This window comes from Rhamphochromis longiceps, linkage group LG2 (assembly GCF_057381845.1).
Source record: "Rhamphochromis longiceps isolate RC_006_pf linkage group LG2, R_longiceps_female_GT1.1, whole genome shotgun sequence".
In the NCBI taxonomy this organism is placed as follows: Eukaryota; Metazoa; Chordata; class Actinopteri; order Cichliformes; family Cichlidae; genus Rhamphochromis; species Rhamphochromis longiceps.
This window is the reverse complement of record NC_140558.1, coordinates 9,564,910-9,709,088: the sequence shown is the minus strand read 5'-3', so window position 1 is coordinate 9,709,088 and position 144,179 is coordinate 9,564,910. Positions and strand designations below refer to the sequence as shown.

The 144,179-nt window shown below is 40.4% G+C and overlaps 1 protein-coding gene across 2 annotated transcripts; it reads left to right on the top strand.

The window, feature by feature from the left end:
- Positions 1-39,975: 39,975 nt before the first annotated feature.
- Positions 39,976-106,272, top strand: cplx1 (complexin 1). 2 transcript variants are annotated; one of them, XM_085417065.1, is made up of 4 exons: positions 39,976-40,297; positions 41,069-41,187; positions 96,567-96,742; positions 102,546-106,272. In XM_085417065.1, exons 2-4 carry the CDS (start codon positions 41,157-41,159, stop codon positions 102,738-102,740), a joined length of 402 nt encoding a protein of 133 aa, XP_085273191.1. In that variant the 5' UTR covers positions 39,976-40,297; positions 41,069-41,156; the 3' UTR covers positions 102,741-106,272. The 2 variants fall into 2 exon arrangements, with proteins under 2 accessions (XP_085273191.1, XP_085273200.1); XM_085417074.1 differs by lacking the exon at positions 39,976-40,297 and adding an exon at positions 40,689-40,838.
- The last annotated feature ends 37,907 nt before the right edge of the window (positions 106,273-144,179 follow it).

Sequence of the window (144,179 nt, the reverse complement as noted above, 5' to 3'; positions counted from 1 at the left end):
AAATCCCAAAAGATTGATTCTGAAAATGCAACGTCCAAATTAACAGAATCAACTTTTTGGTGCCAAAGGCGACCATCACTAAAGTAGCAAAACCTAAACTGGGAAAAACCTAAAAATAAACAAAAGACCTGAGAACCCGAGATGTGGAACATGGGAAATGCAGTGGGTGATACACAGATGACCAGCAGCAAACAGAGGAGGACAAAGGGCTTAAATACACAGAGGGATAACGAGGGAATGACACACATTCCCTCATAATCACACACAACGAGACCAGGAGGAAGCAAAACTGCCAACACTAACCTAGACTGTCAAAGTAAAACAGGAAAGAAGAGACATTCACAAAGACACAGACACTGAGACCTGCAGACATGACATGAAATGTGGAACACAGGAAACTATAATAACAGAAACCTAAAGAATCCTAACATACTGAGAACAATAAGAAGAACCAAACCTATGAATAACACTAATAATCAACAAACACACCAAACCCAAAACACTGGGTCACGGACCCAGTACCGTGACATTATTGATCACTCAGACAGTCGTTTTCAATAATGATGACATCACAGTGGTTTAAAATGACAATGCACAAATCTGTGATACATAAATTTTTTCACACCTGAATTTGTTCATACTTTATGTACTGCTGCTATTACTAAAACTAGGTAATATGACTACTACTGCTCATTATACCATTATTGCAATTTTTAATATTATTTCCTTTAGTTGAGTATTTAAAGTATACAAAGACAAATGCTGAGTTAAAAGAAATAACAAAGAACTGCATGAACATTTGTAAGCTTTAATCTTCTGTTTTAAATATTTTCACATCACATCACGTCATCACTAACTGTCTAATTTCCTGGTTTTCTATTAGATGTGGGAGAATCTTGATGTTTTTTATCGCAGTGAGTGAACTGAACTTGGGCTTAAGACCGAGATGAGCACAGAAGCTCTCTGTGCTTCCTTTAAAGTTTGTAGTCTATTTAAAATGATTTTCCAAACCTCTGTTAATTCAGTCTCCCGTGGAAACAGTTTGGAAAGGTTCCACTTTTTTGAATCCCTCCTCTTACCCTGTTGTTCGAGTTTCTTTCTTTCTCACAACATTGCCTCGAGGTAAAAAGCGTTTCCATATTTTATAGATTTGGAATGATTCTGACTCACTAACATATGGTCCGGTGCTCCCGTTTCATAAACCCAATGGTAAGTTTGCATTTCTATCCACATAATGAACCTTAGTGAGGTGAGCACTTTATCGACATTAATTCTATCCAAGAGAAACACTATAAGATGTGGTAAAACAGGAGACTGACTAATCTGCAGAAATCATGAGATGCAATCATATTGCCAGGGTTCAGAATTGCAAATGAATGTTTTCATTATCTCAATGAATCCAAACACCATTTTCAGCTAATTGGAGAGCAAAGGCTGAACATTCAAAGTTTTATATGGTGCTCCTAATAAAGCGCCTACCAAGTTTATAACATTTAATGAAGTTAAACACCATCCAAATATCATTACATTAGCATGAAATTAAAACTGACCACTATTAACTTCTCTTATTTCATCACTTGGCTGCTGGCTTGTACTAATTTCCCATCTCTGCCTGTATTACTGCGGCTGACCTGAGTGGATCTAATCTCTTTGACGGCTGCATTCTGCGACTTCAGTGTCGATTTTTTGGGGAGGAGAAAGAAGCTTGGGGGCCAAAGGAGATAAGGGGAATACATTCTGATTCATTTCTTCTGATGGAAGCATAATTGAGTCCATTCGAGGCTTTTAGGGGCTCAGATATAACCACAAAGCCTGCAGATGTCTATGTAATATTACATTAGCCCGAAAGAGGCACCACTGCTGCTCTTTTCTCAGACAGGGAAAGTGAATTAGCATTTGCATAATAACAATATTCACTTTCTTGACTTGCTCTGACAACTAAATGTTTCAGGTTTACCACATTAGCAAAAGCACTTTTGTTGTGCAAATTTTGAGTTGTGTTCCCAAGTGTGTTTCCAGTGGTAGGGAAAAAAATACTGTGGAAAACATTTTAATCCAACGAAAGCTGGATATTTGTCTTTGGTTTATTTTGCAGGAACATAATCAGGGATATAAATATGCAAACATAAATATTATATTTAAAATCTACCCACTCCAAAAATGTTTAAATCTTTGTGTAATCATCCACACAGTCACATAGTACCTGCAGATACCCTGCATAAAGAAAATAAATGCTCTTACCTAGATGATTTAAAACCTAACGATTGTCATTTACCAATCAAAAAACAGAATAAATAACTTTCCAGAGAGGTTTAGTTAAAAGGAAAAGAGTATAACAGGAGCATGTTAACACAAACTTAGAAGGGTGAACTCTAAAGCAGAGAATTTCAGGTCAAAGCCAGCTGGCAGATTTCTACCCGGTCACTGGCTGTCTGCCCAAAACATGTAAACCTTTTCTATGGGGATATGCTGAGGTCTAGGAACAAGCTAAGGTCAAAAAAATAGACAGCCAGGTTGTTAAGCATGCGGAGGGGAAAAAAAAAGGCTGGGTCACTTGAGACAAGGCAACAAACACAAACTGACATGAGACTGGAGTAACCAGGTGGTAAACCTGCAGAGCTGGATAATGAGGGACTGGTCTGCATGGAAGAGAAGGGTCTACTGACTGGAAAAAAGTGTGAGGATGTTGAAGGACAAGGGGTGTGTGGGTGGGTGTTAAGATGGCTGTTTAACAAGCCTGTACTGCTCTGATAACACAGAAGTAACTTATATTCAAATTATATTCTGTTAAAGTCCAGGTATGATGCATGCATAGTCCATAGGTGCTACGCAGATTTGCATTTCATATTATATATCGTCTGCTGTCACCTGAGGTCAGTGTCAAAAATATGTCAAGCGTTTGATAATGTGGGCTACTCTTATTCTTTTGGCATGTATCCTCCACACAAGAGAAGACAAGAAACACATAAAAAGAGCTTTTCAGTGCATGCACATCTTGAAAAACAGTGTTTCCCATATAAGCAAAGGGGATTTTGCAGTAGAAGCTGAATGTGTGTGCACCCAGTCTTTTTGTTTACACTTCTGAAATTTCTTTTCACTGAAGAAAAATCTGCTTTTGATGTGGAAATGAAAGAAGTGGTGAAATCCGAATTGGTAGCACAGCTGAATTTCCATCTTGTTAGGATGCCTATCTCATTTATAACTCTACCGCTCTCAGAGAGATCGCTGAGTAGTGTCTGCACAACCATAATTTAACATTTTCAGTCTGAGAAATATTACGTTTATTCTCTCTATAGAAAATAACCAATTCATCACTCAGAGGTTTACAAGATGATACCCACCCAAATGGTAACTCAGAATAACAAGTTTGCAAATCAGTGTCGAGGATCCAACAGGCTAAAAGATGGCAGGAACAGAAGGATGCATGTTATCATGTGTGCAAGTGTATATATACCTACAAACATTGCACAAAATATACCGGCATCAAAACTTTGTAAAGTAAAGCTGCATCTCAGTCTGGATGTTGAATGTCGCTCCCACAGGATGTGCAAGGTTTTAAGCAGGCATACAAAGCTTTTTATTACATTTTCTGAGGTTATATCAGGTATGTGGTTGTTATGTGTTGGGAAAGCAGGGAAAATGATTCCTGACAAACCAGGTAGTCAAGAAGATATTTAGATGGGTTAATAACAAATGCAAAAACAGCCTTACAGGCTTGATAAAGTGGAAATTTATTATTATAAAGAAAAACTTGGGAACTTACTGAAACCTGAACAACTTAATTTACTGAAATAAACACAGTGTTGAACAAAATAGCTCAGACAGATAAAATAGAGAAGTAAACTAAGGAATGGACTTAAAGAAAAAAATATAAAAAGTGAGCGAGGTCATTCCATAAATCAAAACTTAAAAATAATAAAATAATACAAAGGTGAATGCTTGTATTCTGGTATGGATTGGTAAATGTTTTTGTTTTTTTAATATCTGAGCTTTCTTTAGTGAATCGGATACAGATGTTTGAGAAAGTGTTTAGCTGGTAGAAAGTAAGTAAGCAACACAGAGGTTAGTCAGGATTCATTAATTATTCATAGCCATTCGCCACAGCCACCGATGACTCCGATGACCTCTGATGGAGGAAGCCAAACTGAATGTTGGATTCAAACAGCAACAGCAATGATGAATTCCCCGAGGAAGTAACATGGATGCATTCCAGCATCCAGTGGCTCAATATTCAGGCTACAAAAACTCGTTCAGTCCATCTCTACCATTGCCCAACACCTCACATTCCGCATGATGATTGCTGGAACAGCACAAAGCTCTGAAAACAAGTTGTTACCTCCTCAGATCCTCTGGGATTACAGGCTTCTGCCCAGGCAGCAGAGCTGACAGTGTAATGAGCTGGTGAAGAGTGTAATGCAAAGAAAAACCACTAACAAACTTATTAAACTTGACTTTAAGAGATGAGACTTTAGAAACAAAAAGTAACCATTACAACTTCACTCATCTTCCAATCAGAATGAGCAACAAAAATAAACTTGATCATCAGGTTATTATTAAACCACAAGTTAAACTCAACACTGAATCAGGAAAGAAAGATACATGAAAAAAAAAGGGCTGCACTGTGACAGTCAGAAGGAAGTGTAAAAAACATGACCTCCTTATCTCTTCCTTCTAAATCATAAAATTAAAGATATGCACTTTTGTTTAGCTGCATCTGTTTCTTGAACCGTTTTAAGCCTAAACCCTGGAATAATATCCAGAAAATGTTTGGTTTTTTTGGGAATTTTTTGTTTGTTTAATTTACCCTTTAAATACAGTTTCTGACAAATTTAAAAAATAAGTGTAAATTTGCATATGAGTTTAAATTTGTATCATACCATATTTGCTACACGTGACATTTTTTTGGAATGTAACGCTTAAAATATATTGTGCAATTTATTTATTATTTAGTACAATTAGAATTAATTAATTAAGGAGTTCTGTAGTGCAGAGGAATCAAATCCAATCCTTAGGAGGACCAAGTTGGTTTTCATTCGATTCATTGACAATGAATGGACTTACCAGCATTTTTTTTTACCTTGTTTATGACTTTAAGGTATCAAAAAACATAACATGAGCAGGATCACGGGATCACTTCTTTTTTTTTTAAACAATGCAATTTGGATATATTTGGTTAGATGAGAAGGTGAAGTTAAAAAGCAACTGCGTGAAAGCTAAGCTCATTATAATTCAGCAGGTTAACTAATTAATCCCCTGTATCAAATGACACATCCAATGCACAGTGTCTTAAAAAGCTTCAGTATTTGCAGCCTTTTTATGTGGCTTTGTGTGCTTTCGGGTTTGTTGTTTTATTTCATCTGGTCTCCTGCTTTTCATTTCACTGCTAATGGCATACATTAGTCGGTCTGACAAAGCAAGCTTTTCAGTTCTTTCATACTGTAAAGAACATTAAAATGCACCACAGAATGCCCTGTCACCACTCAGCACAGGTACGATTACCTTTTATCTGCTAAAAAATAATATATGAAAAACACTTCAACCAATACACTGTAAATAACTTGAAAATGAAAGAGCCTGGACAGCTCCTAACACCGATTCTGTATTAATCATGGTGAAGCAAAAGCAGATTTTCGTATCTGTCCTTGAAAGTGGTGTGACAATTAATCACTTTTCCTCAACCCGCATCTCTCTCACTTATTTCAGTGTACGCTCTGGTAATGACAGCGACCTTCGCAATGAGCCGGGAGTCACAGTGAGTGAGCTTTGCCCTCATTAGCAGCCTGTACTCGCTGTCAGTTGGCTGACTCACTGGGAAAAAACGAGCAGAGGAAGGAGGTGGCTCGGGTGAGAGTGTCCCTGTACACTTTCGCTGTCCCCAACCTTGTCCTTACTTCTGAAGCCTGAGCAGGGACAAGAATGTCACCAAAACAAGGTGCCAGACTGGCCCTCAACATCGTCATGTGTTGTGGTGCTGTTGGTGCTATTCTCTGCTCATTAGGAGATATAACAAGATTTCACCCTTCTGCCCAAATCACCTAAAGCCTGCGTGATGATGGCCTCTGTGACCTTTAGACTCCTAATAAATTTAATGAGGAAGAATATTTGCCTCCGCCCATTGCAGTGCGTGCGTCAGACACTATTTGTATTGTCTCAGAATAGAGAAACATTGAAAAATACTGTGTAGTTGGGATCTTAAAGTACCAATGATTCAGACTACAAGCTCATGAAAGACAACTGCAAATCATGCAAAACAGTGAGCTGGGACACAGTTAAAGTTTTTTACTGCTTGCTAAATGTAGGTTCACAGTCAGCTGGAGTGTACCTAACATCATAGTACAGAAGGGTGCAGGCTAACACACAGGAAAAGACCATCACACACTCGCACGTCTATACTTCAAGCCAGTTCAAATCAGCAGCCAAACTAACAATTTGGACTGTGGTAGAAAACTCGAGTAAAGGCCAACCAAGGTATCTTTCCATGTTTTTATTACCGTCTAGCTTCCATGATTGTATTCTTTGTGTTTTATTTTCATTTTTTATTTTCCTAGTTTGCATGTCTTCCTTGTGAACTGTTTTCTAACCTTTTGCCTGCTCCTCACCTGATAAGTGTGCTTACTCCACCTGACAATTTAAGATTAGGATTTTGAATTTTACTCTGGCTCCAGGCATCTTCTTAGGTCATCTTTTTAGCATTTTCGAACAGAGACATCAATACAGCTGTTTAACTAACTCTTGTTCCATTTCATTGTCTTCACCGGGTAGTCTTTGGCTTTATCTAATGTTTGGAATGTTTGAAAGTTGATAACAACCATCGTGACTCTTTTTATCTCTGACTTGGGCTTTAGGTTTCGTCAAACCAGCTAAACAAAGAAAGCCTGGTTATGTTGAACCTCCTCCATATTATACTCCTCAGAAAGCTGCCACCTAAAAATGATAATTTGCTCATTTAGCTTTTGGATTTTTTCATTGTAATTAATTATTTGGTTATAGAAAAATGAATAAATTATAATTAATCTGTGAAGTGGAAGTGGTAACCGGTGTTAAGGGCTTAAAGAACATTTTTCTTTCATATAGATGGATTTGCTTTCACTCATGTCTGAGTTAAGCTGTTTAATTTAATCACATTTTAATTTATTTGACAGTCAAATAACTGATAGTGAATATCAAATGTAACATTACATTTTGTCAAGTATACAAAACCACCTTAAAAAATACCCCAATAATGAAGGATGTGAAATTTGTCTTGGTGAAAGCCATTTCTAAGAAAGTATTTCTAAGGAAATGCTCTTTGCTGATCCTTGTCCAGTATTTTTCATATCCCCGCTTACTTTCAGCCTTGACATAAAATGATGTGCCCATTTACTGTCTGCACATTGTGTTTCTGTAACAGTCTTCCATTTTGTCCACCTGGATGTTTTGCTCGGTGAGGTGGATCTGACAAGTGCAACAAAGAAGAATTGAAAGTCAAAGTGTACGAAATTATCACCATCCGCAAGGTGATGCTGTGAGCACTGCACTCTTCATCAGATGTCTGCACTTTAAAATGTCAAGCTTACAGGTGTTAATGCATTTGAACACCTTTGGAACATGATGCAGTGTTCACTTCTAGTCAGTAATAATTGCATATTTCATATTTTGGGCCCGAAAAAATGATGTTGTGCATTTTGGCCTCAGATTCTTCTGACTTCAGTTTGATCGAATTAAGATTCTCATCTAACTGTTTTGGACATTTTCCCTTTAATCAAGTGGTAAATTGGACTGTGTCCTAAAACAGCAGCTTAAGGCTGTGGTTTAAATAGAACAAACAACATTTTCAACAGCATTTGATGATCTTTGAGAACTTTTCCCTCCTTCGTGATGTATTGAAATAATAAATACAGCACTTATAACTTTCTCTTGCACACCTGTGCCTCACACAAGTTCCCTGAAAACCCACACAGACCTTCATTAAATATTGATCATTTCTATTAATACCAAATGAGAGCATAGCGGGGAAAGGCAAACCTGCCATGTGTTCCACATTGATCACTTTTATTTTTGCTTGGGGGGAAAAAGTCATCATGGTGTAACTCTGTGGTAAACAGTCTTGGCTACTCTCTGTGTTGATCTTAAGCTTTTATCACAAGGCTTTTACTCCTTTATACCACACACTGGTAACTAAAATTATATATTCAAAATTAAATAATAAATAAGTTATACATTTTTACATTTTAAGTCCTCTGAAAATATGTTAAATGCTTAAAATTCTGCCATGTTATTTTCTCATTTACCCTTTTTCTTGTGCACCAGGTCTAGTTCTGTTGTCTTCTGGGAATCAGCCAGAATGAGTCAGCTCTGGTCAAACATTTTATTTTTACCACCATTGGCCCCCTATCCCACTGAGACTGACTGCAGTGCAGCAACAGCCTCTTTGCTTTCACACTGGCATGCAAGGGGAGTCGTGGAAGGTTTCCTATAATCAAGAAGTTTAAAAAAAGAAAGAAAGAGAAACTGTAGCCTCCTCGGAGCTCTGATCCAGGGTCTGGATTACATTTGAGCACTTTTATTCAGCTGCTAAAATCTACAGTCTGCTATTAGGACTCAGTTGGTAACTCATTTTCTTCTTCAGCTTCTCAAACATGTACAAACCAACACAGGATCTGTGGAAGATAATGTGGATTCATGATTGCACAGTATTGCATCTGAAACTGTGATGCCATCCTTTCGTTATATCCAGTCTGTGCTGTAAGTATTGTTTATTAGTTTGAGATCGTCTGGGAGTAAAAAAGTTAAAGATGTATGTATAGATGTATAGAGTGTGCTCATGCACATACGTTTAAATTTGGAAATCTTCCCTACAAGGTCATCTTCTTGTGCACCTCTGGACTGCTTTCATCACAGGTGCCTGTGATTCCTGTTATTCCAGCACATTAATTATTCTAACTCGTGCAATAGTAAGCACTAACAGTGCTGTCAGTTGCCTAGCAATTGGTTCAACAGATATAGTAAGACAGAAAAAAGTCAAATAGTAAGTTAAGTTAAGGTAAGTTAAATGTTAGAAGGTAAATTTTAAACTCAAGCTGCTGTGAAGTGAAAGGATCCATCAAGAGCTACATTTTTATTTTCATCTGTGATGAAACATTTGTATAGTAATGGTACCATAACTCTTCCACAGACAAATCACAGTGAATGGATGATGGAAATAAAACACTGAAGTAAGGTAGGTCGTAACAAGATATTATGTTCCCTTTAGCACACACGCAAAAACAGCTGTGGCAACCAGGGATACACAGTTCTTATTATATTATTTTCTAGTGTAGAGTTTGCTTATGCTACAGTCAGCAGGGAAAACAGTGGTTTGAAGAAGACTACGTGCAATGAACTTACAATGTAAGTCCTTTGAAATGATTGCTTCAACGATGTGTACCAGTTCTGTGACCGCTCATAGTGAGATGCTATCTTCAAAGTGACTTTGACACATTACAACAGCAAGAAGAGAGAGTCAGTCTCAGTATGTGATTGAATCGGCTCAAGTTGGTAATTACCTGCATACTCTTTGTATTTATACAATGAACACTAACGCTAGCGATTGATTGACATAAATCTTTGAAATCACAAATCTGTTGCCATTTACACACATAGAACTAAGTCTGACCAGAACCTCAAAGAAATTAAGAAATTCCTCTACAAATAGTTTCGTGATTGCTGCTGGATGGCAATTGAAATTGAAAATTATATAGGTGCTCAGCAATCTTGCCTTTAATAATGAACATAACCAATACACTAGTCAACGACCTGCTGACTAAAGTCCCCTATTGCAAAGAGAGTTGTTCTCATTGGTGCAGACTGACTGCAGTGTTTTGACAATTTGTTTGCAATTATAAATTAGACAGCGATTATTTGCCAGCCTTCAACAATCAGTCTGAGAGTGACTGCAGTCAGTCTCAGTCAGACTGAGATTATTTGGTGGTTGATGGCCTCCTACCAGCCAACCTGTGCAACTGCCTTAGAATCAAAAGTGGTCATAAGTATGTTGCCGTCTCATTTTTACTCTGGTGACTGAATCATTAGCGTGCCCGTATAGTAACAAACTGCAGTACACAAAGCTTCAGAAAGCAGAACAGTTCCCATTACGGAGCACTCTCACCACAATTATCAAGACATCTTTTTAAAAACTTGATGTCCACACTGAAGACACAGTAAAGGTGCTCTAGCAGCCAGCGATAGCAACCCTGAATACAACACTTCATGTTGATTCCTCCCTTTATTGTATTATACTTATGGAGGAAGCTACATATAACGGTTATTGCCATGAATAAGTTTCTTCTTCAAAAAATCTTAGAATGAAACAAATGTTTGCAGAACCTTTAATAAAACTTGGTAAAGCAAACATTTCATTTCAAGCTAGTCTGAGAAATCAGACTCTTTATTTTCTTCTCTTCTGTCTGAGTGTCACTGTCACTGTAGTTCGTGCCCAGCAGAAGACGAGGTATCTGATCTATCATGATGCAGCAGCAGTGTCTTTGTGAACTTAGTCTGAACCTGTAGCTGGAAATCTTCAGCTTCATCTCAAATATGAAAAGGAGCTGGAAAGAAAGTTGAAAAATGTTCTTTTGTCTGCAATAGCAGAGACATAATCAAGTTAAAATCTGAAAAGCAAGCAGATTTCAGAGGTCAGAGACAGGCCAAAGTAAACTGTGGGTCATTAAAGTTATATAACTGCTTTAGTAAAGATTTATATTACAATCAACCAGTAATAATGAGTGCAAATGCCAAAGCTGAAGTGCCAGTTTATTGGCCTTTTCATGCAATGGCAATGGAAAATTCTCCTTCCTTCTGGTAGGCAGACAAAAGATTTTAACCCAAAAACATTTGCAAAAATGTAAAAAATAACATGAAGAATCTTGATCTCTTTGGATATGAGACACTTAAATACTGATGCTCACGTCAGCTTAATCTAGACTTTGATCAAAGCTTATTTTAGGGAATAAATAATAACAGATTTTGATCATAAGCCATCACACATTATTTTTAATGAAACACTTCCTTCTAAATCTTCAACTGCAGTTACAACAAATGTAATGCTACACAAATCATGCCACATCCCTTTTAGTTTTAGTATGGCTTGATGCCCTCTTTGGTAAATGTAAGATGTATGAAACAGGTTAAATGCTGTTAAAATATGTTTTTAATGTACATTTATTGATTTTCAACCTTTCATTTCTAGAAAAAATCCCAGTGATTGCAGTATAGTGATTAAACGAGTTCCCGGTGTCTTTATAGTTATCAGCCATTCAGGTCTTCAAAAAACTTACAGAAGTTCAGTTGCTTTCTTTCCAAGCTCCTTGGAGTTCAAGATGAAAGCTAGAAGAGATGTTTATCTTCTTCTTTAGCTCCTCTTTAGAGGTCACCACAGTGGGTTTACCTGCTCCCACCTCACCCTATTCCTAACATCTTCTTCTGTCACACCAACCCTCTGCATGTCCTTCTTCACTACATGCATGAATCTTCTCTGAGGTCTTCCTCTTTTCCTCCTGCCTGATAGTTACATCTTCAATATCCCTTGTCCAGTATATCCACTATGCCTCCTCTGCACATGTCCAAACCAAACCATTGCGGCTCTCCTTCTGTCACAAATCACCGCTGACCTTTGTCTCTACCCTGCCTGCACTCTTTTCTTCACCTCTTTTTGTGCACTGTCCATTGCTTTGGATGGTTAACCTCAGGTATTTAAACTCATCTCAAACTTCACCTTCTCTACTTCTTGCATGTTCACCTTCCCGCCTGTTTTTCTCTCATTCACACACATTATTCTGTCTTGCTTCTACTGACCTTAATTCCTCTTCTCTTCAATGGATTTCTGCACCTTTCCAGGCTCTCGTCCATCTGCTTTTCCACTCTTGACTGATTCATTAACTTTCCTCCATCTTTCCTCTTCTCTCTATCTCATTTTCTGCATTCAAAGTCAACTGGGAAAAATAAAATAAAATAAAAATCAAGAGGAAATATAATTAGTTTTAGTGTTGGTTAGTCTGGTAAATAATTTTATCAAAACATGCCTTGTGAACCTTTGACACATGAATTAATTGAAACATTGGATGTCTACAAGACAACTGCTGAGTCAACTGCTTTTTAAACGCTCTGTTTTTTTGTTGTAATACCTGTACTGATTTTTTCTAAATCTTGCCTCTGATATATGCCGCCCATACAATAATAATTACTAAAGACCAAAACTAACAAAAAATAAATGAAAAAAACATTTTCAAAAAACTAAAAACTGAAATGAACAGTTTAGTTTTAGTAACTGAATTAAAACTAAAAAGTCAAAATTAAATTAAATTAAAAACCAATTAGAAATACAAAAGTGCAATAGCTCCGATCCTTAAGTTTCTTTCACTATTTCACTATTTAGCTAACTGTTAGCTAGTCCTTCTTTTTTGTTCAGCCTGTCAACTCACTATAAGCCTTTTCCTTTGCTTCCTCTCTCCTTCTGTATGCTGTTAGTCACCCAGTATTCCTGTACACATTCATCATTTTTCATCACCATCTTGAATACTTTCCTGTACTTCCTCATTCTACCACTAAGACTCCTTGTCTTCTTACCTCTGTCGAGCGGTTGTCATTTCTGAATGACTGGATCCTACCACCCAGAGCCTGTTTCAGCCTCCTTGCTGAACTCTGTGTGACATTCTTCTTTCTTTCACTTCAACAATTTAATCTTTGGCTTGGTCATTAATTTCTGTTCTTGATTTCCAAAGTCATCCTACAGAATATCATCTGATGCTTGCTAGCTACTATCTCCCCTGACACCACCTTGCAGTGTTCTGTCTCCTTTAGATTGGACCTTCTGCTTAAGATGTAGTCCACCTGTGTGCACTTTCCTCCACTTTTCTGTGTCACTCTTTGCTCCACCCTCTTCTTGAAGTACACCACAGCCATTTCAATGCTCTTTGCAGAGCCCACTGCGACCCATCCTTTTCCATTTCTTTGCCTACACAACACCTCATCGTCATCTCTGGAATGGACCGGTACTTATATAGTGCCTTTCATAATTAGTTAATTTAAGCTCTCAAAGCACTTTCTACTAAGTTACACACATTCAGACAGTGCTTTTATGTATGCTTAAGTGCTTTTTTAGCTAACACACACACAGACACACACACACACAAACCCATGCATAGATGCTTCAGGGACAACACTGGAGTTCAGTATCTGGCCCAAAGATATTCTGACACATGGACTGGAGGAGCCAGGGATCGACCAGCCTTCTGATTGGTAGACAACCTGCTCTAACACCTGAGCCACATCCTCTCCATAGAGCCACTGAAGTCTGCTCCAATCACTACTCTCTCCCCTCTGGGAACGCTCTCCATTATTTCAGCCAGCTCACTGCAGAGCTGGTCTTTCTCTTCTGACATCCAACCTGTGGGGTATGCAGACTGACAACATTCAACATCACATTTCATGATCCTGTCTGTCACTCTGTACACATCCACAACACTGTTCACATCCTCTTCCTTCAAGATTACCCCAACACACCTCCACAGTCTTGCCTTTGTTCTCTCCCCATTTATTTGGGGAGGGTTGGACCGGCATTAGGACACGCTGGCTTGTATTCATAGTGCTGGTTTTCTCCATTCTTTTGCTCCTGTTGAATTTCCCGAGGGGAAAAAAAGTAAGAAAGTAACATTTAACCACAAATCATGTTGGAGAAATTAACTTTGATTTGGTATTTTGTTCATTACTGCATTTCAAACCTTGCTTGCATGCTTAGTCTATATACTCTAATAGTCTATAATACTTTGGTATGGTATTTAAATAAAACCCATGGCCTTTTTAATTTTATATATAGCTTTGCCTTCTAGTATACATGTGTGAAAATGAGAAATTAACTTAATGCTTCTTTGCTCTATAAAGTCTAACAGTTCCAAAGGAGCAGACTTTGGGCCCAGGCCCCTTTTGGCAAACTAACAGAATGAGATTTATTTTCTATTTTAATCAGCTTGTGCCATTTTCTGTCATAATACAAACAAAGCTCATATATATATATATATATATATATATATATATATATAGGGGTCCTTGGGGATGAACAGGCACATGGGTCAATACATGAGCGGGACACAGAAAGGGATTGGCAAGAATACCAGAGGCGCAAAACACCAGCTACTGGTAGACAGAACAGTCAGCCGAGACTGCAAGACCAGACTGACCAACCTGTGCACTGCCTGGATTGATTACAAGAAGGCCTATGACTCAATGCCCCACAGCTGGATACTGGAATACCTAGAATTGTACAAGATCAATGGGACCCTAAGAGCCTTCATCAGGAACTCAATGGGGATGTGGCGTACAACACTAGAGGCCAACTCCAAGCCCATAGCACAAGTCACCATCAAGTGCGGGATCTACCAAGGAGATGCTCTGTCCCCACTGCTGTTCCGCATAGGCCTGAACCCCCTCAGTGAGATCATTAACAAGACTGGCTACGGATACCGACTACGGAACGAAGCAGTTGTCAGCCACCTCCTGTACATGGATGACATCAAGCTGTATGCCAAGAGTGAACGAGACATCGATTCACTGATCCACACTACCAGGCTATACAGCAATGACATTGGAATGTCATTCGGACTGGAGAAGTGTAGTCGGATGGTAACAAAGAGAGGGAAGGTAGTCAGAACTGAGGGGATTGAACTACCAGAAGGCAACATTGCAGACATAGAGGACAGTTACAAGTACCTGGGGATCCCGCAGGCGTATGGGAACCATGAAGAGGCCGCTAGAAAAGCTGCAACCACCAAGTACCTGCAGAGGGTCAGGCAAGTCCTGAGGAGTCAGCTGAATGGTAAGAACAAGATCCGGGCCATCAACACGTACGCCCTGCCCGTGATCAGGTACCCTGCTGGGATAATAGGCTGGCCAAAGGAGGAGATAGAAGCCACTGACATAAAGACAAGAAAGCTCCTTACCATGCATGGAGGGTTTCACCCCAAGTCCAGCACCCTGAGGCTGTACGCTAAGCGGAAGGAAGGGGGCCGGGGACTGGTGAGTGTCAGCACCACAGTCCAGGATGAGACAACGAACATCCAAGAATACATTGGGAAGATGGCCCCAACTGACCGAGTGCTCAGTGAATACCTCAGGCAGCAGAAACCCAAGAAAGAGGAGGGAGACGAGGAACCATCATGGAAGGACAGGCCCCTGCACGGTATGTACCACCGGCAGATAGAGGAGGTGGCTGATATCCAGAAATCCTACCAGTGGCTGGACAAAGCTGGACTGAAAGACAGCACAGAGGCACTAATCATGGCAGCACAAGAACAAGCTCTGAGCACAAGATCCATAGAGGCTGGGGTCTATCACACCAGGCAAGACCCCAGGTGCAGGCTGTGTAAACATGCCCCAGAGACAATCCAGCACATAACAGCAGGGTGCAAGATGCTAGCAGGCAAGGCATACATGGAACGCCATAACCAAGTGGCCGGCATAGTGTACAGGAACATCTGTGCCGAGTATAACCTGGAAGTCCCGAGGTCAAAATGGGAGATGCCCCCAAGGGTGGTGGAGAATGACCGAGCTAAGATCCTGTGGGACTTCCAGATACAGACGGACAAAATGGTGGTGGCTAACCAACCGGACATAGTGGTGGTAGACAAACAGAAGAAGACGGCCGTAGTGATCGATGTAGCGGTTCCGAATGACAGCAATATCAGGAAGAAGGAACACGAGAAGCTGGAGAAATACCAAGGGCTCAGAGAAGAGCTCGAGAGGATATGGAGGGTGAAGGTAACGGTGGTCCCCGTGGTAATCGGAGCACTAGGTGCGGTGACTCCCAAGATAGGCGAGTGGCTCCAGCAGATCCCGGGAATAACATCGGAGATCTCTGTCCAGAAGAGCGCAGTCCTGGGAACAGCTAAGATACTCCGCAGGACCCTCAAGCTCCCAGGCCTCTGGTAGAGGACCCGAGCTTGAAGGATAAACCGCCCGCAGGGGCGTGCTGGGTGTTTTTTTTTTATATGTATATGTAAGATTATTTGCCCTGAAGACCTCTGAGCCCTTACCTGGGACCAGTCTACCTCGAGAGAAAGATTGCAGACTGAAAATACAAAAGAGGCAATGCACATCTCGTTAGGCCTGGTAATGACTCTGGATCCACTTCAGAATGTGCAGGGCATGGTTAAGCTGAATAATATTTGCACTTTCTGGCTAAACCTTCTTCCATCATGACTCAGACCTGCATGGTGGGGTGCATTATTAACACTGAGAATTGATACTAAAGAGACTCAGTTTACCCCTCCTCTTCAGCCTTTAAGCAAACAGGGTGTGGAAACTCCCTGCAGAAATGAATCTTTTGCGGCCTACGATGACTAGTCATTGTTCTAACAAAAGAACCTATTCACAGACTCCCACAAGAGAATTAGATTTTAACCAAACTGTTGCACTTCAAGACAAAAAGCCAATTATGCATGCTTCATACACTTTGAAAAAACATTCCCCTTTTGCCACACTTCAAGGTAAAATAAATGGCTATCACATTGCTCTCATATCTGTGGATGTTTGAAGGTAAAAGGATATAGAGGGAAATGAGGAAGAAGAGGGGAGTAAGTGTATTTTTCCCAGTGGTCCAGAGAAAGATCAATATAATCATGCAACTATGATTGTGTTACCACACTTTTCTTCTTGCAGACCTGGTATCAAAATCATTTGTGAAATATGCTCAACAGAAATGAAAAAAATACTTGTTTACTTCTAATAAAGAAGTTGGAGAAGAAGAACCAGAGAGTAGTTTGAAAAACCAGAGCTGTAGAAAACATATTTCTCTCTAAAAGCTGAGGAACATGATCACAGTGGTGTGCACAGAGTTTTGGTGGGGGTGGACTACCCATGATGCTTCTCCCACTGGGTCTCCAAGTGCCCTTTTCTAACCTCTGAAACCACACAAACAGACCAGTGGAGTTTCCATCACTCCAAAGGCATGCTGTGCAGCCAAAATTGTTTAAAATCAGAAGAAGCCCAAAACTTTTCAAAAGAAAGTAGAAAATAGTTTTTCACTGGAACTTGGAAAAAATAGTATATTGAGTCTAGACATTTAATAGTCTCATGTTAAATATACTGTTACAGCTGTGGAAGAAGATTATTTCTCTTTCTTTAACAAAGGAGGAAAAAATGCTAACTAACTATTCTGTCAAGTTTTAACTGAAGTCCATTGAAAAAAAATTGAACTGACCCCTAATGTGACCACATGACTAATCGACATAAACCAAACTTCACATTCCTTTTTAAAAGTTTCATAGGTCCATTGTGTGTCCATTAAATCATACAATGGCTCAAGAGCAGGACCAAAAAAATCCCCCAAATACAGGTTTTCAGTCTTTATTCTGAACAGGGAAGTGGCAGCAGTGGGAGCATGGATCGGAACACAGTTGTTATTTTCCAGGTCTGAGGAGTTTCACTGGAAGAGAGAGGAGACAGAGGTTAATCCACATGGTCCAGATTTTTCCACAAAGGTATTTATGAGATAAATTGAGAGAAGGGAATGAGCGCACTGGTTTGTTCTTGGGGGGATGGCTGTCGCTGGAGGGTGAGCAGTCAGGTGAGAGGAGAGTATCCACAGGTGGCCTTGAGAAAACAGTCAGTTTACAGGAAAGAGTAGGTAATGGAGATGAGGCCTGGGTTCTTCAGCAAATGAGGGCTACCCATTTAGGAGGCAGACAATCTGGCGGAGACTGGATGCAAAAGATGGCCCTTACATACTGTGGCGGATGAGGATGATGATGAACAGATAGTCTGGCTGTCGAGTGGGAAACTTCAGAACTCCACTCCAAAGGGAGTTCAGGCTTAGAGGACAGAAATTCAAAACAAACCAGTGCTGACTGTGACACTTGTAGCTCTTTGCGTGGAACAGGAAGGTGTTCCCAAGGCAGCCAAGAGATATAATCTCTCAAGCATATTCTGAGTATCACCCAGCGTCTCTTCTTAGTTAGGACATGTCCAGAACACCTCACTTAGGAGGGGAGGCTGATTCCCAAACCACCTCAACTTGCTCTCTTCAGTGTGGAGGAGTAACACACACCTGGTAGCCAGCCCTCTGCCCATCCAGGCTCAGGCTGTAGATGTAGTGCTGTGGAGAACCTGGCTGACTGACCCCCAGTTGCCAAATCTGGTTACAGACACTGAGAATACACTGAGAACTAAATGAATAATCAGGTGCAACCAAAATCTGAAAGGTCAGCAAACATATAAATATAGGGAGTGCAGAATTATTAGGCAAGTTGTATTTTTGAGGAATAATTTTATTATTGAACAACAACCATGTTCTCAATGAACCCAAAAAACTCATTAATATCAAAGCTGAATGTTTTTGGAAGTAGTTTTTAGTTTTAGCTATTTTAGGGGGATATCTGTGTGTGCAGGTGACTATTACTGTGCATAATTATTAGGCAACTTAACAAAAAACAAATATATACCCATTTCAATTATTTATTTTTACCAGTGAAACCAATATAACATCTCCCCATTCACAAATATACATTTCTGACATTCAAAAACAAAACAAAAACAAATCAGCGACCAATATAGCCACCTTTCTTTGCAAGGACACTCAAAAGCCTGCCATCCATGGATTCTGTCAGTGTTTTGATCTGTTCACCATCAACATTGCGTGCAGCAGCAACCACAGCCTCCCAGACACTGTTCAGAGAGGTGTACTGTTTTCCCTCCTTGTAAATCTCACATTTGATGATGGACCACAGGTTCTCAATGGGGTTCAGATCAGGTGAACAAGGTGGCCATGTCATTAGTTTTTCTTCTTTTATACCCTTTCTTGCCAGCCACGCTGTGGAGTACTTGGACGCGTGTGATGGAGCATTGTCCTGCATGAAAATCATGTTTTTCTTGAAGGATGCAGACTTCTTCCTGTACCACTGCTTGAAGAAGGTGTCTTCCAGAAACTGGCAGTAGGACTGGGAGTTGAGCTTGACTCCATCCTCAACCCGAAAAGGCCCCACAAGCTCATCTTTGATGATACCAGCCCAAACCAGTACTCCACCTCCACCTTGCTGGCGTCTGAGTCGGACTGGAGCTCTCTGCCCTTTACCATCCAGCCACGGGCCCATCCATCTGGCCCATCAAGACTCACTCTCATTTCATCAGTCCATAAAACCTTAGAAAAATCAGTCTTGAGATATTTCTTGGCCCAGTCTTGACGTTTCAGCTTGTGTGTCTTGTTCAGTGGTGGTCGTCTTTCAGCCTTTCTTACTTTGGCCATGTCTCTGAGTATTGCACACCTTGTGCTTTTGGGCACTCCAGTGATGTTGCAGCTCTGAAATATGGCCAAACTGGTGGCAAGTGGCATCTTGGCAGCTGCACGCTTGACTTTTCTCAGTTCATGGGCAGTTATTTTGCGCCTTGGTTTTTCCACATGCTTCTTGCGACCCTGTTGACTATTTTGAATGAAACGCTTGATTGTTCGATGATCACGCTTCAGAAGCTTTGCAATTTTGAGACTGCTGCATCCCTCTGCAAGATATCTCACTATTTTTGACTTTTCTGAGCCTGTCAAGTCCTTCTTTTGACCCATTTTGCCAAAGGAAAGGACGTTGCCTAATAATTATGTACACCTGATATAGGGTGTTGATGTCATTAGACCACACCCCTTCTCATTACAGAGATGCACATCACCTAATATGCTTAATTGGTAGTAGGCTTTCAAGCCTATACAGCTTGGAATAAGACAACATGCATGAAGAGGATGATGTGGACAAAATACTCATTTGCCTAATAATTCTGCACTCCCTGTAGGTAAGTAGCTAGTGAGGAAAAGAAGTAAAAAGAAGAGAGAGAGAGAGAGAGAGAGAGAGAGAGAGAGAGAGAGAGAGAGAGAGAGAGAGAGAGAGAGAGAGAGAGAGAGAGAGAGAGAGAGAGAGAGAGAGAGAGAGAGGTAGGAAAGAATAGATGACAGGGGAAAGGACAGCACTTAGAAACACAGGGGATAAACAAAAGGAAAACTATGGGAACAGCCTGTACCAAGACAGTATTAGAGTGCTTAATTAACTTCATTGCTACATCCTCTTACCAAAACGATGCTTAATTAGAGTTTGGGAAGTACTGCTAAATCTCTGAAACAGTTATTTATTATGGCCATAAGTGATTTATAAGTGGGAAAATAGTCAATCTTCCATAGTCACTGCTCAAAATGGAGCAAATTGTACTAGCAGAACCCTGAAAGCCTGGACTCGTACATAAGTGCATTCTGAGGCTGTACCCTCTGATTTTAGCTGTCAGTTTTCCTCTCTTTAGAAATACATCACATCTGCTGTCCTTTCACATGTGAATTATAGACACCATCCAGTCGCTGAACCAATTTAGGAGCATAACCACAATTCATTTCAGCAGCTCATTTTCTTTCACAGAACATTGTTACCCGTGATCCATTTCCTAATCATCAAGAGCTGAAATGCTGGGACCAAACAGGAAAAAAGATAATGATAGGAAAAAATGAGTAAATACATAAGTAGGCACACATCTGTCTGCAAATGATTGTCTGATACTTTAATATCCCCCGTAAAATCTGAATCAGTCTAAAAATATAATATAGATATATAATAAAAAATATATATATATGCAAGCGTAAAGAATTTGATTGATGTAAAAATAATAAAGTAGACATGAGGAGAGATGGATGTGGGTGAAAAAAGAATGTAGCAGATGATGTTGAGTAATAGGAAATTTCAGTATCACTCTGCTCCTTTGCTCAAGATGATGACCTCCTCTAACAAGGTTCAGAGGAAGATAAATTTGTTAATAAAGTATAAAAATATGCCAATTTGCACCCAAAGACTAAAGCAAAACCCTGGAAAACACTGCAGGAATATATTCCAAGATATATAATAGTCTGGGGGTTGCTGCGGTTCTGACTGAAGCATGAGTGACACACAATCCAGCCCTCTGGGTGTTTTCAATTATGTCCTTATCAGTGCATGTGGCATCTCCATAGGAATAAATGCTGAGGATTTCCTGCTTGACACCAGAGCTGAGAGGAGAGAGAGAGAGAGATTTACTGATTAATCATCTGCACTCTGTGGTAGCTGTTAAAATATTCAGCTTTTCACTTTTTGTCAGAAAGTGAGTCTGGTACATGGACTTTGAAATCTAATGAAATTTCAAACATAGCTTCTTTTACCAAAACAGAGTTTGGCGTTTGAAGCATATCAAATTGTATACTTGTATGCTACTTTATTACATGTCTTCAACTGCTTCTTAATTCAAAAGTGTAATTAGCCAATCCCATGTTAGCGGTTCAATGCATGTAGGCATTTAGACCTAGTGAAGACAGCCTTCTCAAGCTCAAGCAGAGCAGCAGAATGGTGATGGATGGTTGTTGGTGATGGGCTGGTCTTACAAGTTCAGAACCAGCTGGGATTTTCCAACACAACCAACTCTAGGCTTTACAAAGAATATTCAGAGAAAGAGAAAATATCCAGTAAGGAGCAGTTGAAAATGCTCTGTTTATGCTGGACATCAAAGGAGAATGGCCCAGCTGCTCTGAGTTAATTGGAAATCAAAGGTAACTCAAATAATCACTTGTTACAACAAAGGTAACAATTGCCAAAGAATTCAATTCAATTCAATTTTACTGACATGGCAAAACAACACATCAAAACAACAGTTGCCTCAAGTCACTTTATATTGTAAGGCAAAGACCCTACAATAGCTAATTATGATTATGCCTTCCAACACTGAACCTTGAAGCAGCACACCAGGTGCCACTACTGTCAACTAACAACAGGCTACAATCTGCAAAATTGGACAACAGAAGACTGGAAAAATGTTTTCCGGTCTGACAAGCCTTTGGGCATAAACAGCATGAAAGCATGTATCCATCCTGGCTTGTATCAATGATTCAGGCTGCTGTTGGTGGTGTAATGGTGGTAGCTATTTATTTTGATACACTTTCAGTTCTTTAACACCAACCAACCATCATTTCCATGCCACAGCCTACCTGAGCATCGTTGCTAACCATGCCCATTCCTTTATAACCACAGTGTACCCATCGTCTGGGGGTGGATTGCCCTGTTTGTTGAACATGACAGTCAGTTTACTGCACTCAGATGGCCTCCACAGTAATGAGATCCCAAACCCTTTGGGATTTGGAGAGCTGAGGCAACTGTGTGACTCTACCATGTCAATATGGACCAAAATCCACGAGGAATGTTTCCAGCAACTTGCTGAATCCATGTTACAAAAACCAAAGACAATTATGAAGGCAAAAAAAATAATAATAACGTAAATATGAGTGTATAATTTAGTTAAAAACTGAAAACACTTGTTGGTGGATAGCATACGTACCTATATGAATGTGGTACATTTTTTTTACAGCTTTTACAGACACTCAACTACAAAAGAAAGAAGAAGAAAAATTACATGTGACTGCAGAAACTCTTCCTTCTTCAGAGAGCTTCCTTCATCAACGGGCTGAAGCAGAAAAATCAGGAATTTAACAGCCCATGACAAAATGCCAAGAAATCTTGATTGAAACCACTGGAAAGACAACCCTTTTATGTGCAATTGCCGCTCTGCACGATTATCCAAAATCTATGTTTCTTCTTGCACAACAACATTTTGACTAATGTTCTGTATGATATATGGATGCAATACATGCTCAGTATTGCAGGCATCTGCTATAAAGCTTTTCAGTTAACTGGATCTAATAAAACCTCAGGAAGTCATACCTCAGTCCAGGGGCTCAAGGAGGATTTGGACAGTGGAGGAACCCAAAGATCTCATGTAGCAGTGCAATGGGGACCAGAAATTACCCTCAAAACACACATTAAGGAGTTCCTTTGATATTGAGACATATAGTTCACACAGCAAGTCGAACATTTGCATTTGCATTTGCAACATTTGAAGATAAGCACTTTATTTTGATTGACATCCGCAAGCATGAATGTGTTACAGGAATGAAAATGTGTTGAATATAGGAAGCAGGATCATTACGTAACTTTAGTTTCTGATTCTTTTAAGCGAACATTTGAGTGCTTTAACCTGTATGAGACCTCGGAAAGCACCACACAAAATATGAATCACTATGCATGAAACTGGAAGTCATATTTATTTATATTTGCAATTTTCAGTTTTTAAGATCTCATGATGGAGTTTCCACTCTGTTGCCACAATTGTTCTCAAAACAATCCCACAAAAAAGTCATTTGATCCCAGTGAAATGACTGGGTGTGTATCAACTCAATGCAAAAGAGCTGTGAGTGTATTTGTCTCTGTGTCTGTGTACCTCCCTCTGGCTGTAGTGAGCTGTCAGAGGAAAGGTGATGGAGTACAAACTTCTACAGCGTAGATTCTAACTCAGATTTCAGTTGCTGTGCTTGCTGCAGTTGACTTATACACTCCCGTGTCAGGCTGGTTTACTGCTGCAGTCCTCTTGTGCATGAGCAACAAAAACGTACTCGGTGGTAAAGAAAACCAAATAATGCTGTCAGAGCAACAATAGTTTTGAAGTTTTCCATCCCCGTCTCTTTCATTTACATTCGATCAGGATATCAAAGGACCACTCGGTCGCCTAGACTGTAAATCCATTTTTTGACACTTTTTGATTTACAAGGTTTAAACCTTCATCTGCTTTTTCCTCCCCAGTCAATATCAGACTTTCATGCTACTCAAGTAAAGAGCAGAATTAATAACATCGTCCTGGATTAGTCCACTAGAATAAGGCCTTTGGGTGGTATTCAGAGGCACAGCTCAAGCATTTATTTTAGTATGAGTAAAGTGCAAAACTCCACAGTAGTACTTAATTGTGAGCAATTTAATCATGCAAGTGCAGCCACTGTGAATGCATATTAATAAAACATTAATTTCTCCAGGTCTATCAACAATAAAAAGAAACAACACCAAAGGGGAAAGACAGAGCAGGGAGTCTGTAAACTGAATATTGGCTTCGCTGACAGATTCCAACTTGCAGATATATGTAATTGAAAAGTTTTGACTTTTTGATATTTAGAAGTAGAGAAATTGAAAGAAAATTTAAAAACGGAAAATTATTCAAACTATTTGACTGAAATCTCTTCCCACACTTGCATTGTGGGGAAGCCTTGAGGGAAATTAGTGTTCTTTATTAATTTCAGGGCTAATGGATCTTTGATGCACTGCCCTGATGATCTCATCTTCATAGTTCATCCATCCATCCATCCATCCATCCATCCATGTCAAACCAGAAAAGACTATAAAATAACCACCTTAATGTAACTACAGTCCTACAGTCCCTGTAGAAGATATAATTTCTGCATAACCACTCTACTGTGAGTAAGACTGGATGCCATTGTGGGATTATGTACAATAACAAATAGACTGTTCTCACTGTGAATTTTTTTTATTGTATTTATACAAATACTTTTATTTTTAATGTCACAAGTTGTAAAACACTAACAGTAAATACTGGCTGGATTTCTGCCATGATAACTGGAAAAACAACTAATTTTAAATCATTGCTGAAAATTAAGAAATCATAACTTTGTGTAACACCCACTCAAAAGTAAGCTGGTAATTCATAAACTAGCTAATTATACTGTACAACACTGATTTGTTAATTCTGACAGAGTGATAATGTGATCCCTTACTCATCACTCCAACTGATACCTGAAACAACTCACAAATAATCAAGTGTGTGCAATTTACCATAAAACACACTGATCAGCTGTATTTGGGAATTTTTTTAAAATGTGATTGTTCGAGCATGCGCAGTCACACTGTGCAGCTCGTGCTACAATAATATATAACTGCTTCATCACTCCTTTAAAGATGTAAAGATTCTTCCTTTAGTGTCAGTTATGATCTCAGCGTCAAAGGTTCCTCTAACCTTAGCAAAGTAAACATTTTAAGCCAAATCTGACGTTTCGCTAATGAGCTATCAGGCGCCATCTTATCTTATAGTACAGAATGACCCTATTAGAGCTCTTTGCTCTCAGAGTGCAGGCTTACTCGTTGCTCCTATTGTATTTAAAAGTAGAATGGGAGGGAGAGCCTTCAGCTTTCAGGCCCCTCTTCTGTGGAACCAGCTTCCAGTTTGGATTCAGGAGACAGACACTATCTCTACTTTTATTAAAACTTCTTTTTGATAAAGCATATAGTTAGGGTTGGATCAGGTGAGCCTGAATCCTCCCTTAGCTTTGTTGCAAATGGTCTAGGCTGCTGGGGGATTCCCATAATGTACTGAGTATTTCTGAGGGTTTATACACCTCTTTGAGTTTGATCATAGTTATTATTCATCTCTGTCTCTCTTCCACAGCATGTTTGTTGTCCTTCTTTCTCCTCTCAACCCCAACCGATGGCTGAGCCCTTCTTCTGAGGGTTCTTCCTGCTAAAAGGGAGGATTTTTTGCCACTGTCACCAAAAGCTTGCTCAGAGGGAGTCGTCTGATTGTTTGGGTTTTCTTTGTATTATTGTAGGATTTTTACCTTACAGCATAAAATGTCTTGAGGCACCTGTTGTTGTGATTTAGTGCCATGTAAATAAAATCAAACAGAATCAAATTGAACTGAACTAACCTAATTAAATAACTTATAAAGCAGGTTTATTTTTCAACAGTAATTTGAAAACCTTTTATGAAGGAACAGATAAATGATGTTGTTTTCCAATAAACTGTATTATTTACAGAGTATTTTGTTGTTTGATATGATATGATATAGACATAGAAAGTTTGTGCAATATATATTTTTGGTGCCAATCACTGTATTTGATGAGGCTTCTCTGTTCTGGGGAGACTTGAAAGGTCACGCCCAGTGGAGTCTGTTGGATAATGGTGACCAGTGTTTCATTTGCCTCTCAGCAGAGATATACTTATGTTGAAAGTAGCTGTAGAAGGGAGTAAATGAAACTCTGTGTGAGATTAGCACTTGGAACATGTTCATCTCTCTTGTCCTTGATATGAAGCACCTTCCATTATAAAAATGATAAAAGTTTATATTACTCACCGGCATCTCCCGAACAAGGCAAACCTGGTTTCATCATAATTTCCATAACAAGCCATGATGAATAGAACGACATGTCGACCTAAGATGATTTACACATTATAAAGCCGTTTTCAAATCAAACATGGTCTACTGTATGTTATCTTTATGAAGGATAATACTATATATGCAAGATTACATAAAACAACTAATAATCCTCATTTCAAAGCAGATTGCCTGATTTCTCTGCTTGTGAGTACATTTAATGAGGACAAACAAGAAGCAAGCCGACATTACAAGTAACAAGCGTTTGCCCTCATACTCCAGTCTACAGGTCACACAACTCGTCCTCTGGGGAAATTTGTGAGCTGAGCACATATCAGCAGCCACACAGGGGAAATAATACAATGCGTCAGTGGTGTCTTGCTGGCTTCCCATGTTGATCTGCAGGCCACCTTCTTGCTTAAATGCATAAAGTTTGGCAGGTCAGTGGGTATCCTCTGATTTCAGCCACACTTTCTGTGTGTGTGCATGTACGTGTGAGTGTGTCACTAGTAGATATACAGTGAGAGGGGAAAAGAAAGGAGGATCTAGTGTCTAAGAGTGGGCCTGAGCTGCATTAACAAGACGTCAGGGGAGTACAGCATGTGTGCAAGAGAGGAGAGTGTACATGTGAGTGTGTGTTGTGCCTTTTTGTACTCCTTGTGCACCGAGGAAAAGTGAACTTATCATGTTGTTGCTCCTTTGACAGAGTTCCCAAGGTTATTACATCAGGTTAGGTTTAAAGCACAGAGTAGAACTCGGGTCTGGAATAACAGCTAGATTTGGACTATCCGTCACTTTAATCTAATCAAACGCTCTGCAGATTTGGAAGGTATCAATGGTAAAACTCTTCTTCTCCATGGATGAAGACAGAATATTTAGTATATACTGCACAATACCTCTGACATTGAAGGGATGTCCACACAGGAAGTTGCTCATAACTGGTGATGGCTGGCTGCTAGTGGACATTCAAGGCTCTGGTTGTCTAGGTAACCTTTTAATGCATTTTCCACCCTGTCACATGTCAGTCAAAGCAATCCCTTGTTTCAGTTTCTCACTTTGAAGTTGAGAAAGGTTTAATCTCAGGACCTGCTCTTTTTAAGATAAGATAACATAAGATAACTCTTTATTGTCATTGCACGTCATACATAGTACAATAGTACAATGAAATTGGAAAACTGTCCTACGTCGGCACTACATATAACACAACACGACCCGATACGACACATCACAACGCAACGCAAACAACACAACACAGTATAATAACTTAGTAATAAAAAAGAAGAATAAGTGTATTTGTATTGCACACTGTTATTATTGCACATTAATTGTTATTGCACCTTGTTATAAATATAAATATTATTATTGTTACTGCTTTTACCCCAAAAAGTCCAGGTAGGTAGCCAGTCAGGTCAGCTATTTACATTGATCAGGGCTATTGCCCTGTTGTAAAAGCTGTCCTTGAGTCTATTTGTTCGGGACCTCAGCAGCCTGAACCTCCTGCCAGATGGCAGCAGCTTAAACACCCGGTGTCCTGGGTGAGTACAGTCCCGTAGGATGCTGCGTGCCCTCTTGAGACAGCGAGTGCTGTACAGGTCCTTCAGGGAGGGAAGAGGATGTCCAATGATTTTTTGGGCCATATTGATGACCCTCTGGAGTGCCTTTCTGTGTACTGTGGTGCAGCTGGAGAACCACACACCGATGCAATATGTCAGCACACTTTCAATGGAGCAGCAGTAGAAGACGGTCAGCAGCTCCTTCTTCAGGTCCATTTTTCTGAGGATTCTCAGAAAGTGGAGACGCTGTTGGGCCTTCTTTAAAACTCCAGAGGTGTTAGAGCTCCATTGGAGGTCTGTGTCTGTGTGCACACCCAGAAACTTGAAACTGGAGACCCTTTCCACGCACTCCCCGTTGATGCTGACAGGCTGCAGCTCAGACTTCCTCCTTCTGAAGTCAACTACCAGTTCTTTTGTCTTGGTGGTATTGAGGTCCAGGTTGTTATCTACACACCAATCTGACAGCCTCTGAACTTCAGCTCTGTACGCCGTCTCATCTCCCCCTGAGATAAGCCCCACCACGGTGGTATCATCTGCAAACTTGATGACTGTGTTGTCTGGGTGGGTACTAACACAGTCATGTGTGTACAGAGTGTATAGTACACAGCCTTGTGGAGAGCCGGTGTTAAGGCTGAGGGCTGGGGAAAGATGAGGCCCCACTCTAACTCTCTGTACACGGTCTGAGAGGAAGTCTCTGATCCAGTGGCAGGTGGTAGAAGGAAGTCCGATTTCCAGCAGTTTAACTATTAGTCTGTCCGGGAGTATCGTATTGAAAGCAGAGCTAAAGTCAACAAAGAGCAGCCTGGCGTAACGGCCCTGCACTTCCAGGTGAGAGATGGCGGTGTGGAGCGTTGTAGCAATGGCATCTTCAGGTGATCTGTTAGCTCTGTATGCGAACTGGAGCGGGTCGAGTGTGGGTGGCAGGCAGGACATGATATGACGTTGGACCAGTTTCTCGAAGCACTTCATTATAACTAGAGATGGCACGATACCACTTTTTTATGTCCGATACCGATACCGATATCATAAATTTGGATATCTGCCGATACCGATATGAATCCGATATAGTGTTTTTTAATCAACAAAACTGCTTTTTAAATATCTTGCTGCATTTTGTATAAGTTCATACTCAAGTTTAAAACAACAACTACACTAAAGCTATTCTGTTATACCTGTATGCAAAAAAAATTATTTCATAGTTCAGCAATACTGATCAATCTAATAAACTTAAACCTACACCATCCTCCCTATTCTGGTATTTTAAAGAGTACTTAGCGTAAATATTAAGCAACCTAACTAATAGGGTTCCAACTCCCAGCAACAACAAAAATAAATAAATAAAAAATAGGGAACCACCCCTCACGCTCCACCTCATGATGCTTAATCGACGTAATCAACCTTAATTTGATGCAGTGTGAAAAAAAATGCACAAAAATCAATTATTTTTCAAGAAATATTAAATAGATTCAACATCTTTCTTCAACAAAATTGCAGACTGCACAGATGGTACCTTCCCAAAGGAAAAAGTACTATAGCTTACTAGGGTATATATATATTAGACTTAATAGTTACTATATACAGTAATTGACTTCTATTCATTTTACATCAAATTAAAACTTTGGGTGTCAGATAATTATTTATTAAAAGCTAGACATTTTAAATGAGAATAAGAAAGAAAAGTATGTCTTTGTGCCCCCTTTTCCCTGTTAATGCCCTATCGGCCCCCCTGGCTAAACTTTGCTAGATCCGCCCCTGCACAGTTACCAGCGTCAGCTACGTAGAAAAAGATCCTGGAGTAGAAAGTAATATTAAATACATTCTAACAACAGCTGATCAAGCTTAAACGTGCTGCTGTTGTTCAGCCGCTGGTTTCCTCTTTCTGGTGCGAAGTGGGCCAAAAGCAAACTAGAGACACGGACTCGCGACAGAAAAGCCGATCAGCTGATCGTTAAGCAGTTTCATGATTGAAGTAGCAGCAGGAGAGGCAGTCGTTTGTTAAGCTTCAGGCAGGAATGCTTTACAAACATTCAGAGATGGACTTACACACTTGCTTTACTTCTCTCGGGATAACTTTGTCGGAGATGAAATGCCGGGTTGCTAGCGAAGCTCCAAATGCTATCCAGACCACCGACAGGTCCCGCATGCCACAGCCGCTCTATCACGTGATGCATACTGCTCCGACGTGCTAACGTTCTGAGGTGAGTTACGGCGTGTTGCAAGTTTTGTGAGGTGCTTTCGTGATATTTAATGGATCGGATTACATTTTTTATGTTTTTCTCCGATATCCAATCCAGTAATTTAGGTCAGTATCGGACCGATACCAATACGTAATATCGGATCGGTCCATCTCTAATTATAACAGGTGTTAGAGCAACTGGTCGGTAGTCGTTGAGGCTGCTAATGTTAGTACGCTTTGGCAGTGGGACAATTGTGGCTGACTTTAGGCACGGCGGGATGCAGGACTGGGACAGTGAAGTGTTGAAGATCTTAGTCAAGACCCCAGCCAGCTGGTCTGCACACTCTTTTAGGACCCTTGCGGTTACCCCATCTGGTCCGGCGGCCTTCCTGGGGTTCACTGCCCTCAGTGTGCACCTCACCTCATATTCCTGCACTATGAGGCTTGGGCTGCTGCTGCTGTCCGATGTTTTTGCTGCTGCTGCCTCTGGTCCCTTCACCTCAAAGCGTGCGAAGAAGTGGTTCAGCTCCTCCGCAAGCACCGCGTTACCCTCAGTCAATGTGGTATTTTGTGTCATCATGTCCTTGAGTTTCTACAGTTTCTAACTGTTCTGTGTGGACAGATGTGAACAGTCTATTTAACTCTGCAATTTTTAAAGGTACTCATTACTTATCTTCGTTTTCCTCCCGTCCATCATCTTTTTTTTTTTTTGGCTGATCCTTTTAAGGATTGCCACACTGCATCATCCGCCTCCAGCACACCCTATCCCTAACATCCCCCTCTATCACACAAACCCTCTGCATGTCCTCCTTCACTACATCCATGAATCTTCTCACTGAGCTGTACCCGGCAGCTCATATTCCACATCTTTTGTCAAATATATCCACTATCCCTCCTTTGTCCAAATCCCCTCAGCCTTGCCTCTCTTTGTCTCCAAACTGCTCAGCCTGAGCTGTCCCTCTGAGGTACTTGTTTCTTATTCTGTCCATTCTGGTCACTCCCAATGAAAATCTTAAAATCCTCAGCTCGCCCTCCTGTCTTTTTGGCAGCACCAGTGGCTCCAAATATAAGAACACTGGTATCATCAAATGAAAAGGGTTTTAGTCAGGGTGTAAAACTTCCAAATACTTGGACTTTGAAAAATAATAAACCAAAAGGTACATACACCCTAATAATCTGATTAATTACTTCAAGTAAAAAAAAAAAAGTTAAAATACATATGCTGCAAAAAACAGCATTCTAGCAGTGACCATTTCAACGATTTATTAAAGTAGCTGTTTTCTAAAACACACATTATGCTTTTTCAGTTATCTTACTGTAAACAGGATAATAATTATTTGCAAAATGGACATAATGTCATAATGGCCTGTAAATGGTAAATGGCCTGTATTTATATTAGGGCTGCCACGATTTGTCGACTAGTCACGATTACGTCGACTATCAAAATCGTCGACGACTGATTTAATAGTCGACGCGTCGTTTGAAGCTTTGTAAGATCGCAAAAGACGCAGGAATAATAGCAGGATTTAAGAGTGTAATAACGGACTGAAACAGAAGATGGCAGCACAGCATGTACAAGGATGCCAGCTGCCGTTAAACCCCGAAGAAGAAGAAGCAGCTGTGTCCCAGAATTCATAGCGCGGCCCAGCTTAGTTTCCAACAATGGCGGTAGCTAGTTAGTTTTAATATTACTCTTATTATTCTTTCTGGGTCACAAAATAAACGTTTAACATATTTTCAGGCGAGAATGTAGCTGTGTAAACCTCAAATATCTGCTCAGTTTATCAGGACACCACATATTTTCAAAAGCGCTCCGACGTTTTCGGAGACGTCTGTTACCCACTAGCTCGATAGCTAGCCGGGGGCTAGGTCACTAGCGCCGTGAGAACACCGGACTCCCGGCAAATTGTTTTCAAACCCACCGCCGTCTTTCGCGACTCAGGTTAAATATATATGAGTCACTTAGATAAATTAAAAATGTTATTGTTTGGCTTTTTTTTAGTATTTTATTTGTTCCTGAGTAAATTGGTTTGGCTGAGATTAAAGTTATAGTTTTTACACAGCTGAATAAACGTCAAGCAGACAGCTGATTATCAGAAGTGTGAGATGCTGGAGAATATACTCCGGTGTCCTGTTATAGTTTAGATAGCAAGGAGTTTATTAAACTTTACCGAAACAATCTGCAAATTTCATTAAAATTGAATAAACTATCATCTTGTCTTTATTTTTAGTTAGCACCTTAAAAGCTTAAAGCTGTAAGCTAATGATAGTTATATAAGAGCAGATGCTGCTGGTGCAATAAGCTGTAGTTTTACGTCCAGTGGATGATGATCTGATTAGTCGACTAATCGCATAAATAATCGGTGACTAGTCGACTATCAAAATAATCGTTTGTGGCAGCCCTAATTTATATAGCGCTTTACTAGTCCCTAAGGACCCCAAAGCGCTTTACATGTCCAGTCATCCACCCATTCACACACACATTCACACACTGGTGATGGCAAGCTACATTGTAGCCACAGGCACCCTGGGGCGCACTGACAGAAGCGAGGCTGCCGGACACTGGCGCCACCACGCCCTCTGACCACCACCAGTAGGCAACAGGTGAAGTGTCTTGCCCAAGTACACAACGACCGAGACTGTCCAAGCCGGGGCTCAAACCGGCAACCTTCCAATTACAAGGCGAACTCCCAACTCTTGAGCCACGATAATAAATAATGTTTTAATAAAAAGGACTTAAAAATTGTGACTCAACCCCAAAACAGCATTCACTGGGGTCATAAATCCAATCAGCTATGAGGGCATTGTTTTTGTGCACTTATATATAATCTGACTTCTTTTTGCAACGAGAGGAGTCGCCCCCTGCTGATCTATAGAAAGAATGCAGGATTTTGGCCCGACGGCTACATCCATTTATCCATCTGTTATAGCCAACCAAAACACATTATCTACTCTCACTGGATACATTACTACTAGGTTAGAGCCCCAGAAGTGAAAACAAATGTCGGAATACCTTTAAAAATGTAAAAATATTAAATATTAAGTTTCACATTAAAAATATAAAACTTCACATGCCTTTTGATTTGACCTTAATTTTTATTTAATAGATTGCTCAAGGATTCGGGGTCGTGTTTAGTGCCCAGATACAACAAGTGCTATGAATATTTACAGCTCTATAATTGATCAGTACAGTTGATCGAGTGGCTGAATAATGATCAAACAAATCCCCATCAGCTCTCTGTTAACAAATCCCGTCACGTGAATTATGACTGCACTGGATGGAAGGCACAGATGGAGGTTTATAGGTGGACTCATGCTTTGACTCGAAGGCATCCTAGAGGGCAGCCTGTGTCAAGTGCAGAACTCGAATTTGATAGTTACTGTATATTTTTGGTGTCTGGGTGTATTTATTTTATTTGTATCTCTTATTCACTTTATTTGTGCAACATATTTACTCTTCCAAAGATCTGTATGCCATTTTATGCCTTACAAATTCATTTTTACATCTCTTTCACTATAAATATCAATCCAAGCTTTAGTATTGCTGTGCTATGGTGGAAAGACATGTTCCCTAAAAACATATACAGAGAAACTGGATAAAAAAGAAAAAAAAAACAGTAAATAGAAAATAGAGAGTCTGCATGAAAATAGCACTCATTGCAAAATGAAAAGGAGAGTTCACTTTGAAGTTTAAGGACTTCCAGAAATCCTGTAAGGTGACGTTAGCAATACATGCAGAATCTAGCCTTGCTATTCTCCCAGTGGCTCTTTGATGGCGTATGTCAAGAAGGAGCCAAAGGGATTAGGAAAGGTTCAGCAGTGGTGAATTATGCTCTTCCTGCAAGGAATCATTTTTTAGAAACTCTACACCTCACATTTAAGTTTAAGTTCACCTCCTGACCAAATGAGTTCAAAACTACAAAAATGTATTCATAATTTCTCTGTATATACAACACCTGTTATAAAACTAAAAGACAAGGTTTACATACTCTCTCCTTTATGCTGAAGCCTCTCCAAGGACAGCCAAATGCATCCTATGTGATGCTTTAACCCAAGGAAAAGCTTTGGACACAATATTCCTTCCAGTTTGCTGTTATATCTTTTCACTGGCAGTGACTTCTGTGAAAATCAAGCTTCATGTATATGCAGTTAAACACATAACCTAGAAAATTGGTAGAATTTTCACCCATCTGAGTACAGTATTCGTGAAAACTGAGAAAGCCTAATTACCTGAGTTTGGCAGACTGCTCAACCTTTTGTTACTGAGAATCCTCAAATAGGTGAGCAAGTAAGATAAAACGAAAACGGGGATTAAAATTCTCTACATGAAGCCTAATTCCAGGAAACATGTCAAGTCCCTGCAATACAGCTGAATGGTGAAGGGCCTCATATTGGCATGATTTTACATACAAATCATGCAAACCAAAGAGCAAGTTTGAATGCTGAATGGGATGCTAAATGAGGAACATCTGAAAGCATGTAAGACGTGGAAGTTTTAGTGTCAGAGCTTTGCATAAATTTGCAGAGCACATCATCTATCAAGATAAAATTTAATACTGTATTATGTTGGGAGATACGCCTAGCAGGTTAAACCTCCCTGAAAGCAAGATCCTGATAAGAAAAAATGTTATGAACTGGGAACAAAAAGGGCTCAAGTGGCATTATGGACTGAAGCAGGCTCAATATAAATCATATAACGTCTGCCAGGCTTCAAGCTCGCTCGGTAGACAGAGGTAGGGTTACATCTAACGTGTACTGAACACAATGTTAAAATTTCATATACAAATGTTCTAAATGTATAAAATGATACATGTGACTTCTTATTACAAGTTGGGGAAACAGGTGGATACAGATGGGCGACGAATTAAAGCGAATTGCACACATGCCGAAGACCTTCATTGAGAGAATCTGTTGGGTTTTTGTATTGATATGGGGGTATGTTGCCAGCACAGTTTTGGTACAGTCACTGCCATTACATTTCTCTAAGAGAGAAATCGTGGTCACAAATAAAATACAAGAACATAATCAGGACATAATAAAGAATAATGTGCATCTCAGGATGTCTTAAAATTATTTAAACAAAACCTCAGATGAACTACAAAATACATCATATGCGCCATGTAATTATGTTTTTGTAAAAAAATACGACAAAATGCAGAAACATTGTTTGAAAAAATCAAATACATCCTTACTGCTTCAAAACGAAAAGCATAAATAGTAGCCAGGTGCTGTTAATCAAATACACTTGATTAACTGATCATCAGTGAGTGTGAGCACCGCTATGAAAGCAGACGTTTTGCAGTTTTCTTATCTGGAGCATTCAGGTGTGTGTTAACATGATGACAGGGAGGAAAGACATCTGCAACGGGCTTAAAGAAACAATTGCTGCCGCTTGTCAGTATGAGAAGTGTTGTAAGGCCATTTCCAAATAATCTGCAGTTCATTCTTCAGCATGAAGGATCACTGACAAGTAGGGATGGGTATTGATAAGATTTTAACGATTCCGATTCCATTTTCGATTCTGTTTAACGATTCGATTCCTTATCGATTCTCTTATCGATTCTTTTTTTTTAAAAAGGAGAACACTAAAGTCGATTAGCTTAGAACTGTGTTTTATATCTTCTCTTTGAACAAGATAGAAATTTAGGAGTAACATGGCCTTACAAACCCAACAGTGAGATCTTAAGAGATCCAGCCTACGGCTCTTCAATGGGGTGTCACAGGGTCCCCAGGAAAAAAAAAAATGTATATGTAAAATAATAAAATAAATATTCTCCTGTAGCAATAACAAAGTTTAACATAAATTATTCTGTAGCAATTACACAAGAATATCCAGTAATGTCCCTGCCTACAATTAAACACATTCACTTACCAAAGTGAAATCGGGGGCATCTGCTGTGGCAAATGGGTGCAAGCCTTTGACCACAAACTTAGACACTGCTGGGTGACATTCGTCTATCCTGGCCTGAAAGGAGACGCTACCGGTAGACTGCAGCGACAACTGCCAGCATCTGAGCCAGCCAGACTCTGTCTCTCTCATCATGGTTATCTAAATGCAACGCACAGTAATAGCAGGTTTTGTAATAAGGTAAATCGCGCTAACATAATATGCAATGCTAATTGATTAGTTACCTGCAGTATTAACGGGAGAGGACGTGGAAACGCTACCGCTGCTGCTGGGTTGAGCTTCGCTAGTCCGGAGCGGATCAAAAACACGACATTCGTTGAAAGCAATCGCGTGTTTTTTGAGCAAATGCTTTTGCATATTCGTAGTGTTTCCTCCCTTTGATGAAATCTCTACTTTGCAAGTATTGCACGTTGCCCTGTTGTCATCCTTTCTCATAAAGTGTAACCAAACTTTTGAGCGTTTGTGCCGCTCAGGCGCCGTGTTTCCTACTGGGTAAAAGACGCTACTCAACGTGATGACGTCATTCGGGGCGACTGGAATCGATAAGGGAATCGTTTTTAAAAGTGGCAAACGATTCCAAGGAATTGAAACAGTGGGAACCGGTTCTCAACAAGAACCGGTTTTCGATACCCATCCCTACTGACAAGTGAGAAACATTCAAGACGGCTGCCAGTCTTCTAAGGAATAGATGTCCCTGCGAATCTATCCTAAGGTCAGACTGTGCAATGCTCAGAGAAACTGCAAAAAAACAAGAGCTACATCTCAGTTCTACAGGCCTCGGTCAGCATGTCAAATGCTAAAGACACAGCAATCAATAAAAAAAATAGCTGAAGGTAGATTTCTCTCTTTAAACAGAGCTTAAACTAATTTTATGGGTGAAATTTAGGGTCTGACATGAGTTAAGAGAAGAAAAGGGAAAAAAAATTAATTGATTTGAAGAGAAAGAAAATATATGCTTGTGTCATCAGTGACTGACATTCATATTGTGAACAAAATGATGTGCAAATCAGTGGAGGCTCATTATTTTCCCATCAAACAGAGCAATAAGAAAAGCTGAATATAATTCAGTAGAATGAAGCTGAATGAAAGAGTCCCATTCACTACACAGGTGGATATATAGTTATAAAATCAAAGCAACAAAAACAATACAACAATGATCATTTAATCATCTTTATTCGCAAGACAAATACACCAGGCTTTATTAACTGGTGTATGTTTGCCTTCACACTAGAGTAGACCTTAAATCCGGTGAAGATCTGATTTTAGTTGCATCTATTTTTAAAAAAGCTTTGAGAGGTCAGAGCGGTGTGGTTGTGACTTTCTTCACATTAACACGATCCTTTTTTGAACCCCTGGTTTTATGTTGCAGGGTTCTTTCCAAAATCTTCCTGAAATGCACAACGAAACAGGCTGTAAAATACCAAAATTACTAATCAACTGATGGATGCTGAAAAACAGCTAAAGGAGAAAACAAGATAAGTCCAAGTAAAGTTCAAGCAAGGCACCCAAAATATTAGAAAACAAGGAGGTTTCAAATGAAAGAGCGGGTAAAATGCTGACCTGAAAACACACAAGAGAAACACAAACATTCAAGACACACAAAATAAAGTTTCTGGATATAAATCAGGCAAAAAATATGCAGAGCACTTCATGCAAATTAACACAGGGAAAAAGTAAACGCTAATGAACACAAGACAGGTGATTTAAAAAAATAAAAAGAGAAATACCCAGCATTTTGAGTTTGTTTTGTATTTTTGATTCTTTCTTTGTATTATAATGATTATTTAAGCTCTATACAGCTTAGTCTTCAGTTTAGTTCTTTAGTTCAGTTCTTCTACTGTCCCTGAGTTTGGGGGTTTTTTTTGGGTCATATTGGGTTCCTTTTGTATCTTTGTCTCGTCCCTGTGTCTCCAGTGAGAATCTGTCATGTCCTCTGTTTTTATGTGTCTTTCCCCAGTCATGTCTCTGTTTGCCCACTCTCTCTCTCGCTGTTTATATCGCTCACCTTTCCTGTGTCTAAGTCATGCCTTTGTGTTTCGTCTCCTGACCTGTTTCCTAGTGTTTCCTCCTTGTCTCCTCAGCCTGTCATGTCTTCCACTGTTTGCTGTCCCCATCCTAGTGTCAGCTCACGTATACGTGTCACTTCCTGTTTTATTTTGACAGTACCTCATCTCATATGTGTTATATTCAGTTTTGCTCTCCCTATTTGTGTCTAATTTGTTCCAGCTTCGTTTCCCTGCTGTCTCCACTCTCCTAAACACCTGCATTGTTTGTCCCAGTCTCCCCTTGCTTTTTGTCAGATCGTCAGTTCTCCCTCCATGTTTCCCTGCCACGATCCAAGTTCTTAGTGTTAGTTTACTGTTAGTAAGGGTCTTATTCTTGCCTTCGTTTTGTATTTTTGTGCAGCCTTAATAAACGGCTAGCTTCTGCTAACTTGAGTCCAAGCATCTGCATTTGGGTCCCCGCTTCAAATACATGATCTGCATCTGCAGATCGTGACATAAAAGCTATGAAAATACCTAAAATCAGTGCACCTATCCAATAAAGCAGCACTCTCAGGGTAGAAAATAAAAATGGTCCGATTCCTTTCCTGGGTGCTCCTGGAATTTAAACCATTGGTAAATAGCAAGAGATGACTTTACAAAAAAATGTCGAAATCAAGGCTCCTGAGGCCAAGAGAGCTTGTCTATCATTTCTATGTGTAAAATTCTAATAGAACTTGGATTATTTTTCAGAAGATGAATTGCTCTCAAGCTAGAATAGGCTCCACACCCCTGTGACCTGGATAAGAAGAAGAGAATGGATGGATCGAACTGCTATCAAAGTCCTTAAATTCCTTACAGCATTATAAAATCTGTAAACTATGCCTCCACATATTCTCAAAGGTCCCCCAGACCTGCAGGAGACATGCATTTACTTTTCACTTGCTGTGAAAAGTAAACATCATCAAATCAGCATAGTCTTCTTCTTCCTTCTCCTCCTCCTCCGTGTAGTGGTCTCCACAACAGATGATCAGTCTCAAGGTCGCCCTGGTCATGCCATCCTCCTCTGCTGCACCAACCCTTCATCACTACATCCATAAATCTTTAAACTAATCCTATATGATTAAAGTTTCAATCAGCATTTGATTTCCAATAAAGATGAAATACAAACTTTTGTTTCCATGCAGATGAAAAAAAAAGCAAAAAAGCATCAATCTTTCTATTTAGTAGATCAGATGTTGGTGAAAGTCTTTCCTGAATGACAAATTCAATATAAAACAAACTCTACAACACTGTCATGGTCTTTGTAATTATCCCTGGTAATTTTTGCTTACCTCATTCTTTGCTGAGTGTTTTCCTTTTTCGTGTTGCGTCCCCCGTGTCTGTGTGTCTCTGCTCTTTTCATGACTTGGTCTTTCTTTCATTTTACTTCCCGCTTTACTTCAAAGCCTAATTCTTTGTGAGGCACTCCCTTTCTTTCCCGCCTGCACACTTATGCCTCATGTTGTTTATGTTCATTTAGTTTGTGTGTCCTCTCTGAGTCTCTTTCACGTCAGTTTTTACTCTTTTTGTTATCAATTTTATTGACGCTGTGCAACCAACACCTTCCTTTTTCATGCATGTCTGCGATTTATTTTCCTGCCAAGTACATCCCACACTTACACAAGCAAGTCAAATTAAAGGTAAGAGAAGAAAATCTCTTTGTGTGCAGGGTAGTATTACAGTGACACACACCACTCTCTTGGACATAAAGGACCTGTTTCTGTTTTGTCTTTTGTTTTTTTTTTTGCATATCCTTAAATACTGGAGCAACCCCCCCCACCCGCCGCGATCCACAACATGAATGAATGTAAAACAGCAGAGGTGCCTTCTTCCCCCTTAGGTCCGTGTCCCTTACAGAGTCTGTGCACGACACTGACGCTGTTTAAAGAGAGAAGTGGATATAATTTAAAAGGAAGGAACGAACAGTTGGATACAGAGAATTCCGACATAGTGGTAGCCAGAAATCTGGAACATGATGTGACCCCCCCCCCCCCCCCCCCCCCCACACACACACACACACACACACACATGGGGACACCTGAATGCAAACCAAATGTGGGTCACCTAAAAGAAAACGACACCTCCAAGCCAAGAAGCGAGAAATGTTGTGTCTCCTAACACCCCCAGCCTATAGCTGATATTCTGCACCACCGTTTTAAGCACACACCGAGTCCCCCTTCTCGTTTCAGAGATGGGAGGGCGGGCTGTAGGACCGAGCAGCCAGCCAGCGTCAGGGCTGAATAATTGATCTCTCTCTATCGGTCAGGGGGACGTTAGTGGGACGTTTCTCTCTCCATCCCTCCATGTGATTCATTCGCTGCTTCCCATCACAGTGTTAACGGCAGCTGCTTCACCCTCCGCAAACCGCCACCCCCTCCACTCCTCCTCCTTGTCTCTACGTGTGAGTGTGAGTGAGTGAGTGAGTGAGTGAGTGCAGGAAGACGAAGCGGCAAGCAGGAGGAAGCACCAAGGACGTCCTTTTTCCAGCCCCGGGAGACGGCGATGCAAGGAACGAGCAGTTAGATTAGCCCGTGCTGCTGTTGCCTGCTGCAGGATAAGTTCGTTCCGGAGGGTACTGCAGCTGAAGCTCTGCTCCTCGATCCGTGCTCGGTGTGTGAGTGTGCCAGGAGAATTTCATTCAGGCGCCGGACGGAGGTAAATCGACGCTTGATGCGGCTGCTTCAACACAAGCCAACGGTTTAGGGAGCTATCCACTCGCCGTGGTGCTGAAACCAGGCTCGCAGCTACTAGGAAGTGCATGTGTGCCTCTCCTTTCACACAATCCCAGCACATGCATGCATAAAAGGGGGGTCATTTTGAACATATGTTCCAACTGCAATTTCAGCTGTAGACATGCGTGCATAGCTCGATATTTCTGCTTCATTAACGTGCGAGTAGCTTTTTCTTTTTTCTAATGTTGAAGCGGGAAGGCTGAGTCCACGTCCCTCCAATGGAGGATGGAAAGTTTTACCACATGATCAGGAAAAATACACAGGAGTGGTTTAGTCCGGGATTCACATGCGTGACAGCAGACCGTCCTGCCAGACTGAGGGTCTTTCACGGTGCACTTTCTCAGAAGTGCTCTGACTGCAGGCAAAGCTTAGCCGTACACGGTTTGAACGATCGTCAGCTGTCCTGGAAAATATTTTAAAGCAAAACGTTCGCAGATAAACCGCGAGCAGTAGTTTCTGAGCTGGTCAGTAGTTGTGACATGTTTGGCGCTTTTGTGTTCGAACCATTGACCTCGGTGCCCTTCAGTTGGCGCATCGAAGAAATGTGTTTTACACGCAAAAGCACCTCTTGCAAACATTTCAGAAATCACCGTTTCATATTTCAGCTTAACAAATGTAGTATAAAGAGCGTCGACTGTAGCCTAAGCTGAATACACGTCTCCGTGCTTAACGTGCTTGTCGTTTTAATTTGCAGATCTGGCAACAAAGGACTTCTCATCTTCCGCAACTATTGAATGTAACATCGCTCGGATAAGGAAGGCAGGGAATTAAAAGCCATCATCATGAATTTCGTTATGAAACAAGCGCTGGGAGGTAAGTTCTTCCCTTTTTATCCGCTGTAACGACGGATGTGATGAGTGTGAGTCCGCCGATGTTTCTGCTTCTTGTAGAGGTTTAATTACTCTCCAAAGTGATTACTTTTGTATCCAACACCCTCCTTTTCCACGCAAACATTATTGGATTGTCACATCTCAAGAATTTCTCTCTTTTTCTTTCCTGTTTTGCGCTTTGGTGCTTTTTTGCGCATTTCTTCCACATCTGCTGCTTGGTCTTTGCGCGCGTGGCGCAGTTGGCCCCTGTGGCGCATACTTCAGTGAGCTCATGATTTCTAACGCGATTAAACCAGTGCAGTCAAAGGGGCATTTTATGTTCGAAGAAGTTCAAATTTTTCACCAAGACGAGTTAAAAACGTTTTTATCGTTTTTCAGTCTTACCCATCAAAAACACAGAGATGCCTTTTGACCGGGACTCTGCAGCGACTCCTTATCACGAGATGCTGAACGCACATTTTCCACCTGAGGAAGAAAAGATAATCAAGGCACAATCTAATCTTAAATAATTTCATTCCCGCGTGCAGGCACGGGGGTGATTTTCTAATGGCTTGTGCTGCAGTGAATCCCTGAACATGTGAATACCAAAACAGAGTAATGAATTTTGAAGGGGTATGAACTTGTTATGAATATGCAGACAGTGCAGTGGAAGGTGAAATGACGGAGATGGTTTTCACAAAGCAGCGGATGGTTCGTGATGATTCGTGGGACAGTTCAAAGAATGAAAGTGGTTTACCTTCCCCCTGAACAGCAAAGGTAACAAAAGGCTGTTTGACTTTTCAAGCACATGTAAGCTGCGTTTGCGGAGGTCGCTTTGTGATCAGAGCAGTTAATCTCTCCAACTGCGTGTCTGTTTTCGACGTTACGCAAAATAAATTAAAAAAAAAAATTGTAAAACTCGATGACGATGTGAATTATTTTATCGAGGGAGGATCCAACATATTTTAATATGAATCACAGTAAATTTTTTTGAAACGTAATGTAGTACATAATGTATGGCGGGGAATGTTCTTCTGATTGTCTTTATTCATGAATATATAACAGAATGGCAACATTTTCGCTGAATGCTGGATTTAAAATGATGCTTCTGGTATCTGGTGTCATTTTGTGAACTTGTCATTTTGCCAGTTGGACATTTTTTTTAATTTAATTTAATTTTTTGTCAGTGGCTCATTAATATGATGACTATGCTACAATGGCTTCTTCTTCTTCCATGCACTCTTTAGCCTTTACATTCCTATAGGAGACAAAAACCTGCCTACTCCACTTTTCTACAAGAAGGTCTCTTCAAATATGTGCATTCATTATATAGAACATTAAAAACATTTGGATGGAAACTACTAATTAATCATTTACAGAGTAATCAAGTGAAACGCACAAATCAAGCTTTAGTTATTTATTTTAAACATCACAATTCTTTGATGAGCAGGTATTTGTTATTAAAATGTTAAATTTGGGGATTGAATTTCATTTCTTACAAAATGTCTTTTTAAGGCCATACAGTTTTACAGCTGGATACCCCCACATGTTTGAATTGTGATTCATTTTTACACCACTGTAAGACTCAGAAATCCCATCCTGGCAACCCTCCACTGCCCACCATATGGACAGCTACACATGCATGTTTTTAACAAGTTAAAAGATTTGGAGAGCTAGTCGCTGGTCAAATGCAGTGAAACTGTGAAATGCAATGCTAGTGTATTACAGTAAGACAAAGCAAGCATGCTAATATTACTTTTCCCACAGCAAGAAGATCAGCTCATTGTCTGTCTCACAGACTTTTGTTTCATGAAGCTCTAAAAAAACAAACTAAAAGCCAGTTTGAAATTACTGTTACTGGACGTCCTGCTTGCCACCTTTTCCCCGATTCTTCTTCCGCCATGATCTCCAGATCCTTAGCTAACATCTTCTTAGAGGTAGCTGAAGATCACAGTTGGGTTGCAGTTTGACGTAGTGCCCTAAAGGCTGTTGTAACCAATCATCCCAAGTTACATCATGCAAAAACAGGAGCAGCATAATGCTCCCTGTTACTAGTCAGGGTAGCATCAAAGCAATCTGGAGGCATTTACTGAATAATCAAGTGAAATGCAAGGTGAAATGGGTGCGTAATCTTCTTTTAAACCTTGAGTGCACAGCTTTTGTCTCCCACTTCTGGCAATGATCATCATCAGAGGCACAATGACAAGTGCAGATGACAAGGACTTTTTAAAAAATATACCTTCATCGCTCCTCTGAACAGCAAATTTCTTTTAATCTCAAATACCTGAAACTTTTTTGGGGATCTTCCTACTTGCTGTTGCTTCTCTCTTCAGTGATGTAAAAGCAACCATCACTGATGTAAAACACACAGCTACCTGTGTTCCAGTCTATACAATCCTAGACAAATTCGTTAAGAAATTGTTATGATTCAGGCAAAGAAAAACCTATAGAATACTTATAATTCAATGGCACTGATGATTAATATTGCATCGAAAAGTCTACACATGTAAAATATTTATTATATGTACTTACGAAGCTTCCTGTTTTGTGTTTTTGACAGGTTCCGTAGCAATGTGTTCATCTTTAATCTTTGTACCACTGCCAGGCTGGTACAAAGCTCCCCGTCAATAAAAACGAGTCAAATCTGCTGAACCGCACATAAAAGAAACTGCACACATGAGGAAAATCAGGCAGGCTGTGCCAAGGTCTTCACCTTGAGCAGAGTATTTCTTTCCATCTCGGGGAGCAAGTTTTTTGTTTCCTTCTTAAGAAGTAATGAGTTTTTAGTGTGCAGTGGATTAGCTGTGAGCTATTATCTCACTTCTCGTTCTCTCTGCGCGCTCTTAGGAGAAACTCACACTCCATCTGCTCCCATCTAGGCACCGATCTGTGCTCTGTCTGTTTCATACGCTGAAGAGAAAGGTCGCCTTGCAAGGTGTACTCATCTGCCATCCGCGAACCTTTCGTCCTTTGAAATGCAAGTCATAGATCAGGAGGTCTCAAAAATGTTTTCATGTCAAGGATCCATGCAGAGAAGACTTTGAAAAAGATGTTAGAACAAATACGCTGGTTTGTGTTTGTGTGTTTACTCTGTCAATCAAAGTTTGTGAGTACTGATAGAGTAATGATGCTAACCAGTGGTAACTACATACTCCATCCTCAACCCCTCATCCTCCATTTTGGTGTATTTTGACATATAACTCTGTACAACACTGAGCTGTGAGGCAGGAGACACCCAGAGAGGCAAAAACAGAAGTTGTCACAAAACATCCTCACTGTTGCACCTATATCCACTTCTACCCAAGTCCCCTGCTATCATAGAGAGTATAAAAGATGTGATGTCACTCACTGGCAGTGTTGGTCAAGTTACTTGAAAAAAGTAATCAGTAACTAATTACTGATTACTTCCCCAAAAAAGTAATCCCGTTACTTTACTGATTACTTATTTTCAAAAGTAATTAATTACTTACTTAGTTACTTAGTTACTTTTTAAAAACACGATTTACAAACTGAATAGGTGATAAAGCGATAGATCTTTCAGCCCAATTCTACTTTTTCTGCATAATCCATCATACAAAATGTAATCAAATGGAAAAGTCTCTTTTTTAAACTTGTTTTATCAGTTTTAATCTTTTAACTTTATGCATCAAGCAAAAATTTAATTATATGCACCATTCTCTGACTTGAAGAAATTAGTTTAACATGTAAACCTATTTTCTGCACATCCCAGCACATAAAATAAAATATTTTTTGTGTTTACACTCAGTCTTTCAAATAGATGCAAGTAAAACACAGCAGAAAATAAATAAAGTCAAAGACTCAGCGGTCCTGTTGCTCTATTTTCACCTGTAAAGCAGGAGTGGGGCAGGCGGAGGTTTACCCTGGTGCAGGTGTGCCGCGGTCAGCGGAAGAATCCGCGAGTTTCTCTGTGAGTTTCCCATTACGTCGTTTCGCACTCGGTGCTTGCTCGGAAGTTTAGGGGGGTTTTTTGCTGTAAAAAGAAGTTTTCTTCCCACGCACAACGGACACTAATGTTTTTGTCACTTTTTATGAAATCAAACTCAAAATAAGGTCAGTACTTCCACGCTTTAAACGCTGCATGCTCATACTCTCTCCTGCACTCGATATATGATCCATTGTTGATCTGCACACAGCTGTTGTCACGAACGGCGCACTCGCTTACATCACTGTCATGAGACATTCTCGCAAAAAATCACAGTTTTAGTAACGCAGTAACGCAGCGTTACTACGGGAAAGTAACGGTAATCTAATTACTGTTTTTGCAATAGTAATCCCTTACTTTACTCGTTACTTGAAAAAAGTAATGAGATTACAGTAACGCGTTACTTGTAACACGTTACTGTAACACGTTACTGCCCATCTCTGCTCACTGGCGAGTAAAGTCCTGTTATGAAGCCTTAAGCTGTGTTTTTTCACCTTCACCATCTTGGTTGCTTGAAACTGGACACGGCAAGGGAGTGGTGGATCTGTGTCACGCACTATTGTCGGGCACAGTGCCGGTGTGTTTGTTAAAGCGGACCCAAAAGCAGACACTGGAGGCAAGGAGCTGGTTTGCAAACAGAAGGCGAGCCTTTATTTCGGCTGAAAACGTGAAACTATGAAACACCAAGCATAACTATGAAAAACTATGACAAACCTATGACTGACCATGATAACAAAAGGTTATCATGATCAGACGCCCTGACAATGAACAGTAAGAGACAAAGGACTTAAATACACACATGAGGTGATCAGGGGAAGTGGAGACACATGAGGAAACAGTTGACTAGGATGAACATAATGATGCACAGGAAATGTAAACTAAAACACAACGACATGAAAACTGGACTTTCAAAATAAACAGGAAAACATGACTAGACACAGGCATGACAGCATTAACCAGGCAGACCAGAAACATGACACATAAGACACAATAAACAACAATGGGAAATTTAATACATGGGAAGACGACCCAAAGGAGATCTACTAAACAATGAATAATAACTACAACTAAGGAACCTAGGACCTAATGCCAAAAGGACTAACTATAAACAATGAATATCAAAATACGACCCAGGACTGTGACAATCTGACTGTGAATTTAAGAACACTGCACCCTGATTGGTTAAAGACTTGTGATTCAGAAGTTGCCGACTACCCTGGATGATCCTCCATTCTGACTGTTATACTGACTAAAACTTACAAAATGAACTTCACACTTTAATCAAAATAACCTGAAACTAACATCAGAGTCCTTAAAATCATCCGGAAAATATTTACTGAGGTCAGAGAGTGAGGGAGGTGCTCCACAACACCCTAAACCAGCGGTCCCCAAACCCCGGGCCTCGGACCGGTACCGGTCCGTGAGTCATTTGGTACCGGGCCACGAGAGTGAGACTCGGGTGTGAAATGTATGGTTTTCAGGGTTTTTATCGTTTTTTAGCGTTATTTTGTTATAGTTTTTTTTTCGTTAACTCTGTTTTCCTGGGTCTTTTCACGTGTGTTATGAATAAATCTTATTTTTTTCGGTTCCGTTACTAGTTTTATTTTGTTGTATTTATCCGCGACACCTTAAAGGCCGGTCCGTGAAAATATTGTCGGGCACAAACCGGTCCGTGGCACAAAAAAGGTTGGGGACCGCTGCCCTAAACTATTCAGATCAGTTTCCCAAATGTGAATTTAATCATTTATTATTCATTTATTTCTTGATTATTAACTGGATGGTGAAACTTAGTATGTCAGCTAGCTCGGAGAACATGACTAAATAATCCTGCCATGCCCAGTGGCTGGGTGTTAGCTTTCTGTGGTAGCGTAACAGTTCATTCCTCTGACTAGTCAATATGCCACCTAAGTGCACCATAGTGCTGCAGTGGCTCTTTCTGGTGTGGTCTATATTGAACAGATCAAGGTAGCATAATTAACTGCCTTCTGCTGTTTCTAGTCACTTTTCACAAAAATATAATTTTAAACTCACCTAAGACAGCTAATCCAGCTATGAAATGATTAATAGTCATTCATGTGCTTTCTTTCATTTGGCCTCCTTAGGCTAGTTTCAAGATTATGCATATCAGTTTTTAAGTGTCAAAAATAATTGCTTTTGTTAATTTTGCAGGATTTGTTTTAAGTGTTGTTTTAAGTGTTTATATGAGGGATTTTACGCTTGTTAAAATATTTTAAACTAATGCTGAGAGTAACCACAATCAGATGTGTATAGCAGAACAAACAGTGTTTGCAATAACCAAAATAAATCTGCTAAAAGAGATTCTTAATTTGTGCTTCACAGACAATCTGGCAACTCACGTGATTTGTGACAAACACACTAAACATATGGATTTGTATTTTCACAGTGAAGGTCCAGTGTCATGCTAATTACAGAGAAACAGTAAAAAGGGTGAGGGCACAATGAGTGTGACGAAGAGTTTGACTGTGTGAGTGTGTACAGTCTGTGTTTGATTGACATCACATCACCCTATCATTAGCCGTCATGTACCAGTGTGGGTGAAGCAAATTCATCATTATTATTATTAAAACATGTAATCCTGAACAAAGCTGAACCCAGATTCAAACTTTTATCGAGCCAGAATAAAAACGGCGTGAGGAAGAAGTGAAAAAGAGAAAGAAGGTTATGAAAGTGAGACCTTCTTCCTAAGCATGCAATCCTTCTGTGTGTTTGGCTTTGTTTACATCAGGTTTAGCTCTCTAACCTTCACTTCTCCAAGGACATATTTCAAAACGGTTCCTGCTTCAAACAGTTATGTGTGGTGGAAATATGACACAAAATAAAAGGTTTCTTATGCACATATTACAATGTACAACTTGTATGCAGACTAAACATTTTATTGGGATAAATCCCACCCTGAACTTCCTGGATCTGTGTTTTAGAACTGCTTGATACAGCTCATTAGTGTCACATAGGGAGAAAAAAAATCAGGACAAATGAGGAATTGATTTGATGTCCATTGCTGTTAAAGCAATGTGTGCATGTTTGTGTGTGCATGTTTGTGTGTGCATGAAGAGCTCTTATTTCAAAAACGGGAATCCATGCCAGGGGGCAGAGGGAAGGATTTATTCCAAATGACATCATCAAAAGTGCTCGTAAAGAGAAGTCAGCTCTCTCACTCTCACCTCTTTCTCGCAATAAGGCTGCAGTTCCATCTCCTTCCTCCTCCCCCCTTCTCTTCTGGCCTCCTCCTGCCCTCAGCCTTGGAAGTAAATGAGGTGTAGGAGGAGATGAAAAGTGACAAATTGATCTTTAAAACTTGGTGTTTTATCATCAGCCGCTGACGGCAGATGTTGTAAAGTCACGCTGCACTGTGGACCGGCAGAAGCTGTAATCTCTCTTTAATTGGAGTTGTTTTCTGTCCTCAGCAGCCTCTGAGTCTCTCTCTCGCCTTCCAGCCTGACCTCAACACAGAAATGACAATAGCAGCTGATTTCTTTTTTTTTGAAGGAAGTTAAAATGACTGGTGCACATGCATGTGTACATAAGTGCATGAAAAATGTCTGACCTTTGTAGAAAGGCGACAGAAGTGGTGGAGAAACTCATTGCAGGAGAAAGTTTAGACCAGTCAGCCTCATATGAGAAACTATAAGCCACTGAGTTTGCAGCTATGGATGCTGTTCAAATGTGATGAGATGGATGGTTCCCCCAATCCTTTTTTATTTAAGGTGACTTTTTTCAGTTTTTCATTCACTAGCGGCTTGCTAGCTTTCAAAGCTCATCATTCTCCGATTTCTGTTTTTTTTTCCTTCTTTGCCATTGCATCATCTGATTAGCTGAAGTTGTGGTAAAAGGTCATAGAAAAATGATTTATACAATTTTATGATTTCTAAAATTTGTATTTATTGGAAGTTTCAAATCATACTTAAAGGTACATTTCGTAATTACCCTTTCACCACCAGGGGGCAGCGCTTTACCTCTGAGTGTGTTGATGTTGTTTGATGTGTGCTGCTGTTTCACTTTTGATATTTTTTGTTTTTGCCCGGCTGCCACTGAAAGTTATTCATGTGCCTGGTTAAATTAAAGTTACACCAACTCAGTGTACCATCTTGTGGTGCAGGGTGGTATTACGCCATCACTGACACAAACTGGAACAGAACGTTCACCTCCAAAGTAAAGGTTGTGGCTTATTTCTCCAACCAACATGCTTCAAAATGTGCAACTTTTACTTTGAAGGTAAACAGTCTCTGTTTTCTGTACTCTGTACTCAATTTCACCACTGCTAGCAACCAACCAAGGTTTTGGTTGCATCACTGTATCCCTCTTTGAGACCAAACCTTTACTCCACCTCGTGTCACTACCTCTCTCACTTCCACATCACCCCCTCCACCCACCCTCCCAGATCAGCTCCCTAAGCCTCTCTTATTTTACTGGATCACTAATTTTATCCCTTCTTTGCTCTCCCATCCTTCAATTTAACTTTCCATCTATTTCTTTCCTGCCGTCCTCCTTCACCGATTACAGTAAATCTGAAGGGCGAGGCAAAGAAACCTCAATCAGGCAGCCACAGGGGAAAGAAGGATATGTTTGTCTGAATATGTGTGTAGGTGTGTGTGCATGTGTGTGTTTCTTAGTGTGTTTTTTGTGCGTAGTGACAGCGGGATAGAGAGGGAGTGAGCTAGAGGGAGAGAGTGACAAAGTCTGTGACAAACAGAGAGACTAGGGTGGACCTTAGTAGTTGGCTTTAGCTGGCATTAGATGATAAGGTAGGTGTGTGTGTGTGTGTGTGTGTGTGTGTGTGTGTGTGTGTGTGTGTGTGTGTGTGTGTGTGTGTGTGTGTGTTTCTGGGTTTTTCTTTTGGCTTTCCAAGTAAGACTGCAACAGAAATGACAAACACACAAACAAGCACAAACAACATGAAACTGGCAAACAATAGATGCATGAACACGGACACACACAACCAAGAGAAAAACATCACATTCAAAGTTAGTGACATGATAAACAAACCGAGGATCATACAGACACACACACACACACACACACACACACACACACACACACACACACACACACACACACACACACACGCACTCTGGGGCCATAATCAGTGGGATGCGACGGGCCTCGTGCCCCCAGCTGTAAACCACAGGAGGGCAAACTGCACCACAACAATGCAGATACAGCAGCCTGCAGCTTCACATATCCACTTGGCAAACATGTAAACATTCTCTAGACAAACTTCTGTGTCAACAGATAATAACACTAGGTACAAATACATTTGTACTGATTACTTCACTAGGCCTACTGAGAAAAAGAGAAAAATGTGCAAATTATTCTATGGCCAAGCTAAACTTTTATGACTATGTGCAATATTACAGTCAGTATAAGCACTAAACATCTGACGAGTGGAGGGACACATAAGCCAATCTGACGGTTCCGTCATAAGCTCATCTGTAGTCGTCACACATAAAAAGCTTTGAACCACTGCTGAAAATAACAGCATCGCTACATTTAGCCGCACAAATACTCACATAAAGTGCGTATGTTAAGCTAACGTGGGTGCCATGTTTGTGTGAAAATACAGTCCACATAGAGTTGTGCAAAAAAAAAAATGCATTAATTTGAAGTGTCATGACTAATAGTGACAGTGTTACTGTGGCTGTGCGATTACATAGGTGATAAAACATAATTATCCTAAAGGATTAATTAGGATTAGCTGGAGAACCCTGGAGCATATATGTCTGTATGAAGATATACAACTCCCACATGACCTTACTCACCCGCTGATGCTGTTTGCTAGTTCAGACAGCGCCATGAGTTTCTGTATTGCACATAATTACTTTTGTGCTTTCAAATCACACTTTTCTTAGCACTAATGTGGATTTCCTTTCCCTCAAAGAATCCTCAAACAAACCTACATTTGTAAATTAATGGCTTTTCCGTGCCCTCTACTCCATGCTTTTACTCTTTGCTTGTCCTCATAGAGTTCTGCCTTTCGTCTTCCACCCCACTCATCCTCACGCTCTGTCCACTCTCACTAATGAGCCTTAGAGCTACAGGCATGACCTCCATCCTCTTACTGTCCTTAAACAGAGGAGCCTTTGCACTGATAATAGAGAGTCAGTTTTAAAACTGTAAAGGCACAATTTTCTTTTTTTTAGTTATTCTTTCATTTAAACTATTGAAAAACAGGAAACTGAAGTGCGATCGTAAAGCAGCTGAAGTCCTGCCGGCATGCTTGTGTTATTGCAACAAGCTATTTTGGTCCCTCAGGCCTGTAATGGAAAAAAAAATCATCCGTTTTAAAACATAACTTATTTTATTTAGAAGAGTTGACTATTAAACCACAAGCTTAGATAACACAACATGTAATTTCAACATGACACACTTCCTGCTGGATTTCATGTAAAACCTCCGTGCCCGAGTGTGCAATCTCCGTGAACAATTCAGATGAGTTTCTTCACACTTAAATGGCTTTCAGCTGACTTGGCATATAAAGAATAATGTTTTATGGTGGATATTAACCAATTTTAAGTGAATTCAAAGAAATGAGGCAAGAAGGAAGGCAATGTAATGCTGATAAATTGAGCTGCGGTAATGATATCTGCCATTTTTAGACACCTCCGCTGCAGCAGTTTTTATCATGCGTGGTGCAGAGACGTTTTTTTTAAGAGTGCACATTTCTGAATACACAATTCAGCTCCTTTGAACCACAATGTGACCAACTGCTGTATTCTGGCAGGCTTTATAAATGCATGTTTCAATTATTTATTGTTGTACATATCCCCTTGAAGATGAATTGAATAACTGGAAGAAAATGCATGGATCAGTGGATCAATCTTTACATGAGAAAAATAAATCCCAAATTGCTCACTGTGTCTGGAAACATTTTAAACTGAGTAATTCTGATATATCTTAATCAGATTCCATCAAAATTCGCTAACTTAAAAACATCAACAGTAACGTGGTTCTGAACTACATTATTGTGTAATGGGATTTAAATGTAATATACTAGAAGGCGAAAAGGATACATTACCACCTTCAAATGAAATGTAATATATTTCTATCAGGAGCTGACAGATGTTAGACAAAGGCTAGATGCTAACTGCTTATTTGTGTACTCGGCTCTAAAGTTATACTTAAGAAACACTTTCAAAATCACCATGAAAAAGGAAGAATTTCCACACAAAAGATGATTTTTTTTTTCCCTCCACCTGGCTGAACTGAAAGGGACAATTTAAAAAAATGCCTGCCTGAAGATGATTGATGTATGGATGGTCCAGCAAGTCACCCTGAAGGCCTTCATGTCAGACTGTGTTTTTGTCTGGGCGATGATCACAGAGCAAGTGACAGGGACTAACCTGGGGGAATTTTCTGAAACTCAAGTTACAGCCCAGTGGTTTCAAAATGGTGTGCAGAGCGACACTGGTGTTCCGTGATACAAGTCCAGGTGTGGCATGGGATTTAATGACATCAGATACACAAAAAGTGAATTTGTGTCAGCTTTGTGTGCACTTATGTCCCCTTCTGTTGGTTGTGATGAGTCACTATCTCACAAGTTATGTGAGTGAAGAAGAACAATAATCGCATTCTTCTGTAGGCAAAACCACAACTAACTAACAATTCAGATGACCACTTAAAAAACATCACAAAGGCTACCAGCCAGTGTTACAGCTGCAGCTGGACCAGAAATGTAAGCAGCCCTTTCCTGTCATCTGTCAGGGGAAGTTGGCCAAAGCACTTACTCATATGGTATGATTGTTGGCGTTTTCTCTGTTTTCTTTTTATTATTGTAGGGTCTACCTTACAATATAAAGTCCTTGAATTGAATTGAACTGAATTAAATTCTGATTTGGGCACTGGCCATTCTTTTTAACAAATCATCCATCATAGGTTTTGAAGCAAATTGAGGTGTATACACACAAGGATACTGTTATCATTTAAAAAGGAAAATTATCTTCCCTTAACCTTGAATAATTCTGAGTCTAACTGGGGCACACAAATAGTCGCGAATCAGAGAAAATGCCATATTCTCACACTGTATTACTATCTTTAAGTGAACAAAAAACAAACATCTGAGCCAAAGCAGCTTATCGTGATACATAATAAAATCTCCACTTATTGGCAAAAAGTGTTAAAAGAGAAAAGTAGCAGTTGACTTGGTGTTTAAGTCAATACAAGTTTGTGAAAATCTGACATCAGAGGCTTTCAGTGATGCAAAGACAAAAACAAGGTTTTAGTGTGAATCAAAGCACAAGTTTCTCAGGTTACGGGAGCTACAACCTACCAGATGCTCTTTGCAAAGTGTTATATAGTTATATTCCTTATATAGTAACAACAATAGACTGACATTCAGAAGTCTGTGGGGGTTTTCTGCCCTGCAACAACTTGCCGTGAGTGGGCAGCCCATCAACTGCAAAGGGAGTCCCCATGTGACCAACACATCTGTCAATCTAAACTTTTCACTTTCAGCAGGGAAATTCCCTCAGGCTTCTATTGTGAGTGAAGTCATGAAAGAAATAAGCAGAATACAGGCATAAACGCACACCTATTCTGGACACCAAAACAAACATTCTTGTTTAAATGTGGTTAAATGAGGTGAAAATGATCTACAGATCAGGAATATCAATCACATAAGAAAAGTGTTTTTGTGCTGGTTTTCTTTAGATTTTTAGACTCATTTCCCCCACATTAATACTGTAGCAGTGTATAAGCAACTTACTGTGTGTATCTGCATGTAGATCAGTGATGTTATCACACACGTAATTAGTGAAAATCTTTCTGCTCTCTTTCTAACATGTCTCATCAGCCTCAGAAACAAAGTTCACTGATAGATGAATCATTTAGTCTTTGTGCTCAGCTGAATATACATTTATCCTTGGTTGGATTATTGCCCTTCACCTTCTTGTTTGAAGAGGTGAGCAAATCCATGTCTCTCGCTAATTAACTGAGTGAATCCATATTTACTAAATAATGCAAATGGCATCACTAGGACTGCCATCGGCATGACAAATAAGCAAAAACACGCGCAGTTTCACCACGTGGCAGTTCCGCTCAGTGAGCCGTGCAGACAAATGAGCCTTTCTGAACCTAAACATACAAACACCACAGTTCTCTTGCTTCTCGGTGCTAATTACAACTCCAAATGGATATTTTTTTGTGCGTGTGTGTGTGATCTTGGCGAGGAGTTCAGGGAATCAAAACACTCCTACCTGCCTCGCCAGAGAGCTGAGAGACACTGTTCTGTGTGAGAGCCACTGATGCTTATTACTGATTCACGCTTTGACCTAGAAAGCAGTTAATAGTGTACGCCGAGCCGGCATGGCACTTAACTATACGCTAGTGAGAGGGATGATTGGATAGCACGCATTAATGTTATGGAGCTCCTACGTGATTGAGTTTGTGCGTGCAGTGTTATACAGTATATCAGCATTATCTGGTAGGAACGGTGCCAACATCTGCAGTTGACTCACCTCTTATTTTTTATGGACAGGTTTGTGGCTCTCGAGTGCTTTCAAATGTAATGTAAAATATAACTGTATAGAAATATTAATGTTGTACTTTTGACAGCTTCTGTACATGTACACAACGACTTCACTGCTTAATGTAGAATATGATATCGTTGTTGTTGGCTGATCGCTGACATTTCATACACGTTTGATATTGTTGTCAAATATTTAGTGTAACACCAGCATGGCAGGCTGGATTTGACAGAGAAGTAGTCCTGTACTTGAAAACATTTTCATAATTTTGGATATAAAATTCCATCTGTTCCAAAAACTGCTTCTGTTGTTCTTATATCTCAGAAATTAAAATGGTGAACAAAGATTAGTGTAGCTGAAATGTCAGTTATAAGATCAGTTGGTATGGTTACACCAAACTTCTTTAATTTTAACACGTGGTTTTGTGGCAAAAGTTCGAAAACTACAGTAAACATGCTCGGTAACTGCAAAACATAAATAAGACAGAAAACTTTTTACCCCATCTTCAAAATCCTTTTTTCCTATTGCTCGAGGTTCATCATCCTTTATCTAAACCATCTCAGCCTTCCTTTTTCCGATGCACTCATTTTTAATTCATCCCTCCTGGTAACTCCCATCAAAAATCTTCAATTTTTCCACCTTCAGCTTTGCCCCCTATCTTTTTGTTCCTTCAAATTTATTCAATAAATCTTAAGAAATATATTCTAAGTCAATTATAATTTCTTTAACATAATCTGCTCATTGATTTTATGCATCACCAGTCAGCGTTCCTGACATTTAATCAGACGAAAACTAATCGTGTATGATTTCCTGGCAGTAGGATGACTTTTCCCACCACAGTGGTACAGTGCACGAATGTAAAAGTGAAGCTAAAGGGCTTCCTGCTGGGGCTGCTGCTCTCACCCCAGACACACATAATGGAAGGCATCTTATATATACTATAATGCTTTGTCCATGCAGCTATAGAAGCTGTAAAAGGCTTGCTGTATATCAAGGATAGACTTAAATGTAATGTTATGATGGCAAGCACCAAAAGAAATGAATTATGTCGCAGTTCCAATTTAGTTAATTCTAATCTATAGAGAGTATTGTAGGATAAAGACCATAAAATATCCAGTGTTACATACTGGCTGGCTGTAAAAATGAAAGTAAAAGTGCAATGTAAGGAAATGTGTTTATTAATACATTTTTAGAGATTCAAGTTATCCAAAGCCTTAAAATTTGCCATTTTAAGTCTGGTAGGTTAGTTGGGTTAATTTAGATTCTTTCTTTAGCGCTTTACTTGGTCCCTATGGACCCCAAAGCACTACACTACATTCAGTCATCAACCCATTCACACACTGGTGATGGCAAGCTACATTGTAGCCACAGCTGCCCTGGGGCGCACTGTCAGAGGCGAGGCTGCTGGACACTGGCGTCACCAGGCCCTCTGACCACCAGTAGTGGGCAGCAGGTGAGGTGTCTTGGCCAAGGACACAACGGCCAAGACTGTTGGAGTCTGGGCTTGAACCAGCAACCTTCCGATTACAAGACAAACTGCCAACTCTTGAGCCACGATCATCACCTTCAACCACGATCGCCACGTATTGTCAGTAATGGTCCTGCATTTGGTATTGGATCAATACCAAATTCTGCAGTATCGCACAGCAGGAAGAGGCCTCGGAGACCACGGTTAATGGGAGCTTTGTTTTTTCACTTTGCCCTCACTCACTTTTTAATTTTCCTTTGCATTTTACATTTACTCAGTTTTAACAACCAAAATGTAATTAATTAGGTTATAATGTGCAGAATTACAACATTAAGCTTGACTGTCCAAAAATAGCAGAACTACTGTCTTTAAATAAGACACCAGAGTTCCTTTACAGCTAAATGATGGACCTGTATCATTGTTGCCATAACCTAGTGCTCAACATGGCTCAGACACTTTGTTCACCAAGTGTGAGACACCAGGGGTTTTGACAAAATCAAAGTGCAATACTTGAAGCCCTGGAAATCGGAAAAGGCTGCTCTTAAATTAGCATGTAGTTTGCATTTCAGGCTTTGCACAGTGCACAGAGAGAAGAATTGGCCAGGACATCCTGTCAGAAGCCCAGCAGCATCCAGAACTTTCTGCAGGGGTCAGCAGCTGTACATTTGGCAAACACACACACACACTGGCAGTGGCAGGGCTGTCTGAACCAAGGGCAGAAGGAATCAGTGATGTGTTGTGGCCCGCTGTGCCACCCGTAGGATCCTGATGCAAAGAGACACCGCCTGCCACTGTGACACATGCACTCACCAAGGGGTGAGAAGTTATCAATGGCTGCTGCAGGAGTGTTAGATATTGCAGTTTGTTTTCCTTTGCACAAGTTGGGTTGTGAAGTGAATTTTCATGCACGTGGCCAAGAAGTGGCTGAGTCATTCTGTAACCTTATAAAAACCCCTGCAGATGTAGTGAAGCCAGTTCAATCCATCAAGTGGCAACGGCATTAAAACATACACTCATAAACATATGAATGTCTACCAAGAGTAACATATACACAAAAAAAATAAATATGCTCATGAATAAATTTGCCTATAAATGGGAGTCATGTTACTTCCACACACACAGTACAAATATACAACACTTACAAACACAAACATGCCAAACTGGGACCGATTCATGTGTGCATATTGGCATGCATGAAGGCACTAGATGAAGAAATAAACACGCTAACACTCGCATGTAACAGTGTGCAGAAACATACATCATAGCACGTTAGCCGCTCATATGCACACCACAGATGGGCTCACTCGCTACCTCGGCAGTGGTTGAATTGTGAGGACACGAGTCATCTGTTTGTCACCTACATTATGCATGGAACACTGTGCCGGCCTCCACCGTCCACTTAATGGCGGTTTAACATCAAGCAACACTGCTTTAGTTTGAGTCAGGGGACTCGGGGAGATTAAGAAGCACCTCTGCAATAACTTTGGGGAAAATTTTGAATATAAAGAGAGGAAAAAAATGTACACAGTGTTGTTAATCAGTTCTGCCGCTAAAAGGCTCTTATTCATAGCAGGAAACTCTCAGTGAATAGGCCCCATTCACAGCAGCCATTCTGACCTGTCTTAGCAGGGTAAACACAGGTGTAATTTATAACATTAATTATAGTTCCATTCTGTTTACTGTGTGTTCCAGTAAGTCAGTAGATACCCTGGCCCTGGAAGCGTATCTGTTTATCTGTCCATTTATTTTATACTGTTTATCCAGTAGACATGAGCAGGCTTTCCTGTCCCGTATCTTTATCTGAAAGATACCACGAGTTCCCAAACCAGCAGCTCTACGCTCAACTAAATGTAATGGTCATATTTATTAATTACCTGCACCTGTGTTAATCCTTGCAACAACATGTCAAAATGGCTGCTTCGTGTTGTGTGATGTTGGTCAAATGGCTTTAAACACAATACCGGCGCCGTGGAGAGGAAGACCATCAGATGTTTGAATAAAGGACACCTTGTTATTGTAAAGTACAGCACAAAGACAGCCGAGTCATCCAGAACTAGTCTGAAGTATAAAATTAAAGTGTACTATTATTAACTATTTACCCAAGCTAATAGCTACTACATCTGTAACAAAGGAGATACTTTTTAAGGCTGTTGCTTAAGGATTTTGTGGCATCCAAACACTTAGAAGTGCACAAACTGCCAGCTTTACTTCTGGAAAAACTTCTGTTTTTGATTGAGGATCAAGTTTTGTAAGATAAGAATAAGATTAAGATACTTTGTCATTCTGGAAAGATAACATTTCCTTCAGTGACTCTTTATCAACTAATTGTAAATGGCAAAATAATAACAATAAAAAAAATAGGAATAAAAAGAGCTATACACAAAACAGGGATATATAAAAATTATTGTGTTTTTATGGTAATATATGATAATTATGTATAAATATTGTTTTCTGTTTTAATGAGAATCTTCAAAGTGTTGATAGCTACAGGCTGCTTAAAGCTGCAGACTACGAAGGCAAGAACACAGTATCTTTTTTAAAAATTTTGTTTTAATGGATTACAGTGTTTAAAAAAAGCTTGTGATAAGAAGACTCTTTGAATTTAATGCAAAATCTGTGGCTGATTATGTAAAGGAAACACTGTTGCCTAAAATATCTATTGTGACGTTTCCCTACTTAGATAATCACTAATTTTCCACTTGGCTCTCTGCTGCAGCACACTGTGCAGCTCTTTCCAATGGGAACAATGTGTAATTCTCTGGCGAAGGCAAAAAGCAACAGCTGACCTTCTCTACACCTTCCTGACCAGCATCCAAAATGGCCGCCCCCTTCAATATGTCATCTTGGCATGGCATTGCTCTCCGCTCCATTGCTGAGGAACATGGGATTTGGGGTGTTTCCCCTTTACGTTGCACGGTGTATCCACAAACATATGGATACACACACATTTCTCATGGAAAACAAACAGGACCGTCAGTTGTATCTACCGCAGGCTGAGCTGCTGTGGGTCCATTAAATTGTTCAGCTGCATTTGTTCTGCTATATCATTAATCACAACACTGCTAACGCCTGCTGCAAACATTGCAGGTGTGCGTTTCTTAACCCTGCACACAGGCATTCATCCAGACATGTTTAGTGCTGTTGTTGTGAGCCCGAAGGATTCACACTGGTGATTTTGTCTGAGATGCAATGAAAGGTGGAGCTGAAAGCCAGCAGATCAAAGAGACACAGCAGAACGCCCACTGAGACTTCCGTGAAGGTTACAAGGCGATTTTCAGCCAGGAAGCAGAACAATTATGATTCTGCTCATCTCAACTCTACCGGTGGAACAAATAGTCAATACCTAGAGGACAGCCATTATCTAAAATATGTGTTCTTTCTTTTAAAGTCAGTGAACAGCAGTTACACCATCTTTAGCTTCCATCACTTGGGTTTTATTCTCTGAATCAAATGAAATAAGGCAGGGTGTACTTAAAGGAGGGAAGTAATTTAATCCTTTAGATCACTGAAGAGAGCTTTGTAAGGTATAGTGCACTTTTGGCCTCCTCCAGCATCTCCCTCATCCATACAGTATTATATCCATACAGAGCCAAGCATACAGAGAGACATGCTTCCATATATGATATGGATATATTCACATGAAGACCATGAGAGGATACGTGTGGTTTGATATGATGGATAGGGCAAGTTAGTCAACTCTAATCAAATTTAACTGCATCTGTACATCACTGAGTTCAACATGAATCATGAGGAATCTTTTACTTTTTTTGGGCAAATATTTATTTTATAAATACTAAAACTGGACACAGATATGCACATGCTTCAGACATTTTTGGTAAAGGTAGACCAACATAAGTCTGTAAGACTAGTGTCAGATTTGAGCACACCACAAGTCTAGCATGTCACGAAAATGTAAAAAAACATTGAACTTCACAGAATACAAACAAGTGGAGAAAAATTCTGTCTGTATTGATACTTTGTTTTTGGTCATGACAATTGTTCAGATGTTTTTACGTGATTTTAAATGGCATGTTAGATTCTTGCTATCCAAAATAAACTAAAAACAAACAAACTCATTAGTTTATCTTAATACATCTAACTCTGAATAGGCCCAACTGGCATATAAAGCAGCCATGATCATATGCACTAGTTTAGGTCTAAATACCTTAACATTGCTTTTCCTCTGTATTTTACAGATATGACTACTGCTGGTTTTTCTTCTTAGTTAATTGGTGTTAACAGAATTCACATGGCTTCCCAGGTGTAGATTAGTCCCTGATTAGCTGGCAGGAATAAAAGCCAACAGGAATTTGGATCCAAAGGACTGCGAGCAGGAACTTTTGTTTTCATTGACAACGCTGTGAAGTCCAGTTCAAACAGAACTGAATCAGGAAGTCATGCATTAATAAAAATTCAAATTCTGCTATTTATGTCACTCTTCCAGCTTATCCCATTCATCTAGATGTTTTCTAGAAGCGTAACTATGAACCTTATCTTTTTGCAGTCTGTACAGGACAAGCTTTATAGCCTGCTGGTTGTCGTATGCCGAGTGTCCTCAACAGTCCTTGGTCTCAAGCACTGCCAAGGTTTCTGTGGTTCGAATCCTGCTGGGACAAGCCAAGCGGAAAATGTATGCACTCACGATATTGTATGGTGCTGGAGATTAATAGCTTGTGGTATTTGGCCTGGTAGCAGTGAACTTGCTGGAGAACGGGACATGAAGATGAGAACAGGATGATGGCGAGCGCCCAATGCTGCAATTTGCTTCCTTGATTTACTTTTTGAACAGTTTCTTCATTAAAACAAAAAATCTGTGAAATGACACAAATCTAAGCTATTCTGCCAAATTAAAAGATAACATGATTTATTTTTCAATTTTGCTAAAGTTCAATATTTTACAGATATTGTTTAAAAATACTCGTCTGAGTAGATTTGTATGAGATCCCTTCATAAAAGAAACCAGTAAATCTGGATACTGCACTGTTTCAGTGCTGAATTTGTCTTCATGAAGCAGTTGAATTGTTTAAAGGGAGACCTGTGTGACAACAGAAACACTGCACAACAACAGATTTCAGAAAGAAACTTCATAATAGATTTTTAGCCATTTTGACCTTGTTTTTCATCAGTTCTTCCCCCTACAGTACTAAAGGCAAAGTGCTAAAGATTTTGCTTGGGATACCTTCATATTGTGAACATTTGTGAAGCTACATGCAATATGAGTGTGGAGAAAAAGCAGTTGGGTTACTGTGAGTGGGGGCGTTAACTTCTACTGACTGCTAAAAGGTTTTATGAAGCTACCTGGATTATTCCACCTAAAGAGCAGTAGGTGGGATTCAAGAAACTGGATCAAACCATCATTGTTGGCAGAAGGGACCTGAGATTAGCTGTTTTTAACTAGTAATGGAAAATTGTGTTTAGCAGCAAGATTGAGACCATAAGTTACTTGACACTGGTCTTTCATCCAGTCATGACCAAGAGGGTGAGAGTTCCCTTCATCAACTAGGTCCCTCCTTCAGCTCTGGGCTGTCTCATTGAACTAGTTCGCTGCAGGCATAACTGTTGGCTCTCGGTGTCGGCATATATGTTCAGGACCTTTAAGCTTCCAGCCAGTGCACTTGAAGCACACTATGTATGCCTCACTGACCATTGCCCACAAGGGAAGCAGCTTTTGAGTCACGTGTCTGTGCCATGGGGATGAATAAAAAGAACAAATCTCTGCAGGAACCGGAGTAAAACTTATAGGAACTACACTCTGTATTCAACTGACTATCACTCTAGTGCTTCAGGTGGCTTTTCTCCTTTACTATTTCTATCCAAAAAAAGCCCTATTTTGATATATTTGCTTTTTTATCTGCATAATCTGACATATTTGGTCTTTGCGATAGTAGCATTTTCTCAGCTAAACGGTGTCCACGTTCTGTGCAGTGTTTAACTGAAGGCTAGTTTAAAGAACTGAGCAAATACATCCTCTGTAAGATGCCAAGCCACCGAGAAGAGAGAAACTCCAGGGGAAAAAAACAGGAATAAAAAAGAAGCCAATTGCCACAATGCAGCGCTAATTAGGTTGCAGATGTGAATTGAATGGCAAGTGCCTCAATTTTGGGGACAGTTAAATGTGTCACTGGCAGGAAAAGAGAGAGGCATCAAATTAGTGTGCCTCGCTCATATCCCTCCCAGCTGAATAATGAATCACTGAGGACATCGGGAACGTATTAAGGTGCAATTTGAACATAAGCGTCACATTAACAAATACCTCCCAACAAAACTAGGACCTCAAACCACAACAACAGATGCACTAAACTATCAGATTCTGGGTATGTGTGGTGAACATTTAAGAGATATAATGATTTGTTTAGATGGGGGAAATAATAAGCAAGTTGAAAGGCAGTTTGTTGTTTACATGATTTATTTGTGCATACCTTGATGCAAATAGTCTTAGGTGAGCCTGCCTCTCAGATTTAAGGGTCAGAAATGAGGTGAATGAAAAAGTAGCTCCTGTCAGACATTTATGAGCACGCTGCCCAAGGATGCAGACATGAATAGATTTCATAAGTCTCTAAAAGAGAAGTAGAGATGCACCTTTGCAGTGAAGGTCACTCTCTCTATAGGCATTCAGACTATCACTGACTCAAAGCTACATATATTTTTAGTGTAATCGTGTCACCTTCCTGACTACTGACTGAAAAAACAAGTAATCAACAACAGCCCGAGGGCCATGCTGCTCTTTCTATTGCCACAGTGATCGTGACAGAGAATTGACAGCTTTGTTAGTGCACAGTTTGCACGCCAATGCTGGTTTTTGTCCTCCAAGACAATAGAGAAGATATCTTCTAAATCCATATCTATAGAGCTACAAAGAGACTTGTCCCACATGCCAAACGAGCAGCATAAAAACCTTGACCTGTCAGAGCAGATAAGAAACAGGACAGCAGCTGTTCAGGAGGAAAAAAGAGTTTATGCACTCGTATGCTTCAGAGGTAACAATTTCAGGCAATAAAGTGTGTCTTCTTTAAAGTAGTGCACAAGGATAGGGCTGTTATTTTAAGAAAATATTTACAACTGCTGAGATTAAAGTCATTAAAGTCAAAATGGGTGCATAAAAAAGTATAAAAGTATTTAAAAAAAAGTATAAAGTCATACATTTGCCAGAAAAATAGTTATAAATATATAAGAAAAGCTCAGAAATTCTCCTGAACTGAAGCTACACATTCATCAGAAACGCATTAACTGGCTTTACGTGGCACATTTATCACACCACAGACGTGAAATGCCACACAGTCACTTCAGTGTGGAGGTGCATCTGTGTGGGTTATGTAACTAGCAGCATCTTTGCATCTGCCCATTGCCTTGTAGGTGTTGTTAAACAGAACCCATCAGAGCATCCAAACAAGTTTGTTCTTTTGTCCTGCGAAAGATCCAGTACACACAAATGTCTGCTCAGGGGAATTTCTGCCTTCCTGGCTTCTGAGTAGTAGGCTTTCATTTGATTCTGTTGTCTACTGCAGGCATAGCAGTAAGCTTGGTGTCTGCGCTGTGATGAGGTTGATTCAACCTTTTAAACTGAAATCTTATAGTTACTTGACAAGAAACTACATGTTTATCTCTCAAATCTATCACCAACATTCTCAGTGAACACATACTGCTTGTTATTTTGCATCCAAAATGTATGTACTCATGAAAACTTAAATACTGCATGTTGATTACCAGCTATTTGTAAAAAAAAAATAATAATAATTTGTGTGAAATGCCGGTGGTGGAAAGTGATTTTTGTGTTTTTAAAATGTACTTTTTTAGCTGGTCTTTAAAATTAAACAAGAAGAAATGCTTTAAAATGTTTTAACAATAATGAATTTATGTCACAACCTCAAATCTATATTGCATCAGTTACATTGTTTCCGATTCACATATATCTTCGCTGTCTCACAGCTATGTCACTAATGAATGACGATCTTTGATATTTGTACCTCTTAACAGTTCGCTGAGCAGCCTGTAAATGCAGCAAACTGCCATTTTACCTCCAGAGTTACAGAAGGAAAAACAGGTTTGAGATTTCAGACCTTTGAGTTTATTTCCACGTTAAAATTTAAGATACACCGGCAGGAAACAAAGAACTGGGGAGTACAATAAAGGTTTCATTAGAGCTATTCATTTACCAGCTAATGCATACATGCCAGCAACCACAGTCCATTAGGCTGAAAAATGTATGTGCGCTCACTCCCCATATAGGCTCACTCTGCATCAATCACATTAGTTTATATCTTTACTAAACTTTTACTTCATTTATCTTCAATGCAGATATCGTTAACATTTCCAGGGACATCAAAGACTCACAATAGGCAACATTTACAAAAAGGAAACAGAAGAAATCCTAACAGGAGGTTACACTTGAAGGCTGTTGTGTGTTCTTGTGCTTGTCAAGCTCAGCTCAAAGCTGAGAAAAACACAATGAGAGTCAGAAGACGTGATGAAGAGCATGCAAATGAGAGAGGGAGAGAGTGATTTGCAAAGCAGCACTGATGGCATGCTAATGTAAAGCTGCTAATTAATGAGGGTTCTAGCTGGTGTGAAAAATGAGATGATACTGAGTCACGTGACATAAGAAGTTTTGATTAATTAGTTTTCTTTTGTTTTCGCTGTCAGGGGGCAACACTTGAATAACGAGAGAAACGCCAAAGTGGCAATACGTCAAAGAGGCCTTATGTTTGAGTCGGCAGATTAAAAACAATACTGCCAGCATCAAGTTAACTAAAAAGCCACACCAAAGGGGCAAATCTCTGCTGTTGCAAAACACCAAGGGTCAGTTTTCCCTTCGCTATTTTGTAGTGTTGATAATATGAGTCATCTTGTTGATTTTGATTGGATTATAAGAGAAGAAATAATCCTTCTCTCACAAGATTCTTAACAAAAGCACTTTGATTGGAGCAGTGCTAGAAAAAGAAAGCTGTACTTTGAAGGTCCTTTTGCACTCAGGTTACTATAAGCTATATGCACTTACTCACAAAAGTGAGTGCACCCCTTACATTTATGGAAATATTCTATCATATATTTTCATGGGACAACATTGAAGATATGACACTTTGATGCAATGTAAAGTAGTCAGTGTACAGCTTGTATAACAGTGTAAATTTGATGTCACCTCAAAATAACTCAACATGCAACCATCATTTGTCTAAACCACTGGCAACAAAAGTGAGTACACCCCTAAGTGAAAATGTCTGAATTGCGCCTAAAATTTCAATATTTTGTGTGGCAACCATTATTTTCCAACACTGCCTTAACTCTGTTGGGCATGGCGTTCACTAGAGGTTCACAGGTTGAATCATCTTCCACTCCTCCATGATGACATCATGGAGCAGGTGGATGTTAGACACCTTGCCTTCCTCAACCTTCCATTTGAGGATGCCCCACAGATGCTCAACAGGCTTTAAGCCTGGAGACATGATTGGCCTGTCAAGTATCTTTACCCTCAGTTTATTAAGCAAGGCACTGGTTTTTTTGGAGGTGTGTTTAGGGTCATTATCATATTGGAATACTGCCCCATGGCCCATTATCTGAAGGGAGGGGATCATGCTCTGCTTCAGTATATCACAGTACATGTTGGCATTCATGGTTCCCTCAATTAACTGTAGTTCCGCAGTGCCAGCAGCACGCATGCAGCCCCAAACCGTGACACTCTCATCACCATGCTTGACTGTAGGCAAGACACACTTGTCTTTGTACTCCTCACCTGGTTGCCGCCAAACATTCTTGACACTATCTGAACCAAATAAGTTCATCTTGATCTCATCAGACCACAGGTAATCCATGTCCTGAGTCTGCTTGTCTTCAGTAAACTGTTTGCAGGCTTTCTTGTGCATTATCTTTAGAGGAGGATTCTGGGAAGACAGCCATTTGATGCAGTGTGCAGGTATGGTCTGAACACTGACAATCAATCAATCAATCAAGGCTTTATTCGCCACGTGCAGGTTGCCCTGCAGTGAAATAGGACCCCCCCCCGACCTTACACACACAACACAGACATCACATGGGGATACAGGTCGGAGATCGGTAGCGTTACAGAAAACAAAGACTGAAATATACACTACAATGAGAAAGTACAAGAGGAAAAAAAGAGACCTCTACTCATGCTGGGCTCCTGGGAGGACAGCATGAGAACAAGAAACAAAAAAACTCCTCTGCACAAAAAAACACAAAAGTCCACAGCACAACAGTATGGAACACGTGACAAGCCACAGGGTCGGGTGGGGGTTGAGGAGTAATCCGAAGCAAACACAGCAGCCATCCTGCCCAGCGCTACCATTCCAGCGCAGGCTCAGACCTGCCGTCTTCCCAGGAGGGAACAACCATCGAAGGCGTTTGGAAAGGGAGGGGGGATGAGTGAGTGCGTATCAGTGTATGTGTATGTGTGTGCGTGTCCAGAGTTCAGCTGAGACAGTGTCCTTCGCCCTGCTAGGCTAAGTAAACAGTCTTCAAGCCAATCCAGGTGGCCTTGCATGGGAAGGAACAGACTAAACACAGTCGTTATCAGGGTGTTTTTGTTCGGCTCCAGCCTTGCGACCACAGCTGGTGCCGAAAGGGTCTCCGCATGAAGGGATGGTGCTTTTTACTTTAGTGCGAACAGCTCATACGAATTTCAAAGCTGTTCTGACAGTCCGACACTGGTCTCTCAATCTCCTGTTGGAGAGCGGTAAGCTTCTCCATGATGTTATCAACCTTGCTTCTGTGATGTTGTCATTCTTGTGCTCAAAGAGCCGATTCTGAGAACTCACGACCGCAGTGAGCCTCCCCAAGATGTGATCCAATTTGTGCTCAGAGGTCTTGTTCTGAGTATTCACGGCAGCCGTAGCCTCTCTACGATCTTATCCGTGATGACTCAATGAGCCCATTTTGAGAAACTCACGCCTCTTCCCATCATTTCAATCCCAGCGGGCAGCCTTGTGGGGGTTTGAACAGCCGGTTCCGCTTTCTTAATTCTTCGATAAGTCAGGGCCAAGCCAGCTCCGATCAGCAAGAACCCTGTGACCATGGTTCCGAATAGGTAGATATCTTCAGCACTCAGGCTAACCCAAGCCCAAACCTCCCGTTAAAGGGGTGTCAATTGCATTTAGGGACCAGTTGATCAAATCCACAATTCCTCTTTTAGGTTTTAGAGAACAGACTATGAGAGAGTGTTCCAGGGAAAAGTAATACAAAAGACACGAGACTAGACAAGGACATAAGAGGCTAAGCAGGGAAGCTAAGGGAGAGGAGGAGAGGAGAAAAGTGCGACCGCCTTCATCAAGAGCAAGAGTAGAAAAAAAAAAAAAGGGTGACCCTCCATGCCTTCAAACTCTGCAGCAGTGTTGGCAGCACTCATACGTCTATTTTCAAAAGACAACCTCTGATTATGATGCTAAGCATGTGCACTCAATTTCTTTTGTCGACTGTGGCGAGGTTTTGTTTTTCTGAGTGGAAACCTGTCCTGTTAAACTGTGGTCTTGGCCATGCTGCAGCTCAGTTTCAGGGTATTGGCAATATTCTTATAGCCCAGGCCATCTTTATGTAGAGTAAAAATTATTTTTTACAGATCCTCAGAGAATTCTTTGCTATGATGAGCCATGTTAAACTTCCAGTGACCAGTATGAGAGAGTGTGAGAGCAATAGCACCAAATTCAACACACTTTTGCCTCGTTTGCACCTGAGACCTAACGAATCACACGACACCAGGAAGGGAAAATGTCTAATTGGGGACAATTTGGACATTTTCTTTTAGGGTGTACTCACTTTTGGTACCAGTCGTTTAGACAAATGATAGCTGTATGTTGAGTTATTTTGAGGTGATATCAAATTTACACTGTTATACAAGCTGTACACTGACTACTTTACATTGTATCAAAGTGTCAATGTTGTCCTGATGGGTTCTGTTTAACATTTACAAAAATGTGAGGGTCGTACTCACTTTTGTGAGATACTGTACATATATTATAAATAGAGAGATTTCAGTCTCCAATTTTATGATGTAAGTACTCACGCTCTTATTTTGACAGTGTGGTGTTCCTGCCAAGCTTCAGGCAGCTGAGTGATCTAAGTTGGTCTGACATCAGTTTACTCCACATCTGACATCTTCCAGGTCCATTTAGCCTCCTAAAACCTGATAAACACAAGCTTCTCTTCCTGGGTTGAACATGGCCAGCCACCGCCATTCAACCCTGAGGAAAAAAGGTTAATTTTCCGACTGAGCTGCTCCTGTCACTTGCATTAACATGCTAATTCAGAAACTGTGTAGTGGCTCTGTGTTGGTATGTATACAACTCCAGGCAGAGAGTGTATCTCGTCCTGACTCGTGACCTTGTGTGACTCATTGTGACTCTTGGACATCGAGACTGTCAGAAGGTTTCAGTGAGCTCTGGCATGACTGGTACTGCTGTCCAGCTCAGACACAGGAAGAACAAAAAAAGCTGAATATGAGTGGTGAGTGGTTTCATATTGTGTGTGTGTGTGTGTGTGTGTGTGTGTGTGTGTGTGTGTGTGTGTGTGTGTGTGTGTGTGTGTGTGTGTGTGTGTGTGACACTTTGGATCAGTCCCACAAGACAGATTTCTGCTATATCTGGATAAAATTACTCACTGAAACCCGGTACTCATCATAACTGATGCTTAATACCTTCAATACCTGGAAACATCAAATCTGCTATTTAGCAACTTACACATTTTAACATTTTCTAGTAACTTACTCATAGACAAAGTATTGAATATATTATCTACAATATATTTACCTCCCCTAAGGAGTTTGTTTTTTTGGTAGCTGTGACAGGTGAGAGGCACGACAGGACCACGGTTCTCTTGGTTTCAGCATGTTTTATTTACACACGCACACAACAACCCTCAATACAGGACCCGGTACAGCTTTTAAGCTGGTGAGGCATGACTGTAGATGCCACGCTGGTGCGTCCATCTCACCTGCAGTGGAGTCACAAACCACTTTCTGCCACAGTAGCGTTTGCATCGTGTTTGTTATTCTATCTGTAAATATGGAAGCTTGAAAAGTTTTAAATAAATTCTGATAAAAACCTTTTAGGAGTGCAGAGCGCGGTCATGTTAACAGTTCATTAAAATCTTGCTTACATCCACCGAGGTCTCCAAGGGTGTAAACAAGTGTCAGGGATGATTTGTGACAGAAGGATAGCAGCGGGACTTAAAGGGGAGGTTTACAAGATGATAAACCTGCTATGAGAGGGTGGTGCTGACAAAAAGACAGCAGGTTGAGCGGAAGAGTTTTCGTTGGGAGATACCAGGATGCACAGAATTAGAAATGACTTTGTCAGAGGACAGCTGAAATTTATTGGTTTGGAAACAAAGAGAGGAAAGGCTGAGAGGGTTTGGACATGAGGATTGGATGAATTTATTGGACTAGTGATGTTGAATACGGGGCTGCCAGGCAGGAGGAAAAGAGGAAAACCTCAGAGGAGATTCATGGACGTAATGAAGGACATGCAGAGAGTTGATGTGACAGAGGAGGATGCTGGAAGTAGGATGAGGTGAAGGCAGATGAGCCACTGTATATCTATACACAACATATTATATTGTCTTATAATCATATATATGGTTAGAAACATCAAGCAGCGATCAAGCAGCTGCTCCTGTATTCTTTCTCCTTTCAGCTCTTTTTGGCTCTCCAACATCTCCTAAAGCCTCTTTAGCAGCTAAATGTTGCACTTGCTCATGTCTGTTTCCTAAATTTGCTTGCCATTTACTGGTGGGTAGTGGTGGTATTATCACTGAAAGCAGCTTGTTTGCTGGGATAGGAAGCAAGAGTTAGTCTAAGAGCTGAGGCTGAACCAAAATTAGTCAAGTTGTGGGCTGCAACACAAAAACGGTGATTTAAAAGATGCCTAAATGTTTCTTTGCTGTAGGAGGCGGAAGAATTGTGTTATACTTGTCCTTCTGTTTCAAAATCTGATTTCAGATTACACCTAGGATTACCAATACAAGGATACTAAAATTCAGTTTTACTTTGTGGTTAAAAAAAAACAAATGACCACCTCAAAAATTGCTGTGCTTTGTGGTTATGCAAGTGAATGTTATACTTTTTTCAGATTTATATAAAAGGGTAAAGGGCACGGCTTAATGTTCAGTTCATAAGATTATATACAAATGTAGTGAAAGAAAGTAACGGGGACTACTGATGCTAAAAGATGATTCCCTGCAAACAAAGATTCATGAATATTTCCTTCAGCTTCCTGTTTGCCAAATAATCTGTTGCTGCTTGAAGAATTTTGTGGCACTTTGGGTGATCTGTTTTATTGTACGTGTTTAATTCATGTTCCATGTTCCATGTTCTGCCGTTTAAAGCAAAGCAACACCCTGCTACAGTGATAATCCTCTGCGCCACTCGAAGGATCAGCACACATGAAAACAGAGTACTGTAAGAGTTCTTGGAAATGCTTTCGCTTCTGCTTTGAGTACTTGATATAATGCACACCTGAGGGAAGTTGTGACAGCCTGAACACAGATAAAAGAAAGATGTGCATCAGTGATGTTGCTTTAAAATATATTTTTATTCATGCTTTCTCTTTGGATTGTATGTTAAATACATTTATATATATAATAATGTGAGAACAAAAAACATGCACAAAATATATTGTACATCAGACACAGTATCTGTCAATAATGTTCAAAGAAATGGCAAGTAGCTACTCCGTTATTTACCAGCAAAGCCTACAATGATCTAATCTATTAATGATACGACACAGAGTTTGCAGGCAAAGCAAGCTGCATTGGATCATTAAGCGACAGTTAATAATGTGCTAATGTGCATATACGCCGACTGTAAGGTGGCAGAGAGTTAAAAAATGGTTGTATCCATTTACTAGCTTCATAAATATTACCCTCTTCTTTCTTGCATCCAAAGAGTTAGCAAGGTACAGGTAAGTTACCTGTGAACTGTAGTTGCTGCTGTGAGCTGCTGATAATCTAGTTTTGCTCTCTTTGATGGATCCATGAGGAAATACTAAATTTTGTCTTCCTGTTTGGAAGATTTGTGGTGACCACGCCATAGATCAACTGTTAAACACTTACGCTAAAATGATTAATATTATAATTAAAATATCATAGCGCTCTGTAATATAAGGGAAAAAAATCAAATGAAAACTCATTTGTTGATTTATTTTGTCGTCATGAACATGCAAGTCCTCCATCATTCACCAGGGGGTGATGCAGCACCCTCAGCACCCCTAATTCCTCCAACTTTGGGAGAATACTGTCTTTTTATGGTTTGTGTGCGTTCCTGTGTTGTGTGGTATCCCATGCTTATTCGAAGACATTGTAATTATCCAAAGACAGTCAAATGCATGCCCTCCATATGCACTCTCCCACTGGGACTAGACGGGCTCACTAAAGAACATAATTACCTTTTCATGTGGGAAATCCTTTTATGTAATTTTATCAATGTTTGTAATAAAGACACCATAAACTAGCACTAATGATTTTCCCTCAGAGTTCCAGTATAGAACATCCATCTCTGTTCTGCCTGTCCTCGCTGACCTTACCTCCACAGCATCCCATGATACATCAGCACACCGGCAGATCATTTATAGTCAAGCGGCTTTGAAATGTGTTTTGATACAGCTCTGTTCTTAGAGGTCAGAAAATTCTCAATAGACTCCCTGACTTCATCAGATTTAATTGAATTTGTTTGACATGATGAATCCAAAGCAATAGAAGTAAGAAGCAAAAATACATTTATTATTAAATGCTGGTTTTTCTGCCCTTCCTCCGTTCTGAGGTCACACATCAGAGAAACAGCAGCAGGTCTGCAGCTGGAGGTGATTGTGTATCTCACAGAGGAGCACTTTTATCAGGAGTGACACTCACCAACACCACTCCCTTCACACATATAATGTACCTGAAGTGTGGTCTTTTAAAGGGCTGAGTCCACCCACTGCTCAAATAATTGAACTAAATATATGATTGGTTGAAACCAAGCTATGAGACATGAAAAAGCCTGTTTTTCACTAAAATTCCCTTATGTTTAACTTGCTGTTTATTTAGCTAGCAAACAAGATTTTAGCATGTCAAAGCAGGAGTATGCTGCATTTGTTTAGTAGAGGGGACAACCGTCTCTGTACTACAGTCAGGGGTTAAAGTGTGTAGCGCTGTAGCAAGGCGAGAAGAAACACTTTGAAATAAAGTTGCCTAATAAAATGTTACAGGCTGGGATCAGCTGACCTGCACTGCTGCCCTTTGTTTAGCTAATTAAATTCAACAAGATAGATGCAAATGTATCACAATCTTTTTTTTTTTTTTTTTTACCTTCTTGACATGATAAATAGTATAAAAGGATTCAGTGAGTGGATCTAATCAACATCATCAGCTGGAATATAAACTAATATCTGCTACCCTTGATGTAATACTTGATGTACATACATACTCAAGCTAACCGAGTCTGTCCGCACTAAATGGCGTAGTACAGTACTTTCATGCAACCTTTGAATAACAGCCAATGTGTCTGCTAGCTAAATGTTCATATTTGTTTTATTTGTTGAGATGTTCAAGAACTTGCTTTAAGTTACCACTAACAAAAAAGGTCACTCCATTTAGCACCATGACAAAAAAAAAAAACCAAACAAAACATTTGCACCATGAACACATCACAGCAATAAGAAGGAAAGCAGGCAGTGAGATGATTTTCTTATTTTTCTTGTTACTGAGCAAGTGTCTCTATGCTGTAAGTGGATTCCCAGTTGTACCACCCAATAAATCAACTTATTAGTACAGTTAGTTCATCAACAGACCACCTAAAATAAAGCCAACTGTGGTTATGTTTGAATGTAACCAAAAACATTGTTAGAAAACTCCTCAATTGTCAGATTTGTCAGGTTTTAACATGTAAAGTATGACCCATTTCCTTCTACTCTATATCCAAGGGGAAAACATTGATATTCTGTGCTGCTCCTCTTCCTCTGCCAGCCAAGGTCACCGATATGGATGAGTCAGCATCGCAAGCCCTGTTGTCACACTCTACTTCCTTTTTCTCCCCAGGAGAAAAAGGATGTTTCTCGACCTCTTTCTTTTTCTCTTGATTTTTTTTTTGGTTCCCTGGTTTCCTTTTGTCTGCTGCTCCAATCTCTCTTTGATTCTCTCCTTCTTTCACCTTCACCCTCTCCTATTACTCCATTTTCTATGACGTAGGTATTAAATTTCTTGAAAGGCAGACAGAAAAATTGAGGGTATATCAGGCCTCCGAAAGTGTGCTGACCCGAATTCTGAGTTTGATTCTTACAATTTTCTTGTCCTCTTTTTTCCTGAGAAGAACTTCAAAGAGCTGTGGGTTAGGCAGGGGACCAGTCACCCGGTGAACATCAGAGGACCTCTAGAAATACTCAAGCACCAAGAAAGCCTGAAAGCGTGCCAGAGCATGCGGCACGATTAAGATTCAGTCAAGACGAAAGGCATGATGGGATTTTTATGCTGCAGACAGTTCCACTTTTCACACCTAACTTAGTGGACGTGTCACAGCAGAGGTTGTCAAACTGAAGGTCAAGCCAGGCTTTAAGAGGGAAAAAACGTCATTTAATGGAAGTTCTTTTCCTTTATGAAAAGCCATTTGCAGCCACATGACTTTCTTAGGATTAATAGTGAAAGTGAAATAAAGTAAATGTGTGCTGTGCAGAGATAACCTTTCGGCTTGTTTTTAGTTGGATCGCTGTCAGCTACACCTACTTACCGTACCGCTCTCACAGTGGGTGACAAGTAGGAGTCGTCTATTTGGAGAAAGGTGCGAGCCAAAAACATTGTTTACATATGTGTGAGCTTTTTAAGTTATCGTTGTCCTCTGTAGCATACAAATAATAAAACTTTTCATTTTCACATTATCACCTCATCTTTTTTTTTTTTTGAAAGGTGTTTTTTTTTAAGATCCATGGGAGAAAAATCTAAATAGAGGACACATGAGGATGAATAACAACAAAAAATGCTCGACCAACTACACAAAACCCACAGATAAACAAACTAGAAATCAAAGAAACTCAAAATACAGAAAGGAGCATGAAGAAGGGAGAAGGTGATGCAAACAGGACCGACTGACGGGGAGAGGGCTGATTGAGGAACAAGACACAGCCAGTGCAGAACATCGAGAACAAAGACAGTAACACTCGTGGGGGGAAATAACCTTCAAAGAGTGCATATCTGGGAAACATGAAGCCATAAATAGGAAAACACAGAAACTAGAAAACCATTAAGTATATGTGGACCATAATAAATTTTAAGACTTGACCTAGCCTTCCCGTTGTGTTCGGGTCAAATCTTTACAACCTTAAACACTCATAAATATTGTGTTTTACATCTGAAGGCCTTGTGATATCCTCCACACTATGCACTTGAACATATAAAAGTGACGATCACCTCTTTCACTGAATTTTGAGTGTTTTAATCAACCTTGTTACACCTATTGTCATGACTGCGTGCAGGCAGGCAGGAAAATGACCCAATATGCAGACTCACGGAGGTGGAAAGTGAACTGAAAAACAGCTTTATCGCTGTACACAAACTGAACTTAACTGAGATTACAAACTAAGTATGCAGGCAGGCAGATAGACAGACAGAACACACAGCTGGTTGAGGGTGCGACGTGACAGCGAGTAGACACTAAATACAAAAGGGAAACAGGGCAAAGAGTAAACACCTTGGACACGCAGCTGACATGAACTACAATGACGAGACGGAGGACAGAAAAACAGAACCTGATGCACACAGACTGAACACTACCAAAGTAAAACAGGAAGTACACAGACTCGAGGACATGGGCTTCACACAGGGACATGACTGACTTGAACACAGATGGAACAAAAGAACGAAAGATCTAGAAATACAAAACCAAAACACAGACAGTAATAACCCCGCAAATAAACAATAAACAAATCAAAACACTGTGTGACACCTATGGTGTTCCCGGTCAAAAGTGACAGCCATAGGAAATTATTAGGAATCCACTCACTTACTTACTGAATGGCCCACTGAACGACCCCCACCGAACTGAATTCGGTGGCGAAAAATGTTTGTTGTGCTAATTTAAGAGCTGTTAAAACATACCAGTCAACTTCCACTGGGAACACGGGGTGGGAGGTGAACGCGACAGGAGGGCTAGTGTTATAGGTTAAGCACAAACGCTAAAAACAGCTCTATTGGGAGATGAGTGCCTGCCTACCAGCACATGTAAAGCTCACTAAATAAGAAGTTCTGTTGTTATTTGTTCATGAATTAGTATACTTAAAGACAGTAATGTATGCACACTGTCTAATCAAGTATAATGACAAGAGTATTTTGCAGGTAAGATAGAAATGCAAAGCGAGTAATCAAAATGGCGAGCAGCTACAGAGCAAAAGCCGAACTGAGGCTCATAATAAAGCTACTAATGCGTTTCATGAAGTGTAAAGCAATGGTATAAATCCAAATGCATCTTCTGCAAATTCACGAGTCTGATAATTAATAAGGCCACCCTTTATGATGGAATACAGGAAACATTTTATTGCATAATATCACATTACATATCATTTCAGTGGAAGATTCTATGGAGCTGAAGACAAAGAGAGGGGCCATAATTATTCAACAGGCTCTGATTCACAGTATGAATCAGCTCGGCTGTATCCCATTACCAACTGTCGCTTTACTTCCAGACAGGATGATAAGTCAGAAAAATTCAGGAGTGGAAAGTCAGAGTTTCTATTACTCTCGGTGCAAAGAGTTAAAATATATTTTAGCATTTGTATTAATCTCTTTCTCTGCCAGTCAGACTTGTTCATTGAGGCCAGGTTGACTTCGAAGTGTCACATTTTTTTTTACGTTGTTTTGCGCTCACCCAGTTCCCAAGTCTGAATATATAAAATATGAAGAGCACCTGGTCTCTCTGTAGAAGTGTAATCATAGGAAATAAATTCAAGGGAACGATATCACCCCGTTGGGATTTTAAAATTTAGAATTCACTCTTTGAACCTTCACTAATGAGAGACAGAGAGACTTTTTAATCTTCGAAACAGAAGCAGTAATTTGTGTATAAGGATGCAGATTGTTCAGGAATCTTGATGGTAATGTTACTGCAAATATTTACTGAGGTGTAATCGCTCCATCGTGTCCGGGTTCTGCCCCAAGACCTCCTTCCACACCTCACCCTAAGAGGTGCCCCAGAGGCATCCTGGTCAGATGCCTGAACCTCTTCAACCCAAGGTCATTTCCACTCGCTCTACCCATGTTCTTATTCTTTCCATCACTGCTCACAGCTCATGACCATAGGTGAGAGTAGGAATATGTAAATTGACAGCACATGTAATCCCTGAGATAGCTTAATATAAGACAAAGAAGTGCAGTTCCAGCAGTCCCAAATTTTCACGATATAGAAATGCTGCTGTAATAAATAAAATACATTTTTGAATATGGTTCTTTCAGCTTAAGTTTTAAGAAATAAATGTGTAAAATTACAGAAACAAATCTGGCATCACACTGACCACCAGAAAAAGATGTAATAAGTATTAAAAAAAACATTTAAAAGTCCAAAAATTTATGCTTTCCTTCACATTCACAAGTGATCCGGATTGAGTCCCTGGTCTTATTTTCAACACCCAGGTTTTAGGTGGTTTACGTGGACCTATTTTTTTTTTTTTTTTTTTTGTGGTTGTATCAACCTAAAAAACATGTTTATAAAATTTCTCTGTTATCTAAGATTTAATAATTGTCAGATATATTTTAGTATTTAGTGGTAAGTCAGAAAGCTGGTTCTCAAGTCAAAATACTTAATGAGGAGAACTATTGTTAATCAGGTTAAAGCTGATGGAAAATGTGCTATAATGAGACTGATCAATGCTGGCTCCCAGTCTAAATTAGTGGCTATTGACATACTGGTGTTAGGGACAACAGGGAAATCGTGTGCACTCCAAGCCTCAGGGGGTCATGGCTGTTATGGTGGCACATAAAGGAGCAGCAGCAAAATTGTTCTGTCAGCAAAGTACAGTGTGCCTTCCTCCATTAATTAGTCTATAATAGAAATATTTAAACTACAACTACCTCAAAATGACATGAGTTGAACATTGGACTGCAGACAAGCATATAGGTCAGCAGATTAAATAAAGTAAAGTGGCAGTTGTTGTTTTTCACACTTGTAGCTGCAGATTTATAAATTGCAACCTCATCTGAGTCATGCAGAGCTCCACAGTCCAGCTCTATATGCATGCACGGTCTTCGCCCCTGCATGACCACTCATGCTGTGCGAGGGATTGGTATGAATTGCATTTTCATATTTCACACACTCAAAATGCTCCAAAGCTGCACAAATCCAAACCACGGGTGACGGCGTAGAGGTCGGCGCGATCTCATGTTTGAGTAATGGTGTTAGGTTATCATTGAAATCAGATTTCCCTCACGTGATCGATGAGTATACTCAGGGAGTGGCAGGGGAAGATGAGACTGGAGTGATAACGCATATCAGGATACCATGAATCCATCTAGCTAATTCCCAAACCGAAGCTCTCCAAAGCTGTCAGGAGGCACAGAGGATTGAATCACAGCCCCTGATATTAGAGGCAGGAGGCAAAACTGGAGCTATAAAGCTAAAAGCATATTAGGGGAGGGTGAAAGGCAAGCAAAGCCTAGGGTCTTAGGGATCAATATGCATGTGCATAATACTGACAACACATACCCGAGGAGGATCTCAGTGAGCTCGGGTCCATTGGCTTTTTCATAATTCCTGTTTCAGGAGGCGACAGCAGCTTCACGGTGCTCTCTAAGGAGCTGCAGGATTTGAAAAGATGACTTTCCAAAAAGGTCATTCCACAATTTGGGATTTAGACTCTGTTTACCTTGGCTTATGTAGATTGAATTTTTGAATATCAATTTATAAAGTCAGCTTTTCATTAATGTCAATGCAGCAGAGAACTGACTCTTTGTGATGCCCCAATTCCTTATTAATAAAGTAAACAAGCTGGCTTATAAAAAAAGTTTGACCCACTTGAAGAAGTCTGTTAAACTGTAAACATCTAGCTTTTGCTCTCTTTAATCATCTTGCTGGGATTTGAATGCTGCAGGCTTAGATTCTTAATCTCACTGGTTGGTTTAAAACGTCTAGTTGTATTTATTCCTGTATTTTAAATGATCACAAGGATCTTTTACTTTAATGTTAGCCTTTAGATGTGATGGGCTGTTCAGGCAGATCGGGATGTGATTATGGCAGTGATTGGATGATTGTTTTTTAGATGACAGATGCAGAAATTGGTTAAAGTGAAAGTCATGTTGGAAAAGGCTGTTGTCCATAACATCAAAGAGTCTGTCTGCTGAATAGCTGATGGGGAATTTTATCGCAGAGCTGACGAGGGAGCTGCACCTCCACCCACCAGTCTGTCAAGCTAATCAAGTTCGCAGATGACACCACCGTCATTGGGCTCATCTCTGACGGGGATGAGTCTGCCTACAGGAGGGAGGTTGAACGCCTGGTGTCTTGGTGCAGCCACAACAACCTGGTGCTGAATGCCCAGAAGACAGTGGAGATTATTGTGGACTTCAGGAAGCACACAGCCCCACTCCCCCCCATCATCCTGACTGACACCCCCATCACCTCTGTGGACTCATTCCGCTTCCTGGGTACCACCATCACCCAGGACCTGAAGTGGGAGCCCACCATCACCTCCGTCATCAAGAAAGCCCAGCAGAGGATGTACTTCCTGAGGCAGCTGAAGAAATTCAACCTGCCAACACGGACGATGATGCAATTCTACACTGCAATCATCGAGTCCATCCTCACCTCCTCCATCACCGTGTGGTACGCTGGAGCCACTATCAGGGACAAACAGAGACTGCAGCGTGTTGTGCGCTCTGCTGAGAAGGTGATTGGCTGCAGACTCCCATCTCTGCAGGACCTGTACACCTCCAGGACACTGCGGCGTGCAGCCCGGATCTCAGCTGACCCCTCTCACCCGGGACACAGTCTGTTTGACCTGCTCCCCTCAGGCAGGAGGCTCCGGTCCATTCGCACCAGAACCTCTCGCCACAAGAACAGTTTCTTCCCCTCTGCTGTTGGTCACATGAACAATAACCACATGACTGTCCCCGCCACTAACACATGACCCTACGCTGTGTCACTGCATCATTTCATGTCTGGCACTGATCACCACCTGCACTCATGTATATATCTTTCTACGTAGCACTCATAATTCTTATTCTCATGTATATATCTCATGTATATCTCATGCACATATCTTTCTTTCTACATAGCACTTTAATTCTTATTGTCTGCACTGAAGCACCGCAGCAATTTCCTAATGTTGTAAACCTCAACATCTGGCAATAAACCCATTCTGATTCTGATTCTGATTCTGATTAGCATCTTTAACCATGTGGGAAATATTAATTCTAAACGTAAATGTAGGAATGCTGGATTCTCCTAAACATAGCCCCTGGCTGCCTGGTTATCGTTGATGAATATTATAAAGCACGAGAGTTTGTTCATCTGAGCTGTAATAAGAGAAAATGAAGGAATTTGTTAATCAACCTGTTAATTAGCTCTGGTATGAATTCTGATGTGTTAGAAGTCACATCTCACATATGTGGAAAAAAAATGTATAAATAGGACACGAAAATAAAGCGAATGTATTCAGGAATATGTGAGGAAGGAATAATTTACATCTACAGGTTTGTACAGCTTGTTTTTAAAACACTTTTTATGATTCAGCCCTGAAAGTGACTTATTGGTAGTTTACACTTTTACAGTTTAAGACATGAGGACATTTTAAATGTAGCAACTGCTGTAAAACCATGTTTTTAACATTAAAGTGGCTGAAATATGTAAAAATCAAATCGTAGACTCTATAGGATATTAACATTGTGCAACGCTGATTTTAGTTTATATGGACATACAGCCACAGGTCATCATGTTAATAAAATATTTGTCTACAAAAAACAAATTTCTCCGTTTACTATCTCAAAGCAAATCTCTTGCATGGCTCCCTGGGTTAACTTGTCTTTCTTTGCTGTGTTGGAGCACATCCTTGATAATATTCTTGTCAATAAGTGTCATGATCCTGGGTCCTTTTGACCCAGCATTTTGTGTTTTCTCTTCGATTTTGGTTCTGTTCTTCCTTTGTTTAGTGTTTACTCTGTTCTGCCCGTGTGTTCCTGTTTTATTGTGAAGGTCTGCGTCTTATGTGAGTGTTTTCAGTTTGCCTCCCTAGTCTCGTTATGTTAATCACTCCCAGCTGTGTTTCCCACCTGTGTGTAATCTCCCTGTGTTCTCTGAGTGTATTTAAGTTGTATTTTCTGTCTTAGTAATTGCTGGTTCGTCTGTGTTGTTTCCCCTTGGTCTCCCTGCGTCTTCCCATATGTATTTCTCCGGACCTCCCTGCATCCTCGTTCTGGTTTGTCTTATTAGTTTACCCAGTTTAGGTTTCCAGTTTCATGTTTTGTCGCCACCGCTGTTTGTACTTACCCACCCCTGTTAATAAACACTCACCTGCACCAGAGCTGCTGCCTTTTGGGTCCTTCCTACATTCCACACGGCTTGCCCCGGCAATCCGTGACAGTACGAACCAGCCACCATGGACCCAGCAGCAGTAAATCCGTCCGAGGAGCTCCAGGACGACGTTACATATAACGTGGAGATTCTCCTCGGGCTGTGGCTTGAAAACCCTCCAGAGGAGCTTCGCCGCACCGTCGAAAGCCGGCTACAACGGCTCTTTTCCGGCCTGCCATGGCTTCTGAAATCGCTTCCTCCGACCATGCAGGCTTTTCTCCAGCACACACCTCACCTTCTCTCAGCCACTCCTGCCTCGCTGCCCGACTCGCCGGATGTGATCTTGCCCGGCCCGTCGGAGCCGTCTGCGGGGAGGAAACGCCGATCGCGCCGCCGACGCGCCACCCCACAGCCGGACGTTCGGACTTCTAATTTACCGGCTGTGGTGAGTGAGGACTCTGTGTCTTTTCCAGACAACGTGACTGTTCATTCAGGGGCTGTGTTTTGTGTGGCGGATGTCAACGCGAGCTGCGTATCGCCTGTGCAGCTACTCCCAGCTCAGTTAGCTCCCCTGCAGCTACCCTCAGTTCAGTTAGCTCCCTCGCAGCCACCCTCAGCTCAGTTAGCTCCCTCGCAGCCACCCTCAGCTCAGTTAGCTCCCTCGCAGCCACCCTCAGCTCAGTTAGCTCCCTCGCAGCCACCCTCAGCTCAGTTAGCTCCCTCGCAGCCACCCTCAGCTCAGTTAGCTCCCTCGCAGCCACCCTCAGCTCAGTTAGCTCCCTCGCAGCCACCCTCAGCTCAGTTAGCTCCCTCGCAGCCACCCTCAGCTCAGTTAGCTCCCTCGCAGCCACCCTCAGCTCAGTTAGCTCCCTCGCAGCCACCCTCAGCTCAGTTAGCTCCCTCGCAGCCACCCTCAGCTCAGTTAGCTCCCTCGCAGCCACCCTCAGCTCAGTTAGCTCCCTCGCAGCCACCCTCAGCTCAGTTAGCTCCCTCGCAGCCACCCTCAGCTCAGTTAGCTCCCTCGCAGCCACCCTCAGCTCAGTTAGCTCCCTCGCAGCCACCCTCAGCTCAGTTAGCTCCCTCGCAGCCACCCTCAGCTCAGTTAGCTCCCTCGCAGCCACCCTCAGCTCAGTTAGCTCCCTCGCAGCCACCCTCAGCTCAGTTAGCTCCCTCGCAGCCACCCTCAGCTCAGTTAGCTCCCTCGCAGCCACCCTCAGCTCAGTTAGCTCCCTCGCAGCCACCCTCAGCTCAGTTAGCTCCCTCGCAGCCACCCTCAGCTCAGTTAGCTCCCTCGCAGCCACCCTCAGCTCAGTTAGCTCCCTCGCAGCCACCCTCAGCTCAGTTAGCTCCCTCGCAGCCACCCTCAGCTCAGTTAGCTCCCTCGCAGCCACCCTCAGCTCAGTTAGCTCCCTCGCAGCCACCCGTGTCCCTTCCAGTGCCGCCTGTAGCGCAGGCCCCAGTAGCTCCGGCTCCAGTATCCCCGGTTTCACTCATTCACTCCATGCAGGGAGAAAGTCTAATATCACCTCAAGGGGCTTTTTGCGGTTCAGCCGCCATTGGCACAGTTTGCCGCTCCAGGGCTTCCCCAGAGGCTAGGTCTCAGTCCCCAGCTGATTCTGGACCCCTGAAGTCTATGCAGCCACCTGAGAACTGCACCATGTCAGCGTTGCCTGGGCAGAGCCAGTGCTCAGTGCATTGCCAGTTGCCTTCGTGTTTGCCAGAAGACTCCATGACTACTGGCTTAGTGTTGACTTCCGCTGGAGGGTCCGAGGGACCGCTCCGGCCTTCGTCTCCTGTCTCCGCTGGAGGGTCCGAGGGACCGCTCCGGCCTTCGTCTCCTGTCTCCGCTGGAGGGTCCGAGGAGCCCGTCCAGCCTCCTGCTGCAGCTTCATCATCCTCGTCTGGTCCAGCTTCATCATCCTCGTCTGGTCCAGCTTCATCATCCTCGTCTGGTCCAGCTTCATCATCCTCGTCTGGTCCAGCTTCATCCGAGTCTTCACCCTCGTCTGGTTCAGCTTCATCCGAGTCTTCACCCTCGCCTGGCCCAGCCTCCGTGTCTTCAGCCTGTGCTTCGCCTGGCCCAGCCTCCGTGTCTTCAGCCTGTGCTTCGCCTGGCCCAGCCTCCGTGTCTTCAGCCTGTGCTTCGCCTGGCCCAGCCTCCGTGTCTTCAGCCTGTGCTTCGCCTGGCCCAGCCTCCGTGTCTTCAGCCTGTGCTTCGCCTGGCCCAGCCTCCGTGTCTTCAGCCTGTGCTTCGCCTGGCCCAGCCTCCGCCTGTGCTTCGCCTGGTCCGGATCGCCTGAGTCGCCGCCGCTGCCTTCCGCGCGGCCGGCCCCCGGACCGCCATCGCCTGAGTGGCCGCCGTTGCCTTCCGCGCGGCCGGCCCCCGGACCCTCTTCGCCTGAGTGGCCGCCGTTGCCTTCCGCGCGGCCGGACCGCCATCGCCTGAGTGGCCGCTGTTGCCTTCCGCACGGCCGGCCCCCTGGACTGTTTGGGTTCCTGTGCTGTCGGCCCCCTGGCCGGCCCCCTGAACTCTTCTGTTTTGGACTCCTGTGCTGTCGGCCCCCTGGCCGGCCCCCTGGTCTTTTCTGTTTTGGACTCGGTTTTCCTGTGCTTTGGTGTGCTTTTCTTTTGGTTTTGGACTTGTGTTTTGTTTTTCTTTTTGTCTTCTGGCCTTCTGGTGCTCCTGTTTTGTTTTGCCTCGAGCCCTCCGTCCTAGACCCCCTCCGCCCGCCCTGGTCGGGTTGTTTTCTGTTTTTTTTTTTTTTTTTTTTTTGTTTTTTTTTTTTGTTTTGTTTTTGGGCTGTCGGGAGCCAGCCCTTGAGGGGGGGGTTCTGTCATGATCCTGGGTCCTTTTGACCCAGCATTTTGTGTTTTCTCTTCGATTTTTGGTTCTGTTCTTCCTTTGTTTAGTGTTTACTCTGTTCTGCCCGTGTGTTCCTGTTTTATTGTGAAGGTCTGCGTCTTATGTGAGTGTTTTCAGTTTGCCTCCCTAGTCTCGTTATGTTAATCACTCCCAGCTGTGTTTCCCACCTGTGTGTAATCTCCCTGTGTTCTCTGAGTGTATTTAAGTTGTATTTTCTGTCTTAGTAATTGCTGGTTCGTCTGTGTTGTTTCCCCTTGGTCTCCCTGCGTCTTCCCATATGTATTTCTCCGGACCTCCCTGCATCCTCGTTCTGGTTTGTCTTATTAGTTTACCCAGTTTAGGTTTCCAGTTTCATGTTTTGTCGCCACCGCTGTTTGTACTTACCCACCCCTGTTAATAAACACTCACCTGCACCAGAGCTGCTGCCTTTTGGGTCCTTCCTACATTCCACACGGCTTGCCCCGGCAATCCGTGACAATAAGAGAGCTACAGAGCTGACAGTGAATCAAATTTTTGGTCCAGATACAATTTGGACAATCACCTGATCCATCTAAAAACATTTTAATACACTTGTATTTACATTACATTTGTAATTTGTGAGCTAACTGGTTGTTAGCTTCAGCGAAATGCCCTTAAAATGTGCTGAACTACCCCAGCATACTGAAAAAAACTATGCTTAGTACACTCCCATTGTTCATTCATAGAAAAGCAATAAAAGATTTAATCAATGAACATTTCATTTAAATGTGATTGTAGAGCTGATTACCTGCTCACTTTTCCCCCGTCACATAACAGCGTCTTCACAGAGCTAATTAGCTTGCTAGTCAACATTTGTGGAACAGTGGAAAGCTGAAGTGAAATATGAATGGAGTGAATGTGTGGATAAGTAGTAGAGCAGTAACTAATGCTAAAATAACTTTTTTAGGCTTAAAGCTGCAGTGCTTTCTTTAATAATTCCTTAAAATGAAGACAGTAAACCAGAGGAATGTCTGAATTTTTCAGAACACGTCCTCCAGGTGAGCTCTCACACGTCACTGTGGCTTTATGTAACTAAAACTCCACCTCAGTCCTATAGCAGAGTACATGTTATCTTGACGGCAAGGATCAAAAATGGATGTAAAGCCTTGCTTCATTCTCTTCCAGGTGGTCTACAGCTAGCAGCTGCTGTTTGTTTTGTGTGTGGTGCAGATGAAACAGGTGCTTTTTAATTTTCATCAGTAAATGACTGAACATGTACAATGAACAATCCAAGACTTGAAAAGCACCAAGGATAAGAAACACTCAGTAACACTCTACACATTTTAACACACAAAAATGTATAGATACATGCAGTCAAATGTTTCTGAGCATAAGTGCAACAAAATGAAACAGATTTGTAGAGGATACTTCTCTACAGTGTTTCTTCAGACTGATGCAAAAGGAGTTACTTCTGGGGTTATTCACCTACTGGCTTGATGCAGCCAATAGAACTGTTTAGACAGTTCAATGGGCTGAGAAGATTTGAACTGGAAGGGGAAATGACAGGTCAGTAGAGGTAGCTCCCACTTTTCATCTACTTTTTGTAACTAAAACTTAAAATCTGACCTGAAGATGACTGTAAATTTGGCCTTCAGTGTACAAAGGCTCTTTATTTTATTTAGAAAGCCAACTTTTATACTTCAACTCTCGCTGCTTTAATGAGCTGTCTTGCTGGCTGTGCTTGGATATCTTCTTTAACGTGAGCATATGCAACGTTCAGAAACTCAGACATAGCAATAAAAGAGCCGTGGTGTAAGATTATGCCTTCAAAGCACTGTCTGATACCTTATTGATCTCTCATCCCCTGTCGACAGGTCAGAGTCTGCCATAACAGATCTGTGGTTTTTAGAGCAGGGCCCTTGAAGCAGTCAAATATGCAGTAATTTGCTGAAGAACTCTTCAGCGGTGCTATGATAGAGGTTGAAACCTTGAATTGATGACTTAACCTCCACAAAGTCATGCAGTTTTATAAATTGTGGAGACTGCCCTCCCCCAGTAAATGATCCGATAGGTCATTTGTGTAAGCTGCTATTATAACCTGCACTGTAGCTATATTTTAAACAGACGCTTAAACACCTGCTTGTTTGATCACATTTTTAGATTGTTTTTCAGATGGCGTTGGAAACCTACACAGTGGGGGGTTCCAATAATAGTAAGGGCAGATACCAAACACAAGTGAACAGGAAGTGAAATCAAAACCTAAAAATTGGTCCCAGCTGAAAGTTAAATTGTCTCCCAATTGAAGCAGATGTGTTTGTAAAAGGGACACTTTTGTATTGGTTGACTGTGCAAGTTTGGGGACAGTTAATGAATAACTTTTAGAAGAAGCCAAATTTTTAATGCTTAAACAACAGATGGCATAGGAGACAATGAGGTTTTTATGATACCACACTTTTTGGATAATTTACTATGACGGAATGTTGAAATCTTTATTACCAAGGCCACCCACAGTCACCAAAAGCTTAGTGTCAAATAATGAATTCATTTCATATATTCAGTTCAATTCAATTTTATTTATATAGCACCAAATCACAACAACAGTTGCCTCAAGGTGCTTTATATTGTAAGTTAGACCCAACAATAATACATACAGAGAAAAACCCAACAATCATATAACCCCCTATGAGCACCACTTTGGTGACAGTGGTAAGGAAAAACTCCCTTTTAACAGGAAGAAGCCTCCAGCAGAACCAGGTTCAGGGAGGGGCGGGGCCATCTGCTGCGACCGGTTGAGGTGAGAGAAGGAAGTTGTTGATTTAGGATGAGAAATTTCTATACATGAAATCTACATCACATGTTCATCAGCTATTCATTCTGTAAAACTAGACTTGCTGTTGTCAGTTAACTGAAGTACTCGAATACTATCATTAAATCTTATAGTAAAGGTTGCTAAATAAAAAAAGAGTCCCGCAGTAAAGTTATTTTTTAAACCGGTAAACTGCCTTTTGGTCTCTTCTTTGTCCCCTTGGACAGCAAAACAACAGCTGAAACAATGTAGAAACCAAATATCTGATCAATGAAAACTAGAATCTATTTTCTATCGAGGATATTCTGATGCCAAAATGTTTGCTGTCCATCATCCTAAAGTACTCTTACATTGTTTTCAAGTTCAGTTATGTGACTTTTGAGTAAAGGTTACTGTGCAGGGCATGGCTGAGAACACCAGCACAGTGTGTGTGTGTGTGTGTGTGTGTGTGTGTGTGTGTTTCTTTCAACTTAATCTGTTTTTTGGGAAATTTCCCATTTAAAACTTTGATATTTGATCTTTATTTTCTCGCTGTTTTCTTGCTCCTCTTCTTCCAATGGGGGCAGCGTCTTTGGTGCTGCTGGTGGAGTTTCAGCCTGCTGCAGTGTCCCCTCCTATGACTCATTACTGCAGTGACTCCATAGTAATTGCTTATGAAGTTCTGCTATTGCTCTCAGTGATCTGTGGCACGCGACCAAACGTGACACCCTGAGCTGTGGGGGGTTGGGTGAACACGCTCTAACGCTGATAGTCCTTATTGGAAGAGGCAGAAAAGGAAATCAGACCTAGATTCCATATACAAAGCCAGTTATCATAATGAGGCCTGGATGTCATGATGAAAGTGGTATTACCCTGGAGATAACTGTGGCAGAAATGATTACATTTAGGGTTATTTGGGCTTTTTTTATGTAATCTTAGAAGGAAATGATCCCTGACTTGAGATTGTTGTTCAAGGCTTACTTGGATTTGCCTTTTTCCCCCCCAGATAGATAAAGTTCTTATAAAATGTTTGTCTTGCATAATATGATGCGATAATACAGCTGTTTTGATTTTCAATTGAACACTTTGATTTGTTTTTGTTTGTGTAACTGTGTAGGTATGTGTTCCCTATATTAGTAATGTTTGGTTTGGGTAGAGATTGAGTTAGAGTCTTTAGGAAACTGATTTAAGTTAATGTCTCCTCAAGTTTCTGATACACAACTCTGCGTGTGATGTGTGTTTAAGAGGATGGATGGATTGCCTCGTGCTTGGTGCCATCCTCAGAGGTGATGAATGTGCTCTGTCGCTGCTTGCACATCTCCAAGGCCAACCTCTGCGAGGCTGCCTTCCAATGATACTGGTTGCAAATGGGTGATAAAGCACAGGAATGATGTAGCTCAAGCCTCCTTTTCCCTTGTGCCCCAGAGATTTACTGAGGTATTCAGTGAATCTGGAAAAATGAGGCCACTTTACCCCCATCGTGCATCATCAGTTTTTACTTGCTGGAACACTGGGATGTCCACGTCATTCAATAAATATTTTTCTAATCTAGTTCTTCAAATTGGTTTTAAATAACATTCATTCCTAAAGTAAAATTAAAGAAAAATACTCAACCAAAATCCTCTAGATTGATTGTCATCATAAATCAAATGTTGTAAACAAATAGGGCAGTAAACATCGTTTTTCCTCTGAATTTGCAGATGGTGACAATATGGCCTCATTCATACTTCTTTATTTCATGTATCTTTTTCTGTATTGCATTTCTTCAGTAAATCTGAATTCATCCATCTGGGATTTCCTGAGATGGATACAAATCAGGGCCAGTTGCACTCCACTTTAGAGGGCTGTCATACTCCTGATCTTCTCAAGCAATCACTAAAAATACCACAGGAAGTTAAAAACAACACTCTCTAGTGTCACTTTAACATCACTGGAACTGCTTGGCTGTGTGTGGCTGACAGGGAAGGAGAGCAGTCTAATGTTTCCTGTTCAGATCAAAAAGTAATCCAAATTTTACTTTAGCATCCGTGTGTGTGAGTTTGCATGTTCTCCCTGTGGCTGTGCAGGTGTCCTGACTATAAATTGGTCACAGGTGTGAATGTCTTTCTGTCTGTCAGTACTGGCCCTGCAAAAGACTGCTGAGCTTACCTTTGTTATACTGCCTTTTAACCTATAACAGCAAGGACAGACTCAATTCCCAACACGTCATCGCATTGTTTCACTCTTCCAAAAATTATTTAACACAATGGGGCGGGGTTGGCTTCATGTTACTTTGGTTTTGACTTTAACTTTTCTGTCACTTTGGTTACATTTATAGAGAATAATGGCTTTAAACGCATGCTTAATGATAAACACATTGCATAGCTTTTCCTTGGTTACCACAATTAGGCATTAGGTTGGTATTACACCAGTCTTTTCGCTCAGTGTCATAGCATCTGTATTGGACTACTGTGTACACTCAAAAAATCTGGAGCTTTATGGTTTCATAGATGTGATAACTCGGAAGTCAGAATGCTCGGTGTTTCTTTTATGCCTCATTTACATAGTATTTTTATTTCTGCTAGCCATGTCCCCCATGAAGGCTACATGGTGTCTTTTATGTTATTCTTTTAAATAAAACTGATCCTTATTGGCATGTTGTAATGATATGCTATAATGCAAAGTGTTAATGAAGAAACAATGGGATCCCCATACAAACTTGTACAGTGAATCTGTTTTCTATCCACCAATATGCCATCCGTTTTTCCTTATTATTGTCGTAGCGTAATGCTTTAATTTTAGTGAGTTAATGCTTTCAATTACCTTGGTAGAAGAAAAGTGTTATACATAAGGCCACTTAAAGGACACTCTCTTATGCATAAGAATGTACAAGGAATGAAAAGGAGATGGTTCTGTCTCTCGCTCAAGGACAGAGAAGATTTAACTTGGCGCAGTTGCACTATAAAATAATCTTTCCCTGGTCAGCCTGTCACTCATAGCAATAGAGAAGTAATCTTCTGTACTGAACGGGGCTTTCTCCTTTTCTCCAACACTAAGTGTGGCTAGAGCTCTCCAAGGACAGCTGTGTTCCAAAAACCATACCAGTCTCCGAGAACGAGTCAATAGTTAGGACGGGAACAGACAGCTCAGTGTGAAAAGTGACTCAGTGCTGCTTCAACAAAAGATCTTTTCAAGGTCTGACACTGATAAAACTTTGTGTAGGAGTTGAAACACAGCCACAGATCTAAAGCATCACGATGCAACCACAACTTCTATGGCACCTCTAAAAAGTTGGCAAGAAATTTTGACACTTTATAAACACCTACGCTGACGCCCCATTGGTTCCTTGACATCAGCATGACTGTTTTAATCCAGTCAAGGAAAAATGCATGTGAGGTAATTATTGAATCCAATTAAAAAAATGGTCACCAATTTTGTCACATAGTTATTTTAGATTATTTAAATCTAAAATTGTATTTAGACTATTTTAATCTAAAATCTGGAAAAACTGGAGCATCCTTTTTAATCTATCAGTAAATGTAAAAGCTTTGTGCTTACTTTACTTTGGTTTTTGATGAGTCATGGTACATAATACCTCCTCTGATGTTCGTCATGCCCATTCATTGATCTAAATAACTCAATTTAGATTTCCAAGACATGCTTGTTAACTTAACTGGCGTGGATGTGATTGTTTCTCTCTGTGCTCGCCCTGTGATGGGCTGCTGACCTTTCCCGGATGTGCCCCACCTTTTTTTGCCCATCGTAAATTAAAACCATATTTCACCTCTTATCAGCAATATTGTGAATCTCCTCCTCTGTAACATTACACCATTCTGAGGTTTTAAAAATATATTTTATATATTATTTTATCTTGCAATTTGAGGGAACGAGTCATAGCTTCTAAAAGATGTGGGATCCCACTTGTGGAAGGCACTGAAAGAGAATGCAGCCATGCATGGTGTCTTTAGTAGTTTTCCCACTGGGATTATGGACCATCCAGGTTGGGGTGGGAGGCTGATGAAGATGGTCCGACCCACTGGAGTCAAGATGGGGGGACCTGACAGTAGGCAGCTATGGGACTGCTGAGTAGTAGTGACAGATGGGAGAGCAGGAACACAGAGTCCTTGAGCTGGTCCTGCTGTTTTCCTCTCTTATGCTATCACTTTTTTTCTGCAGCAGCAATCTCATTCTCACAGTGCATTAAATCATTTTTGAGAAATCTTTTGTCATTTAGGAATATGTTCATTATTCTTTTGTTCTCCCACCTAACTTCATTTATCATTCAGTCATCATTCTCTGTGCTTTTCCTTTGTTACCAGTCACTGCCCTGTCTTTCTGCTTATGTCTTTTCTCCTAACTGAATACACAAGTTTCTTTTCTTCTCTTGATTTCTTTTTAATTGTTGTTGTTTTGTTTTTTTTGTTTGGTTGTTGTTGTTTTTTAGCTCTTTAACTTATCTCTGATATACTGTTTTCTTCTAAATCTTCTGCACTGCCAGTTTTTATTTCAACCTCTCTAATTTTCTTGCTCACACTTTACATGTTACCTTGTTTATTTGTTTTTTTTTCTTTCCCTTTTCCCTTCTTTTGACTTTGCTCCCATTTCCCTTTCTGTCCTTCAGATGCGTTGTGCTCCACAGGGGACACATCTCGTGATCTCACCGAGTCTATCAGGATGAAACACGCTACTGTAGCTCACGCACTTACTCAGAGGAAATGCTCTTGGAGCTCAAATGCACCTGGAGGACATGCACTCAATCTTACTTTAATAGCACAATGGAGACCTGTACATTTTGTTTTCATTTTCCAGTGTTTCATCCATGCACACATGCAGAGTACCACTGATGCTTCCACATTTTTCCAAATCCAATGCCAGCTTTTATGTAACTCTGCACAGTTTAATCCGTCCCTAGACCAACCATCCACAACTTTCCAACTTCTTCCTTATCCCCTTTTAAATTTTCACCCTTATTCTCACCAAGTCTTTTCTTCCTTTATAATCAGCCCCTATGTCTCAGCTGAACTAAAAAAAAAATGCCCCTAAAAGCCGTAATGAGACGACACGCATAAATACAGCTTACTCTATTTATAGAAGTGATGTGATTATTAGCATTGATGCTGTGCTTCTGGTGTATTGCAGTGACTGAAAAAAAATGGTTTTAGACACTCAAGCGTTATAATTCATGAAATGGCAACACCTGTCTGTCAGGTATTGAATGAGTTCAGCCAGTCAGTCAATTGCACTGAAATTTGGTTCTGCCTTTCATGGTACCCTGAAAGAGATTTTTGCTCACCAACCCTAAAGTTGACATTTTTTATAATTAGATGTCTCAACAAGTATTGAATGGATTGCCATGAACTTTGCTACAGAACTCAGTGGTTCTGTTGTTATATTTTCCTCCAGCAATATCAGCATTTTTATCTTTGTGGCTCAGATTGAAATGTTCAGATTGGTGGCTCAATTGCAATGTCAGATTTAGGTTTTTTTTTTTCACCGTGTTCAAATCTCAAGTGTTTAATCAGTCCAAAAAATTTCATTATATACTGAACTTAAAAGTATGGTTTTCTTCAGTATACGTTTTGTATGTGTTAGCATGCAGACAGACATAATTGTCTTGTTTCATGTCATGTTTCAAGCTTAGATTTAATGAGGTGTATTCGTTTTTAAAGTATTAATGGAATCATTCTGAATGAATGAAAATACATTCTGAGTTTAAGATAAAGAGGTCAACTTTTTTTAATATGTGTGGAATGATTCACAGTCTGAGGTAAAATATTGATATTTTTGTTTTTAAATAGTACAACAAATAGTCGAGACTTTGGAGGCTTTTTCTATCCCATGATTAAGATTATTATTGTTATTGTTCATTGTTTCCTGGCTGATTGCTGACCATGTTGTAGTTTGGATCTGGTATCCTCATACAGTCTGAGATTGCTTTGATATATATTTGATATTAGTTATTTCAACAGCGTTTTCTTACTTAACAGACATTATAAGATACCATGAAGAACCGCTCTCTTTCTCTTTGCATTAAAAAGGAGCCATGGGTATGATGAAAGGTTTATAATATAATGTTTTTTGGATACATTAACTTTCAACTTTCATCTTTGATCTTGAACATTACAGATCATATCTCCTTGTGCATGAGCTTGATTGGCTTGGTTAAATAATCTCTAAGGGCAGGTAATGTAGCAACCCACTAAAAACCTTTCATGGTCTTAACATAAAAAAAAACAAAACAACAACAACAACAAGTGATCTTATAAATCTGTAAAAGACTGATTTTGTGGTGCATTGTGTCTTCTAATGGAGTACTCTAAACCATCTTATGACGTTTTTCTAACCATAACTGAGGCTCTTAGCTCTTCCTCAAGGGCTTTCTCACTGTACTACTTCAAGACTTCATAGCTGGCATCTTTTGATGATACCAAGGCTTTGGGGAACAATAAATGTCTCATAGTTTTACACAACAACTTTGTCACAATCAGATGAGCTAATTAGGCTTGAGCATTGAGATTAGTCATGCAGAGGTTTGGGAGAAGCGAGCGTAGAATAACAGCAACATGGGAACTGACAAAAAATCAGGAAGAAAAAGTTATATCAGCCACAGACGATATATCAGTCTGATGTTACAGCTTCTTTCTATTGAAAAATGCCTAAATATAACACAGCTTATTCATCTGGACAATTAGAAATATGTCAGTTAACTGGAAAAGAAGAATATGATTCACTTTGAAAACCTATTTATATGAGACAATACTGATGAGTACAATTTAATCAAACAAAAATCAAACACCCTTCAAAACCTCCTTTATATATGACTTTAATTTGGGGTAGAAATATATTTTCTGCATAGTGTGATCCAATTTTGCTAGCATAAATTTACATTTCAGTATCAGTGGAAGTGCAAATGAGATGGTGAGAATAGCTCATGATGACAGGAATGTAGGAATATATATCTAATAAAGTATAAACCCAGACAAGGTAACAGTATCTGTCGTGCTGCATTTTAATTTGTGTCTGCAGACTCTAACGTATAATAACTACTTTGAGTTTTAAAAGTTTCTCTGTTCAGCTTGGCCAAAGAAGACTGTATTAGCCCTAAGTGATTAAGGGTATCTTCTTTGTAGAGTCTACTCAGCTTCTGTGACAATTGCTGCTCATACAAGATTTGGAAAATCTCCTCAAGCAACCAACAAAGTCACAGGAAAGCAAAGTTTAATTCAGCACTTCAACCTGAGGCAAGGCACAGACAAAAATAAATAATCTCTAGGCTACACATATTCTGTGTTATACCAAACAAGTAACCTAAAACAAATCTGAATTCTTTAGAAATGCATAGAGAATGTTTTTAATTATTAAACCCCAGAGTTCCTTGGTGCCTGCAAGGAAAACATGTGATTGCACAGAAAGCAAGAGGATCATAACAGCAGATGAAAACAGCATCGTAATCCTGATAGCATGTGTCTTTTAAAAAACACGCTTTTGCAGCTTTTTTCCTACAACATTATTTGTTAATTTTTACCTCACGTTGAGTGTGGAGATGAGATTAATCACAGGCCAACTTTGGACTGAAGTCAAAAATTCATTTGAAATTCTCTCCTTATTGTAGGCACTGTAAAGTCAATTAACTAATATTAAGAATTGGAAATAAACTATGGCATCTATAGCAAATATGAACAGATAACAGCCTCACAGAGAGACTAAACTATAATGACAGCTAGCAGCTATTTCTTTCTACCCGCAGAGACAATAAAAACTGACAACAAATACAATCTTTATTGTAAAACTTGCAGTTGTAAGTAACCAGCCATCCTCCTCCACCTCGTCCCATCTTTAGTTTTTCTACCTGCAGGTTAGGAAGGCCACTGTTGTCATGGCATCTCCAGAGATTCTCTTCTTTCTATGAATTCATGATTTCAGTTAGCAGCAGCAGAACTTTTGTTGCAAGTTGTAGGGATACTCCCACCAGAAACTGCACTTGTAGAAAGGCTACTATGCCAAGCTCCCCAAGGCTGGAGAGCACAAGAACAAGTTGCCCAAGATGGCATAGAGAGTCCGTCTGCGGTCACTGAGAGATGAGGAGGCTTACTGAAGAGGCAGCTGAATGACGCTGAGGACTATCAAAAGCAACGTGCCACCTGGTTAGCAGAGATAAAACTATCAAAATAAGACTTTACATAGACTGCCTTTAAAGGGCTCACGTTTGCTCACTGTGCAAGCAGATGTTTGACATGTATATCATAAAATCTCACAGATATCAATGATGATGCACTACCTTCGCAATATGACAGCATGCCATGTGTGAGAGACATTAAAGAGTTACCGTGAAGAAACATTAATTAGCAATCACCCTGCGCTTTATGAGTAACGACTGGGGCTTGTACTGGTATGTCAATATGGCAAGCTCAAACTACAGCCAAGAACCTTAAGGTCATCGCTGTCTCATCAATTTCACCGCCTAAACAGATGGCTCAGTCTTTGAGTGTTTCCTCCAGAGAACCAGTGAAGCTCAGCTTTACAGTCAAGCCCAGAGCGGTGGAGGAAGCAAAAGCCCTAACAGTGAAAGCAAGTACGCTGGGCCAAGGGCAGAGGGAGAACCGAGTGTATTTCAAATTTACCCATGTCCAAAGGTCCAGTTCTCATTAAAATCAATTCCCTTCTTTCAAGTTGGAAGTGAGCAGAGAGTCATGGGTTCAAGATTCGTCAGACCACTGTTAGAGTGCTGGCTTGCTTCCAGCCAGCGAGCCGGAAAGAAGAGCTAATGCCTCTGGAGTCCGCACATACAGGCTGGGCTCCGTGTTAAGCCAGTGTGCAAAAGCACCTCGGGAGCAGCTCAACATGCAGACTGACAGTCAGGATTAGCCTGGGTAACTTCCTGATTTGATCTTTGGCTTTTCAAGTGATTGTCACTTTAAGGATGATAGCGGAGGGTTTTTAAACCAACATTCTTGTTGCTCTGAGTGTGAATAAGACTGTGGGACACTCATCCTGAAGGACACTAAAAGGGTCGTGAACTGGTTAGCTGAATTGCTTAACATTGAAATGACCCCGGGCACCATTTCAAGCATAAAGCATCAATACCAGTGAGTGTTATGTTTTCCTGGATGGATTTGTATCTTAGGCCAGTAATCATACCTTTTAAAACACAATCAAATGGAAAACAAACAAAATATTTCCTCTCAGGGGCAAAGATCTGTGTGGAAGATATTTTTATTTGATCAATTTCCAGCACAGTATTTGGCTTACTTTGAGCTCTGACAGCTTTGACAGTGTGGAGCTGGCATGTTTAATGCATTTTTTTTCCAAAGCCAATGTTTTAATATTCTTTCTTCCTATAAAAAGTTCACGGTTGCCGTGTGTGATTAATGTTCAGACACTTACATCCCGTGTATTTCTACAAAGGCAGGCGTGTTCCTTGGCTGAAGCTTGATGTAAATTACAGAATGATTCCAAGAGGCGCTGGGGTGGAAATAAACACACTGGCCATATAGTGACGTATGAGGAATGTCAATTGACGCCTGCAGCACACACACCAGATAATCCACTAACACACACACACACACACATACACAAAAGAAGTGGTCCAGATAGAGCAGTATGTCAGTGCCTGCTGCAGCTTTGCTAGCACCAGCAGGACTTTCGATAATCCAGCCTTCATCAAGAGAGCACCTCATTAAAAAGACTTTCTGGCATCTCTCTCTCTCTATTCTTTTTTACACTTCCCAAAATTCAGAATCAGGTGTTTCATTAATGCCACGTAAACATCGCTGACAAACATTCACATTTAAGATACAGATCAGTGATAGAATGTTTAATTTCCAAGATAAGCAGCATTTAAATTGAACAGATAAGATACACATTGGTTAAACCTTCAGCAGCCAGCTGTGAAGCACAGAAGATCTTTTTACCACATTCTCCATCCTCAGTTTTTACATATTTAATAAGTTCAGACGTCAGTAGCAGAATGAGCCCCTGTGTCTGATTGTTATTGTCCCTTCAACTGCTCCCCATGCCCTTTGTTCTCTGGTCTTAACCCATGGTCCAAGTGGGCGCTTGTATCTAAATTCCTCTTGGAGATAGTAAAGGGCCAAAATGAGCAGCACAAAGGCAATCAAGAGAATTGCTAATAATTTATTACAGTCTTTTATCTCAGCTCTCTTCGTGCTGCTCACCTCTTGTTCTCTCTATTGTCAGACCCTTTTGTCTTTGGTTCAGTCAAGTGCTGCTCTTTCACTGGCCTGAGAGAGGATTTAAATACAAAGCAGTATCTATTGAATTATCCAGATTTCAGATGTAATGCTGGGCACATCAGATGTTGAAAACCAGCCCGATAGCTGTGATCTATTATGTGCAATCACTATGAACTGCCAGTGTCACTCCATAAAAGAAATGACTGAATTTCTTTTATTTCACAATTTCTTTCTGTCTATTACCAACAACAGGGGCCACCAAAGACATGGGCAAGATGCTTGGTGGAGAGGAGGAGAAGGATCCTGATGCTCAGAAAAAAGAAGAGGAAAGACAAGAAGCGCTGAGGCAACAGGAAGAGGAGAGGAAGGCCAAATATGCAAGAATGGAGGCAGAGAGAGAAAACATCCGACAGGGCATCAGGGATAAGGTAAACTTCAATACTAATAGAGCCTCACGAGTTAATCATGCTCAAAGAGCTCTCATTGTTCTTAAACTGTTATCCAGTCCACAGACTAAACAAACTGCTGTTCAGCTGTTATACATGCTTACAAACAGGTCTGTTTAGTAGAAATATGCAATGTAAACTTGGGCAGCATGGTTACAGCCTCACAGCAAGAAGGTCGTGAGGTCGTGAGTTCAGCTCCGCCACCTGTCCGGGGCCTTTCTGTGTGGAGATTGTGTCATTTCTCCGGGTACTCCCCAGCTTTCTCTCCCAGTCCAAACACATGCAAGTAGTAGGGTTAGGTTAACTGGTGATTCTAAATTGACGTTAGCTGTGAATGTGAGTATGAACACTTGCCCGTTTGTCTGTATTAGCCCTGTGACAGACTGGCCTGTCTAGGGCATACCCCGCCTCTTGCCCTAGACAGAATAGGCTCTAGCCTCCGACTGACCCTAAATTGGACAAGGAGAGAATAGAAACAGTGTAAAAAAAACAAATATAACTTCTGTAAAACAAAGTGGGATTGGCTTTAGTCGTAGAGAGATGCTGCTTTTGCTTCTCGTATAGTTCTGCTAACATGTCTATAAACCAAGCATCAAACTCAACATCCCAAAACCTGCATTTCCTCAGGCTTCCTTAAAAACGTGCACTTTTTGCATGTGTTTGATGACAGTTGGAGTCACTGATCTGGACCTTTCTGCTCATTTTATGCTGCTTGAGCTTTTGTAATGAAATTATTTGAGAAATATTTGTTTTTGTGATGAGGTACAGACTGTCCAGAAGTTTGTGCTTCAGTTTTGGTTTTACTATTTTGTTAACTAAAGTCGTCAGTGATATATGTGTCTGTGTTCAGCCCACACAGGGCCATGAATCCAGGCTGCAAACCAGTCTAGGTGATATTGGCTAATAACTCAACAGTTACCCTTTCTGATCCAAAAACTGCAACATCTGACTCAAAAAACAAAACAAAGAAAAAAACATAGTGATAAACATACTGAGGCTTCAAACTGCAGGGTCAGAACCAGAGGGTGAAGTCATGGTGGTTACATCCATCTTTTATACACTGGCTGCAATAAATTCAATCGGCTCTAAAAAAACATCTCTTGCATTTTGGTGACTGTTGTTCGAGACCGATTAGCTTCAGGCCCGTCATAAACAGCTCAGCTTCACTCATGGTCACAAAACAGTGCAGCGAGACCATTGCACAAATATAATCAACAGCATCAGCCTCTCTGGCATGGCTCTATTAGGATTCAACAAGTACTATAAATCAAGCTTTATACTGCAAATTGCACTTTCAAATGAATTAGCTAATGGAGAATGGAGGTTTAAAAAACTGGACTATATATTAGTCCTTCTGTTTTGATTTAAAACTCTGCACTCTTAATTTTTTTTTTTTAAATTACTGGATATAGATCCTTAAACATATTCCCTTCTGGAGTTCATTTTCAAAGTTCAATGGAAATTCTTGACTTAGTGGCCCTTTTTATGTCACCAAGATAATTCTGGCTTTGATAATGTCTAAATTAATATTTGATTAAGCTGTAATAAGATATGATGATCAAAGTGTCTGCAGCTTGCCGGGAAGGGTTACCCTTGACACTGCTAATAATGCATTAGATATTTGACTTGAATGCCCTGAGAGAGACTGAAACTTTTCTATGTGTAGCTCTTATAAAACTATGTTTGGAGTTTGGGGATCAACTCTAAACTCTGCTGAGCCCCAGCACTTTTCCTTCTCGCTCTCTCAAAAAAGAGCAATATGACAGCATATCTTTGGGAAGCGTTTGATTATAGCAAGGTGAGAGGGGCTGACTAAGCATGGCTGTTCATTTCAACTGATGCAAGTCTTTGTTACTGTGGAACAAGTCTAAAAAAGAAAGAGAGACCGAGTGGAAACAGAGGGAGTTATAGAAGAGAGCTACATCAACCAATTACACCAATGTTTGTTTTATTTCTGTCGGAAATTCAGAAGAAATATTTCTTAGGTACTGAAGTAAGATACACCCCTCCAGCCAGTCAAAAAATATTTAGCTTCTCGATCTTGCTGAAGTTAAACTTTTCTTCATAGTCACATCTTTAAAATAGTCATTGTTGAAGATATGTATATGAGGATTCCCACATTTTCCAACTGCAGCAGCTGGAGTGTTAATATACTTTTGGTATTGAAAGATTTGTGACAGTTTATGAATTATTACTGGCATATAAAATGTTGTCAGTAAAGCAGTCGACATGATATCTATGCTCATATGTACTACTGAGGACACAGGAAAGCATCAGTGCTGAGAGATTACATCATTCTTTAAAATGGCAACAACATCCACCAACCACTCAACCTCTGACAGTCCGTTTGCAGCCTGGAGGGGCTGAGTGAGTCAAACGTTTGCTAGGGACTGCAGTTTGTGTCCTATATGGAAGTTTCATGTTTTTGTTTTGCTTAATTTTCACTTGGGTTTTCTTTTTTTCTTTTTGTTTTTAAGACACCTCTTAGTTTAAGACACCTAAAGCATTTGGTTAGGTTTTGGAAAAGCTGTTAACTTAACATTAACATTGCATATTACCCAGTGTATGTATGCAAGGGATTGTTTACAAGCAAATACACCCGATGAGCTGTGAGTTTGACCCACCTAAAGATACACAAACATTGTCCTTTAGCATTGATGTCGTTCCTCACCATTTGATGGTTAAGGCTGAGATGTGACAAAACATCAGTATTTGATGCTGTTTCTGAAAATCGGTGGATTTAACTGAACCGAGGAAATGAAAACCTACAATTCAACAGTTCTGAAGGATTCTTCTGTTGGCCTGATCTGAGCCAGTCTAGCCTAAAATAATATATTGTAATCAAACACAATTTAGTATGCGGTATAATTGAAAAATAATGTCTAAAATCATTGTTGGCTAATCCAAATCAGCCATAAATGTGACTTATAGTCTGTCGCTGTGCTAGTGCTGTGATAGACTGTTGGCCTGTCCAGGGTCGACTCCCACTCTTTCCTTATGATACCTGATTTAGGCCTGTCTTTTCATTTTTTAAACTGTAATTAAGTCTTTGAGCCTCAAACCTCAAAGAGAAAAAACATAAGATCTTGACAAAAGAGTGGTTTAGTCTTGAAGGCAAAAAACAAAAAATATTTAAAGCAACAGTTTTTTTTCAGCTGTTGTTCCCTCAAACAGTCGTACAGCTTCACTCCACAGACATACCCACTTATGCCCTGTGTTCCTCTCTGCAGTGGAAATGGACACTGCGACTCCTCCTCTAAGATATTTATTGCCACAGAATCACATTAGTGTGTGCCTGGCAAAGCAGTCAAGAGGTCATGGAGGAGTGCAGCTCATTTTCCCCTTCCCTGCCTCAAGATCAACTATCACTCGGCCCGCTGACCTCCCCGTGCACTGCAACCTTTTCCTTGCAGTCCTCCTGTATTGATTTTTCTCAATCTATGACCACAAATGCACAAAATACACAAAACTGGACACAGATCCTCAGGTTTAATGCAGAAATTGAGGTCAGGATCCTAGTTTCCTTATGGCAACAAATTCAATCTATCCATCTATTCTGAATTCATAAAAGCTTCAGGTTCAATTGTGGTGCTTGAACTAACGTGTTGAAATAACGATGAATTATTTCAGCCTGTCTGGACTTGTTTGTTTCATGTTTCATGTCATATTGTCACAGTGTTTGGTTAGTTATGGGCATATCACTCATAAAATACAAAATCATTTCCATACTATCTTCAATGCAGTTGTTCACAGACATTACAGTATGGCTGTGTCAGTGGACTTACTAGTGGAATGCATTTCCCAGCTGATGTCTTTAATGTTTTAACAAGCTTGTTGTTCTCCAAACATACTCTTGATTTAGTAGTAGTCTTAAAAATGGGCTTTTTAAAAGCAAACCTTGTCCAGGACACCTGCCAAGTGCCTCTGCCTCTGTAATTGCTATATAAAATATCCAGGAAGGTTAAATTAGAGCTAGCAGCAGTTCAAGCCTCCATATACACCCACAAAAACATAACCAAAAATAAAACAAGAACCTGAACTTCTTTCTGCATCTAATTGCAGAAATCAGTTGCAACAGGACCTAAAGGTTGCTGTATACATTGTGTTTAGCCTAATTTGCGTGTAGCCTCAAGCTAAACCATGCAAATTAAGAAATCTGTTACTTTATAAGAATACTTATTGCTTTAACCAGTCACCACCTCCTGGAATTGCTTGAAATATTCATGTCTTTATGTTCCTATATTTAAAAGAAACTGATATTTTAAAGTGAATCCTAGTTTTCCCTGCAAGCCTTTAAAGCAAAAAACAAAACAAACAAAAAAACAATTAACTAGCTTAAGGCCCTGTGTCTACAAATATAATAAATACGTTTTTGGACAGACACTAATTGACAGAAGGAATAGACTTTATAAAGGGTTGAGTTTAAAAAGAGGCAAATATACTGCTTAATGAAATGTAACAATGAAATTTATTACTCATTCATATTTCTATCCCTAAGTTCTTGACAAAATTAGTTGATCATAATTGGTGAAGAATTTTGGCCTTAACTATGCAGGTTGGTTGGTGAATATTTAATACAAATTTAATAAAACTGCATATTCTAATCCCTTGTCATCAGATACAGCTTTGCTGTCAGATCTTGCTGTCATAGGTGTCTTTTGAACCCTCCATACTAATATCAGATGCTGAGTGATTTTAGAGCTCCTTCATCTGGTAACAAAGAACAGAACAAATTAGGTAAATAGGAGTTTGAGGGGGTTGTGGTAGGGAAAGGCTTAAGTTTGTCAGTCAGGACACTGTTCTGTTTAGAAATTTTGGTCATTGCTTTGTTATGTTTAGGCAACACAACTCAACAACAAAGGACACTTTGTGTATCTTGTGAGACTCAAGCGGGTTTGACACATAGTGGAAGTATGTGAATGAGAATGGGGTGTTGTTTCATGCATGAAGCATAGCCCAGGTGCAGGCTGTGTAAAGATGCCCCTGAGACAATCCAGCACATAACAGCAGGGTGCAAGATGCTAGCTGGCAGGGCATACATGGAACGCTGTAACCAAGTGGCCGGCATAGCATACAGAAACATCTGTGCCAAGTATGGCCTGGAAGTCCCGAGGTCAAAATGGGAGACACCCCTAATGGTGGTGGAGAATGACCGAGCAAGGAATCTGTAGGACTTCCAAATACAGACAGACAAAATGGTGGTGGCTAACCAACCGGGCTTGATGGTGGTAGACAAACAGAAAAAGACGGCCGTAGCGATAGATGTAACGGTTCCGAATGACAGCAACATCAGGAAGAAGGAACACGAGAAACTCGAGAAAATCCAAGGGCTCAGAGAACAGCTGGAGAAGATGTGGAGGGTGAAGGTAACAGTGGACCCAGTGATAATCGGAGCACTAGGTGCAGTGGCTCCCAAGTTAGGCGAGTGGCTCCAGCACATCCCGGGAACAATATCGGGAGATCTCTGTCCAGAAGAGCGCAGTCCTGGGAACAGCTAAGATACTGCGCAAGACTCTCAAGCTCCCAGGCCTCTGGTAGAGGATCCAAGCTTGAAGGATAGACTTTATTCAACTGAAAGAACCATTTTCATCATTGTAACAAAACTGACTACATGAACTTATTATGCTAAAATTCAATTTTTTGTCAACTCATCCATCTAGCCTACCTGTACAGATTTGGTGGTTTTATAGTAACATCCTTTGCTTCTGTCTTGATTGCAACCTCTACAGGGTGTTCATTTTCTAACTATTTTTTGTTTTTACCTGTTTTCCCTTTTACCGTGCAGTATGGCATCAAGAAGAAGGAGGAGAAGGAAGCCGAGGCAGCAGCTGCTATGGAGCAGGCCTCCGAGGGCAGCCTCACCCGCCCGAAAAAAGCAGTTCCTGCTGGCTGCGGCGATGAGGAGGAAGAAGAGAGCATCGTGGATACGGTCATGAAATTCATCCCTGCACCACTCATGGATATGTTCAATAAAAAGTAACAGCGTTCTGGCAGGAAAATGGTTAACTTCTTACAATGTCCATCTAATCAATGCTGTACCACCCTGCCCCACCTCCAGCTGCAGCCACACCTTTCTTCGCCTCCCTCCCACCCAGTCAACTCAACTTCTAAGTGTCCTGGAATTACACAACATGCTGTGATTTTGCCCTTAAGTTAAACTTTCTGATCTCACAGTGATTCATACTTTTTAATATCTCTGACAGAGATCTTTCTTGATAACCTGTGATTATTATCGTGTTTTAAAAAGTATGCAACACCTACACAGATCGAATGTCTTTACTTAAGGCAAACTGATGCCATGTTTTCAAAATGCCCAGCACTTAGAATATGACCAGATATCACCCATCATCCACCCTTTTTGTTTGTAAATAGCCTCGGTTATATAAAAAGAGTACTATATATCAGTGAAATATGACGTATAACAAGATAACTAAGAGTATAAGCCATATTTTTAACTTGTAAGAAACGATCCAAATCATATCAAATTTAATTGAATCGTCCTGTTATGTTCTTGCTAATATTTGATACATACAGTGTATATATACTTGCATTTTTATTGGTTCTCCTTGGTTAGGATCATTCCCACAAACTGTCCCATATGTTCTCACTGTTTTAATGTAAATGTGTAGTACGAACACTGGCAAAGCCAATACATCTGTAAACTCAAAAGTGAAGGAATTCAGTTGAAATGAAACTTTTTTTGTTTTGCTTTGTTTTGTTTACTTTTTTAAGCATGCAGTAAAGTTGTGAAGTACATATATGGATACCATTTCCTTTGTTATGATGAAGCAAAATACACTGAAAATTTGAGGCAATAACTGGTTTTCCATTTTTATTTAGTTAACGTCTCATCCACCACCGTGTACAGTAAGCGATAATTGACTTTGTGTCTAAAACGTTCTTCCATGGTGGAAATTATAAATGTTCTCCATAAAGTTTGTCTTAAAAAGAGTAAGATGAAATCCTTAAATTCTATAAAGTCACTGGCTATACATGTTTGAGGCTTAAAAAAACAAAGTTCTTTTCCTTCTGTGGTGTTGCACACTCAGCTTTTTGTAATAGGAAATGTAAACGTTTGGCCAGGCTTGTTAATTTTGAATCGTGCTAACACTTTCATCATTTTACTTTTTAAAAAGACACTTCCCAAACACAACTATGTTGTGAATACACTATATGTGAACAGACAGTGACAATAGTGCAATATATTGTTCAAAATGAAGTTGTCTCGTGTCCGTTGGTTTAACTGATGGGAGTCGAGTCCCAAATCAGCAATAACAGACAATCTTCATTGTTGTGTGTTTGAAGTTAATCCCTAATGTTAGTCGATGTTAAAGACGCGAGGGTGGCTACTTACTGTAGCGAGACTTAAGAGTTCATTGGTCAGAGGTATTTACTTAAAACAAGGAAGAGAGAAAGTGGGATGATTCGTTTAATGTTGTGAGAAGTGTTCATCCACGTGACATACGGCATCCAGGGTTTGTGTTCAGAGTTACAAACTACAGGTTTTTACAAGCAGACATTAACAAATCAAAGTCATCCTTGGCATCTTGAAAAAATAACATTGACCTGCTGTTTATAGTTTACAGTTTACTCTGCCTTGCAGGTAACTGTAATAGCACAAATTTAAAAACAAATGAGGACGGAATAAATATATCCTCCTCATGCCTTTTCTTTAAATTTCTCCATCATTCCCAGTGTCTTGTTAAACATTCCAGATATTTCAGACATTCCACCAGACTCGAGCTGGTAACACGCAAACTTAGATTTACACTACACCTCAGTAAATGCCTTTTCAGCCTACAAGTACATCACAATGAATAACTTAAATTTGATGCTGTAACCGCAAAATTTATCTAGACCGAATCTGATTAATGGCACTAAAATGTTGCTGCGGAGAGGTTATATTAGCTGCCATTTAGGAAAAGTCCCGCATGAAGTCTAGGGGAAATCATAAATGTGCTTTTTGCAGTGATCGGTTAAATTTTGTTGGAAAATACTTGTGCACAGTAGCCATAGGTAGGTGTTAAATTAGGGTTTTCAAAACCAGCTGTTTCGCCACATTATGACTTTTTATTAAGCTAGCTAACCATGAAATGACACTAATTCTGATCTTGTGTATTTCTGTGGCGTAGAGAAAGGGAAATTTAGCTTCTCTCTGTGTTTTGTGAGCTCTGTAATCATGGTGAATATATACATATATACCCTGAATATGTTAAAACAAAATCAAATGGCACAGTGTGGTAAGATCATCTGTAGAGCACATTTATTGAACTTCCTGTGATTTTATTGTACCTGTAAACTGCCTTTGCCAGCCTCTGTTCCTACAGTGTGTTAGCAGCTAGCTAGAAGCCAGTAGATGTTTCATGCACTCAAATCCATCATCACAGCAGTTATTCAGTCAAACCAAAGAATAGTGCTGGTAGTATTAGACCTAGTCAAGGGGTGTCATTCCCATTTAGTTCCTGCATATCTGATTTATTTTAAAATTCTCAGGTATTCTAGTAATGTTTTTCATAGACGTTAAACATATTTAGCCTTCACTTAGAGTCTCATTGGGTTCTCGGCTAAAGAATTTTATATTTTCATTGCTAGCGGATTAGCAAGCCTATAGCTACGGTCTTTCTTTATGAGTGAAATATCTCTTTTTTTGGCCCAGAAAATAATCTAGAAAGCTACAATTACTGCCCCTGCAAAGGACGACAACACCTTAGCAAACGTCGTTAGCGCGTGCATTCCTTCAGGCTATGAGTGAGTGTGCTCTGAAATCAGATCAAGCTTTGCTTCTCATCCACTGACATAATCATGGACTCATTCATCATCATCATCATCATCATCATCATCATCATCATCATCATCATCATCTTGTAAATGTCGGTTGATTGCGCTCCAAATGGCTTTTTGATCACTGCCTAAACAAACTGCCCAAGTCATGCGTAATCAATATCCTGTTGTCCAGTAGACTGTGTCAGACACCCAGTCAGTCATTTGTGCCACTCATACAGCCATTGATAGAATTTAAAAAGCTGCCTGAAAAACATGGCACAAAAAAGAAAAAAAAAATCTTTTGATGTGACTTGAATGTAACTGTCTGACGTTTCTCTCTTCTTGCATCTGTCTCTCTCTTTTCTGTACTTGTTGAGAAGATATTTAGTCTGGTGCAGTATGTTTTTCTTTCTTGTCTGTAGCCGGTCCTGTCCTCTGGTGGTTGATATTTTGAGAGAAAAAAAAAACATGTTCATTTAGTGTATTCTTTTGTACTGCAAAATCTTCTCACCCCCCTCCTCTCTCTCTCTCTCTTTCTCTGTAGCTCCCTATTTGTTGACCAACATGTATGCATGCTTATGGTGTGCGATGTAGGCAAGGTTGTTGATATAATCGTTCCGTGTCCTCTCTGTGTTTCAAAGCGCCACCTGTTAGCCTCACTGCATGCCATTTTAGACTAATATTTCGGTCTGTAACTTTCCTGCAAAAATGGAATCACCGCACACTGAGAATAAAGTGATTTCATATGATTTTTCATCGTCTTGTGTTTCTGCATTCAAACAGTACAGCAGCAAGTCTTTAGCTACCTGTGTGTACAAGAGAAAAAAAGAAAACAATATATGGAAGGAGTGGTAGAGTCATGTAGTGTGTTTCTGGGAGGCGGGATCATCCCCGCTTTGTGACTCTGAGACGTGGCCTGCCGTCATGGATCATATCCCATTGCATGGCATTCGTTGAGGAAGTATGTGCAAAAACCTTTAATGTATTTCACATGTTACTGTTTGTGTCAGTCAAACCTGTTTTTCATCTCAACATGACTGTTGTGCATTTTTTACTTTTTTTTTTCTCAGAAGGAATTTCAACATCTATTCAATAAAAGCGAAAAGGGCTGTAAACAGAATGCAGTTTGTCGTTCAAATCGTGATTGGAGGCAGACCTGACTTGTGATCGTGTCACAGTGAGTACATAGACATCAAAGAGATGCAAATGGCATATCTCTCATAGCAAACTGGTTGCCATAAGTGCGTCTGTGATAATGGGTTTACGGGTAACAGCAGACCTTTAACATCAAACAAATCCACTGAAAAGATAATAAAGGAATGCCGAGGAGGGATGGCGCCCTACTTTTGCGCTGGTTTTAATTTGGGAACAGAAAGCAGGCAGAAAGTAAAACCAAATTATTCAATTAATGTGTTTTGACATTTCTGAGTTTATTCCTTATCTCACTATTTTGGATTTCTAATGTTGCTTGCCCACAAGGTTACAAGCATCACATTTTAGCATTTACTGTTCAAGGCTTGTCATTTATGTACCTCCCACTCATGCATCAGCAAGTTCCACTTGGTAAAGGTATGCTGACATTCTTCATTCTTCTCTGCAGCGCTGCCGTGCGTTTTCAGAAATACACAGCTTTTTTACAAGAATAACAAACACGTTAATTTATCCATAAATAATAGTATTTTCACTTGTGTGATAAAGCAGGCAATTTGGATGCATTCTGTTGAACTTCAGAAACCACATGTGGTTTCCAGTGCACATGGGGAAAAATCTTTCTTACTGTCTGTTCCAACAGATGCTGAGCAATTTATGCTCTGCCGGCTCTTCACGCATAGATACCCCCATCCCTTGACAGGTTGTTATTATTAGTATTTAAAATGGCATTAACAGCAATATATTAAGATTAACAACTAAATACAACCTTCAAATTTTTGAATAAAAAATGGACTAAATGTCTTTTCTAAAGTTACCTGGAGTCATTCACAACACCAAATGAAGCAAAGATGTATTCAAAGCATTTCCTCAAGCTTAACTCAGAGAAAGCCCATATATTCTTCTATTTTCACCAGAGTCGAGGCTGCGAAATTACTAGTACGCTAACTGAGATCACTGTTAAAGAAAAGACAAGAAAAGAAAGATTTTCTCTTTCACTTTACATACGTTTTAAAAAGTTTTAAAAATAAATTAAAACACACCCAAAACCACCAACATCTGTCTCTGTGTGTGCCACTATATTCTCACAGTCATTTCCCCAGTGGATTTTCATAACAGCTCTGGACTCTGTTTAAATCATGATTGTAGTTGCCTCCTACGATTTCAACCTCGTCACACTTTTGAGCACACAGAAGGGTCTTGGTTCCCCCTCTGCAATAAAAGTCCACAAGTCTCCCTTGTGGAGGAAATGGAGGTATAAATCAATTCCATTAGCATTCATGCACTGAGGCAGCTTTTTCAAACCCAGCAGCCTTTGTGCTCTCTGAGCAGCACTTAGGCAGCAGGAGAGCCACGGCTCTATTGGTGTCCTATAGACATGCAACAGTCGATGTCAATTAAATGCTCTCTACTGGGCACTGACTCCTGGCTTTACAACATTCACACTGAAACTGGAATCAGTGTTTTTTTCTCTTTTATAAAAAACTTAATGGGAACATGGACAGAACTGCTGTCGCACTGTTGTGATATAATATATAACTCTATTAACAATAAATCTAAATGACAATAATAGACAGATAACCTGAGTGATAACCTGAGGCTATCCAAACCTACTTGTCTATATATGAAAAAGTAAATGTCCAACTAAAGCTAGCATGACTTGATGCTTTTTGTGGTTAACCACAGTTAATTCATGATCTAACAATCCAGGTTTGATAGCTTTTTTCGTAATCCCACAATACTGAATGAAGCAAATGAAAAATACTCGGCCATACTGCATTTAGTTCTTTGCGTAATATTTATTTACCGTATAGATGCTAAACCAAATTCTCCCTCCCCTCACCACCAGCTGGTCACGGCTGATGGCCGCCCCTCCCTGAATCTGGTTCTGTCGGACGTTTCTTCTGATAAAAGGGAGTTTTTCCTTCACACTGTCGCCGAGTGCATGCTGACAGGCGGTGCCCAGTTTCTGGGGTTTTCTCAGTATTATTGTAAGGTCTTTACAAGTATTTTAAGGCACCTGCTGTGGTAATTTGGCGCTTAAAAATAAAATTGAATAAAGTTGAACTGAATTCAGTTTGATTCAGCTGAAATAATTTCATGGAGTGTGACTCTCCAATCTCTGTGGACATAAATCAGAGCTCCAACATTAAAGTGGATTTGTTGTTATTTTACATTTATCAGACCATTAAAAAGTCATCAACAGTTGTTACAGCTCTTGCCGATCACACATGTGAGAATAATAACTCTTCAAGATGGATCCTCAGGTCTTCACTGAATGGAAGGAGCGTTATACATGCAGTATGTGCATGTTTGCTGAAAAACTCTGTTGGCTATTGTGAATGGACAGGTCATTTTCCTGGACTGTTTATCAAGAGACTTACCAAGAGTGTTTTCAGACTTTAGTTCGTGAGGTTTTGCTTTAAGTTATTGTTTGTTTAGGTTACAGCAACAGAACTACTTCAGGTTTCTTCTGAAAAGATCTAAGTTTGGTTATATTTACCAGAGAAGAAGCTTTTTAATAACAAGGTGAGGCAACATGTGACACTAACAATATCAGTGCATATTTTATGTGCTCTTACTGACCTGCTATTCTGCGTGACGGGGGATGCAGGAGGGAATCGTTTTCTGAATCAGATGCCAAAACATATCTGACAGATGAAATGAATAGGTTTTTATTGCATAATTACACAATCTGTACAGGTACAGTCAGTTGTAATAAGCATATTGGAACAAATCATGCTGGGAATACATGAAGAGCTATCCTAAATTGCAACTTACAGGCTTAAAGGATCAGCAGCTGAAGTCCTTGTATGATATCCCAAAGGCCATCAGCTCAGAGATCCTGTAGTCGATGCTTTTGGCAGCAACCAAAATACCAGCAGAATGTTCACCGTTCTTAATTCTCTGGCTCATTGCATAATTTCAAGCCCACAATCATTTGATCAACAGCAAGTTGGTGAACCCGTTCCACACACTGACACCTTACTTTTAAAGAAGCTCTATCTCCTGTAAGTTTAAGTTTATTCTTATAGGTCTGCGAACAACAACAGTACATATGTCTGTGGTTGTGTAGTTTTACAGTGAAACATACAGTAAGACCAACAGTGTGCGTTCAGTGTGGTCATATTTCTACAGAGCAAAACCAAAACACAGAAACAGGCAATCACTCTGAAAAAGGTTTGTGTGTTTTCTCATTCAACTAAATCCAAAATGGACACACTGCTCCAAACAGATAAGCCTGCTGACTCCTCTGATTAGCATATGGTGATTATGTATATGCAAATTAACTCTTGGGAAGTAAATGTGATTCAAGTCTGTGAAAACACCTCACTCTCCATTTTCAGCCCTGTATCCACTGGACTCAGATAGGTATCAGCAGCATCCTGGGGACCCTGTGATTGACAAGTCCACTGACATAAGATTGCAGCAGCCGCCAAAGCTCAGGTGAAGCTATAATAGGTCCATTTAATGAAAAAGTAGCTCAGAGACCTTCCCCACACATATCAGCAACAGACAAGGGAGCTGCGTTTTTTTATCCACCTTGGTGACAAGAGGTCGGACGTATTATAAGGCGTTTAATTTAAGCAGAGGACTCTCAGGGAACAATCTTCCATTTCACTGTGTTAAAAGGAGCAGACAAATGGGCAGAAAAGGATTTAAAAAGTTCAGTTAAAGAGCACTCAATTAACGAGCATTTCTCCTCCGAGTATGAAGTGCTACATAGCTGACATGCGATGATGATGTGCAGTCTTTGTCACTGTTCCGCGAAACCTTATGCGAGTTGACCTGCATTATATATAAAACTTCCTCCATCTAAAAACAGAAGATGGAGACTGGGAATATGAATACTGCATGAACCCCCCAATCAGGATTTGAAGGAGGTAAACAGGATGTTTTCCTCCTTCTATAAATACCACAGCGCTTCAGTAACGTCTCCTTCTGGGAATCTGTCAGTCGGAAGTGCTGCTTCTTCTGTCTCCCAAAAGAAAAAGAAAATAAATCAACCAGCATTCACACTGGGATGGCAGCTGTGCTATAGATTCAGCTGATGTGGCTCAGGATTCTCAAACCTTTCTTTTTAGAGCTAAATAAATGTGGTACTACCTGACATAGTTTTTTATTAGTGTCACTGCCCTTCATGTATTCAGGTAAGATTATTCTCTTCTTTCTTAACCTGTAATTCTTTCCGTCAGTTGTCTAGAGTGTGTAACTGTTTCGCCCTGCCCTTTTTTCTAATTTTGGATCTATAAGTGAACGTGTGTATATACTCAGTAACATCCAAATTGATTCCTAGACTTTTCTCACGAAACCCAGAGTGCAGACTTCCTCAATGATCTGTACAAAAGCACGCAGCAAGTTATTTATTTTTTAAATTATTAATTCTTCATTTGTCCAGGTAAAAATCTCATTTCCAAGAGAGACCTGGCATCATGGCAGCAAAAGCCAAACGGCTTTTGAAATTTTTTTTTTTTTTTTTTACCTTGACGATCGTGGCTCAAGAATTGGCAGTTCATCTTGTAATTGGAAGGTTGCCAGTTTGAGCCCCGGCTTGGACAGTCTCGGTCGTTGTGTCCTTGGGCAAGACACTTTACCCGTTGCCTACTGGTGGTGGTCAGAGGGCCCGGTGGCGCCAGTGTCCGGCAGCCTCGCCTCTGTCAGTGCGCCCCAGGGTGGCTACAATGTAGCTTGCCATCACCAGTTTGTGAATGTGTGAATGACTGAATGTGTAAAGCGCTTTGGGGTCCTTAGGGACTAAATAAAGTGCTACACAAATACAGGCCATTTACCATTCGATTATTTTTCCACCCCAATAAAAAAATGTAAGCAGCTGAGTTGTCAACTTTTTCCAACCTGTTCTTATTTTTCTAAGGTTAAGATGTCCTTAGACACTAATACATGTAACCAGTTTTGTCACATGTGTCTCACGTCCTTCACATTTTACTCCGTTATTACAGCTAAAAGTCGGAACTGAAAGAGTTGGGTTTATGTGATCTGAAGATGGTTTCTGATGAGCAGACTGGGAGGACTGCTGTTTCTAATTAAAACTGGAACTATGTTACACTGATTGAGCATGGAAATTATGGCCCATTGCCTCAGAGACATCAACAGTCTTTAGAGACTGACTGACGCCGCTTTTTAAAACACATTAGGAAAAATCATCTGTGCGGATTTCATTCATTGATTGCATTAACTTCATTTTAGGCATCTTCACTTGCCTTCTCCGTTTACATTTTTATGCTATTTCTAGTGGACAAGGGAGATCATAAATGTTCCCTTTTAAACTTAAAAAGATTCCATGCATTGTTCTCTTGGTGTCTGTTAAAAAATATGTGACACTTTTTTTTCTTTTATTTCTTAGTTATTGATCCCACACAGTACATTACATGTTATGGTCATCAAAAAGGCCTCCTTGTATCTCACAACATCAGAGTCTTGGTCTACCTTCCTCAGTGTACTCTTACTTACTTTCAAACGTGATGCATGAACTATAACAGTACATTTAGCCGAGCTCAATCTGAAGCCTTACTTCCCAGAAAGTGCTCTTTTGGAATAAGCTCTGCTGAGCTGCAAAATTGAACTGCCAGTCGTCTATGGAAATTTGATAACAGAGGGTAATGCTCTGAGCCTGATGTCTGAATTCTCACTCTGAAGTAGCTGTGGCAGAGAGCGCTGTAAGGTAAATCACTATCTATATGGCTATCAGTGGGTTGGGAATGTAGTAAAGGTGGAAAAAATAAAAAGAGGAAATCAGACTAGGAGGTAAAGGTCCCCAGTCAAAAACTGTAAATAATAAAATAAAATAATAAAATACTAATAAAATATTATTAGTATTTTATTTGTTGAACCATCTGGAACCATCAGTCCAAGTTCCCCCTTGTTGCATCTTTGAATCCACCCACATTGCCTCTTATCCAAGCCTTAGCTGGCACTGTGATCCATCCAGAAAACCAATTACATATAGCAGACGGCCTAATTGACTCAAATTTAATTTAAGTCGTTCATTTGTTCCACTGTCAAGAGATGGGCTGCGATTTATGCAGAAGAGATGCTGTGTTGCTTTGAACAAATGGGCAGCTTTGAAATTGAAATGCTGGCTTTTGTATAAGAGGAACCAGTGGGCAGCTTATGATCTTCAATCAGAAGCCAGTGACTTAAAGAGCAGGTCGTTTAATTTGAGATCCCTGTCAGTGCAGTGTGTTTTAGGAGATTTATGTGCTTAAAATGCAGATTCCCAATTACGTTAGGGAGCAGAACCCTGCTTTATACTGTTAATCCAAAATTTAACACTGAAATACAACATTTCATTTTAATGCTCTGTGACTGGAAGTTACCTTTGTTTAAAGAAACGCTGCCTCAGTGAAGACAATGTTTCACCTTGCTGATGGCTAGTTTAGGCCTGTTGGATCCAGGTGCAGATGGCGTCAGCTACTGCCTTCAAATACTGATTGTGGCGCCATGCATCTCTTTACTTTACCAAGGCTTGCGGTAGCAGCTCAAAACATGCTCAAGGAAACAACCTGCCTGGCACACTGGGTGTGCTAGGTGCAAGAACCCAACAATGCAAGTTAGAAGGGTTTGGCAGAACATCATACATCGACTGGATCAGAAATCTGAGTGTTGTTGGTTCCCAGGTCCAGTTCCCTGTCTAGGTAATCTTCCATGCCGATGCCTGTAAGATTTCTGACCTGATTTTTCTCATGGGCTCCTCTTTTGAAGTCTTTAAAATCAGATGTCGGATTATAAACTAGAACGGTCATCTTGCAATCACTTAAAATTTCCCATTTAGAGATGAAAATATATCACCCATATTTTTGTTTTTTATTGTGGCACATTCCTTATCTCTGTATCCATATGGATGTTCAGCTTCAGCAAGAATAAACTGAAAATGTAGTAAAGATGGTTGTGTTGATATTAGGGATAGGTGGATTTTCTGACCTAGAAATCATAGAGCTGATAAAATGGTGACAATGTGAGTCTAAAATAGTCTGTTAACAGATCTACAACACACAGCATCTAAAGGCATACTAATGTTAATGATTGTTGGGAACAAATAAATCCAAACAAAATGATTTTCTTCAATCAAAATAAGTTAGAAAAGCGACATGCCTTTTCATTAAACACATTCGACTTGCATCCAGTAATATTAGAAGCTCCAGATAAGACTGCTCATTAAGCCAGGCACAGCATGCGATTGCTTGAGTGCACCTAAAACACATGCAATTTTCTCTGTGGAGAATTCAACAGTAGAGATTTAATTGGAACTAAAAATAGAAAATGACCTTGAAGGACACCAGGTGAGCACAGTACCAAATTATTTAGTGAACCGCCATGTCTATAGTATGACGTAGGACTACTGAGAACAAACATGATCTACTTGCATGTCATTATAATTGGAAAAAAGAAGAGCATGGGTCACTCGAACACTTCGGTCCCCACAATCATTTGGGAGCATCAGCTAGCCCACATACTTCAACTCCAGGTAATAAATAGTGTTTTTAACCATTCCCTATCCAGTAGAATAGAATTCAACTTTATTGTCATTGCACATGCACAGGTACAGGGCAACGAAATGCAGTTTGCATCCATCCAGAAGTGCTTTAGTGATATAGATATATTACAATATATATTAGCAATAATATAGATATGTGAGTATATTACAGAAATGGGTCTATTATGGTATGTTATAATGTACACGGTATGAAGTATGTTGTGAATATTCTATAACTATAAGTATGTACAGGCTGTAGTGAGTACAAGCTATGTACAGGATATGAACAGGATATAAATATGAAAAACTATACAGAATATGAAATAAATAACTTTACAGAATCTGGGATATACAGCTATACAGAAATGGGAACTATGAAAGTTGTAAACAGTTGTAGGATTAAAGATTATCGAATGTACAGAATGATTATTTACACAGAGCTATACAGTAGTGCAGTTAAGATAAGTGAGGGTGTAGATAGTTTCTACAGAGGCTATATAAAGTGCTAGTGGTTGTGAGTGGTGGTTCAGTCCATGTTATTATTGTGTTTGAGGGTACAGTTGTCCATTGTGGGTGTGTGTATGTTCAGTCCATGAGTTTAACGTGGGTCAGATGTCAGGAGGCAGAGTTCAGGAGTCTGACAGCTGTGGGGAAGAAGCTGTTCCGGTACCTGGTGGTCTTAGTCCGGAGGCTCCTGTGGCGCCTCCCAGAGGGCAGGAGGGTGAAGAGTCCATGTGATGGGTGACTGGGGTCTTTGATGATTTTCCCAGCCCTTTTCAGACACCGCTTCCTGTAGATGTCTTTTATGGCAGGAAGTGGTGCTCCGGCGATGCGCTGGGCAGTTTTCACGACCCTCTGCAACGCCTTCCGGTCCGAGGCAGAGCAGTTCCCGTACCAGACTGTTATACAGTTGGTCAGGATGCTCTCGATGGTGCAGCGATAGAAGTTCACCAGGATGTCTGAGGACAGGTGGTTCTTCCTCAGAGTCCTCAAGAAGAAGAGGCGCTGGTGAGCCTTCTTGACCAGCTTGGAGCAGTTGGTCGTCCAGGTGAGATCCTCGGAGATGTGGACTCCCAGGAACTTGAAGCTGCTCACACGCTCCACAGCCGTCCCCTTAATGTGGATGGGTGGATGTGGGTCAGCATTCCTCCTGTAGTAATGTGAATGGGTAGTTCTTTTAATACCTACAATATTTCAACAAGAAATGTTCAGCTTTTTAGAGCACCAAAGCGTCAAATTGGGAATTTCATCTACTTCTACAATCACTTTGAATAAGTTTTGCCTTTCTTCACAAGTTTTAGGAGCTTCCCTCATTTCAAGTTTTATGTTTTCTTGCATTATTTAGAATTTCCTTGCATCACTTCTCTCTGATCTGTAGAAAATGGCAGCACATGTAGGTGTACCATCAACTGTAGGTGCTCAGGAGCGATCAGCTAGATGGGTAACCGCAGGAGCTAATTCACTCAGCTTTCTTATTCGTTGCTGCTGCGGTGGATTAAGACAGGATTTAGGATTCATCTGTGATTATGACCTCATGTTCTTTTTATTTAAGGTAAATCAGATACCAGCACCACAGGCCTGTGTTTCTGAGCAAGGCTTTCTCTGCTAATGTTAACATTTGGAGCAGAAGAAGTAGTTGTTTGTTGTGCTGTTTGTGCAATATGTTGTTTTGCTAGCGATCATGTAGGACATCATTATATACCAGCTAGCCCAACTTCAGTAACCCTACAAAAGTCACTGCTGTTTAGTTTCCCATCTTCATTTATGTTGGAAGTGATAGCAGAGCTGTACGTTTAAATTTTTTCAGAAATCTCTCAGTCAGAACATGCTATATCATGTTTAGGTGGAAACTAGCGAGCTGACTTCTAACTCCGTTGAATTTAATAAATTCTTTTTTCATGGATGTCTGGATGTTAAACTCAATAGTTACACCTGGTAAAGCAGCAACGCTGATCATTTTATTAAAGATGAAAGAATTTAGACAGTTTTTAACTCCCAGTGATGCCACAGTGTTCGTCTTTGGGACCTCAAGCTGACGGAGTTTGGACCCAGATTACTCTGCAAGGCTCCTGATTACGGTAGCCGTAATGCTCCGACAATCCATCAAGCGGTGCGGCTTCATAGCTTACCAAAGTCGCACTAAAACATTTATTGACAGATTTCTGCGCACCATGTACCACATAAAATCGGTTCGAGGACAGCAAGCACAACCAGAATTCATACATAAAGCACACTGTCAATTTTTGAGAAAATTAAAGGATTTTTATCGCAATATATATCGTTACCACACATGCTTCAACTTATACTGTGATATGGATTTTAGGCCATATCGCCCAGCCCTAATTTATAATAAAGATCAAATAACATGTACAGTCAATAGAGTTTTTGAGACATAGCTCTCACACTGCTTGTATTTATTAGTGACCAGGGAGATACTTAGTTGAATCCTTTTTTAAGAAACATTAGTAGAAAGGTACACATTTTACGATCACATTAATATCTATACAGATCACAGATCACCGACTAGGCCGTTTTAGACTGTGTGTTTCGATGGGCATGATGGATGCTGAATAATTTGTGGCTGGCTGGAGCATAGCGTGGTTTCAAGGTTTAATTTCCTCTTTTCACAACATGAGCCAGTAAAAGCAGGAATGTTCTCGGTGCAAAGTTTCTCCTGTTGTTTACTTTAATTGTGGCTACTACTGCGGTCTTAACGTTTCCCTTCTGTCACCTCAAAAAAAGATGGCAAAGTGACCCCAGGAAAACAATCAGAGCAGAGAAACAAAGAGTCTTCATATCAGACAGACTCCACATTTCCCCTGAACAATAGGAAATGCTGACTTTTATAATAGCCACAGCAACCAGGCTTTATTTCCCCAGGTGTCATGGTGATTTGTTTCTCTTGTACAGAAGCTATGTAAAATAAAAGATGCCCAGTAATGTATGACTCTTTAGTTTTGGCCTTTTAATTGGATTTCTTTGAGAGATCAGATTAACCTCAAGGGGCCTCTGCCTCTGATTGTAGCCTGACACCCAGTTTCCCCCTGCCTCGCTGTGAGGCTGTTTAATTCACTTTGTGTTGGTAAGGGCTGCCATTTATCATGTCAGGACTTGCTTTTGATTGATTCTCAGTGTTTTTGTAAACAAGATCTGCTGAGGGGTCCCAGGGGATTTGTCCTAGGATAATTTATCTCTTCCTGCAATAGATATTCATGCAAAAATTACAATTTATGATTCAAAACACTGCTGTAAAGCATGAATGAAGATATGCAGTTGTGTTTTACAAAGAGTCACATCACTGAATAAAATCTGGTGATTATTTGCAAAGAATTTTCCAGGTCCAGCAGACTTTGCAGCTTCAATTAGAAATAAAGACAAGTGTGGCACTTTTCAAAGAATCATGTGCCCTCTTAGATATTTAATTAGACCAGTCATTTAAATTTCATTTGGTACTTGCTTAACACCATTATCTTCACATGACCTATTCTTAGGCCTTATAAATATTCAGTTCATTCATAATGATCTTGATTATAACCAAGTGTTTAACAATTATGTGTAAATAAATGCAGGAAGGGTTGCAAAATCCTCTCTCTTATTCATAATGTAGTTACTGTATCCTATCAGACTCAAGAAGGGAGAGTTACAATGTAAAATGTACAGAGAATTGTTCTGATAAAAATATTCCTGTAGCTGTTAATGACAATGGGAGCTACTGATCTTCGCAATGGAGGATTTATATTTCCATTTTCAAGACAATCTTAAGGACTTTTTATTCATGTTGTTCTAAATATTGTGGTGAAATTTGATTGTTGATACTAGAAATAGTGGTAGGCAAAAATAATAATATTTCACAATCTCTAAAAAAAATTAATCTGTTGATGAGTTGAATTAACAGGTGATAGTTTGTATTTTTTAATTAGTTTTTTAATAAGGCTCATGAGGATCTGTTTAATAAAAGTCTTACTCTAGCTGTTGAACTGCGAGAGGTCGTGTTTTATTAAATAAATGTTTCTGTGTGTAAACAGTTCAGCAGAAAACATAGTCCCTGCTTCACCCCTGCTTTGGATCCATACACTGTGTTTGTTGGTGGCCTACAGCAAAAAGAGCAGTGCTCTCGTTTCTGTGGGGACCAGTGGAGTGAACAGACCCTGAAACATTGATGTGGAGGGCACACATGTACTCGTCCCCTGGCACTACACAGAGTCCCAGTCACCTCCAGGAAACACTTACATAGTAGAATCTTCTAAATAACTCAAACCACTTTCTTCACTGTCCTGTTATAGTAAAAAGGGAAGACATATGTTAGGGAATAAAATTAGAGCAGCAGCTCATTTAGCAAAGCAGTTTTGCTTGATATTTCAGAAACTAATGACAAACTGTCATCCTGTGGTGTGCTATAGTTAGCCATTAATTCAGGAATAACAAGATTTATCACCAAGGATCCCCAGTGAGGGCACTGAACCACTCCAAGTCCAGCTGTGACAACACTGCGTTGGTATACTGGGAAAATCTTATTAATTTTCTCTCACAGAACCCTGACGATGTGTGACATCTGACAAATATTTTCGCTTTTAACTTGCAGATGAAGAGTGGAGAATTTTTATTCTGTAAGAGGGAGAAAACTCACATGTTGATCCAAGTGACGACAAGTCTGTGTTACATGTCAGGTTAAGTTTCATTTTTACTGATATAAAAGCTACTTGTGGACGCTCCTTTGTCACAAGAAGTCATGACAGCAGGTAGCTCTGCATGTTTGGCAGAGTTTGGCAGTTTTTAATTTTCACACCAGATCCCCTTCACGATGCAGCCACACAATGGCATTAGTTCTTAGATATGAATCTTACATAACAAAGTCTGCCCTCACCATTAGGGATGAGTATCTCAACAAGAACCGGTTCCCACTGTTTCAATTCCTTGGAATTGTTTGCCATTTTTGCAAACGATTCCCTTATCGATTCCAGTTGCCTCGAATGACGTCAGGTAAATGACGTCACCACATCATTTACCTGGCAGGAAACATGGCGGCTCAGACGCTCAAAATTTTGGTTATACTTTACGAGAACGGATGACAACAGGGCAACTTGCAATACTTGCAAAGTAGATATTTCATTTAAGGGAGGAAACACTACGAATATGCAAAAGCATTTGCACAAAACACGCGATGACCTTAAATGAATGTTGTGTTTTTAATTCCGCTCCAGACTCGTGAATCTCAACCCAGCAGCAGCGGTAACGTTTGCACGTCCTCTCCCGTTAATGCGGCAGGTAAATAATCAACTAACAGTGCATATTATGTTAGCGCGATCGGCCTTATTACAAAACCTGCCATTACTGTGCATTTAGGTGACCGTGATGAGACAGACAGTCTGGCTCAGATGCTGCCAGTTCTCACTGCAGTCTACCGGTAGCGTCTCCTTTCAGGCTAGGATAGACGAATGTCACCGAGCAGTGACTAAGTTTGTGGTAAAAGGCTTGCACCCATTTGCCACAGCAGATGCCCCGATTTTCGGTAAGTGAATGTGTTTAATTGTAGGCAGGGACTGGATATTCTTGTGTTATTGCTACAGAAGAATATTTATTTTATTATTTTACATTTACAATTTTTTTTTCCCGAGGACCCTGTTACACCCCATTGAAGAGCTGTAGGGGGTTTGTAAGGCCATGTTACTCCTAAATTTCTATCTTGTTCAAAGAGAAGATATAAAACAAAGTTCTAAACTAATCGACCTTAGTGTTCTCCTTTTTTAAAAAGAATCGATGAGAGAATCGATAAAGACTCGAATCGTTAAACAGAATTGAAAATGAAATCGGAATCTTGAAAATCTTATCAATACCCATCCCTACTCACCATTGTTGAAATTTGGAAGTAAGTAAGGTTTATTTATTAGACAGGCAGTCACAAAGCGCTATACACAAATGTTAAAATATGGAAAATGTTAAGTAAAATAAAATAGATATAAACAATGCAAATTCAAAACAATTCAAAAACGTTGATTAAAAGAAGGCCTGTTTAAACAAAAAAGTTTTTTAACTGCTTTTTAAAGGATTCCACAGAGTCAACCAAACGTAGTTGTGGTGGTAGACTGTTCCACAGCCGTGGTGCCAAAGACTGAAAGGCTCTCTCCCCTTTCGTCTTCGCCATTTAGTGCTCTATATGTTGAAACAAGAATTTGAAAACGGATTCTAAAATCTATTGGGAGCCAATGTAAAGAATATAAAATGGGAGCAATGTGAGCACGTTTACTAGAACGTGTTAGTAGCCTGGCCGCTGCATTTTGTATCGTTTGGAGGCGAGAAAGAGATGATTTGCTCAAGCTGGTAAACAGGGCATTACAATAATCTAAACGTGATGACACAAATGCATGAACATTTTTTTCTAATTCAGCTGAGGAAACCATATGTTGGAGTTTAGAGAGGTTCCTTAAATGAAAGAAACAAGGACGAAACAAAGACTTTACATGTGAGTCAAGGCCCAGAAAAGTATATATAACTCCATGATTTTGAATATTTGAGTTGTGGTTATTTTTGTGTTACCTGCAGCAAAGGGCTCTAAACTTCCTAAACCTAATAACTGGTTGGGCCACCCTTAGCAGCAACAATTGCAATCAGATATTTGTGATAACTGGCAAAGAGTCTTTTACTGCACTGTGGAGAAATTTTGGCCCACTCAACTTTGCAGACTTGTTGTAGTTCACTCTCAAGTATTCATTTTGTTTTTCTTAAGCCATTCAGAGGTGGACTTGCTGGTGTGTTTTGGATCATTGCCCTGCTGCAGACCCAAGTATGCTTCAGCTTGAGGTCATGAACAGATGGCCGGACGTTCTCCTTCAGGATGTTTTGGTAGACAGCAGAATCCTTGGTTCCATTTGCCACAGCAGGTCTTCCGGGTCCAGTTTTTCACTCAGGGCCATGTAGCTTTGGGTTTTACTTCCCCTTATTAAATAACACTTTCATTTAGAAATTGCATGTTGCGTTTACTTGTGTTATCTATATCCAATATTGACATTCGTTTGATGATCTGAAACATTGAAAGGTGAAAAACATATAAAACATTTGGAAATCAGGAAGGGGGCCAATGTTTTGTCATACCACTGTGTGCAGTAGTGATGTGTATGAGTGAAAGGGGATATTTTTAATATCCAGATATGTGATTTGAGTTTTCTTGTGCCTTTGTTGCCTAAGCCACAGGCTGGACTCTCTGACTTGAAATCAGATCTCAAGTAGGAGAGTGTCACGGCCAGGCGGATCAGCTGCACGCTGATCAGCTCTCTCTCTCTCTCTATCGCCGGGGCTGAACTCACTGTGGGTTCATGCCCTCGGCCCACGCCCTCGACAGATGAGACACCTGGGTCTCATTAAGACGATCAGCATTTAAACCAGGAGGCGACTGCTGTTCATCGCTGGATCGTTGTCTACCACGCGTTAGTGAAGTCTCAACTGTTTCCTTCCTGGGCCACATCATCGATCATGGTAACCTCAAAACGGATCCCGCAAAAGTTCAAGCCGTTTTTGACTGGCCGACCCCTTCTAACCGTAAACAGCTCCAAAGCTTTCTGGGGTTCGCAAACTTTTATCGTCACTTTATTCGCGACTACAGTAAACTTGCCCTTCCTCTGACCCCTCTTACTTCTCCCAAGGTTCCCTTCTGCTGGGATGAGCTGGCTCTACAAGCATTTGTCCATCTGAAGGACCGTTTTACCTCGGCGCCCATTCTCGTCCAACCCGACCTCAACCTGTAGTTCATTGTGGAGGTGGACGCCTCGGATGCTGGAGTGGGGGCGGTGCTTTCCCAGCAGCAAGGTGGTAAGCTTCATCCCTGTGCCTACTTTTCACGCCGTCTCACCTCCGCAGAGAACAACTATGATGTGGGAGATCGAGAGCTACTAGCCATCAAGCTAGCGCTGGAGGAGTGGCGCCATTGGCTGGAGGGCGCTGCTCAACCATTTGTGGTATGGACCGACCACTAGAACCTGGAGTACATTCGATCGGCAAAACGCCTCAACACCAGGCAAGCCAGGTGGGCCCTGTTTTTTACTAGATTCCAGTTTACTATCACTTACAGACCCGGTTCCCGTAACGTCAAGCCAGACGCCCTCTCACGCCAATTCACCGCCTCCGAAGACGCAACTCGGGACTCTCCCATTCTACCGCCCACCTGTGTAATTGGGGTCCTGACCTGGGAGATTGAGTCAGCCATTAGAGAGGCCCAACAGACTGAACCAGACCCTGGAACGGGACCTCCAGGATTGCTCTACGTGCCCTCTTCAGTAAGGTCACAAGTATTACATTGGGCTCATATAGCCAGATTCACCTGCCACCCAGGGGTCCACCGCACTATTTCCCTCCTTCAACGTTTCACCTGGTGGCCATCCCTCGCCAAAGATGTCCGCGAATATATCTCTGCATGCCCGACCTGCGCTCGAAACAAGAGCGGCCATCAACCACCCTCGGGCCTCCTCCGACCTCTGCCGACTCCGAGCCGTCCCTGGTCACACTTCGCTATTGACTTCATCACCGGCCTGCCTGTCTCGTCAGGTAACTCTGTCATTCTCAACATTGTGGACTGTTTCTCCAAAGCTGCTCATTTTATCGCTCTCCCTAAGCTTCCCACTGCCCTAGAGACCGCCCAACTACTAACTAACCATGTTTTTCGCCTCCATGGAATCCCTTCGGATATTGTGTCAGACCGAGGACTGCAGTTTACATCACGTGTCTGGAAGGAGTTCTGCAGTGCCCTCGGAGCTCAGGTCAGTCTTTCCTCCGGTTTCCACCCACAGACCAATGGCCAAATGGAGCGTACCAACCAGGAGCTCGAGGCGGCTCTCCGGTGCCTGGTATCCACTAACCAGTCAACCTGGAGCGAGCAACTGTCGTGGATTGAATATGCTCATAACAGCCTTACCTCTTCTGCCACCGGTGTGTCCCATTTCGAGGCATCTCTGGGCTACCAACCGCCACTCTTCCCAGCCGTCGAAGGTGAGCAGTTTGTCCCCTCTGTTCAACAGCATCTCCGGAGGTGTCGGCGCGCCTGGAGAGAGAGAGTTAATTATAACAACTGCCCACCCATCAACAGTTCATAACCCCTTGCATTTCATTCATTTAAAAACCTTTTAAAAAGACGTCCTAATATCATAGCTGACACTGATAGTACACCATATTAATTTTGTATTTTTTTAACTTTACATTACAAATTGATTTGTGGCATTATAAATCCGCCATTCTCTTAGTGTTTTGAATGATATTATAAGGGAAGAACTGCCATAAGGATGTTAGCGGCTGTGGAACAGGTTAGGATATTAGGATAATTAGGATAACCCTGTATTATTATTTTTAAATATAAAAAAAAAAAAACCACACATTATGCGAGAAAAGTAAAAACAAACCACAATAATCATCTTCTTTTTCTAAATTACAAGAGCAAGGAAATTATAATTAAAGTATATTTCTGTCTTACGCTACAACAGTCACAGACTGGGGGGAGTTTCCTTGGAGATGACTACCTTCCAGTTTGTGATCATTGCTGGTTTTTACTTGATCTGGATTTTTTCTCCCCTGATCTGCCATCTGAACTGAAAATTACTGCCAGACCAGATTTTTGCTGGCTTTTGTGATCTGAGATCAAAACACAGACTGGACTTGGCATCAAAGCCACAATTGTAGAGCTGAAAGGAAGCTGGTTAATATCCAGTGCTATCAAACTGCACAGAATTACCGTGGGGAAGCAGAAGAGGGGTTTCACAACATGTTGACCTACATACACTTAAGCTACCACACAAGAGATGGCAAATAAATTATTCACTGAAGTGGTTGAAAGGACATATATGTTGTTGTCTGTCAACAAAAAAATCTATACACTGTATTATGAAATCCAAGTACCTCATGACCCTGTATTATCCACTATGTCAATATGCAGTAGGTGTGGAAAAGATTAGAAAATTCTAAATGATGGATTGGTGCAGTGCAGCTTGTGAGTCCCTCACTGACCAACGCCCACTGGTCCTCTCTTATCGATCGGCCCCTTTCAATAGCCTGTATAGCCTATGATAGCTTTTAACGCTGTTCACTGTGCTTTTACCACCTTAAGTGTGCGACATTGTTTTTGCATTACACTGTAAATGAGATTGTTTTAAATTAGTCACATTTGTGAAGATTTTGCTCATACAAAAGGCTGCATGGTCACAAGTATGTTTTCCTCAAGGTCACTGATAAGAGTACTGCAAGATGAAATCAAGATGTACAGGTGGCTTTGTGTGTCAGCAGCACTGAGAGGTAGGGGATAATACAAATGAAAACAACAGTTCATAAAGGTTATGAAAGAACGTAGCATTGTCTTGCCAGATATATTGCACTTTAACTGCTTTAAACTGTGTTGTATCCCTGTTTTATTTTTCTTCCTGTAGGCATGTACCATGTTCCAGTTCTGCTTTTCCTTCACACTGTGCATTATTGAGTTGCCACCCCAGCCACGTGGTCCAATCAGGGTGCCCCAGCTCACTATCTCACCTACCTAAAGAAGCAGCTAAGCTGTTAGCTATGGTGGTTGTGATTTTATTTTAGCACCTTGTTGCTGCTCTCTATTTTTAATTAGAGGTCTGTACCTTGTTTTACATTTGCTGCAGTGGTATTCTTTTTTTGTGAGTCATTAATGTAGCAAACTTGTAGGTGTGGGCTGAAATCCTTGACTCCCACCTTTTATGTGCTGGTTTGCTTTACAGACTGAAAGGTTCTTTCTTGCACCTGTGAAGAGCCTCTCTGGCCAAGCCTCAAGCCTAGATTACACCTTCCACCATACCATGGATCCTGAAGGTTTGTCTAATTAGACACATTTTGGTTGTAGGAGTGCTGCCTTAAGTGCTTTTGGTTTGTCACTGTAGTTTAGGTATGTTACCTTGTTTGTTGGTTGTTATTAAATCACAGATAAAGGAGACGGAACCTGCAAAGAACTCAAAGTCAGTAAAAAAATGTTTTATTTATTTATTTAATTATTTTTTGTAAAATTTTGTTTGCATATAATACTTGTGAATAGTTTGTGTGTTGGGAAGCAATTTTCTAGGGTTTTCTTAAAAGTCTTATTTCATTGTATTTACTACCCGGTAGTACTTGGCCTGCACCACTACACTAGCTCGAGTGTCTGTCCCCCTTCCTTCTTGCACATCATGGTATGTTCCTAGTCCGTCTTTGCATATCACTGGCTACATGGTGTGCTTATGAAAATGAAGTCCCGCCCTGGCTTACGTGGTTTTCCAGCAGGGCAGAGAATAGCTGTTTGCTAAAACGAATTGGCACTTAGAGCTAGCTTGTTCACAAACAACACATCACTAATTTGGTCTGGAGTTTGGACTCATTTGTTGACTGATGTTTTAGTTCCTGTCTTGAGTTTTACTGTCACCCTGCGATGTTATTGATTGTTTACACCTGTGTCTCATTTCCCAGATGTTTTCACTTCCCTGATCAGCCATGTGTTTATAAATTGTCCTGTCTTCCCCTCATCCTTTGTCACAGAGCCTGTTATGGTTGTCTTTTGTTGGTTTCCCCATTTGTGGTCATCTGTAATAGGCAATCTTTCTTTAGGCTCATGAATGAAATTCATCTTTTTCACATTTTGTAGTTTTGTTGTGGACTCTGTTCTTCCAGTCTAACAAATGCCAAGTCTGCCTCCAGGCTTCTGCATTTGGGTCCAAACTTTGCACTTGTACGGTATGTTATGGCGGTTTCTTTTGATCAAGATTCACTTGGATCACCATCCTTGTATCATTTTGAACAGCAGTGGCAATTTATAAGAATTAGATCTGAACTTTCCCTCTTATCTGCATCATTACTAAGTCTCATTCTTTTCTGCTTGCTTCACCCATGACTACCCATAATACCTAAAAATGAAGAGCTGACTCCTCACTTAGAGACATCTTTTGATTACACTGACGATATTGAATTTTCAGTTATTTATTTGAATTATAACAGCATAATGAAGAGGAGGAAAATTAATGATAAGGACCACCTTTAGCTCAGAGTATCAATTTTCTTGCATGCATAATTAAATCAATTCCCTATAGAGCACGCTCACTCTATACAGAGGCACAAAGATATGATTGAAGGGAAAATGGGAAATGAATGTAGCAAGACTCTGAAAATGCATGTTGTCACCTCAGAAGGGTCCCCAGTGGCGCTGTGTAATATTTTGTCGTCTTTAATGAAAGTCACCGCTTGCCGATGAAATGGCAGAAATGGGACAAAGTCATTGACTTTGTGAGTGATGAGTCATATATGCTAAGACTGGAGAGAATTTATTTAATTGAAGGAAATATTCAGTGAGGTCACAGTTCACAGCTGGGTTTTTTGTGTTTTGTTTTGTTAGTTGCAGATGTGTATTTGACTGTGTCAAACAGGATTTTGCTATAGGATAACTGGACAAACTTCAGTCAGATAGTCAGATATTTTCATATTTCAATTTTTCCTTCAAATTAAGACATTTTGTGTGTCTGCAGCCACCTAGAAATCTTCTAATGTCTGGCCAATTTCATTTTCCAATTTTTGTTTTTATTTTACAAAACCAGCCTAGATGCTGGTTAAAAATTTAATAAAAATACTTTTGTCATCATTATATAGTTATACACAAAAATTCCTTGATTCTCTGAAAATGATTATTTGGAATAACATACTGCGTCAAAGGTTTCTCATACTGACTGCAGTATCAAATATGTTCTGTTCTAAATGTTGAGGAATAATAATTATGCCAGCTACCCCAATAACAAGCAACTACTACTGCTACTACCACTTCTAGCGGGTTCTCTCAATATAAAATAAAAACATATTTAGATACTGAGGACTTTTGATGATGTCCTACCTAAAGGGAGAAGATGTTGGAGATTTATTTTGAGACTGTCCTTGTCATAAAATCACTGTTTCTTTAGATACTTTTAGTCTAGTTTCATTAATGTCACATGATAAAGGGAACTACATTTCAAAAAGAATATGTACACAAGATCTGATTTAAATGGAGACATACGATGAGACAGAGTGAAGAGGTGGAGGAGCCAGGAAAGTAACAGAAAGAAAACATGCCAGCTGACTGCATCAGTTAAGCTCATGTGGTCAGACATGAGCATGTAAGATGGTTCATAGCATAACGTGTAACATCTTGACTTCAATAATGAAGCAGTCTGTCTTTTCATAAATTAAATGTCCTTTCATCATCTTGTTTTTGTATTTATTTATTTTTTAATTGAGATTTTTCTTTGGACACAGTAGACTACATAACTTTTTTTTTTTCATGTGAGATCCATTCAACCAGTGCTTAATCCCCCATTCCTTTCATGCATAGCGAGAAAGATCATTTGAAAAATAGCATTCAATTAACAATTAAATTCTTTGTCGAAGGGCATCCTGATGGTAGCTATTCACTGAAAATTTCTCTTTTAATTTCGACATGTCACTAGAATTTTGTTACAAGAGCCTAAAATCTCAAGGCTGTTGCTCAAAAAAAAAAGAAAAGAAAAGAGAAACTATATCAAAAAACACTGTATGGAAAAGCATGTGTGTGCCCTAAATCAGTCAGTTACCAGAACATTAATGCAGTGAACATTAATGCAGTCATCAGAGGGACAAAGAAACTCAATAGTGAATATTTAAAAGCTGTGTGCAGGTGCTCTGTGGTCCAGCTTGGGGTTTGATTGGCGGGATTATTACTCAGGTGTGTGAGTCAGTGATACATGAAGGACAGCAAAGCCTCAGTCTTACCCTCCTTTGATGTGCACAGCAAAAGGCTCATTAACTTCAGTCACATACCGCCAAAGCTGTGATGATTAGCATCATACTATTATCCACACCTGAGGCCCAGATGGCTAAAAAGTGTCAAACTTTCTCGCTTCCAACTCTTGACCTCCTCATCAGCATTCTCAAAGCTTGCCGGTGTTCTCTCTTCCCCCGCCACTTCCTAACAGACAACCCTGGAAGGTCACCCAAGAAGTTCATGTTCATCATCTGTTGATGTGATAAAGGTTAATAAAAAAATAAAAAATAAAAATGTGCTACTACGAAGGCATTCAGGTCGAGCTGGCTCTCTTGGGGCTTCTGTTTTGTATTCCATTAAGGCACTTTAATTTTCTTTGGAATGACATTCAACTTTTGTGTTTTCACTTTCAAACTACCAATTAGTTGAGCCATGTTTGATGTAGGGAGCACGGAGGTATCTCGAAGACTAATTTATGTGCGACAGATTTGCTCTATCAGCTGACATTACTGGTCATGGATGACAACTCGAGTTAATTGAATATTTGGATGTGACAGTCAGGAAAAGAGCATGCGCGGTAAAAATGACACTGCATTTCAGACCAGACCAGAGTCTGTGTATCCTTCTTTCGCTCACTGGCAACTTCATTGGGTATACCTGTTTAACTGTTTGTTAACATATAATGAACCAATCACATTGCAGCAACCCATTTTGGCATGTAGACATGGTCACGAACTAACAGAGCATCAAAACTGGGAAGAAAGGCATGGTTGTTTGTACCAGACAGGCAGGTGTGAGTGTTTCAGAAACTGGTGACCTACTGTGATTTTCTGCACAAAATACACATTGAGCTTAATTCTTTTTGTGGAAATGCATTGTTGATGTCAGAGGTTAGAGAAGAATTCCCAGACTGCTGCGTGCTGACAAAAAGGGCAGCAGTACCGCAAAGACTATGACTTTGAATCTTGATTGTCAAGTCATCCATTTCCATCCCTTAAAGAGATGGGTCACATAGGGATGAGTCATGCACAGAAAAATGAGTTCAGTGTAGTCTAATGGCCTTCATAGTCACCAGATCTCAATCCAATGGATTCTCATGGATGTGCAACCAAAAAATCTGCAGCAACTGTTTGATGCTATTGTTTCAATGTGAACCAAAATCTCTCAGGAGCATTTTTGTTGTTTCACCTTTTTGAATTGATTCTATGAAGATGCATTTCACATGGGTTCTTCCAACCCAGGACTATCAACCTGTAATTGATGAATTGGCCAGTGAAGCTATATCAAAAAAGACTTGCATCTGCCTAAGCTGTTGTGAAAATAGACTCTACAAATAAAGTGCATCTGGAAAGTATTCACTGCTTCACTTGTTCAAAGACAAATTTAATGCCCCAATGAGCACAGTGGCCTAAATTTTGGAACCAACAGGACTGTTCCAAGATCTGGGAGCCCAGACAATCTCAGCAATTGCATTAGAGTGGGCCTTAGTCAGGGTGGTGACCAAAAACTCGATCGTCAAAGGAGCTTGCAAAGAAAAGCGTCTGGACTTCTTTAAGTTGCTTGAAGACGTTTCACCTCTCATCCGAGAAGCTTCTTCAGTTCTAAGGTCAAATGGTGGAGAGTCCCAGATATAAACCTAGTGGGAGTAACCCCCCCACAGAGGGACAAAAGGACCCCCTGATGATCCTCTAATCGCCTGAGCCAAGGTGGGAAACTGGGTGTGGGTCCCAATCAGCCAGAGTTTCGGGTGTGTTCATTGTGAAACCTGGCCCCACCTTATCATGCGAATTCCTGAGGTCAGATGGCCCAGGATGTGAGTGGGCGTTAAGGCGTCTGGGAAGGGATCTCAAAACTGGATTATAGATGGCAGAGAGTTGGTGTCGTAAACCCCCGCCTCTGTTCAAAGATGGTCGCTCACAGTGGACATAGATGGCTTCTTTCACTCCTCTTTCAAACCATCTGTCCTCTCTGTCCAAAATGTGAACATTGGCATCCTCGAAAGAGTGTCCTTTATCCTTAAGATGCAGATGGACTGCTGAGTCTTGTCCTGTGGAGGTGGCTCTTCTGTGTTGTGCCATGCACTTGTGAAGTGGCTGTTTGGTCTCTCCAATGTAGAGGTCTGAGCATTCCTCGCTGCACTGCGCTTTTCTTTGCAAGCTCCTTTGACTACGATGACCTGGATGACTGAGAACCTTCACAGACAAAAACTCGATCATTCTGTCAGAGCTTCAGGACTGCTCTACGAAGAGATGAACCTCCCGAAGGACAACCATTTGTTTCTTTTCTTCAGACTAGAGAATTTAGACGATCGAACTCTTTAGCCTTAATGCCAATTGTCATGTCTGGAGGAAACCAGGCACCTGGCCAATAACATCCATACAGTGAAACATGGTGGTGACAGCACAATCCTGTGGGGATGTTTTTCAGCAGCAAATCTGGGAGACTAGTCGGGGTCAAGGAAAAGTTGAATGCAGCAACATATAGAGACATCCTTGATGATAACCTGCTCCAGAGTGATTTGGATCTCAGACTGCAGTTAAGGTTCATCTTCCTATAGGACAGCGACCCTAAGCACAGGCCAAGATAACAAAGGAGCAACTTTGGGAGCAAACTCTTAATGTCCTTAAATGGCTTAGACAGAGCCCATAGTTTGAACCCAATTGAACATCTCTGGCTGTGCATCAACACTCTCCATCCAACCTGATTGAGGTAGAGAAGTTCTGCAAAAGGAGAATCTGCTCAAAATAGGGTTTGATGGCTTCCGAGCATGGACAGCTCTCTTTAACTCACACCACAGATTTTCAATAATATTCAGGTCTGGGGACTGAGATGGCCATTCCAGAACGTTGTACTTGTTCCTCTGCATGAATGCCTTAGTGGATTTTTGAGCAGTGTTTCGGGCCGTTGTCTTGTGGAAAGACCCAGCCCCGGCGCAGTTTCAGCTTTGTCACTGATTCCTGGACACTGGTCTCCAGAATCTGCTGATACTGAGTGGAATCCATGTGTCCCTCAACTTTGACAAGATTCCCAGTCCCTGCACTGGCCACAAAGCCCCACAGCATGATGGAACCACCACCATATTTTACTGTAGGTAGCAGGTGTTCTTCTTTGAATGCTATGTTCTTTTTCCTCCATGCATAGCGCCCCTTGTTATGCCCAAATAATTCAATTTCAGTTTCATCAGTCCACAGCATCTTATTCCAGAATGAAGCTGGCTTGTCCAAATGTGCTTTAGCAAACCTCAAGCAGCTCTGTTTGTGCTGTGGGCAGAAAAAAGGCTTCCTCTGCATCACTCTCACATACAGCATCTCCTTGCGTAAAGTGCGCCGAATGGTTGAACGATGCACAGTGACTCAATCTGCTGCGAGATGCTGTTGTAGGTCTTTGGTGCTGGTCTGTGGGTTGACTCTTACTGTTCTCACCATTCGTCACTTCTGTCTATCCGAGATTTTTCTTGGTCTGCCACTTCGAGCCTTAACTTGAACTGAGCCTGTGGTCTTCCATTTTCTCAATATGTTCCAAACTGTGGAAACAGACAGCTTAAATCTCTTTCTGTATCCTTCCCCTAAACCATGATGGTGAACAATCTTTGTCTTCAGGTCATTTGAGAGTTGTTTTGAGACCCCCATGTTGCTATTCTTCAGAGAAAATTATAAGAAACTTACAATTGACCCCCTTACATACTCTCTTCTCAATATTGGATTCACCTGTGTATGTAGGTCAGGGGTCACTGAGCTTACCAACAGTGTTGGGAAAGTTACTTTTAAAATGTATTCCATTACAGAATACAGAATACATTTTGCGGCATGTATTCTGTAAACGTATTCTGTTACGTTACTCAATGACAGTAACGTATTCTGAATACTTTGGATTACTTAATATATTATCATGCTTTTTACAACAATGTGAATGTACTATTGCTGTGTGATTTATTACTATTACTGAAGGTCCGCGACTCCGAACTGTAGTAAAGGGACCTCTGACTAATATGGCGGGGTCCTTGTCGGCTCGTAGCCGAAAAATAGCTTTACTTTGTTGTGTGGGTCAACTTTTCTTGCGAGAGACAGAGAGAGGCGTTGAAAGACTGCTCCAACGGAACTTATTGTTTTCGGAGGAAAACACGAACACGGTGTACAGTCGAGTCTTAATAGCGTACTTACAACTGGGCTCGTCAGGCACTCTTCTTGGCTGAAGTGGTTATTATTATATTTACATGCTTCCAGCTCCCGTTTTTGCTCGATGACAACTCGTACCTTTCCACTCCCCTTTTTCTCCCTCCTCGCGCTCACAGACACATAACGTGTATGGCAGTCCATTCTCCCTGCAACACGGACTACACTGCCCATGATGCTACATTCCTTAGAGCTATGCTTGTAGCATTTTGCCTGTTAGCTTAGCACAACAACAACAACGAAAAGGCGCTCTCTCACCCAGGAAACACACAGTCGCAGAGAGAGAGGGCGTCGCCCCGTAACCATGGCAACCGTAACGCTGCCGCCTGGAACAAAAGAACGTAGCTGTCAAACAAAACCCAGACAGTCCTGACCCGCGACAATATGAAACAGGAAAGTACCGCAGTGTAATCCATTTATTTCAACAAAGTAACTGTATTCTGAATACCACCTTTTTAAACGGTAACTGTAACGGAATACAGTTACTCATATTTTGTATTTTAAATACGTAACGGCGGTACATGTATTCCGTTACTCCCCAACACTGCTTACCAAGCCAATTTGAGTTCCAATAATTAGTTCTACAGGTTTTGAAATCAATAAAATGACAACAGTGCCCAAATTTATGCACCTGCCTGATTTTGTTTAAACAATTATTGCACACTTTCTGTAAATCCAATAAACTTCATTTCACTTCACAAATATCACTGTGTGTCTCCTATATGATATATTTAACTGACATTTTTTATTGTAACAACCAACGATTTATACAGGAAAATGACTATTAATAAGGTTAATAACTTTTGCATCCCACTGTATTCAAAAAGACTTGAGGCTGTAATTACTGTTAAACTGTTTTGTTTTCTTGAGAAATTTTAGTGTCCATTACAGTAACTGCACATTATGGCGCAAGTTAATATCAACAGTCTCCCTAATAATTCTGTAACACAGCCCAGACAAGTAAGAGTCTCATTTTATTTATTTTTTTTTTCATTACCTGTGATGTGAAAATATCAGATTTCCACACACATAAATAACGAGTATGCCATTGAAAAAATTCCAGTCCATCACCGAGCATCTCTCTTGCTGGGCTGCAAAAAGCACTGTTAACTGAAGAGTAAACCTCTCATGAGAACAGTGAGGGAGGTTCTGACAGCATTCTGGCTTCACTAACATTCAGCACCAGAGCTGCGAGCACTGAAGCACAAACAGGGAAGCGTCACAGTTTTGTGCACTGACGCCCTGCACTGCATTTCTATCCCCCCTTACTCTTCAAGTTACACTTTGTTTTACATCTAGGTTCTTTAAAGTCAGTTTGTCAAACTTCACAGCTGCCGTGTTGTGCTCCTGTATTAAGTGGTAAGCCATTATCTCAAATCTGCAGGTTGTTCTAATGCCATGTTTCAACACTGTACAGGAAGTTGTGTCTCTACTGTTTATAATTTCCTCCATTAATGATCGAGTTACTCAAAGTATTGCATAACATTAATTTGTGCTGTACATAATTACTCACAGGATAAAGTATAGTTATTACACTACTTGTTTTATTACCTTTGCATTACTGACGTAGCATGACCTAAAATGCATTGTGACATAATTATCAGTTAACAGTTAAACTGTAGTGCTGTGTTGAAAGCTAAATGTTAATATTAATGTAAACTTAAATTAGTAAAAGGTAAGTTAAGCTGAGCCGTTATAGTCAGGATCTGTTTTTGTTTCTATTCATAGTTATTATGGTGTCATTAAAGTATGGCTCCTTAGCTGTGGCGTCTTGTTTGCTCATCAATCAAATTTCTTGAACTTTGAAGATCTGGACCATCATTCATCTCAAATAGTTATAAAAAGTGTATATTTTTACCCACCAGTGGTGTAAAATAATCATGAATAAAGCAGTTATAATGGCTATTTAGGAGGATCTACATTTAGCAAATACAGGCATGTTTTTCTCCTAGTTATATCAATGCTAAATGTCCAAATAAAGAAAAAGATTAGTAAAAATATGATTTTAACTTCTCTCCTTTTAATTAAGCTTTCATAGCAAATGATGAATATTTGGGCAATCACATGTTTCTGTATTTCATTTAATGCTTCGCAAGTTTTAATAGTCTAATATAAAGATGCAATGATGGCGCTGGGACACTGGACTTTGGATCAATACTCTGGTGCCAGCGGAAAACTTAATGGGGATCTCAAACTGAGGCCAGAATTTCATTTTACATCTCAGAGACTTTTCTCATGAATTTTTGCAAATATACTCATACATCAGCTTTATTTTAGTTTTGTTTTTTTCTTAAGTAGAGTTAGTGTCTCTGGTGAGGGAGACAGACAACAAATCAAAATTCCCGACATTTCTATTCCACCTTAAATTCAACACTAACTGTGCCTGGCATGGTACACGCTGCTGTCAGCTTGAGCCCTGAGCTTCATGGGTAATGTGAGTGTGTGGCTCCAGGAAAGCTGGAGCTGGAAAGCTGCTGAGTAAGGTGGTCTTCACTCACCAAGACATTTTAGAAACGCTTCTTTGTGCCTTCACTGTTTCCTGAATCCCCACTAGTCATCGCCTCAAAGATAAGCTGGACGTTTTGGTTTTTTTCTCTATTCTTTTGGACATTTTGGTCTTCCCATCAAACTGTGATACAAAAGAAGGAAAGGAGGCATCTCTGCCTCAGGGCACAGAAGTATAAAAATGTAATGAGGTGTGAAAACAGATAAATCAAAATTAGCTCTCCTGGGTTCTCCCTTAAAAAGGATGAATCTGATCAGCCTGCCTCAAACTTTCCCAAAGTAATGCATGAACTCATGGGCTTTCAAAGAGCCTAAGTTTTTCTGGAAGACTAGTCCAACACTGCTGTCTTCCAAATAATGCTCAAAAGTGGATTTGAATCGGGAGTTACAGCACATCAGTAGTAGAGATGGCACGATACCACTTTTTTATGTCCGATACAGATACCGATATCATAAATTTGGATATCTGCCGATACCGATATGAATCCGATATAGTGTTTTTTTTAATCAACAAAACTGTTTTTTAAATATCTTGCTGCATTTTGTATAAGTTCATACTCAAGTTTAAAACAACAACTACACTAAAGCTATTCTGTTATACCTGTATGCAAAAAAAAAATTTCATAGTTCAGCAATACTGATCAATCTAATAAACTTAAACCTACACCATCCTCCCTATTCTGGTATTTTAAAGAGTACTTAGCATAAATATTAAGCAACCTAACTAATAGGGTTCCAACTCCCAGCAACAACAAAAATAAATAAATAAAAAATAGGGAACCACCCCTCACGCTCCACCTCATGATGCTTAATCGACGTAATCAACCTTAATTTGATGCAGTGTGAAAAAAAATGCACAGAAATGAATTATTTTTCAAGAAATATTAAATAGATTCAACATCTTTCTTCAACAAAATTGCAGACTGCACAGATGGTACCTTCCCAAAGGAAAAAGTACTATAGCTTACTAGGGTGTGTGTGTGTGTGTGTGTGTGTATATATATATATATATATATATATATAACTTAATAGTTACTATATACAGTAATTGACTTCTATTCATTTTACATCAAATTAAAACTTTGGGTGTCAGATAATTATTTATTAAAAGCTAGACATTTTAAATGAGAATAAGAAAGAAAAGTATGTCTTTGTGCCCCCTTTTCCCTGTTCATGCCCTATCGGCCCCCCTGGCTAAACTTTGCTAGATCCGCCCCTGCACAGTTACCAGCCGTCAGCTACGTAGAAAAGATCCTCGAGTAGAAAGTAATATTAAATAAATTCTAACAACAGCTGATCAAGCTTAAACGTGCTGCTGTTGTTCAGCCGCTGGTTTCCTCTTTCTGGTGCAAAGTGGGCCAAAAGCAAACTAGAGACACGGACTCGCGACAGAAAAGCCGATCAGCTGATCGTTAAGCAGTTTCATGATTGAAGTAGCAGCAGGAGAGGCAGTCGTTTGTTAAGCTTAACGCAGGAATGCTTTACAAACATTCAGAGATGGACTTACACACTTGCTTTACTTCTCTCGGGATAACTTTGTCGGAGATGAAATGCCGGGTTGCTAGCGAAGCTCCACATGCTATCCAGACCACCGACAGGTCCCGCATGCCACAGCCGCTCTATCACGTGATGCATACTGCTCCGACTGCTAACGTTCTGAGGTGAGTTACGGCGTGTTGCAAGTTTTGTGAGGTGCTTTCGTGATATTTAATGGATCGGATTACATTTTTTATTTTTCTCCGATATCCGATCCAGTAATTTAGGTCAGTATCGGACCGATACCGATACGTAATATCGGATCGGTCCATCTCTAATCAGTAGTCACAGTGCCTGTCAACAGCCATCACAAAGCCCGGGGGGAAGGGCAATATAAGAAGAGCTGAGTGTTGACGTATTTCGAGCCTTAATTTACGCACACTGGCATGTTTATTACTGGTACTCAAAGTGTGGCTGCATTAGATACCTGGCTTCTCAATCTTTTATATTTCAGTTCTGCATTATAGACATTATAGCATATTTAGAGTACAGAAGTTGATGCAACATGCTTTAGAGACAGAAAGATTTACATTAAAAGTCTCCAAAAAAACAGTTTCAAAATGTCAGCTGTAATGTGTGGAGGAGTTTGGTTTTTTTTTTTCCTGTATTGACTAATTATTGTGGAAAGTATAAATAACAGTGATGTAGTGCTCATTAAAATGTGTTCAGGTTGTAGCTCCGGAGGTAGAGCAGATCAGCCACTAATAAGAAGGTTGGTGGTTCTGTCCCTGGCTGCTCCAGTCTGTATGCCAAATATCCTCGGCCAAGATAATAACCCCAAGTTTCTCTCCGATGCATCCATAGGAGTGTGATGCCTGTGAATGTTAAAAAGCATTTTAACATAGAAAAAAGTGCTTTGACTGTTCGGAGTAGAAAAGTGCTGCGTAAGATCCAGTCCATTAACCAGTCTACATAATGATGATTCATGTCATCAATCATGACACATTGCATAACCTGCCTTTAAAGGTTAAAAGGTATCAACAATACTATTTACTTAGTACAGGATTGAAACCAAAATTTGCAGAATTGCTCACCACTACCCTAAATTAATATTTGCAAACTAAGCTGAAAGCAGGACTACCTGTTCTGTTTGAGCTCTGAACATAACAACAACAACAACAACAACAACTGAGGAATAATGTCGATGCTGATGGAGGCAATGGAGAGAGTGTGCTGGAAGATGCACAATAAAGACACAAAACTATCATTGAAATGCCACAAACTGTGAAGAACAATGTCTCCCAGCCAACAAAAAAACTTTTTTTTTCTTTAAAATATTTAATTATGATGTTAATAGCTAACACATTAGCTATTATTTTGCGTTGTGCATTTGATGGAATCACAGCAAATGAATGTGGCCAGTTTTTTACTTCACATCAATCTCTGCTCTCTGGCATTCTATCCATAGTGTTCTGTGTTCAAATCCCGCTCACAGCTCCCCCAATTATATTACTCTTCCTAAATCCCTGACTCAAAGAAACATAACATAAGATGCCACAATGCTGTTGCAGTTAAACACACTTTTAATAGTAGAAATATAATTACTACTAAAGAACAACATAAGGAAGGCAGATGGGAGCCCTAACAAAAAAATAAAAATAAATAAAAATGAAACGGGTGAGGAAGAACTTGGACTAACCATTCAATGGCCAACAGTTTCAGACTTAGTGGTAACTCCCTGATGTTAGGATTATATATTTTTTAAAAGCAGGAAGATATTTAATCAAACATAAACTAGAATTTCTTTATCAAATGGCCAGAAATTACAATAAAATGCATAGACCACTGCTAATAAAAATAAGTTTTTAACAGAGCAGGTGATTTTCAGTATAGCATTCCTAACCAAAGTAGTTTTGTTCCGTTTTCCAATATTTCCAATAATTACCAATATTATCAGCCCCCTGAAAAGCTGCCATTTTTATTGAGCCATAGCACAAAAAAATAATGATGTTCTTTAACTTTAACGAACCAAAGAACAGCATCCCCCACAGTAACGGTGGTGGTGGGAGTATTATACTGTGGGGACTTCAGTAAGTCTGGAACTGGAAATCTCGTCAAGATGGGAAGAATCATGAAGGAAAGACGTGAAGATTTTGAAAGAAAACTTCAAGCAGTGAGCAGCAAAACTGGGTTAGGGGATTATGTTGTCTTCCAAAACAACGATGCCAAAAATATGTTGCTTCTGGTGAAGAACTACCTCCAAAGGTCCAAAGTGAACTTTACTGACTGGCACGCACAAAACCCTGAATTGAATCCTCTGAAAATCTGTGGGCTGAACTAAAGACTAAGGTCCATATTAGAAGACCATCAAATCTCAGAATCAGAAAGACTTTATTTATCCCCAAAGGGCAATTAAGATACAGCAGAGCAGCATGACGTTGGAGATAAGGACAGGGCATAAACAGGCCTGAGGAGCCTGAGACATTCCAAAAGAAAAATAGGCTGCAATTTCTAAGGAGATGTACATGACACTATTACTATCAGGGGAGCTAATATTTATGCACACAGAACACGTTTTTTCACAATAACCAAAAAATACCAGGGTCAAAGTTAAAAAAAAAAAAAAAAAAAGTAAGCTTTGAAAATAAAAATCAAGGATGTTTAAACAGTTTGGAAAAGCTCTTAAAAATCCCAGAGGCTCTGTGTTTTAAAAAAAAAAAATGGGGAAAACCCTTTCAGAATGTGAAGAATTTAGTTTTTCAATTTAAAATGACTCATGAAGATTTAAATGGGGAAAATATGTATTTGACTAGATATCGTTTACCAGGTCAGGGCCTGCTACACATGAGATCTAAAGACATGCAATTTGTCAGGTCTCATTTCTTCAAATGTGCTGTCAGCTACAGCTTGTGGAGGAATAATCATATCTCCTTAAGATGGCAAGCTGGCTCGTATCCCTGTGTGATAGGCTCATAGTGAGTTGATGTATTGGTTCTCTTCAGTTGCAGCTTGCGTCTATGTTTGTATCAATGACGCTGCTGGAATTGCTGTCTGTTTTATTGCTCTCTGACAGATGTGCTTGTGGTTGTGTTTGTATCTGCTGGCTGCTGTGGGAAAAGAAGATGAAGAAACATAGCACGTAGTTACAGAAGGTAACAACAGTACAAGATTATTCACTTCCTGTGGATGAAACTTTATCACACGAGCTGTTTAATTGGATTTTTCTGTTTGTACTATAAACTCTTCAGTAGACAGGAAGATGACAAATCAAACCTATGAGATGTGTAGAAGCATCAGAAAAGACCCACAAATTGCTAATTTCCCCTTGTGTCTATAAATCTTTTTTTTTTTTTTAAGGTGACCTTTTTCAGGTAAATTTAGCATCAACCCAGGAACATCTGGGAGAAGGTAATGTTACATACTAACACAGTTTATCTGTCCAGGGAAAATTGCACTAAACATCTGAGATATGTGCTCCACTGCTTCAGGTCAGCAGCTTTTTTTATACCTTTGCCTGCATGCTTGGCCCTGGAGGCAAAGGCTACCTAACCTTTCCAGCATGGGACTCACATGGGATTTGTAGTCTGTTGCCCTGAGGCCTAGATACAAAGATAAGAAAATTATACTTTTCTTGACTAGGGATGCCTTGGAACACATTTTTCTTGCTTCCAGTGCATTAAATTTGTATCCTGTTTTACATCTATATGCTTATTTAGTGTAATCACAGCCTGAAGAAGAAACACCATCCACAGGGATATTTTGTTGTTTTATTGCAGTGGATAGCTCAGCATGTTCTTTCTGTTTTTGGGAGAAGGATATGACAAGAGTCAGCTACAGCTATAAGGAATGTAAAAATATTTTATTGTAGTTAGTCCTAATTGTATCTTGCTGTTGTCCCTTTTATGATCTGTGTCTCATAACAACAAACGCGTGTCATGATTGCGAGTTTTTGATTTTCCCATGCTTGGTGAATGAAGTGCCTCTGTGTACTGGGTCAGTGCAATCACAGATGACTGATGAATGAGCTGCTTTAAAAACAGTACCTGATTCTCTTGGAGATGAGGCACTGGTGCTGCTGTAATGTGGTTAAACTTCCAAAATGTCTTCATCTGGATGTGGAAGCTTACTCCCTTCTTGAATATTGACTCTAAAATATTTTATTCTGTGAGAGCTTTTGTCATTTTCTTGCTCCAGACTCCAGGCTACATGAAAACTATTAAATTGTCCTCATGCCTTTGTCCTTATCCAACCAATTTAGCATTGTTACTACTGTGTGCTGTGAAAGCATTGTCTTGGGGCAAACACCCTAGTGAATTGATTTATGGGCCTCTGCTTCTCAATTCTCGTCCAGCTGTCAGGAGGAGTGAAAAATTACACCCAGTAATGGAAATTAACTTCTGGGGGAGAGAGCAAGATAAATAAAAGTTATCTTCACCAAGCAGGGGCCAAGCAGGGGCTGTAGGAGGCTCAGCCTGAGTGAATGACTTGTTAAAGCCATCAGCAACACTTTACAAGAACTATCTTAGATGAATTGGTAATTAGACTTAAGTAAAGAGTGTTCCTATACTGCGTCATATCCATGACATACAATGCTGTGCATAATTACTAAAAGCAAACAATGAATTAAGAACCTCTCCAAAAATAAAATAAATTAAGACGGTATACATTTAACAGCATGTGTGCAGTAGCCACAGCCATCTCGTCTGGGATTCATGTAGGCAAAGCAGCAGTCGATCCTGGAAATCTGAGTTGGAGTAGGGCATGAGTATGGTTAAGGAACAAATAAAAAGGTACCTCTATTGGTCCTATTTTCATCTATTTTAAGCTCCCAGACCCAAGATTAAGTTTTCACAGGTGGTTAGGTCTGCTGTGAGCTTCTGACTGGAATCAAAAATAGGGTCTTCTCCTAAAGATTAAGCATAACCCTCAACACTAAGCGTCACATTGACACAGTAACATACATCAATTTCTATGGTCTAATCTGTCGGCAGGGGTCTACAATATCCAACTCAGTCTACCTTTGGAAAATCAAGACAGTCAGTCACACCACCAGTCTGCACTTAATGCCCCAGTTCAAGCAAAGAGAGTCTAGGTTCCACCTCTCACACGCCCATTTAAAGCTATTACAAATCTCAAAGCATTCTCTAATTATAGATTGTGTTGTACTCCAAATGTATTTAGAATACAATAGAAACAGTGGAGGATCTATTACCACTGACCTGTGAAAATAAGACAGAAACAAGAGCAACTCAAAAAGGAAAAAGAAAAAAAAATCTCATTTTTGGAATGGAAGGAAGATTCAACCTGCTAAAATTTACAGAAACATTTATTTCACCGCACAACAAGAATCTTCAAAACCAATTTTGATCCAATTTTATTTATTTATTTTTTTCCTGGAGATGTTATTATAGTTGCCTAATGCTGAACCACCAACAAAAAACAAAGTAAAAAGAAAGAGGTATGCTTTCCTTTCAAACTTTAATTACATGTTGAAGTGATTCATTGAATATTTTTTATTATTCATAGAATATATAAATATGTTTTCAAACCTAAGGGCAAATGAATGATTTGCTGCTACATTTGTGAATTTCTGCAGTTTCAAAGATGAAACTGCGAGGCTAAACACTTAGCTGTTACAATGAGTAGGAGAAGCTCCATATGCAAATTTATACAGTGAACAAGTGACTGGGGAGGGACCATGTTTATCAGTTTCTCACATCTACTTCCCAAGGCAATAAGTGGCGTGCCGGTGGCTTGTAGAAACATAATTACAGCCCTGATGCATGTGCTTAAATGCTCCTCCTCCTCCAACTTCACAAGTTCAGCCTTACAGGACTGCAACTAATTTGAACAGAGCCAATCATACTGGTGCAACATTCATCTCCAATAGTTTTTTTTTTTTTTTCCCTGAAATGGAATTAACAGCTTTACGCAATTCCCTCCCCCTATTGCTCATGCATACAAATGAAGCACGTGCCACGGTCATTCACCAACTAAACCAACAGCACTCACTTTTCACTGCCTTTGTTGAAAGAACTGTGCATAAACATAACTTTTTTATGATCATGATGATTAAAATAATGATGTTATGGTCTCAGGGTTCTGTGGCGTGTTTGAGTTTGGATTCTTGTTTCAGCATGAGGATTAAGGCTACTCTTTTATTTTGGTCTACTTTATCAAGTCTTGATTGACACTGTCTTTGAGAATCTCATCAGGGATTTCTACAGGAATAGTCACTTAGCTCCTGACCAACTTAAAGGTCAGCTGTACTGTAAAGGTAGCATAAAAAGGGTTGTAATTGGAACCACTACGGTTTGAATCCTTGGATGAACTGATACGTGCAGAAGCTGTGAGTCACTCTCCCGAGAGAGTAAAGCTCTGGATGCTCACTAAAAGAGATGAGAAAACCAAACCTTTGTTCTGTCTCTTGTTTGTTTGAAAGCTAGTCATTTTTTTCGTGTCAGTGGGATTCCCAGTCTTGCAATTTATGACATTAAGATTCAAAGTGCTCTTTCAAGCAATTGCCATTTCAAAAGCATGTTTGCCAGACAAACTGGCAATCTAAACATGGATCTTACAAAAGACTGAACAATATACTGATGGCAGTGCCTGTGTTAAATACGTTGGTCGTCATATAAAGTAAATCTCCTGTGACACTCCTGATGCCTGGCACAGCATTCTGCTCATCACTCTTGCTCTGCAAATTTAAACAGTGTGTTTGGGTTTCGACCGCTGTGTGATTGGTACAGTAAAAAAAGACAAATACACTAATTTACATTAGCATTCAGCTGATAAATGATTCAGTGCATTTACGTTCAGCCTTCCTGCTTAGCAAAAAAAACACCATCGGTGTAATGAAATGCAAAATGTGGTGCCATATGGGGACCTAATGCCATGTAAATACAAAAGAACTGACGCAAATAGGTTTGTCCAAGTAAAGAAGATACTTTGCATGCATGCTTTTGAAGTAGAGAACTGTGAGGCTTTGAATAAATGGCCTGAAGGTGCACCTATAATAAATCCACCATACATAGTAAACAGGTAAAATCTTTAAACTAAGTAATCAGAAAAATGTGAGCCAGAGGCTACAGATGGGATAGCAGAGGCAGGATACGAGTGTTCACCCTAATAATTCTACCACCAAGCTTCTAGGATAGCATTACATTTGTGCACAGAGATGCTTTTGTCTCAGCCATAATAGGTGAATATGTTGCATTTGAGGTTTGAGAGAGCATGCAATAATATTTTCTATGCTTGGGCCCTTTTTTTTAGAGTCAGCACACCTGGTAGGGAACTCTCTCTGATGACGCCACAAACCTTTGAAGTCCGATATTTGATGCAACAGTAGCCCAAAGCTTAAAGAACCACAACAAGAGGTCTACTGTGCTTACCCTGAGAGCTGTATCATGGTAAACTCCATTCTGTCAGTCTAGTAAAAGACACAGACACCACAGTAATTGGGGCAAAAATAGGTTTCCCGGTATGTGCTTTACAGCTCGCTTCTCATTTCCCCATGCTGAAAAAAAAAAATCACGGCAGAGGCAACCAAAATAATCCAATCAAGTCGTTTCCATGGATTTAATTTGCTGTTAATTGCCTTGCTTGCGCTTAGAGGTCACTCGCCACATTGCAGAGCTGGTCAAGGTGGCTGTCGCCTACATCTCTATAATAGCCACAATTCCCTACAGGATTACCAGCGGCGGTACGGTCAGATTCTATGCACTGCTGAAGCCATTACCCTCAGTCGACCAACCGATCCCTGCAACATGTCAAATGTTATTATTGCGCTATGCTGCAGCCATTTAGCAGCACTTGTGTGTGCTATTGGTGTTTGAGCACACATCTATGTTTGCTGACTGCTGCCAAACCGTAACCTTTTTCTTTTTTTGACCCATTTTAGTCTAACAAGAGAAAGATCCATGGTTCAAGACAAATCCCCTTTGGAGTTGTCAGGAAGGCCATCAGGGCAAAAAAAACCACTGCCAAATTAACATGTGGAGCTATCCACTGTGGAGACGCCTTGCAAACAAGGCAAAGTAGCTTATTTAAGCTTCTGATAAGCAAAGAGCTGAGACAGTTTTACATAAGCTTTTACTTTTAAGGTCTTCTGTTTGGATGCATTTAGCGGTGAAGCAA

Coding starts and splice junctions, on each gene's coding strand:
- cplx1 (XM_085417065.1), top strand. CDS start 41,157: ATGAATTTCGTTATGAAACAAGCGCTGGGAG. Junction 41,188..96,566: donor TATGAAACAAGCGCTGGGAG/GTAAGTTCTTCC, acceptor TACCAACAACAG/GGGCCACCAAAGACATGGGC. Junction 96,743..102,545: donor GACAGGGCATCAGGGATAAG/GTAAACTTCAAT, acceptor TTTACCGTGCAG/TATGGCATCAAGAAGAAGGA.